At 33.4% G+C, this 144179-nt stretch overlaps 1 protein-coding gene across 2 annotated transcripts; it reads right to left on the reverse strand.

Moving 5' to 3' along the window:
• Positions 1 to 7307: 7307 nt before the first annotated feature.
• Positions 7308 to 110995, reverse strand: CDH19 (cadherin 19). 2 transcript variants are annotated; one of them, XM_003914465.5, is made up of 12 exons: positions 110354 to 110995; positions 78937 to 79241; positions 75358 to 75652; positions 60390 to 60509; positions 57048 to 57212; positions 51139 to 51323; positions 50387 to 50640; positions 41350 to 41471; positions 35871 to 35992; positions 17756 to 17873; positions 15183 to 15434; positions 7308 to 11506 (listed from the first exon to the last, which is right to left on the reverse strand). In XM_003914465.5, exons 2-12 carry the CDS (start codon positions 79129 to 79131, stop codon positions 11016 to 11018), a joined length of 2319 nt encoding a protein of 772 aa, XP_003914514.1. In that variant the 5' UTR covers positions 79132 to 79241; positions 110354 to 110995; the 3' UTR covers positions 7308 to 11015. The 2 variants fall into 2 exon arrangements, with proteins under 2 accessions (XP_003914514.1, XP_021785901.1); XM_021930209.1 differs by lacking the exon at positions 110354 to 110995 and adding an exon at positions 103104 to 103761.
• Between the last annotated feature and the right edge of the window lie 33184 nt (positions 110996 to 144179).

Raw genomic sequence — 144179 nt, forward strand, 5'->3', positions numbered from 1 at the left:
TTATCTTCATCCATCAAGTTTTTACAAACTGTTGGCTCTGTCTAGGTCTTTCAGCCAGTTCTCTTATAAATTCATAAATATTAGAAACAGAAATTTAATAGGTTTTAAATACTACACCAAAAAGATTCTTTGAAGAATTATGTGTTTCAATCACTGGAAATGAAAATAACATGTATGATAGGCCTTTTAGGATGCTGACAAAACATCTTCATCTATTAGGACAAGAAAATTGTCCTAGTGTGCACTATATAGGGAGCATATTATATAAAATTGAAGACTGTATTAGGAATATTCTGCGATATGTATTTTCATCTTTGCTACTGATATATTTGCTTTCTCCTGTGGTCTGAATATTTGTGTCCTCACAAAATTCCTCTGTTGAACCCTAACTATCAATGTGATGATATTAGGAGGTGGGGTTCTCGCAGAAGTGATTCGTTCACAAAGGTGAAGTTCTCATGAATGGGATTATTTCCGTTAGAAAACAGGCCCAAGAGAGCTGCCTTCCTCCTTACACCATGTGAGAACACAGCTAGAAAGTGCCATCCATGAGCCAGGAAGTGGGACCTCACCAGAGATTGAATCTGCCAGTACCTTGATCTTGAAATTCCCAACCTCCAGGCTGTGAGAAATAAATGTCTGTTGTTTAAAAGCTACCCAGTTTATGGCATTTTGTTACAGCAGCCTAAACAGGCTAACACCTTCCCCTACCTAGTTTAGAAATCTGTACTGCTCATACTTACAGAAAAAAAAAATATGTGTGTGTGTATATATATATACACACACACAATTTTTTTCTCTACCTTTGGATATTCTGAGTGTGGTAGTTCTGTGGTTGACTGGCACCACTAATGAATAACAATAATAATAATAAATACAATATATGACATATAACCTAATAATAGAAACCCAGACTTAGTAGTGACATAAAAAATGGACAGATGGATTTATTTTTGTAAAAAGAATGCCATTCGCCTCCTTAATTCATCTATGTGAATATATAATATTTATACAGTATTAACATCTAAAGTAATGGAAAAAAATCATTGGCAACCATATGTAATAAAAGTCCCTATGTTACTAACTGAATGAGGTGGTGCAAATGGACAGTCATTATGCTGTAATGGACAAAAACCTGGAATCTAGAACTTGTTTGCCTGGATTTAAGTTTTATAAATAAAAAAATATAAATATGGTTTATTCATATATATACATATATACCTTATATAATGACATACATAGTGTATTACAGTTTTTCTAAAGTAATAAGACCAGCTTACTTCTGGGAGAACTCTATTTCATTTAGGCTTCAAAAGGACTGCTTTAGAAGACATACTAAAAAAAATTTTTTTCAATAATTCTGAGAACCAGTCAAGATTTACTGCTTGTATATATGCAAATCTTTTCTAAAAACTATGAATTTAAGAAAATCAACATCTAAGTCTGACAGGTTTTAACCATACATACATACTCTTTTAAAAGTGAGTGATTGACATGCTTTTCGGCACGTTAATTTTGAGTCACGACAATTGTTAGTTTCACTGTGTCCCCACCCAAAATCTCATCTTGAACTGTAATCCCCATAATCTCCACGTGTTAAGGGCAGGACAGCCAGTATGCTGTAAATGGACAGCCAGTATGCTGTAAATGGACAGACAGCCAGTATGCTGTAACGGACAAAAGCCTGGAATCTAGAACTTATTGGCCTGGATTTAAGCTTCAACTCTGCCACTCTTAGGTGTACGACCTCGGACACAAAACAAAGACTCTTTGTGTGTTGGTTTCCTTATCAGTATCTTGGGAGTAATAACCATATCCACCTCATTAAATGAAATAGTACCTTAAAAACACTTAGAATAAGACCAGAGAGAGACAGAGAGAGAGATTTATAATAGATTTGTTTGGTATATTAATTAAAAACTGAAAAAACAAAAGTCCTCGTATTATGAATGTTTTCTTCTTTTTGAGTTGCAGTGCAACTCCACGAGGACCAGTTAATAGCAGCTATACCTTTGCAACATGTGAATGGGAGCTGAGCTCAGCACCCAGTCTCATCTGAGCACTGACCTCTCACCCTGGTTGACTCCACCTCCAAGTGTTTTTCATCATTAGTTTGTCAGCTGGGACACAGATGATTAATTTAAGATTTTATTTGGGGTTTACTACATAGTACTCATATTAGAGAGACTCAGTAGATGCTACTAGTATAGTAGATGCTGCTAGCAAATAAAGTCTGCGCCTTGTTATTTACTTAATATTTGGGTTGACAACACAAGCGTGAGAAAAACTTAGAATTTTCTCAGTTCACACATTTTCCTAATACGTCCTTTTGTACAAATTTCCTTTTCTGGTCTTTGTGCAAAAAAGTAAATAACGTAACAAGCATGGGTATAGATAATATTTTATAAAAAAGAGAGAGATTTTTGCTGTTGAAAACTGTATTAATGGGACAAATTAATTTAATAATAAACATACTGTGAATAAATATATATATACTGTATGATATATTAACCTTTAATTTTACTTTTACAATTAGTAAAACTTAAAATATTTTAAAATTATTGGTGAAATTCTCTCTATATCAATTGAGTATGTCAAGTGTTAATACATATGTTTTATATAGAGTTGAAAGTAGATAATCAGTTCTACCAAGGAAGCTTCCAGAATAACATAGAGGTCATCTGGGATAAGAAAAATGTTTCTGAAAACTGAGGTGTCAGTTTTAGCTGGACAATTGCCTACAACTTGCCTGAGACCTAAGACTGGCTCAGATATACAAAGGGTAGATGATAAAAACATACTCATCAGAGAACATATGGGAATGTAACCTTAATTTTTATTTTTAAAAAGCACGAGGACAGGGGAAAGCAGATAGGGATGTCAAGGGTGCAGCTTTTCATCTTGTATTTTCAGAGGTGACAATCTGCTTGTAATTTAATTTTTACTTCTTAGTATAAAATTACAACTATGGTCATCAGATCTTAGATATTAACAGCATGTTTGAAAAGCTATCTGTTAGTGCTATTAGTATGTTTCTTTTTTTCTTCTATGTAGTTCTAAAATAATATGGGAATATATTTTTTTTCTCTATTACTTATAAAATGAGATAAATCAACCCCTCTTTTTCAACAGGATTTCTCCTGAAATACCTATACCTAGGGAACACTGCCACAAAAAAAAGTTGGTTACTACTTAACTTTCCAGCATTTTTTTCCCCAAAATAAATGCTGGAGAATGATTAATTTTCATCGGAGCACCTCATACATAATGCATAAGTTAAGCAATTAATTTCTTCCTTTGGTATTAGAAAATTACCCTGGGAAGATCAGGGTGAGGAGGCAGTAAGTAACAGGAAGATAACTATTGCCCTGATTTAATTCAGTTTCTTCTTTCTTCTTCTCCATATTAATTCTCATACTTAAGTAAAACAGATAGGTCTATAAACCTTCCTAAAGGTAAAATTAACAATATAATGATTCTTATTTTGATAATAATAACAACCGGTAAAAATGTCAAGTGTTTGCTATACATTTGGAAATATTCTTCATTCTTTAATATTATTTCAGTTAGTTCCCACAACAATCCTATGACTTATGTATTCTTAATACCTCTATTGTACAGATGAAGGTATCAAGAGAAAAGATTCTAAATAACTCACTCAAGGTTACACGCTAAAGAATGTTAGCAACAAAAAGGTAATTAAAATGAACTTCATAGACCACTTACTTTCACTAGCATACCAACTAGGTAATATTATGGAAATGTTTAACATTACCACATGTGAATACTATCCATCGACTTCTCTCCCTTTTATAGGTAAAACATGGTGTTGATGTCTACCTCTATATAATCATAAAAATATTGTAGTTTTCATGCCGAACCTTATTTGTAGCTGAGATAAATCACTTAGCACTGTGGAAGTCAATAGAATGTATATTTTAAATATTAAAATGAATAAATACAAAGGAACTGCCTGACATAAAGCTGTGTAAAGTTTTTAAATATGCTCTCAGATGTTGTAAGGATACTATAAATTATATTTTCTTTGTATAGTTAGCTTATGGTTTATATTTAAAAGGGGAATTTCATATTATTATTTAAACTACATGAAATGTCAAATTGATTTATTATGTTTCCAGCCTATTACTATGTAATTTGTTGGGAATTATCATGAAAATTAATTCTTTTATTCAGTTTGAGACATTTTTTCCGATGCCCACCTTGGCCAAATATCAGACAGTTTCCACAGCTTCTGTCACTTTCTTTTTTTTTTAAAGTTATTATTATACTTTAAGTTCTAGGGTACATGTGCATAACGTGCAGGTTTGTTACATATGTATACTTGTGCCATGTTGGTGTGCTGCACCCATCAACTCGTCAGCACCCATCAACTCATCATTTACATCAGGTATAACTCCCAATGCAATCCCTCCCCCCTCCCCCCTCCCCGTGATAGGCCCGGTGTGTGATGTTCCCCTTCCTGAGTCCAAGTGATCTCATTGTTCAGTTCCCACCTATGAGTGAGAACATGCGGTGTTTGGTTTTCTGTTCTTGTGATAGTTTGCTAAGAATGATGGTTTCCAGCTGCATCCATGTCCCTACAAAGGACACAAACTCATCCTTTTTTATGGCTGCATAGTATTCCATGGTGTATATGTGCCACATTTTCTTAATCTAGTCTGTCACTGATGGACATTTGGGTTGATTCCAAGTCTTTGCTATTGTGAATAGTGCTGCAATAAACATACGTGTGCATGTGTCTTTATAGCAGCATGATTTATAATCCTTTGGGTATATACCCAGTAATGGGATGGCTGGGTCGAATGGTATATCTAGTTCTAGATCCTTGAGGAATCGCCATACTGTTTTCCATAATGGTTGAACTAGTTTACAATCCCACCAACAGTGTAAAAGTGTTCCTATTTCTCCACATCCTCTCCAGCACCTATTGTTTCCTGACTTTTTAATGATCACCATTCTAACTGGTGTGAGATGGTATCTCATTGTGGTTTTGATTTGCATTTCTCTGATGGCCAGTGATGATGAGCATTTTTTCATGTGTCTGTTGGCTATATGAATGTCTTCTTTTGAGAAATGTCTGTTCATATCCTTTGCCCACTTTTTGATGGGGTTGTTTGTTTTTTTCTTGTAAATTTGTTTGAGTTCTTTGTAGGTTCTGGATATTAGCCCTTTGTCAGATGAGTAGATTGCAAAAATTTTCTCCCATTCTGTAGGTTGCCTCTTCACTCTGATGGTAGTTTCTTTTGCTGTGCAGAAGCTCTTTAGTTTAATGAGATCCCGTTTGTCAATTTTGGCTTTTGCTGCCGTTGCTTTTGGTGTTTTAGACATGAAGTCTTTGCCCATGCGTATGTTCTGAATGGTACTACCTAGGTTTTCCTCTAGGGTTTTTATGGTATTAGGTCTAACATTTAAGTCTCTAATCCACCTTGAATTAATTTTCGTATAAGGAGTAAGGATAGGATCCTTTCCTTACTCCCGTTTCAGCTTTCTACTTATGGCTAGCCAATTGTCCCAGCACCATTTATTAAATAGGGAATCCTTTCCCCATTTCTTGTTTTTCTGAGGTTTGTCAAAGATCAGATGGCTGTAGATGTGTGGTATTATTTCTGAGGACTCTGTTCTGTTCCATTGGTCTATATCTCTGTTTTGGTACCAGTACCATGCTGTTTTGGTTACTGTAGCCTTTTAGTATAGTTTGAAGTCAGGTAGCGTGATGCCTCCAGCTTTGTTCTTTTGACTTAGGATTGTCTTGGAGATGCGGGCTCTTTTTTGGTTCCATATGAACTTTAAAGCAGTGTTTTCCAATTCTGTGAAGAAACTCATTGGTAGCTTGATGGGGATGGCATTGAATCTATAAATTACCTTGGGCAGTATGGCCATTTTCACGATATTGATTCTTCCTATCCATGAGCATGGTATGTTCTTCCATTTGTTTGTGTCCTCTTTTATTTCACTGAGCAGTGGTTTGTAGTTCTCCTTGAAGAGGTTCTTTACATCCCTTGTAAGTTGGATTCCTAGGTATTTTATTCTCTTTGAAGCAATTGTGAATGGAAGTTCATTCCTGATTTGGCTCTCTGTTTGTCTGTTACTGGTGTATAAGAATGCTTGTGATTTTTGCACGTTAATTTTGTATCCTGAGACTTTGCTGAAGTTGCTTATGAGCTTAAGGAGATTTTGGGCTGAGACAATGGGGTTTTCTAAATATACAATCATGTCATCTGCAAACAGGGACAATTTGACTTTTAAATATCTTTTAAAATCTGTGCTATTTACTAGAAGACCTTAAGCTCACATCCAGTATAAGATCTATCTCCTATCCTTTCCCAGAGGAGCAGACCTCTGTTGCTTCTGATCCTCTGAGGTCTGGGTAGGAAGGAAGAGATGAGGAAAAGGGGGCACAGTAAACATGTTGGTGCCATCCTAACCTCACAGCCAGTGACCTCTGTGACCGCAGGCATCTGAAGGCTGGTCTTCTATCATGGGACACATGCATGGACAATTCAGAGACATATCTCAAGGACGCGAGATCTCTATTGTTCCTTGACCCATGTAATGTATTTTTTGGATGACTATCTTAAGCTCCCTCTCACCTCCATCTGTGCAAAATTTCTACAACTGCAGTCCCTTAAGCTATGACTTATTCAGCTTCACCCTGTCAAAGACTACGAATGGCACTTCCCAGTTACTACCCTCTCCCGTTCCTGCTATTTCAGATGTATCGGCCAGTCATCTACAGAGCTCTTTAGGAAAAAAGGACAGCAAAAATTTCTAATCGGTCTCAAGGAACTACTTGCGATTGAGATGCTGGTCTCTCTTCTTTCAGGAAATCACAATTTCCATATAGACAGACAGATATGAATATGTAAAAAGTCACATATTCCTTTCCTCCATTTATCTGTCTACTTAGTCTCCCTGTCTGTCTTTTGCTATCACATACCACAGACTATAAAAAATATTGAAGCCACCTTGTAGGTTATGAGTAGCCCTGAGCACTCTGTTATGTATCTGTTACCAAGTTGTTCTTTAAAATGTGAAGTAGGATTCTTACGCATGGCACATGATTTCATATTTCTTACACTTTGTGAAAATTTATTAATATGAGATTTTCTGTGGCCATCATTAAATAACCTGTTTTGACTGAACAGTATAACTTCATCAACTATTTTTTCCTCCAGATATATCAATGAGTTCAAGCAAGATAAATGCCAAAGTTATGTAATTTTTAGAAAGATTTTGAAAAAATTTTACTGTATCTAATAACTACTCAGTACTAACCCATCTTGGAAAATAACACATTAATTCCATATTAATAATCTATAAAAATAGTCAATGGAAACCAAAAGAATTTCTACAAGTGACTAAGTAAAATAGATTGGATTCATTACTACATTCATTCTAGAAATATTCATTGTTCACTTTCTATGTGCTGGAAACATTCTTACACAATGATAAATGAACAAGCCTGACAATTTCTTGCCCATTAAGGGTTACATTCTAATAAGCAATAAAGACAACACTAATACCAGGTAGTTAAGTAATTTAATACAAAGCAAGACAAAGCCAGGGTCACCGGAAGTGGCAGTGGTCTTTCTCAGGAAGTTGCAGCTGATCACCGACCTGCATGAAGTGAGGTAATGGAAAATAGAAGTGTTTGAAGGAAGATTGCTTTAGTAACTGAGGTGGAGAGAGGAAAGAGGAGAAACTGCAGAAGTAAGTAGGGGTGGGAAAGTCCATGGCCTATGGGGAAAGTGAGGAAGTTGATTTTTATTTTCAATGTGCCGTGAAGCTGTTGAGATCACTCAGAGTTGGAAAAGAAACAGACCATGTGTTCCAACAGAATAACATCAGCTGTTATTATAGTAATTCACTGTTATTTATTGAGCAGTTATATTTTGTCAGGCACTATTGGTGCTGCTGGTTTTGCATGTCTTATTATTAATTCTTCATAACAATCATGCAAAATAGGTTGATTGGACCTTATCTTACAGATTACAAAGTGAGGTCTGGAAAGATGAAGCAGTTTAACAAATATTATACATTCCTTTAACTGAAAGCAACTAAACAAAGGTCTGTCAGGCTCAAGTACATGCACTGAGTGAACAACTAGTAGTTCACTAGTCTTAATTTTCTTATTTTTACCATTAACAATTTAAAGCTTACATACAAAGCTGTGAGTCAACTGAGGGAGATATTTAAGTACTGTGGGTAGTAATGTGAAGCTGTGCTATTTTCATAAATATTTTGCATTAATTTAGACTTTATTAAAATTTATAAAAATAAATTCTTAATATAATGGCTTTAGCTTACGAGCTGTGTTCTTGCAACACTCATGTGATGCAAAAACATAAAATAATTACTGAAAATAATACAAAGTATAATTTCTAGGAAGTTGCAACTTCCCTATTAGAATCAGATAGTATCTTTTGATGTGGTTAAAAGGAACATATTTTAGACTACCAAACAGATGTGCAATCATGTTTGTGCTTTTCCTGTGTATCCTATGATTGACGATAATCTTATCATCAACTCAACCAGGATCTATTTTAATATATCTTTTTAGTGCCACTGGACACAAGTATTAAAACCATTTGTACAGGAAATCCATTAATGTGCATTTTAATGAGTTGTTTATCCAAATGTATTCACTGTTTATAAGGCTTTTATTCATACAAAATTTCTGTGATCCCCAGAAAACCTTATTTATTTTTTCTCATCTATTTTTCATGGATTCCTCCATCTGTTTTTATCATACTTTTTAGTTTTTTGCCAAGATTACCTAGCATTCTTTTTCAAATAAAGGAAACAATACTTCATGGAATAATTCATGAGAATTTCTCTGACTATACACTTTCAATTTTCATGTCAATATGATAGAAACTTAAATGTTCTCTCGATTTGTACATTTCTATTTGACTTTCAAATTTTGGCTCCTTTAAATTTTCTCTTGTTTGGTATTTTCACTCTTTCCTAACTAAACAATGGTATCATTGCGTAAGGATTGACTAAATCTTATGTCCTCTCATCTACTTGTAATATCTTCCTAAATTATTTTACTTCAAATCTGGTTTTCTCAAGCTTTTGTGAAATGATAATATTTTTCTCACCAACTTAATGGTGCCTATTTCAGATTTATGAAAAACCTTCTTTATTACGTGACATGGATGTTTAAATTTCAAAGTACCAAGAAAATATATTATAATCATTTAACTACTCCACCAATAGTTCAAAATTACTCAAATTATTTGATTTAACACTTATGGCCAATTTGGTTCAGCTTAGTCTCACATGCTATTAACAAAAAATGATCATATGAACCAATTTTAAGAATTTTGTATTCACTACTTTCTTCCTGTTCAAGCTATAAATTTTGAAGTCTGCCTTGATTTGGATAGAATAATAAAGATCATTCTTAAAAGGTAGATTAAAATTAAAGTGTTTTATTATCTTGTTATCTAATGTTACCATAAAGCTTTATGCCCAACAGCTTAGCATTGATTTCCTTCTTAAGGCTACAATAAATGTAACTATTGCACCTAATTTTATATTCAGTAATAAAAAAAATGACACTGAAGCATCAGTCATATTCCAAGGTCTTAACAGAAAAGGAAATATTGAGAATTGTATCATGCTTTATTCCATGAATGGTAACGGTCAGTTCAGTTGATCATAATATTTAGAGTGAATAGTAACTAAAGTTTGAATCCAGTATTTTTTAAAGTTGTCTACATAATTTTTAGTAGAGATAAAAATTTACTTAAAATTTTCCACACTTTCCACCAGTTTCATAAAGTTTTCATTTAATTATGAGTAAATATTGACTTATATTTTGCTATTGTATTTTGACATAAGAATGTGTTTTGGGTTGCATATGAACAAATATATGACAAACTCCTAAATATATTTTCCTTTTTAATACAAAGTTGTAATATCAAAAATAATACAAATTTATACTATATAACTCTGATTAATATATACCAAGTATCTGTTCAAATTTGAAATCAGTTTTAAAGAGTGCGCTTGGCAAAGGTTTAAAAATATCAAACTAGAATGAATCATGATATCAGTCAGAAATCTGCTTTCCATATAAGGTAAATGTTTTAAATATTTATGTAATCACCCACATTATCCTAGGTGTTAAAATTTTAAAGTCTATCTCTATATAGTATCAGGAACTTAACCACATAAACATTTTATTCTTACTCTGTGAAAGATGAAAATTGGGTAAATAAAATAACACGAAAATATCTTAATTCAGTGCCTTTCTCACATTAACCAGCTAAAAAATTTCAGCATTTGCATTAGATGACATTGAAAAATAGTAGAGGAATATTTTAGTCATATGCTAGAGCTGGCTTTATAAGGCTTTTATTCATACAAAATTTCTGTGAACCCCAGAAAACCTTATTTACTTTTTCTCGTCTATTTTTCATGGATTCCTCCATCTGTTGTTTATCATACTTTCAAGTTTTCTACCAAGATTACCTAGCATTCTTTTTCAAATAAAGGAAACAATACTTCATGGAATAATTCATGAGAATTTCTCTGACTATACACTTCCAATTTTCATGTCAATATGATAGAAACGTAAATGTTCTCTCGATTTGTACATTTCTATTTGACTTTCAAATTTTGGCTCCTTTAAATTTTCTCTTGTTTGGTATTTTTACTCTTTCCTAAGTAAATAATGACATAATTGCACAAGGATTGACTACATCTTATGTCCTCTCACCTACTTGTAATACCTTCCTAAATTATTTTACTTCGTATCTGGTTGTATTGATGCCTGTGAGTTGATTGTTTACGTTTCTCCCCACGTCTGTTCAATGACAGCATGTAGGTAGCTTAAAATAACCATGGGGTATTTACTCCAAGGAAATCAGAAAACTCTAGACTAGGGCTTTCCCTGCCATAGAGCCAGGGCACAAAACTCTTTAAGACTACCCTTTGGTTCAAATATACATTAGTACTTTCAAAAATGTTGATGGTAAGAAGCCCTAATTATTTGACTGCACTGCAGAACCAAACATGCATGCTAATCTTTTAAAGCGAGGTCCCAACTCGTTAAGGTAATCATAGCTTTCATCCTGATCAGAGACAGCTGATTCTAAGGAGCTCAGGGATCCAGCTAATGACCCTGTTCCCTCAAAAGCATAGGTCTGGAGGGAATCAAAAGGAGGGGCACACGGATCAGTATCAGCTTCTTCGAGCTTTTCCAGGATGAACTTCCTGAATATGGCACTGTCGGGGCCAACTTGCAAAGACTGCCTGTATAGGCTCCTGATCTCAGCGCTGGTGGTTTTCCGAGTCTTGCGTTCCCGCATTATGGTGCTACTCCTCAGCGCTGCTACGTCAAAGGCCTCTGTATCTTCTTCTCCACCCCCTTCGTCATCATATCGGAATATATTCTCTCTGAAATCTTCACTTTTCTCAGGAAATAGAATCTGTTTTCTCCGTTGTTTTAAACCCAAAGTCAAAAAAATAAACCCTGATGAGGAAAGCATATCGGAATATCAATAAACAATAAAGAATATTATAAACATTACAGTCTTTGCTCTCATTTCAAGCTCAAGATGAGTGCTTAAACTTTATGATTATAAGAAAAGATACATTTGTTATTGAAAATTTGCCAAAGAGACTTGCAAATTACAAAAGAATGTATCACAATTTTTCTGGCTGATGACTTAGAGACAAAGAAAACCATAAAAATATAGTGAACTATTTTAGATGATGAACAATTTAACATTCAAAATCTATTTTTTCTCAAATATTAAAATAGAATAAAGTAGAATGATAAAAGTTTGCAACCTGAATGCATTTGTCAACTTTAGTAGCCAATGCTTCATATTAATAGTAGTTCAGAACAACAGAACAGTTTGATATTCCTTACTGAAGCAAAATTCTGTGGCATAATTATTTTCTAAATTAATATATATTGACTATGAAGCATACATCAGGCGTTCTTCTAAAAGCTTTATATTTATTGATTGATTTTATTCTTGTGAAAGCCATTATATTATTATATCCTATTATAGATGAGAAAACTGAAGCACATAGATGTTAAATGACATCGCTAGAATGACACAGCTAGTTGAGAGACACAATGGGATACTGTTCAGCCACCAACAGTGAAGTCATTTACAGCAACATAGATGAACCTGCCAGACATCATGTTAAGTAAAATAAGCTAGGCACAGAAAGAAAAGCGCTGCTTGATCTCACTTATACGTGAAATCTAAAAAAGTTGATTTCATAGAAGTAGAGAATACAATGGTAGGTACCAAGACTTGTAGAGTAGTCAGGGGAGTGGGGATGAAGAGAGGTTACTCAATTGGTACAAAGTTACAGTGGGACAGGAGGAATAAGTTCTGGTGCTCTATTATACCGTACGGTGACTGTAGCTAATAATTTATTTCAAAATAGGGAGAAGAGATAAATTTGGATGTTATCATCACAAAGAAAGGCTAAATGTTTCAAGTGACAACTATGCTAATTATGCTGACTTGAGCATTATGCAATATATACAGGTATTGAAACAACACACTGTACCCCATAGATATGGCCAATTTGTATCAATTATAAATACAATAAAATAAAGAAAGACAAAAGTAGAAAGTTGGGTCAGAGCCTGTGCTCTGTGATACCACATAAATTTCAGAAATTCTAAACTATCATGCATTTGAATCATAACACATTTGTGTATAATTATTATTTATTCCATAAGATAATTTTAATATCATGTAGAAACAGAAAAAATTCAGAACACTTTTGCTGTAATTTTAAATTAAAATGTGTGTGTGTGTCTTTGTGTGTGTGTGTGTGTCGTGTGTGTGTGTGTCTTTGTGTGTGGGTATCAAGGATAACTAAGCCCCCACCTAGGATCTTATGCACCTGTTCAGAATTTTACATGTAGGATTTGAAACACACATGAAGTCATGTTATGAATAGTATCACAAAGAGAAATATGGTCGTTATATAGTATTTATATAAAACTTGCATTTAAAATATCTAAAATAAATAAGGTCACCATGTTTGCATTCAGGTATTGTACTTTAGAACTCACATGATATATATGGTTGAAATAGAAAGGAGTCTAATAAACACTTTTCTGATCTGAACTGGAGATAAACATTTATAAAACATTCAAAGGAAATCACTATGATAATAGTTGACCCATAGCTCCCACCTGCTAAATTTTACTCACATTTGTAACTATGAAGCTGCCCCTTGTTTGTTTCTAGGTTTTCGGGGCTTGGTTTAAGTCTCTATCTATAGGTAGCTCAGTATTTGCAGTCCCCTCAAACTATGCGTTTACTATTTATTTTTGCTTCTGGATCTAGCTGTGTAGCTATGAATTCAGCTTCATAATTAAAGATCATTAAAAACAATTTTAAAAACTGAAGCTAGGTCCTAAACAATGGTAATGGTAGGTGGTAAATGAGGAATGGATGGGTTTTGAAGCCTTGAGAAAGATAAGTTCAGCGAAGACAAGGCAGGTCCTGAAACGTATCCCATGCCAGTTTGAGTGGTCAGTTTGGCATTTCAGAAAATGTCTGATATATTTGCTCTCACTATTCAGTGTAGTTTCATTGGCTTTTGGTCTGAAGTTTTGAGGGAGGCAAGAGCAGAGTTTAGATTATATATTTTGGCATTGAAAAAAGGAAAAGGTTATGCTAGATGAATATTTTATAGTCCTGAAAGCCCGATTAAGAACTTTTGGGGTTCAGGTGCCTCATCTGTGAAATGAATATAAATTATCTGCTTATAGAAACAGTGAAAGCAATGGAAAAAAAACAAGCAAACAAAAACTAATAGAGCTCTTTTACTGGGATTTCTTTCTTTTCTGTACTTGGATTTAAAAAGACGCTCTCTTATACATTCCTCATTTCTAACATTTACTGTCCTTTTTATTCACAAAAAGACTTTTGGATTATTTTTAGTTTTAATTGACAAATAACATACATTTATGGTACACGATGTGATGTCTGATATGTGTATACATTGTGGAATGATTAGATCAATTTAACTAATATGTTCATCACCTTAAATACTTATAAATAAAATTGGTATGTTGAAGAGATATCCACACTTCCATGTTCATTACAGCATTATTCACGACAGCCAAGCTATGGAATTGATGGAAGCTAAGTGTCCATCAGTGAATTAATGGATAAGGAAAATGTGGTATAAAACACAGTGAATGCTATTTAGCTTTAAACAAGAAAGAAGTTCTGTCATTTACAACAATGTAGATAAAACTAGATAACACTATACTAAGTGAAAGAAGCCAGGCACAGAAAGACAAATGCTGCATGATGTCACTTTGACAAATCTAAAAAAAAAATAAATAAATAGCTTATATAAGCAGAGAGCAGAATGGTAGTAGCAGGAGAGCGGGTGAGAGAATGAAGAGATGTTGGTCAAAAGACACAAAGTTTCAGTTAGATGTTAGGAATAAATTCGAGAGATCTATTTTACAGCATGGTAACTATAGTTAATAATAAGGTATTTTATACTAGAAAATTGCTAAGAGAGTAGATTTTACTGTCCTTTTTTTTTTTTTATTTTAATGCACCTTGGGCTCTAGTCAGCTGCAGTACAGTGTTGCATAACAGTGTGTTGTGGTCATGGAATCTTAGCACATCATTTTCTAGCTGTGTGACCCTTCGTAAAGCACATAGCTTTTGGAATTTCTATTCCTTCATCTATAAAATGTAGGTGATATTAGTTACTGCTTAATAAGGTTATTGTGAGGTTCGAATTGCAACGTGCATATAAAACACTGAACACTGTCTCCTGGAGTACAATAAGCACTCAAGAGAAGCTCACTGTTGTTATCACTAACTTTTACATATTTTATATTGTTACATTGTATATGTGTCAAGACCATGCATAAACAGATGTGTACATACACACTCACATACTCATACAATTCAAAGATCACATATTTATCCACTTATTTACTCCACTTGATTTAAGAATTATACTACATTCAGAGGAGCAACAAACATACACACAAACCCACATTATAATGCTATAATAGAATTGACTATTTTATGTATTTATTCTGTTATTTTAAATAAATGAGTATATGTTCAGTTCAGCAGTACCTACCAAATACTATCATAATGCAAATGAGAATAGGAATGATGACTTCTACCTACCAAATATTACCATAATGCAAATGAGAATAGCAATGATGACTTCTGTCTTGAATCCCATGGAAAGCATAAGCTCCTGGTACTGGCAGGTCTGTGTGCTCCCACTGTCATCGCAGTCACAGACATGGATGGTAAGGGTGTTTGTACTTGTAAGTGACGGGATTCCATTGTCGGCAATTAAGATGGAGATGTAGAAGATGGGCTCTTCTTGAAGGTTAAAACCAGTTCTATTAGTCAAAATGACAGCTGTGTTATCTAAAACAAAAATCCATGTGCATAATTTTTTCAACTACATAAGAGAAATTTGTATGTAATAGTCACATGTACTGGGGACAATAGTATAGAGATACGATCAAGTAAGTTCAAATAAAAGGAAGAGGAAATTTCTGATGAGAAGACAATTAAAACATCCACACTAAATTATTAGTGTTTTGACATCACCTAAACCCTAATTATGTAATCAGATGAATTATTTAAATTATGTAGTAAAATTAATATTTAATATTATTAAATATTGAGTTGATACTACTTAATTATTTAGTTGATTATTTAAAGTATTATGTTATTATTGAATTACTTAAACCAGTTCCAAAATCTCTTTGACATGTATATAAAACATATGTGTAACACAGAAAATAGCTTTTTAATCAGATATCAATAATTTATAGGAACTACTAATATGAAATATATGCTGATAGAGCTGGCTTTATTTGTGTTAATTACATATAACACGGTCTATTTTCTAATACTTGGGACCCATTATTTGTACAAATTCAGGGAATATACAAGACGTTCAAAGTTATCTGTCAAAGTAGATGATCTCAAATACTATATTTTCTAATTAGACAAAATAATTTCACTTGGTAGACAAGATCCTATTAGGATATTTCATGTCATATTGATGTTATTAATCTATTTGTATTTAAAATTCTGAAAATCATTATACTTAGTCACACTGATTCATGTACCTATATAAAGTCCATTCAAAAAATTCATGAAAACAAACAATAAGCACTTCAAATATATACAATTACTCTTCTGTGAATCCCAAAATATTATAAATAACTTTTGTCATTATAATTTCTTGTACCTCAGAACTGTATTTTCCCTTTCCTTTTTTTTTTTACCATCCCTCAAAATATTTTCTGTAGTTATCAGACAAATTTTAGAAGACAAGAGCAGTGAAAGGAAAATAAATAAAAGCCTTTTGAAATGCATGCTTAAGTAGGACATTTCCCAAATCACCTTTTTAAAGACAATTCACTATGAAACCCTTAAAGTCTATAAAGTCCATGTGATTTTATTTGCTAGGCAGATCTAAGGGTTAAGAGACAGTTGACACTTTTTAAATATGTATTTTATTAAATTACTTGCAACAACAAACGTTAAACCAAATCAATTTTGTATGCTTCAACATATTTATTTCACCTCAGTAATTTATTTTATATTAATATAAATGAATCTATATATACAAATATCTATGTATATAAATATATATATTTAAAAATTCCAGCTTAGACTCATTTATATTAATATATATGTATTTAAAAATACAATTTTTAACTTAAAAGTAAAATAATAAAAATATTTTTAAAAAAGGTTGAAGTTCGCAACATCAAAAAAAAAATAATAATAATACATGTATCCCCTGAATCTAAGAGTTCGTCACAGGGCTAAATTTTGGGGAAAGCAGTTTGAAGCTTTCTCAAAGAGCTTGAAAGAGATATTTGTGGGTTTTGGCTGAAATGTATTTGAGTTTCCTCCATGAGGGAATGGGACGAGGGCAAAACAGACAGAAATGTGTTGCATTTGCTCTCCTGTGACAGGTCTCTTCTGGAACAAAGCTTAACCTCAGCTGTAAGGAGAACTGCAGGTATTTGGTTACAGTTACCTGAGTAATAAATCAACTGTGTTTCATAACTTTGAAGTATAAAAAAGTTAAAATAGTAGTCCTTATAATGACAAAAATATCTCTCACTGAAGCTCATGAAAAAGCAGCAGCGCGGCTCTGTATATAGTTAATCCGCCTCTACCGAAAGGGAAAATAAATTCTGCCCCTACATAAAATTCTTTGAACACTTAATCCTTAGATTGATAAAAGTTATTTAGTTTTGAAGGAATAAGAACTGTATTAACCCAATTTCATATATTCTGAGCTCCTAACTGATGACCATAATATTTTGGAATCAATCAAGCAAACATGTCTGTAACTCAAATAAATGTCGTTTTCTTCCTCAGTCATAGATTGAAGTCTGAGTTAGACGAGAACATGAAAGGAGCCGTGGTATCAGAACTGCAATTATATTTGCAGGGTTATTCAGACTTTACAAGAGCTTAGAGCCATTGATAACTTTACAAAGTGTTTCTACTTTGAAGAAATGCGGTGAGAAATGGAGCTAATATTTTTAGAACTTAACACTGAGTTTTGTTTTCCATTTTCATTGTTACTCTCTTGCTTGATTTCCAAACATTATTATGTTGCAAGAACAGTATAAAAATCAATGCCATAAATTCCATTAAAGTCTAACATGAGTCACAAAAATGTATCAAAACTCATTATAAGTGAATGACGTTACCTTGATTGTCTATGATTGTAAAACTTGAAGAGTTAGTGTCTTCTACAGATAGATTAAAGTAAAAATGGTGCTCTTCTATGGATTCATCTCTATCCACTGCACTGATAGTCTGAATTACCTGAAAAAAAAGGGGGATAGATTTTTGTTGTTGTTTGGATTCAGGAAGATCACTGCTGTTATTATTATTAGCTTTTATTCACATTGCTTTATTACAATCAATAGGGACATTGCAGAAAATAGCTGTCAAATCAGTGGAGAATAGTAAAGTATTTTTCTCAAGTTAAAAATATGTTCACTGCCTTTTTTCAAAGGGTGTTGTAATATTACATAATAAATTCTTGTTGATGGATCAGGTGGATTCCAAACTCTAAGTTCGTTAGAAGTCTCCAAAGCATTTCTTTTGTATTACTCACACCCTCCCAGCCTACATTTCACTCTTTCTTCCTTCTTAATTTTTCCTTTATCTGAATGTCAGACGTTATGATTTGCTAAAGTTGTCTATTTCCTGTTTTTACTGAGAGCAAAACTGTGGTAGAGTTACTGGCTTACTAAACTATTTGCTAAAGTAATGAGATTTTTAATTGATTGAGGAAATAAAGCATTTAAAATGTAGGGGCAATGTACATGATTTCCTTTGACCCATAATGATTATAGGAAAGTGTTTTACATCAAATAAGTTCATGTCTGTATCTCAGATCATAAAACAGTGAAGTAATGCAGATATGAACAATTCCATTCTCAATTAATTTTCTTCTTTCAAGACATGAATGTGTCAGTCAAGTAGTTCATTATTGTCGAAAAAGATATGCTGTCAAGATCACATAGTGAGATTGTGATTAATTGTGGAAATTAAATTCATTATAGAAGTTATTGTTTTGAATTTTCTAGAATTAAAGTGCTTTTAACAATATGTCAAACAAAAATAGCCTTAGATGCAAGATGGCAAATCCAGATTTATGTTATACTTCAAAAAAATAGATATGTCTTCACAGGCATAAAGAACATTAGGAAACCAATACGATCTGTATATTACTTCTCCACATTGATTTTTGTTTAACTCATAACACATTACTAATAAATAATAATCATTTAGTGTTAATTAAGTAATGTAGCAAAACACATTCTATTCAATCCATGCTTATAATTATACATGTGGATATTGATTTGTGTTAAGGTAAAGCCTTCATGTTAGAATATCATAGGATTTTGTACAGGCTGGGTAGAGGGCAGAGGCTTGGAAACCCAATATTCTGAATCCTGGCTTTGCCATTTACAAGTTTTTAACCTTGAAAGATAAAAATATTAATCCTTAACCTTCAGGGTTCATTTTCAGGATTATCAGTTTTGGCTTGTCAGAGAGTTTGTCACACAACAAACTATTATGTGTTCCTATGTCTATTATGTGTTACTCATGAAAATAATCTCTTGTTGAGTTTTTGCATACCATGGTGTGCTGGATATTGTTAATAATAGGCATATGAATATCTCTATATGCATATTTACTGAAGTCATATTGATAACAAAGTATATAATTCATGTTTATCTTGCTGGCATATGTGGTTACAGTGTTCAGTTAAGGAATATTTTATTTTACTACCTGATGTTCTCTATTAAACATCAGCATCTGACTAAATGTTGCAAATGTCTCCCTTTGGGGAATGAAGACTTAAGAAGACTGGAGATACACTGTATATATACTGTATATATTTCAAAAGACTCTTAATAAATCAAAATATCTTATACATAGGTACAGGAAACTGAATGAGCAGGATTTCAACAGTCTGCCCCCTTTCAAATGAACAAGTCTTCACTTATATTTGCTCTGTAAGTTGGGCTTCCTATAAGATATGTTTTACTGGCTTTCATAATTGTTTTATAAAAATAGGAAGACACATAAAATCAGTCATATATCAAGTATTATGAATTTTATTGAATTTACCTTGAACAGGTACACGTAAAAATAAACACATATCTCTAACAAAGGGACCGCATTAATGTGCTCATAAGTCTTGACGGAGGATATTTATTTTTCCTTTAAATATAACAATGAAAAGGTTTTCATTTTCATTTTAAAATAAAATTCTGAGAAAAACTTCTATCTATTGCATTAGCTAAAATTATTATCTGGGACCTATCGCTGACCTTATACATTTATGAAAGGAGTAAACATAAATTAAAAGGTAAAAGTATATACCAAGAACAGCCATGGCTTGAGAGACTGGGAAAAGAGAAAAGGAAAATAACTCCAAATTATGGTCAATTCTGAAAGAAAGCTCAGATTTTTTTTTTTCTTTGTTTTTTTTTTTGAGACAGAGTCTCACTCTGTCACTCAGGCTGTAGTGCAGTGGCACGATCTTGGCTCACTGCAAGCTCCGCCTCCCGGGTTTATGCCATTCTCCTAACTCAGCCTCCCGAGTAGCTGGGACTACAGGTGCCTGCCACCACGCACGCCTAATTTTTTTTTTTTTTTTTTTTTTTTTGTATTTTTAGTAAAGACAGTGTTTAATTATGTTAGTCTCGATCTCCTGACCTTGTGATCCACCTGACTCGGCCTCCCAAAGTGCTGGGATTACAGGAATGAGCCACTGTGCCTCGCCGAAAGTACAGATTTTTAATATTCTTTTTGCTCTCCAGGTAGAATTGTGGCCAATTTATTTCTGACGCAATACATTCAATCATCTATTTACAGTGCATCGAAAGCTACAATGGAAATATATTGTGTAAGCCCCAAGAATCGAAAAGTAACTAAAATTATAAGAAGTTACCTATGGGCCAGGATCTGTTCTATACATTATCTTAGATAATCTTCACAATGGTCCTTTGGAATAAATTGTATTATTATTCCTATGGTATAAAGGTTTATATTAAGTTTCATATAAGCTAAATGTCTTAGGTAAGTAAATTGGCTGGGCCAAAATTAGAATGTAAGCTGATGTCATAGTCAAAATGAAATATGAGTAGTAAGTGTAGCACTCTAGGACATACTGTTCATACTCTAGACTTGTTCTTGTCCTACCAGATTTGCATACAAAATGATATCATAAAAAACATGGAATCCCAAAAGTAAGTAAAACTATGTCTCATAAAAGATAGTGACAGAGAAATAAGCAATATAATTTTATAGGATAAGGACAAAAAATAATGGTTAAAAACAGAAGAAAATGATGTGTTTTGATATGGGAGAAAGGGAAGATATTCTAGGGTAGAGTGCAGCCAGTGAGCTAATACTTGAATAAAAATATGAATTGATGAAAAAAGTATGATCCTAAGCAAAGAATATCATGAAAAATTAGTGAAGGCAAAGATATCATAATTAGGTATAAATATATGAAATTAATATTTTGGAGGTTAAAGATGGCCAATTATTGGAAGTTTCATAAGTTCCAATTTAGTTATTTTATGAGACTATAATCACTATTTGACTTTGAAGATAATCAGGAGAATAAAGAGAATCATTTGCTATTAATCATTATGCACTATGTCTTCTTTTAAGAAAAAGTCATGCATGGGCCAGTTTACTAAAATAACATTCCAGATTAATTATCCCGAGTCAAAAATAAGCCCAGTACTCACGTTCCTCAAACCAAAGACATGATTCTCATTAAACATGCAATTAATGGACAGCTAGTTTAAGATGCAACACTTGTACACAATGATTTGGAGCAAGCAATACATTTGTGTCTGTTTCCTTATCTTCATGGCAAGTCACAATGAAACCTACTTCCAGGATTAGTCAATCAATAAATTGTTGAACAAGATTATAAACTATAAATTGAATCATGAACTCTAAATCAATATAGAGATACTGAGTATTAATTTATATATGTCATCAATTCCTTGAAATGCATTTAATAAACTATAAAAAAATGCTTCTCAATAGAAAAATGTTAAACAAAAAGTTGAAGTTGTAATAAGTGAATATCTGGAAAGATTTTCTTAAAATCTTATCTGAGTTGCTTATGTAGTTATTCTAGGTAGCTATACGTTATATTAGGCTAAAGATGCAAATTGTCTCCCATTGCCAAGAAATTATTACACAAACATAGGTATGAGACCATCATGTTTTATATTACTCTAATGAGTAAATGATTTTAAATTACACCTGTTTTGACAAAATAAATCTAGAAAACTCAAAAAAGTTGTTGAACATCTGTTCAAACAGGCAAAGTACAAAATAATACACTAATAGAGTTAGAACCAAAAGAAAGTCTAGATTGTAGTAAGTTTGTTGTCTTTTTCTGTTTAGGAAAACATGAGAAGAAAAATGTTGAAAAGGTCATTATAGTATAATATTTTAGACCTGGATAGAACTGGGGATACTCTAAGTTTTATAAAAAGACTTTTCACAAAATTACATCATATATATTTAAATGTCATATATATCGTAATTGTTTTGCCATTAACTTGTAGAAATCTATATTCAGTTGAAAAATACGCATTCCTAGATTTTTATCTCAGTATGTATTTTCTAATTTTCCTTTTAAAGTTAATATTCCAAATATATTTTTTAAATTCACATAAAATCAGCATGTATACACAAAATATTAAATTGTAAAATATATCATCAGTATCTTAGATGTATCCATTTAAGATGTATTTCATTAGTACTTACAGTATGCCAAGCAATCCTATGCCCTGGTGGTACAATTATGAATAAAGTTAGTCTCTGTCACCACTGTTCACATTCCAGTGGTGTAGAAGATCAAGCAGAATTGCAAACTTAAAAAGTATTGAGGAAGTACAGATTACATAAATTACATAATAAAAGTTATAACCACCTAAAATACTTAATACTTAAACATTGTGGGGGGGAGGGTCAGAGAACCTTGTATCTATGCGGAAATTTGAAGATCATACTGTGGAAGTGAGTGGGGATACATCATGGACATATTAAAGAGTTTCGACATTCTACTGAGGGACACTCCCAGGCTCTAATTTGGAAATGACATGATTATTACTTTTATTTGGGATCACATGGTTCCAGGCAAAGGATTGCATTTTAGAATGCTCCTGCTGAGGACATCCTTAATGTAAGTCTGGAAATGGAGAATCTAGCCCACAAGCTATTGTCATTATCCTAATGAACAACTGCTTGGTAATCAAAATTTCTTTATGTGATATACAAAAAAAAAAAAAAACCACTAACAATCACAATTATGGATTGTGTTATTTTTAATGAGAAACAATAGAGAAATTACTGAGCAGTGTTCATAAATTGACGATGGTACAGTATGTTTCAAATAAAGATACAGCTCCTGGGTCCCAAAATTTGCCTAAATTTGCCACAATGATTTGGAGCAAGGGTATGCTGAACTCCAGAAGATGTCACCAAAGTAATGTTTTTTCACCACTTTCAAAAGGGCTATATATTCTCCTCACTATTTTCCATCCAGTAAAATCTGGTTATCCTGAAACTGCATGACTACAGACTTACCTAATAAATATAATTGATATATAAAACTGATACATTGCTGCATATGTGCTGTGAGATTGGATGAAGCAAAGTTTGATTTTACAGGAACATCCCTCTGCAGACCTGCTTAGGTCAGGTTCACTTCAGAAGAGAAGATAGGTCTCTATTAGGGTAGAAAGAATGATGATAGAGAGAAATTGATACATTAAAGACATATGTAGGAGACGGGATCAACAGAACCAAATGATTGATTGGATACGGAGAGTAAAGACTATAATTAATTAAAAATGATGTCCATGTTTTCTTTTTTTTCTTGCAAAACTTGATATTATAATAATTTTCCTGGGGATACTGAAAAAAGGGAAGGCTTGGGAGCAAATTTGGTGTAACCATGGGACATCTGAGTTGTTTTCTCAGGTTAGTCGGACACATAGCTTAAAATAGAAAAAGCAGGCAGAGATACAGTTATTTGGATATGAACTGTAGTCGAGAGGAAGAAGTGGGTAAAAGACGAAATAATGAGTTGAGGAAAACTTTTGGGCACAAAAGTGAAAGGAAGAGAATCAAAGATCACAAAATGCAACCACTGAAATTTAGGAAAAAGAAAATTTTTACATGGAGACAAGGTAAATGTCTTTAGACAAAATATTGATATGAATGAATCTGAAAATTATCGATGTTATACTTTACCTCCAAAAAAGACATTTAATATCCGTCAAGATAATGGCACTCATTGATTTGAAAAATGGTAACTATTTGCACCACCTAGCCAAGGCAAATTACCCTGATGTCAGCTCATTTATTATATTAATATTTTGCAAATTGCTGAAAATTCTCTCCTTCTCTTCCCCACCCCAGCCACTTACACATTAAGAACAAAACCAAACATTTTGTTTACCCACATAGGTATTTGAGTAAATGTTTGGATTCCTCCAGAGTAGAGTGTGACTACCATCGCATTTTAATTTTATATGATTAATTTATTATCTATCCAAAGAAGACAGATATAAGACATCTTTTTACCTGTCATTTTCTCTAGCTGTTTGAGCATGTGGGAAATTAGACAAGAATCATCTTCATAAATTAAAAATACATATAAAATATTAAATATTCTGTTAATGATTTTAATTAAAAATATGTGAAGATGATATTTTGGATGTATTATACGAAATAAATATTATTAAAATGAACATAATCTGGGTGTTTTTTATATTTTTAAATGTGGCTACAGGAAAATTTACAATTCTACCATTTATTTGGAAGCATTGCATTACATAACCTTATATTTTCAAATAATTTTTCTTCTTTTCAGTGACTTTTTTTTACATGTACTTTATATAATGTACGAAATTCAGCTTTAGAACTCCAAGAAATAATAGTGTAAGAGAAGGCATTGATTTCTCATTACTGTTTTAAATTATATTACCCTATCAGTTTCAATATTACATAAAGTTTTGATTATCTATCAAGGACTATAAAATTTTATCATTATTATACGTATTATGTGTGCCTTTTGAAGTCATATTTATTACCTGGAATTTAGGTTTATTATTCTTATTATTTATTTATTTATTTTTGAGACGGAGTTTCACTCTTGTCACTCAGGCTTGAGTGCAATGGTGTAATCTCGGCTCACTACAACCTCTTCCTCCCAGGTTCAGGAGATTCTCCTGCCTCAGCCTCCTGAGTAGCTGGGATTACAGGTGCCCACCACTACGCCCAACTAATTTTTGTATTTTCAGTAGAGATGGTGTTTCACCATGTTGGCCAGGCTGGTCTCGAACTTCTGAACTCGGGTGATCCTCCTGCCTAGGCCTCCCAAAGTGCTGGGATTACAGGCGTGAGCCACTGTGTCCCACCTACGTTTAATTTTATCTAAGGGTTTCTTAGTATCAAATGAAAAGTTTGTGTATATAATTTTTATGTGTATCATTTAGTTCCTTTGACTTGATACGTAAAATATTTATAGATTTCAAAGCATTATTAACTTTCTATATTTTTAGGAAAGTTTAAATAACATGAAAATTAATTGAAACTCAATTATACAAATATCTTGACCAAAAATATTCCTTAGAAGCTTCTCTGTGACATATTCTCAGTAATATTAAGAATCATTGTTTTAATCCTCTTTTCTTTTTTCCTTACATTATTTCATTTTCTTTAATTCCAGTGTAATGACTTTTTAAAAAAAAACCCTGCATTTTGAAATGATTATAGATTCACAAGAAAATGTAAAACTTGTGCATGGAGTCTCTCAAACCCTTCATTCAGCGAAACCAATGTTTACATCTTATGTACCTGTAGTACATTATTAATATCACACGCATATGATGACAAAACAAAAAAATCAACCTCTATACTACGTTTATATTGGAGTTCTTAACTTTTGTGTTTTACTCTGTTAATTTGACTTCCTTAAACATCTGATGAACAACATTATTAACCTGCTCCACCCTCATCTCCAACAGACATTGACAATGTTGTTTCTGTACAATATCAAGTGTACACAGACACTGTATAGCTCATTCAAATCTCTTTAGAAGAGAATGAACCCCATGTTAAGAACTTGTAATGTATGACATGACCCTTAACTGTCACTGTTAATATTGACAAAACTACTTTAACATAGTCCTCTTTTACTTACTTTCTTATTTGTTTTTTATCTTTACAAAATCCTTAGAAGATAGAGATTATAGAGCAGAAGTTGTATTATTATTTTTGAAATGAGATTAGTATTCAGCATGGTTAGGATATTATCATCTAATCGGGGAAGTGTGGATCAGTGATAGAGATCTTCAGCTATTGCGCTGTGTAATCTTTTCGTTATTTTAGCTTGCTGTTTTTGATGTTTCATTCTCACATAAGGGGAAACATATTTGAATTAAACCTCATGGCTTCCTATACATGTGATTTTTAGACAGTAATCAAGAATACCAATCAGCCCATACGATGCCAGGAACTTAACACTAGAAAACAAACGTTTATTCAATCCTCTCTAAAGAATCACTTTGCTGGCCGGGCTTGGTGACTCACGCCTGTAATCCCAGCACTTCAGGAGGCCGAGGCGGGCGGATCACGAGGTCAGGAGATCGAGACCATCCTGGCTAACACGTGAAACCCCGTCTCTACTAAAAATACAAAAAATTAGCCAGGCGAGGTGGCGGCGCCTGTAGTCCCAGCTACTCGGGAGGCTGAGGTAGGAGAATGGCGGGAACCCGGGAGGCGGAGCTTGCAGTGAGCCGAGATCACTCTACTGCACTCCCGCCTGGGCGACAGCGAAACTCCGTCTCAAAAAATAAAAAGACCACTTTCCCTTTCAAAAACATGGGAACAAAACCTAACAAAGAAACAAAAACCCAAAATTTAAAGAATACAGAAAAAGAAAAACACTTATTTTGCTATCTTGCTCATTTTTCTCAAAGGGTAAAAGAGGCAAATCCATCAAATTCAAAAAGATGCACTCAGCTATCATTGGAAAGCTGTGTACTGTGTATTGCTTAAGAGTAAATGAGGGCCAGGTGCAGTGACTCACTCCCAGCACTTTGGGAGGCCGAGGCAGGAGGATCACAAGGTCAGGAGATTGAGACCATCCTGGCTAACATGGTGAAAACCCATCTCTACTAAAACTATGAAAAATTAGCTGGGTGTGGTGGGCGCCTGTAATCTCAGCTACTCGGGAGGGTGAGGCAGGAGAATCACTTGAACTTGGGAGGCAGAGGTTGCAGTGAGTGGGAATCACACTATTGTACTCCAGCCTAGGCAACACAGCCAGACTCTGTCTCAAACAATAAACAAAAGACAAACAAACAAACAAAAACGTGAGAAATGTGGTAGACAGTTCCAATCGAAAGAAAAATAGAGCAGCCTCAGTTATTAAACACCTATCTTTTTTAAACTCTGGCCATCCTGGGGCCAAGAATGACAAGTAGCTGGAAGAAAATAACGTTTTTTGTTTTGTTTTGTTTTGTTTTCTGATGCTGTAGCACAGCTAAGCAATCTCCAAAATATACAAATAAATCCATCATGTAAAAGTTATCAATTATTTTTGTAGATAAACAATTTTTTTCAAAAGAGTAAAGATAATATTGTATATAGTACAACATAATTTTAAGATCTACATATCTTCATTGAAACACATTTGGAGAATTTCATATTGTTTTAAAATTCTACGTTTTACTCATTCTACTAATTAAAAAAAATGTAGACACGGGATTTCATTGTGTGGCCCAGGCTGATCTTGAACTCCTGCACTTGAGTGCTCCTCTGGCTTCAGCCTCCCAAAGTGCTGAGATGACAGGTGTCAGCCATCACGCCCTGCCTGCCTTTATTTTTAATTAAAATGTATTAGTCTGCCAAAATGTTACAGAGTTTATGTAGTTATTTGTTCTGTTTTGTTTTTGTTTGTTTGTTTTGTTGTTTTGAGATGGAGTCTCGCTCTGTCGCCCAGGCTGGAATGCAGTGGTGTGATCTCGGCTAGCTGCAAGCTCCACCTCCTGGATTCACACCATTCTCCTATCTCAGCCTCCTGAGTAACTGGAGCTACAGGCGCCTGTCACCACGCCCGGCTATTTTTTTGTATTTTTAGTACAGATGGGATTTCACCATATTAGTCAGAATGGTCTCGATCTGCTGACCTCGTGATCCGCCTGCCTTGGGCTCCCAGAATGCTGGGATTACAGGCGTGAGGCACCGCGCTCGGCCGTTTTGAGATAGAGTTTCACTCTCATTACCTAGGCTGGAGTGCAACGGCGTGATGTCGGCTTACTGCCACCTCCACTTCCCAGGTTCAAGTGATTCTCCTGCCTCAGCCTCCCAAGTAGCTGGGTTTACAAGCATGCACCACCATGCCTGGTTAATTTTGTATTTTTAGTAGAGACGGGGTTGCTCCATTTTGACCAGGTTGGATTCGAACCCCTGACCTCAGGTGATACACCTGCCTTGGCCTCCCGAAGTGTTGAGATAACAGGTGTGAGCCACTGTGTCTGGCCGGTTATTTGTAGTAGAAACGATTATTAATGTTTTACAAAACTTTCAAACTTTTTTTACAATTTGATTTTTTATCCTTTTTCTTTTAAATATACAATACATTTTATCATATATATACGTTTTCTTCTTTTTGGTATAGTTACTTTTTAATATGTTTCATATTAATTCAAACACATTTAAGCTTAAAGAGTTCTGTGCTATTCCTAAGATTTATGTATTTATTAGACATTTAAAATATTTTGGCCTTAAAAAGGGAAATCATTTAACAACTTTCTGTAGGGATATCTGGAAACTAGTGCTGAACTATATATAACGTTGTAGCAATTTGATAGAAAAAAATTACCTATAAATAGTTTTTAATAGTTACAATTAAAATAAACTCTCTGAAAAATTGTGATACCTTTTCCTAAAACATTCATTTATAAATATACAAATTAAAATAGCTGAAAAAATTAAAAATCACAAAAATCAAAATGAGATGAAGTTTTCTTTAATGCTGTCTTTATCATTATTAAAAATAAAAGAGAAAACGTAGGGATTAATTGGACAGGTTTTCCAATTTTATTTACTGACAATTCTATCTGTATTTTCTGCAATTCCTCACTAACGGATCACAGAATCTTGGGAAATGACTGATTCCATATCTAGGACAGGAAATGTGAAAGGCCTGGCTCCGTATCAGCCGCGGTCCAACAGAGAGACAAAACCACATGATCATTTGAAAGGAGGAATTCTAATAGACGTGTAAGCTGTAATATCAGAGCAACCATAAAGATGTAAGGAGAACTCTAAAGGGTATCCTGACGCTCTGAGAAAATATCAGAGGACAGACAAGCGTGGGCGGAAAGTCTTCTCCTAGGACCAGCTTCAGCCCTCCTTGGAGGAGGTGCAGCTGCAGCATACCCTATGGAAGACGTTCACAGGTTGCCTGGGTTCACATTCTAACCCACATTCTTCAGGAAAGAAGAAACCACCCTCCAGGATACCAGTGGGCTGGAGGATAAAAATGCAGGACTTGGCGCGTACTGCGTTGCCAGGTCTGGAGCACAGTGTGTTTACACTGGCGGCGGGGGGTGGGTCTCAAGGCAGTTGTCATGAGCCCAGGTTGCAGTTTCTGGTTGCCAGGTGCCTGCACATTTGGTATATTAGGGTCTGTATGTGTGTCTGGCGCAAAGCACCACACAAATCCCCACATGTCCAGAGAGCTGACCATGCAGCATGACAAAGGGAAAAGCAAAGACGCCACGCACTGGATCTAGGAAGAGAAGTCTTCTCCTGCAATGTTCATCCATCGCCCTCTACTGACAAGGCTCAACCTTGCATTCACTGTAAAGGAGAAAAGCTCTCCGGGGGTGGGGGCGGGGGCTTGGGGGGCGCAATTCCTGTGCACAGCGCAGGACCTTGTCAAGCAGGTACTGAGGCATGAATGTGCACCAAGAAGCAATAAATTGATCAGTGACAGAGCCCAGAACATACTGCTGTACTAGAAACCATGTAAGCAATCAAAGACTAATATGTTGTCTAAAGTACACGGAAACTGACATCAATGTGTCAGGATCTATTTTTCTAAACATTCTTTGCCCTTTTAATAATTCCTTTTGTGATGTAGATAGCTTGGTTTTTTTTTCTTTATTTTTCCTTTTTTCTAACTTGTGCGTGTGTGTGCACACATGCATGGGCACAGGTAAATATTTTTAAAAATAATTATCGTGCTGCTGCTTTGGGACTTTGAAGAAGCCTCATCCTTTTAAAAGAGTAGTGTGGACAAAGAATACAAAATTTCAGTTAGACAAGAAAAGTAAGTTTAAGAGATCAATTGTATATAGCTAATAACCATTGACTGTGGTTTAATAACAACATATCGTATACTTCAAAATTTCTGAGAGTAGATTTTAAGTGTTCTCTCCACAAAAAACAAGTGTGTGGGTAATGCATGTGTTAACTTGATTTAGTCATTTCACAATATATGTGTTTGTGTATATATATATAAACATCATCATGCACCATAAATATGTACTATTTGTATTTGTTAATTAAAATATATTTTAAAAAATAAAAATAAAGAGTACTCTAGGCAAGTGGAAACAGTGAACTTCGTTTTGGGTTTCTTAATAGAAACAAATCCATGCCGAATCTATCATCCTAAGCATATACTCTTCTTTTAGTTTCTGGTATAAAGAAGCTTTTTATTTCTTACCAACATTCTCTAAATTGCGTGTCCTTCATGTTTTAATCTGCCCCCAATTTATTTTTAGCAATTCCCTTTCAGAGATCTCAGGCTGAGATTATATCAAAGAAGATGCCCGGCATAGTCCCAGCTACTCTGGAGGCTGAGGCAGGAGAATGGCGTGAACCCGGGAGGCGGAGCTTGCAGTGAGCTGAGATCCGGCCACTGCACTCCAGCCTGGGCGATAGAGCGAGACTCCATCTCAAAAAAAAAAAAAAAAAAAAAAAAGGTGCCACGTTTCTCTTTACTATCATGTTCTCATTGTAAGGTGGAGAGCTGTCAAAGTGTTTTTCCATTTTGTTTGTCCCACCAAGTTCCCTGCTTGAAATCTAAGAAAGTATATACTGGTTCTGGATTTTCTCTTGGCTTAATCCAGAATTTACATTATTTAATTTATCTGACACATATATTTAACAATTTGTGTTCTAATAGTGTAGACATTTCCTTATTTTGCTGATTAACTGTTCCTTGTGTTTAAACATTTTCTCTATTTACTTCTAAATAGAATGCTCTTGTGAGTTTCCTTATCGGCACCACTTAATATTATTGTTAAGATTACAGTGAAACTAATCAAATAACTTTTACTACCCTTTGTCATAATTTTAAAAAACTACTTATACAGAGATATTGCATTAAAATAATTATGGTTCACATGCACACCATTTCAGTTACATGAGCTATGCTTTATTACCTTTGAAAGCATATTTTTAGAGATTGCTTCATTGGTTTTAGTATTCATACATTAATATTTCACTTCTAGAAAGGAGTAAGAGATTAACAGCACTTTAAAAAGTTTTAGTGGCACTTTGGGAGGCATATATTAATGTTAGGTGTTTGGTTTTAATTGTATTAACAACAACCTACCCAGTGAATTTCAAATCAGAAACCTGAACCCAAGTCAGTCTAACTCTATGACCAACATTGGAGGAAACACGACAGTCATGTGCTTGTGATAGCCATAATTCCTGGATTATTAAAACAAGGAATCTTAATATATGAGAAAGTATCTACTATAATGTTATATACGTTGACAGCACTCAAACCATGTGTCCACTGATTTCAATTCGTAAACTATCATGTGTACAGCAGGGTGAGAGGAAATTGTTGGCTTCTCCTTGGATTTAAGTGGAGGAACATGACAGGTAGCCATGTATCATTTTCTCAGATGCTTATAGGACGGAGACAGACTTCCAGAATTTGATAGTGACATCTGCATGTCCCAAAATAATTATTTCATGATGTGTGACCTTCCTCCTTAAGGAAAATTGTAAAATAGGGCTGACCAACGTCCCTTATTTTCAGTTTGAGGAATGCATATCCCAGGAAGGAGTTTGGGATCAGTCAAATTGACCTTCCTTTTATTTTTGCCCTTAAAATCGTAAATAGCATTCTTTCTGAATAGAGAAACAGAAAAACCTGTTTTTCACATTTTTAATTGTGCGCATAATCTAAAGAGAGCTAGTCTTTATGATTAGCATGGAATACGGGGTTAAAATCACTATCATTCTTGGAGACAGACATACATTTTAATTCTGTCTTACATATTGCTACATTATATGATGTTGACAAAGTTACCTAAGTTACCTAAACTTTTGAAGCATAGTATACATATATGTAAATTTATAAAATGTATTTTATTTATTTATTTTTATTTTTATTTTTTTTGAGACGGAGTCTCGCTCTGTCGCCCAGGCTGGAGTGCAGTGGCCGGATCTCAGCTCACTACAAGCTCCGCCTCCCGGGTTTACACCATTCTCCTGCCTCCGCCTCCCGAGTAGCTGGGACTACAGGCGCCTGCCACCTCGCCCAGCTAGTTTTTTTGTATTTTTTTAAAGTAGAGATGGGGTTTCACCGGGTTAGCCAGGATGGTCTCGATCTCCTAACCTCGTGATCCGCCCGTCTCGGCCTCCCAAAGTGCTGGGATTACAGGCTTGAGCCACCGCGCCCGGCCAAAATGTATTTTATTTCATAGCTTTTTCCATAAAGTTTTACACTTATACGTTAAGCAGGGCACAAGAAAACTCTATGCCATTACACCCGACAGATATTTCTTTTCCTCAGTAGAGTTTAAAACTGAGAATACTTTTACAATACATTGCAATAAACATTAGCATTTGAGTTTCCTTTCGATCAGTTCTACCTATTTGTAGATAATGGTATTGCATTTTTGTGGTTGTTATAGAGGTTGTTAAAGAATAAACAAATATTGATACATTATGAAAACTTAGTAACATGGTGGTTTTAAATGCCTTGAATATTGTCAAGATACTTGTCTTAAACATTTTCATGATTATATCATCATCCAAGGAGTTATTTCATCATTTCTCATAATTTTTTTCCACATCTACATTTAAAAGACATGTAATTTGAAAATTTGTGTAATGAAAGTTTGCGTGAAGATGACAATAATGGAATACATCTACACTATTTCATCATTCTTCTTTTTTAAAATTGTGTTGCTCAAAGTATTACATCAACTTTGGAATAGATACAAAAGAGGACTGGCACACCATCTTTTAGTTTCATTTCTATTTTCATTGAGTATATGTGTCCAGCAATATTTGAATAAGTGTTATAAAGATAACTTCAACATCAGGGATGTTTTCCAAGTATTAGTTTTATTACTGTATATATAAATATGTGTGTGTGTGTATATATATATAGGGGTGTGTTTCTGTGTGTGTGTATATATATGTATGTATGTATATGTGTATGGCAACTTAAAAATTGAATGAATTACAAATAAAAATTTTAAAATATCTATTATATATTGGTGCACTCACATATACATATATATAGAGAGAGAGTTTTTTAGTATAACAAATACTACTTACTAATTCTCTTTTGAACTATATCCATATGGTTAGTATTGTCATTTTTGCTTATTTTATCATATTTACAAAACATGTAAAATTGTTTTTCCAGGTTGCATGTAAAATATATTTTTCTGAAAGCATAGAATTGAATACTTTTCATATTATAATCACTGTATGTGCATACATATATAACTATGGATAAAATCACCAAGAGTCTCTGCTGTCATAAATCTAGTTATATATTGAGGAAAATACAAAAATGTTAAATAGAAACGGCCAGGAGTGGTGGCGCACGCCTGTAATCCTATCACTTTGGGAGGCCGAGGCAGGCGGATCACGAGATCAGAAGTTTGAGACCAGCCTGCCCAACATGGCAAAAACCCATCTCTACTAAAAATACGAAAAAAATTAGCCAGGTATGGTGGTGTTTGCCTGTAATCTCAGCTACTCGGGAGGCTGAGACAGGAGAATCGCTTGAACCTGGGACAGGGAGGTTGCAGTAAGCCAAGATCATGCCACGGCACTCGAACCTGGGTAACAAGAGTGAAGCTCCAGCTCAAAAAAAAAAAAAAAAAAAAAATATATATATATATAACAAAACTTTGTTCAGTTAACATACTTACCACATGGGACATTTACAGAAATAGGTGTATAGAAGATACAGTAAATTAAGCCTGTTTTTTTTAAAATTTAAAAACAGGCTATCTAATCAATGGATAATCTAAATACATTCATATGTACACTTCACATGTACATGAAATGAATGAAATAATTTACTATACTAGTACTCGAAATATGAAATATAATCATAAATATAAACCATAATTTTATTTATAATAATTCCAGAAATATGTTACATCTAATATGTAAATTTAATATACATTTATTAGAAAATTATAAAATTCATGTCAAAAATTATTTGTATTTTAAGAAAACTGGCATGCCACATTTAAAGTATCATTTATTAGATTTACATGTTATTATTTTAAAGTTGCTTGTTATATTGGTCAATGTGTCTAAGTAACCAGATGTGTTTGAAATTCTTGAGAATATTAGATACATCCAATTTCCAAATATATAATCTACTTATAGCACCAGGTTTGAAGAAAAATGTCTAAGCCGAATTTCTAGAGGAGCCATGGGTCCAAGTTCATGTTCATTCTGTTTTTGTGATCTCTTCTACCCTATACTGTATGTCCATACATTTCTAAAACAGTTCAATTTTAGTTCTAGGGAAAGTGCAACACAATGGAGAGCCTCTGAAGTTTTTATATCCACCTTTTACTGTCCCCAAATCCTTGGGTTCTAACCCATTAGAAATGAGTGCTTTAAATTTTTAAAGTCATTTGTATATTTTTTAACAATTTTATTACTGCTTTCAAAAACATTTTGGAAAATATTTATAGGCAAGATTTGATCATTATTTCCAGTGAAATCATATTCAAAAACACACATAGCTTAATGAAATTCACAATCATTTCAAGAAATACTGACAATTTTCACTATGTTGCAGTTTAATAATCAGTAAAAGTTAAGATGTACCTATCTCTCAAGATATGCCTATTCCTCAGCATAGTAGGAAATTGAAGATCAAATATAACTTTGGTTACTAACATTTATTGAAAGAGAAATATAATTTCTGCTTTTGTAAACTCCAAATGGTCCCTGACTAGCTTTGTTGATAAATTCAAAGCTACTTAGAATAACTGAGTTGATAGTGTCTGTATACCTATTTAGTATCATGAACACTAGACTGTAAAATTTTTGAACATTATTGGACATTTTTTAAAGAAAAACAGCCTGTGGTATTTAATAGTCTTCTATGTGCTCTAAGAAACCTCATAATTATGTTAGTTTATTATGTACTGGAGCTTAGAAGTACACAAATAACATTCTAATTTAAGTTTCACATTTTACAAATAAAACAGTGAGCAGCAGATAAGAAAGTGTGTGTAAGAAATAAATTGTGAAGTAAAGATAATGTATTTCAAAATGAGTATGTTCTCATAAATGTTTACATATCTAGTAATTTGTATAAAACTCAGTTTTACTTGTGTTGCTATACCTGGTGTAGTGATTAAATGCTATGAAAAAACATTTTGGCATATTTTCCCTCTATATGTTTATGCTTATATTTCATTTTACCTGTACCTGCATGATGAACAAAAAAAAAAAAGAAACTTAAATGTGACTATGTAACCTATAGAATTTTTTTCTTAATTGTTTGACAAAGTATAAATGAACTACTGAATAATAAATATACTATAAAAGTAAACTACTGAATCACTATCGTTAGCAGATTTTTAAAAACATTTGAGGAATTTGAAAGTAGAAAACTTGAAATTTGCATGTTTTTAAAAATTAAAATAAAATATTATACAAAGCTCACAACATAAAAGCATGTAATTAATATAAATAGAATAAAATTAATTTTTTGATGTTTTAAAATAAGATTAATGCATAACAAAAATTATATATTATAAAAATTAATTTATATATAGTTTGTATATGTAATATTATAGAATTACAATAATTATATAAATTATAATATATGAATATTAAAGATGTTAATGATATGTATTATATAACAATATTGTATAATATATGAAATAATTACATATTATGAAACAATGATATATAGTTTAGACTTTGTAATTTATAATGAGTCCTTACCTGACCAGAGCCTGCATTTTCACAAACATAACTCTCATAGTATTGAGAGAACTCAGGAGCATGATCATTGATATTAAGAACTTGCACATACACTGGGATCGAAGAGATCTGCTCTATATTGTCTGCAATTTGAATATATATAATAAAAAATCTAACATTTTAATATGTCTTTAGAAGATACATCATTAAAATTACATTAGAGGCTAAATGGTACATTTTTATTTTACTTGAAAAAAGCAATCTGAGGACAGGATATCTATATGATTCACCTATTTATCAGCAATAGATCCTAGAAAAAAATTCTGTGCTAATATATTCAAACCAAGCAATATTTATTGGGTGCATTGTACTCGCCATGGGCTGTAATAAGTGATGAGAAAAAGTAGTAAAAAGATAAAGTAAAATAAGGGTATATGGAGAGCTTGCAAGAGTCCAGGAACCATTTAAAGTTTTGTATTAACTCATTTAATCTTGATCAATAAATGGATTATTATCCTCCCCAATTTTACTGATAAAAAAGTTGATAAACCATTTAGTTTCAAAAATTACAGTTAAATTACTTGTGTAAGATTATAGCTGCAGTGCTATAACAAAAATAACAATCAATTCTGTGAACCACTGAAATTTAGAGTGTAGCTTTTAAAAACAAATAATTAGAATCTAAATATATTTTAAAGTAAAATCGTTATAAAAAAACTAAAGTTTTTATATAAACATTGAATTGAGAAGATTTTCTAAGTGAGCCAAAAAATCCAAAAAACGTAATGAGAAAAAATTGTGGTTAAAACATTTAAATCCTTCAATTTGATATTAAAAAAAGACATTTCAGAAAAAAGTATGAACTAGGAATTTACAGGAGAGAAAATTCAATTTATCTGATAGCAGACTTTCTCACTGCCATCACTATTAATATTTTAGACTGGATAATTCCTAGTTTTGGGGGATTCTCCTGTGCATTGTAGGATGCTTAGCGGCATCCATGACTTCTATTCCCCAAATGTCTGCAGTATCCCTTCTACCCCAGTGTGTCAATCCAGACTGTTCAGACATTGTCAATGTGCCCTGGTTGAAGCTGGCGGCAGAAGTGTTGAGCCAAATGGCCTGCAGTTGAGACACGTTGCACTATCATAATCTTCACACAGCCTCTCACCACAGGTAAAAAGAAGGATGGTTTAGCCCGTGCCATTTGTGTCATATGTGATAAAACAGCACCCAGTGATGACGAGGGCTGAAAAATAACAGTGTAAACTGACTCTAGCAATCGATAATGAAATTTAAACTACATATATCTGTGACCCAATCTGTTAAACTTAAGCTACAGTCTAAGGTATCAGTATTTGAGTGAACGATCCACTTAAATACATTCCAGAGTTATTTGCATCACATCCAAATTATATAAATGACTCAAATGTACAACAAAAAAGAATCGGGGAGAATAAATTACAGCTGAACTATGACATTATGTGGATTTATTAAAAATGTGTGAGTCTGACCAGGCATGGTGACTCACACCTCTAAATCCCAGCGCTTTGGAAGGCCAAGGCAGGAGGATAACTTGAACTCAGGAGTTCTAGAGCAGCCTGAGCAATATAATGAGACCTCGTCTCTAATAAAAATTCAAAATATTAGCTGAGTGTGGTAATGTACGTTGTAGTCTCAGCTACTTGGGAGGCTGAGGTGGGAGAATCGCGTGAGCAGGGGATTGTGGCAGCAGTGAACTGTGATCGGGCTACTGCACTCCAGCCTGGGCTACAGAGTGAAACCCTGTGCCAGATAAAAGAGTGAGTCAATGTAACACATTTTTATTGTGAGCTTAAAACTGGATGACTTGAGTTTGAATCTTGGTTCCCAATTTGAGAAAAATACTTAACCAGAATGCCTCAGTTGGCATTCTGAAAAATGGGCGTGATAGTAGTAACTGCCTTATAGGCTGTTAAGATTAAACATATACATAAAGCAACTACATAAATTACATGAAGCAATTACATAAATTGGTTAATATACATAAAGCAATTAAGACTACTTAGCACATAACTGAACAATGAATATTAAATAGGATTGTTTTGTTGTATCTACTAACCAGACATGTATTTTGTGTACTGAAAAAAGTAAGTTGCAGCTATTATATTGTGTAGTTTTATTGTTGTTAATCTTTCTCTCTCTCAGGCTGTCGTGCAGTGGCAGGATCTCAGCTCACTGCAACCTCTGCCTCCTAGGCTTAAGCGATTCTCCTGCCTCAGACTCCCTAGTAGCTGAAACTACAGGCACATGCCACCAGGACTGGTTAATTTTTGTATTTTTAGTAGAGACAGGGTTTTGCCATGTTGGCCACGGTGGTCGTGAACTCCTGACTTCAGGTTATCCACCCACCTTGGCCTCCTAAAGTGGTGGAATTATAGGCGTAAGTCATCACACAGGGCTTCTCTTTTTCTTTTTTTTTTTTTTTTTTTTTTTTTTGAGGCAGAGTCTCGCTCTGTCGCCCAGGCTGGAGTGCAGTGGCGCGATCTCGGCTCACTGCAAGCTCCGCCTCCAGGTTCCCTCCCGAGTAGCTGGGACTACAGGCGCCGCCACCACGCCCGGCTAATTTTTTGTATTTTTAGTAGAGACGGGGTTTCACTGTGTTAGCCAGGATGGTCTCGATCTCCTGACCTCGTGATCCGCCCGTCTCGGCCTCCCAAAGTGCTGGGATTACAGGCTTGAGCCACCGCGCCCGGCCAGGGCTTCTCTTTTTCTTAAAAAAAAAAAAAAAAAAGAAAGCTATGGGAAAGGTGGATATAATTAAAGGGTATAGGGGTGGGATTCTTTAGTTTGTCTTAGTGTTTTTATTGAAAATACAGGTACTATTTGTAATGATAATTTGAAAGAACAATACAAATTAAAAATTAGAGGCCTGGTTCTTGTTGAAAGCAAGAGAAAATCTTTTTTCTTTCCTTCCTTTTCTCAGAGCATTCATACACACACACACACACACACACACACAGAGCGAGAGAGAGAAAGAGAAAGAGGGGGGAAAAAAGCTTTGTATGTAAGTTTTTTCTTTGTCTTTTTGAAGTGTATGGAAATCTTTCAAAAGTTCAATAAGTTTCCTGGAAGCTTTAGGATCCAGGATTGTATTTCTCAAGTAATGGTGACCATCTCTTTGAAATGTAATCTTCAAGGAATATGGCATCCCTATATCCTAGTTTTTGTGCAAGGATAGGAGACCCATTTTAGCAACGACCTTGTTCTAAGTTGCAGAACTACCTCTTGTCATAAAGACATGAAAAGTTAAGTTGTCCTTTGGATAAAACCACTTAGCAAACACAGGCGGTCACTCCAACTACTCAGTGAAGATAGAATGAATTCTATGTGACAAATAGTGCTAAGTCCTCATACTTGAACGTCTGGATAACGTTTAACTTGAGAACATGTATATAATGGATTGTATCTGCTCGACTACTTAAAAAGGTGAGATTTCTTTCCATTTTGGCAATCTCTTAGATTTCCTATGATGCACATCACATTGCGTTTTAATGTTTTCCAGTAATAAAATGTTTATCTCTGTTCTACCTTTGAGGAGAGGTTTTCTGGCCCGAGATGAGATTTTGCTTGTATTTGTATTTTCCCAACAATAACAGTTACAATTAAGATAAAAATTGTAATTTTCAATTAATTAAAAATTAAAATTTCTAGGATCTATTACACACATACACACACACACATGGACTTTAAGAAATACAGCAACCATTAGTATTTATCATTTTGAGACTTTTCTCTACTGTGTGACATTTAGGATGAAAATAGATTAATGGAACATTTAAAAATGAAAAGATATTTCTAAAGATTTCAAGAAGAAATTAATCAGAAAATTAAGGTTCATATTTGTTATGGTTTTAGCACATACATCATCACAGAATATCTTTTTGCCTAAGTAATTAAATTGTATAACATAATTCAGTTGTGAATAAACTGACAGAAAATTAATAAGAAATTCATTTAATGTTTTTATCTTTGTGTTCCTAAACTTTGCTTGAAATTAAGTTCAAATTAAATCTTTGGTATTACTGTACAAAATGAATATAAAACTTCACAGCTTCACTTTAAAATAGTTTTATTCACTTAGCTGGCATACTGATAAATAGCATTGTGCTTAATTGGGGAAGCTTTCCAGAAAAGAGACTAAGCACAACAAACTTCATTTGCTGGGAAAAAAAAATGTTCAAATGGAACATCGCTTTCCTATAATCAGTATAATTGTTATGGTGAAGGCTTTTCAAGGGAGTTAGCAGATGCAGCCAGGTGATTTGTGAAACAGTTGTATGTAATGCCCTGTTTTCCACTGGTTAGGTGGTTTGTTTATATTGCTATTGAAGCTTAAATGGTCAAGCCTAATTATTTTTGGTTCAGTATTGATTTCATGGTAGTAAAAAAATGGCAGTTACACATATTTTCCCCAAATAGATCTAAAATGGGCTTAATGATGTAGAACTTTTAAAAATATTAGAGAAAGAAAAAAAACGAAAATTTGTTATCCAGTGTTATAAACTCTCGTTCCAACAAGTTTTTCCTTAAAATGAAAAAAAAAAAATTGTTCTCAGAAATAAGCGATGAATAAAAGCTGCATTTAAAATAAACATCTTTGTGTTTTCTGACATGAGAAGCCTTGACATTTCCTCTAGTGCAGCGGGCATTTATTCCATTGTAACATTTGCTTCCCTTTATGGTTTAGTTAAATGGAACCTTGAAAACCCAGATTCCAGCTCTCCTACAGTGTTTCCATAGAACTGTTCATTGTATCGCAAAAAACACGCAGAGATGCCTTCCACTCCACCATATCACCTGCCATCTGCCTAACAAAGTAAGGAAAACAGAAATATATGCTTCCCGCCTCAACAAAGAGTGAAGAAAGGAACCACGATCATTAAAATTCCATGTAAAATCAGCTATAAGAAAAGATGCATCTGAGAATATTTTCTGTTCACAATTTTAATACTTTACAATTTTAAACCTATTGATTAAGTAATGGAAATGACTTTGATATTTTATATTGTGTTATATTTATTTCTTTAAGCTTTAAACAATATAATTGCATGAATCACTGATTCATAATTTTAAGGACAATATCTAAGTGGTAAATCAGAATAATTTACAAACCGAAAACGAAACCATCTGCCTAAATAAACAAGCAGAATTTCAGGTGAATTTCACTCATATTTTGTGGTTTCCTCAATTTACGCTTGTATGAAAAACTATTTACTGTTATAATTAGAAAATAACAGTTTAGAAGGTATTTAGTGATAAGCATATAAATAAGCTGGAATAGTAGTAATAAGCAGATGTTAATAAAACTAATAAAATACACAAGTACACACATTTACATTGAATGTCATTTAAATAATTCCAACAGCATTTTAAGGCAGCCTTGTCTCCATGTATAGAAATTGTGTAATTATTTACGAAATATGCAAACAACTGTATTGGATTTCAAATGAGTACTTACATTTTTCTGTGGCTGTAATACTTAGGTTGTACCAAGCACTGATTTCCCGATCCAGTGAGTTAGTTGTAGTGATTGTACCATTATCATCGATATTGAACACTTTGCTCCTAGTAATAGAATACCTGAACCAAAAAGAAAGTATACTTTTTTTTATTCTGTCTACATAACAATGTTACATAATAGTCTTTAAGCAATAAGATGTCTTATTCAGTGCATGCCCTACATAGCCAATATATAATACTGAACAACTTTTAAAATAGTTTATTCCTGTATTTAAGATCAACTCAGTGGAGATAGAAAAAAAAAAATGTAACCTGACTTTAGATTTCAATTGATGGATGCTAACTGTAAACACATGTCACTCATTCTCATGTCAAAAAAGAATGTTAATAGATTAATGACTTTAAAATAATGTCAAAAGGCATTTGGGAAATGAAGAGAAATGCAAATAAGTGGGGTAAAAATTAATGATTGTGAATCTTTTTTTTCTATGAAATAAATTAAAATACATCTTCAGCCTACACTAGTATTGATCTCTTTCCTATGTCACAGGTGTTGCTTGCGAATCTGTTCATTTTACTACAATTACTTGACTTGATATTTAACAAATGTTTTTGTTTGTTTAAAAAGTAAATTTGATGAAGGGTAAAGTCTATATAGTAGATAGACTTTTAATTCTTTTGGGAAATCTGAAAGACTTCTGAAATCTGGAATCTGGAATCAGGAATCCAAAAGACTTTTTATATATATATATATAATGTAAAACATATATGCAATACATTATATATGACATATATTTTACATTTTATAACACATTACATATTTTATAACATATGTAACATATATGTAATATACAATACACATATGTTTTATTATATATGATATTATAGATCTATGTATGTATGTATATGTGATATATTACATCATATGTATTTATTATATATTATATATATTTTCATATAATATATGTTTTATATATATACACATGTAAAACAAAAGTAAAATATAGTAGTTCTAATGTGCTTTTAGATTGATTGTGCATCGAAGAAAGCCAAGTTACAAAGTTCTCCCATTAAAAAAAAAAAAAAACTGAAAAATGACCTCCACCTCCACAATGAAAGAAGACTTTGAAATACTCAGCGTATCTCCTCTACATGGAAATAATTAATAATAAAAATTAAAGAGTAATAATAACTAGGGTTCAATAATGGTTTATCATTGCATGTATATTCCTGAAGACTTTGATGAGATATCAATGAAGTTTGCCATAATTATACGGCAAAGATGAGAATATTTTAATTTTGAGTTCAAAAGTTTCCAAAAACATTATACTACTTTGTAGATTGGTATTCAGATAAGAATTCAATAGAAATTACAAATAATTAAGGTTTAGAGGAGTTCAGTTTTAACTGTACCCCCATTTAAAATATTTGTAAGTATTTTCCCTAAATATCCTAAAGTGGTTGCATTTCACATATAATAGATTTGTTGACAAAATTATACAGTGTTTTAACAGTTGTTATTTTGAATTAAATATCTAATCCTATTTCTGTAAAGTATCATTGCACATAAAGCCCATTTAAAGTTTGATAGGATGTTATAGTCTTTAATAGTTTAATGCGCAACTGTTAGAATTTAGGAAGAAGAGCCACATAAACAATAATTGGGTCAGGTCTCATTAATTAATTAAAACAGAAATAAAAATATATGTAGCCTTCTAGGATGTGATATAAGCAATGATGTGTAATATGTATCATTTTTCTTAACCATTTTTAGAAACACAAATTCTCATTATGTAAATTTTTCTCCCCCACTCCACCTTCACTAGACAAAATTTGTTTGGCTTTGAGGTAAATTTTAGTTAAATTTTACATATATGTAAAATACATACATATTTTTCCCATTTTTAAAACTAGGGAGACAAACATCAGAAAATTCATAAATATGTAAACAGCTGCCTTACTTAGATATGTTCCATCATCACCTCAGCAAAATTAAAAATTTGGAATTTTCCCACTAATCCAATTAAAAACATTTTAAAATAATTTTGGACTTACAGAAATATTGCAAAAATAGCACACAGGATTTCTACATGCTCTTCACTCAGCTTTTTCTAATGTTAAAATCTTATGTAAAACTTTAATCTTATTAATAAATTAATCGCTATAATGTAATTAATCAAACTACAAACTACAGTTGGATTTCACAGTTTTTTCCACTCTTATTCTTTTTCTTTCACAATCTAATCTAGAATCCAATATTGTCTTTCATTTTCCTGTGTCCTTAGTCTCCTCCACAATTCCTCAATGTTCTTGTCTCTCAAGACCTTGATGCTATTGAAGAGTATTGGTCAATTATTTGATAGAGTGTCTCTCAGTTTGTCTGATGCTTTCTCATGATTAGACTAAGGTTACATATTTTCGGCAGGAATAACACAGACATGATATACTTTCTCAGGCTATCATATCAGGGGAACATGACGTTCATCATATCTCATGAATGGCGATATTAACATTGAGCACTCGATTAGGTGATGATGACCCCATTTCTCTGGGGTAAGTTGCTATTTTTTTCTTTTGTAATTCATAAAGATCTCAGGAAACTATTTTAAAATGTTCTGGTTTCTCCTCAAACATTTATCCACTAATTTTCAGTATCCATAGATGAGTAGTGTTAACATTTTTGAATACTTTCTTTCTGGAGCCACAAGATGCTCCAGGATAACCTTGTCTTTTCCTTACAACAACTCTGGATTCTAGTTATCAGATGAGTTGCAGTATCTTTGATTGGAGAGCAGCATTAGAAAGCAAGATCTAGGTATTAAGAGTTTCCATTGCTTCTTGAGTTTCATTGTATTTAGGTGCTTTGAGCAGACATCAACAGGAAATATATGTATGTATACTCATGCATACAAACACATCTATATTTATTTCCATATAATTCCTTCTGTCTGTATATATACTAAGAAGGCATTAGTGTATCATACCTCAGATTTTAATCCAGTGCCACACCTTCATGTAACTTTTCTCATTTTTTTATTTGTAACCATTTCCTTTGACAATAATGAATCTTACTCTTCTTATCTACAATATACTTACTTATGTGTTCAATCCCAATATACACGCAGAGTAACACTGCAATCCCTAAATAGTAACCACGTAAAAAAATATACTCAGTATGTAGAGTACATTTCTTCTGAACAGCAATTTTTTTGGTCTCTGTATTTTGAATTGAAATACCCTCTTCCAAAATTACTTAGGTTGTATTTTCCTAATTCCTCTCCGTTTATGTTATTTGTCTATAATATAATAAAGTACACTTGCAGTAGTTTGCCTTCATTTTAGGAATATCTCCAAAGTTCTGTTTGATTTTTTGCCAGAGTTTACACTAATTAGTATTTTACTCTATATCATGAAGAATTCTGTGAACTTGGACAAATGAATAGTCATGTGTCTGCCATCATGTAATGACGCAGAACAATTTTATCACCCTCCTTTCCTTTGTTGTATCTTTTTAGTTTAGGTACCACAGGCTTTGTTTATTTTTGTTTGTTTATTTTTTTAAAATCCATTCACCTCTTGAAGGACATTTGAGTCAATTCCAGTTTTTGGAGGTCATGTATAAAGCAGCCATAAATGCCTGCATACAGGTTTTCATGTCAAAATAAGTGAGTATGTTTTCTAGGCCTCCTGCAGCAAAACACCACAAGCTGGGTGGCGGAAAACAATAAATTAACTCTATGAGAGTTATCAAAATCAAAGCATCAACAGGGTCATGCTTCCTTTGAAGCCTGTAGGGGTGAATCCTTCCATCTCGTTTCTAGCTTCCAGTGATTGCTGGCAGTCCTTGCTATTCTTCCGCTTGTAGATGCATTGCTCTGATCTCTGCTTCAGTTGTCACATGGCAGTCCTCTCCCAGTGTCTACCTTCTTATAGCGACACCAGTCATTTTGGATTAAAATCATACCTGCTCAGGTATGACCTTATCTTAACTATTTACCTCCAAAATCACTCTATTTCTTAACAAGGCCACATTCGAGTGTACTGGATGTTAGGACTCAACTTGTATCTTTAGGACACAACTCAACCCAAAACACAAAGTTTCCTTTTTTCCTGGGTAAATGATTGGGAGTAGGATTGCTGGGTGTTATTCAGTATATGTTTAATTTATAATAATCTTGTATCTTTCTACCTTGATAAACTCACTTATTACTGGGCATTTTTGTGAATTTTATGGAATTATCTAGACAATAATCAAGCCGTCTGCAAATAAAGAAAACGACATTATTTCTCTCCAGCTTGTATATTTTTATTTCTTTTTCTCACTTATTGCATGGCCAGGACTTCCAATATTATAGATTTGGACTGGTGAAAGAATACATTGCTACCTTGTTTCCAATCTTAAGGAAAAAGCGCATAATATTCCATAATTGAGTATAATATTAGCAGCATTCTTTTGTAGATACTCTGTATCTGTTTAAGGATCTTCCCTTCTATTCATATTGTGCTGATAGTTTTTACAATAAATTAATTTTGAATATTGTCAAATGTTTTTTTCTTTGTCTATTGAGATGATATATGACTTTTCTTTTTTAATCTGTCAATATGGTAATTTACATGAAAATATTTTAAAATATGGACGCATCCTTGTATTCCTGGGTGCACTCCAGTTGATAGGGATATACTTTCCTTTTCACAAATAGCTGGAGTTACAATTATTTGTAAATAATTTTTATATTTGTTTATGAGGGATCTTGATCTGTAGTTTTCTTTGCTTGTAACATATGGTAGAATTTATCAGTGGCATCAATTTTTACTAGAACTGTTCTTCGTTTTTGTGAAGGTTTTTAACTGACTTTTTGGTGATATATATATATGCTTGTGTGTACGCATGTGTATGTGTACATATTTATGTGGTTGTATATATATGGTTGTTTGTAAATATATATGTGTGTGTGTATGCTAAGGTTATTTATCTTTTAATATAAATTTAGTGGATTCTCTCAAGAACTTCATCTAAATGTATAGGCATAGAATTGTTCAAAGTAGCCTTATAATCTTTTTAATGTCTGTGGGATCAGTATGTGTGCTCCATTTTTCACTTCTGATAATAGTAATTTTTGTCTTCTCTTTCTCTGTTTGTCCCTTGGTCTTTCTCGATAGAGATTAATGAACTTTAGCAATATTTTGAAAGAATCTGCTATTGGTTTCATTATATTACTCCACTGCTTTCAATTTCACTGCTTGTGATCTAATCTTTTTATTTCTTTTTTTTTCTGTTTGCTTTGGGTTTTATTTGCTCTTTTTTTTTTTTTTAACAGGAAAGAATACGCTATCTTTCTCATACTTACAAAATATTTCAAAATTTGACTTTAGGCTTAATTTAAAAGGAAACTTCAATAATGTCCAAAAAGTGAATCATACCCATTGATAGGAAAAGAGTAATCCCTGTATCTGAAGTCCAAATGAGTTAGGCAATTTTTAGTCATCACAGACAGCTATTAAAAATTACCATAGACTGGGCAGCTTATAAACAACTGATAGTTATTTGTCACATTTCTAGAGGCTGGAAGTATGAGATTATGATGCCAGCATGATTGGCTTCTGACAAGAGCCCTCTTTCAGTTGCAGACTGCTGACTTCTGTGTCCTTACAGGCAGAGAGAGGCTGAGAGAGCTATCTGGGTTCCCCTTTGTAAGGGCACTAATCCCATTCATTAGGGCTCTACTCGTATGACTTGATGCCTATAGGACCCACCTTCTTGTACCCACCTAATACAATTTCATTGAGATTTAGGATTTCAAATATGGGACCCACCTTCTAATACCATTTCACTGGTGTTTCAGAATTCAAATATGAATTTTGAGGGACATAAACATTTAGTCCTCTGAAATAATACATAGTCTTAGTGATAAAATTTAAAAAATTAAGAATAATTTCTTATGAAGTTCTTAATAATTTTATGGTAGAAATTTTATTATAGATTGTTTGGGCTCCTCTAATTTTTTTACCACACTAGGCTCCTTAAAACAATTCTATAATCTCACTTTCAAATCTAAATATCACATTTTCCATCATTTCTGTGCCCCATTTTTTTTTAAATTGACATATGGTTAGTTACTATAATTCATATAAAGGTAGATCTTGCTTCTCAAGCTTTTACGACCTCAACTACAGCAATAATATTTTGTTAAACCAGTTTATTTTTCCCACCCAAGACTTGATGAAACTGAGTTTGGGAATTTCCATCCTTTACAGAAACAGCAGGTGATTCTTACTCAGTAGGAAAAACTAATATGAGTTTAATGAATTGGGGCTAATTTACTATGTTTAATATGTGTTAGTGTTTCTCCCAAAACAAAGAAACATCCCTAAGGCTAAAATACAGTGTCCTAATATTTCTTCTGGTTTTCATAGCTCTTACCATGCAGTGAGTATTAAAGAAGAGATATTATCAAATTAAAACTCAAATTGAAATCATTTTGCATTTTATGTTCAAACATTTTGGGGATCTTTTGCTTACAAAGAAAAAAGGAAATAAAGAAACCCAAAAAGAAGGCCTCCTGAAATGTGCTGAAGTGGATATTTTCATATGCATCTGATTTTGTTTTTATGATGTATTTTGAATGTTTGTTAAATCAAGCTATATCATATGGAAAAAATATCAACAATATCAACAACAAAAACTGCTGTATCCTCAGTGATCCTAACATATGTACAAAAAGCAATATTTACAGCCACTTTTAAATGAAAAAACATCTGTGAAATCATTAAAATCTATTTTTTAATGGATACAAGTTATTTTAAAAAGTAATAATTGCCAGTATAAAAGTGAAAATCATTAGCTAAAATATTTTCATACTGAAGTAAGTAGACACCAATGGTGATACTATAAAATACAAAACCTCTTAAGATTTGGTTGCACCTTATGTTTTTCTTCATATATATGTAGCATTTTCACATGTAGTAAGCATGCAGTTCTTCACGGTGTATTATTGTGCTTTAAAATATATGCAATGTTATTATCTATGCATCTCAAGCATGATAAATTATAGTTTATTCACTTGTATTCCTAAAATTGTTTTCAATACTTTATTATTATAAATGATAACATATTGAATATCTTAATCATCAAAGCATTTTTTAACATTCCATATTATTTAGTGTTCCCTGAAGAAAAATGAATAGGTATATAGATATATTTTTTAAATAATTGATATGCACTTATACAATTACTAAAATATCTATGACTAATTAAGAACTATATATGCATATCAGAAGGCAACATTTTATGAAATGAACTATAATAGAAAAGTGGGAACATTTCTTGGTATCAAAAATTAAATTGAGCTTTTTCACTGAGCTACTGCAAGACCTTCACAGAGCCAAGCAGTAGCCGGCATCTTAATTAACACATGAAGGTTTATGGAAAATAGATGAATAAGGAAAGGTGTTGGAAAAATAATTATGTAACAAGTTTTGTTTTTTTATGCCCAACCAGACTATACCTCAAATACTAAAACAAACAAACACAAAAAAAATAAAACAAAGGAAAATAAATTATAACATAGTAACTGAAAATAACAGACTATTTTAATAGGTGGCAAATAGTCGTTTAATTGTAATACAAGAATAGATTTCTAACCCTTTGAACTCCTTTAAGTGGTATCCTGTAAAACACAGGTTCCCAACTCCCAGGCCATGAACTGCTACCTGTCCTTGGCCTGTCGGGAATCTGGCTGCACAGAATGAGGTGAGGGCAGGCGAGCCAGCCTTACTGTCTGAACTCCCCCTCCTCTCATATTAGGGGCAGCATTAGATTGTCATGGGAGCATAAACCCTGCTGTGAACTGTGTATGTGATGGATCTAGGTACAGAGCTCCTTATGAGAATCTAAGGCCAGATAATCTGAGGCAGAACAGTTTTATTCTGAAATCATTCCCCTTCACCCCACCAACCATGGAAAAATTGTCTTCCACCGAACTGGTTCCTAGTGGCAGAAAGCTTGAGGACCACTGCTATAAAAGTTTTCCCAATTTCTGAATATCATTTCAAGTAAATAGTATTTAAATAAGCCACTTGTTGTTGTTGTTGTTGTTGTTGAGACGGAGTGTCACTCTGTCGCCCAGGCTGGAGTGCAGTGGCTCGATCTCAGCTCACTGCAAGCTCCGCCTCCCGGGTTCCCGCCATTCTCCTGCCTCAGCCTCCCGAGTAGCTGGGACTACAGGCGCCACCACCACGCCCAGCTAATTTTTTTATATTTTTAGTAGAGATGGGGTTTCACCGTGTTAGCCAGGATGGTCTCAATCTCCCGACCTTGTGATCCGCCCGCCTCGGCCTCCCAAAGTGCTGGGTTACAGGTGTGAACCACCGCCCCCAACCTTAAATAGGCCACATTTTGATCAGCTTTGTTTCAGCTCTAATTGGGGATTAAAAAAAAAAAATTTTTTTTTTCTCTTATCTACTTTCCCCAATTAAGAGGGAATTATAATGCACTGAATTTTAATTGGTAATTGCCTCTTTCTTGTACGTGTTTGAAATCACCAATTTTACTGCACCTTAACTGACATTGCAGTTCCCTATTTTATTTAAATTGTTACAAATTAAGTACGACATACAGAAATGTAGATACAGATATAACCTTGTTTAAATTTGCATGCAGGCTAGGCGCGGTGGCTCACACCTGTAATGCCACCATTCTGGGGGGCAAAGGCGGGTGGATCACAAAGTCAGGAGTTGGAGACCAGCCTGGACAATAGGATGAAACCACGTCTCTACTAAAAATACAAAAATTAGCCGGGCGTGGTGGTGCATGCCTGTAGTCCCAGCCACTGGGAAGGCTGAGGCAGAAGAATCGCTTGAATCTGGGAAGCAGAGGTGGCAGTGAGCCGAGACTGCACCACTGCACTCCAGCCTAGACAACAGAGTGAGACTCCCTCTTAATAAAAAAAAAAAAAAAAAAAAAAGAAAGCAATTTTATTTTTAATCTAATTTATATTTACTTATTTATTAATGCAAAACTGACCTTACAGACATACCTGATAGGAGATTTCCTATTGTCTGGGTCTGTGGCAGACACCACGCCTACAAATGATCCTTGTGGGGTTTCTTCAAAAATTTCAAATATGTAATACGGAAGGAGGAAAAGAGGAGGCTCATCAACATCTTCCACCTGGATCTTAATGAAAGTGGTGGAAGCTTCAGTGTGGTATTTCATGAGCTGCTCATCAACATGATGGTTTTTAACTTTTGCTCTAATACCATAGTGGTTCTGGTGCTCAAAATTCACTTTCTGCAAAGAAATACAGTGTACACAGAAGAAATGGCTTTAATAACCCAAGATACTACTTAGAAAAAAAGTTTTACCTGTTAAAGTAAGTCTCAGTGGCCTTTCAGTTAGATTTTTCTTTTTATGTATGTGGATCTCTCTGATATAATTGTTAATCAGGCATAACACATCTGTGTGTATATTGTCAGTTACCTATTTTAGTTTGGAGATAACATTATACTTTTGAGGGCATAAACATCTAATGAAACTGAGAATTAATTTCCTAGTATTTAAGATATTTTCCAAAAAGTTTTCTTTTAATAGAATTAAAACAGTGTTCTGCATATAATTCAAAAAGCTCTGTAATAACTATATCATCTCTAAAATCCTTTTCTCCATAAAATAGAAATTACAGGTTCTCATTTCAATTATTTAATGAGTTAAAAATTAACCAGTTACACAAAATAGGATATGTTTTAATTTTGCATTATTCTGCAAGGCAAATAATTTTAACATGTCTACCTTTTTTAATATAACTATTCCTTCTTGAGTTTCATGATTAGTAATAATGTCAAATGTCTGTGAATCATCCTCTTCAATGCTGTAATCCATTTCTGCATTCTCTCCTATGTCATTATCATATGCCATGATTGTTCCTATAGAAGTCCCAGTGGGTGCAGATTCAGAGACCGTCAGGCGGTATAAACCTTTAAAAACAAAATTTGAGATATTTTGGATAAATACTTAACATGGAAAACTTGCAATTATAGCATTCTTTATTTATGATCTCTAGGGAATCCCATACCTACCTTTCCCAGTTACTTGTTCTTAATCTTTTTTTCTTTCTCTTTTTTCTTTTTCGTCCTTCCTTCCTTCCTTCCTTCCTTCCTTCCTTCCTTCCTTCCTTCCTTCCTTCCTTCCTTCCTTCCTTCCTTCCCTCTTTCCTTCCTTCCTACCCTCTTTCCTTCCTTCCCTCTTTCCTTCCTTCCTTCCTTCCCTCCTTCCTTCTACCTTCCTCTCTCTCTGCCCCCATATATAGTCTCTTTCCCTTTTTTTTTTTGAAATATAAATACTTTCTAATATCTCATTTGAGCATCTATCATCATCTCTCAAATATATCTTAGGAAAGTCTATCACCAATATTACTTCTATTTACATGCGTGTCACCTCAGTGTTCATGTTTTATTTTTTATTGTAATCTTCAATCATACTAAATTAAATTCGACAGAAATAACTTTCAATTTTACTCTAACATTCCTGATACCTGAAGTTACTGAATGAATATACATGTGGAATAAAGGTGGGAGAGTCTGCATGCAAATAGCTGAGTTCCAAGAAAAACAGTTTGATTCTGAGAGCTTCTGAGGGTCTGAGCCTGCATTACATTAGCTATAGAGGAAATGCAAGGAAATACAGATTGAAAAGAGTTGGTAAATGAATGTAATAGAAAAAATATTTTGTAGTCAAAGATGACCTAGTTGATTTGGTCCTGAGAAAATAATTGCAGATGTATTTTAAAAACATAAATATAACTATAAATTGCTGGGATTTTTTTTTTTTTATTTTTCAGGAGAAACTTGAATAAAACTGATATAGAACTACACTATTTTTAAATTATTATTTGCAATTGCATTTTCATCCATGTCAATATATGACATTATTCGTGTCAAGCGGCATCAGCAAACATGCAATATTTTAAAAGATGAAACTCCTTAGAATTCTAAAAAACATGCACATATAATAAAATTCTTCTTTAAAGGGATTCCTATTTCGTTTAGAAGCATGGAGGAGGCAATCACTTCAAAGACTGCATTTGGGACTTTAATTTTTAAGTGGGATAAATGTTATTTTTAAAGTGCTAATACTTTACTACTTTTTTAGAGCAGGTGTTGAAGATTGACTATGTAGTAGTGCTTTTTACATTATAGAAAAATTAAAAGAATTGTCTATGCTATTGGAAAATTAAAAATCACTAAGACATTAATCTGCAGAAAACAATACATTGCCATGAACATGAAAGCGAATGTTTAAAACTTAAATGTTATTGAGCTGATATTAAACTATTGGCCTTCAAAATGAAAAAGAACTGAAGTATTTTCCTCAGTAAATATTTTGTCTATACAATTTTCCATACTTTCAAAAATTATTTTTTTGAACACAATTTTTACAAGGCCCTGTCCTAGAGGCTGGGGCTAGAACAGGTGACTATATATATATATATATATATATATATATATATATATATAAAGCTGCCACCATCAGCTGATATTTTTGATGATAAAACAGACAATAAATAAGAGCTACTGGTATATATGAAGGTAGTATTCTGGTGGAATAGTTTAAAATTAATGATAAGGTGTAAAGTATTCACTGTAGATTTGACTTTTGGATAAGAATTGAAGAAAGGAAATGAATATCTGGGGAAAAATAATTTCAAGAAGAGGAAAAGCCAGCGAGTCTGGAGTGTTCTGGGAAAAGAGAGGACAGTTGCCTGGTGTTGGCTTCTTAGTAAGCAAAGGGGCAGATAGAAACACTAAGGTTTCAAGAGGTAATGAGACAAGACTGGACAATGGCAGATTACTTCAGACCATTAGGACTATTTAGGTGATATTCAACCTAAGGACTTTTACATCTGTGAGGGAGATGGGAAGACCTTCAAGTGATATGATCAGATGTGCATTTTAACAAGATTATAAAGCTGTGATGAAAATAAACTCAAGGAGAACAATGGTGTAAGCAGAGAGACTAGATGAGAGCCTATTGTACTAACAGAGACAAAATAAGATGGTGGCATGAGCCAAGGTGCTAGAGATGTAGTTGGTGAGAAGTGTTCATGTTTTGGATATTTTCTAAGGCAGAGAAAACAGCATCTGCAGATAATTAAATTTTCACTCTGAGAAAAAGAAACGTAGAAAAAGTAGCTTCAATTCTTTATGCAGGGAAGGAAGAGGGTATGTGTGTGGGTATGTATGTGTATGTGTGCGTTGTGTGTATGTGCATTTGCTCACAGAATGTTGAAAGCCAGGAGCTATCAGAATTGTGGAGGTCATCAATTCAGGCTGAGTGAAAAATTATAGTTGACTTGAATATGCCCACCATAATCTGAGTGGGATCACTAATTCTTCACAACAGTCGTGTTTATATTGAATAAGCAAGATTTTGGCTTGAAAAATATGAAACCTGGATGTTTGAGTACCTGTGATGGGAAAATCTGTAGGAAGAGGGGGTTCAGAGGAGGGGGCTGCTGGAATCAGCAGCTGGGTTAAGTGTATGTCAGGTTTTAAATGTGTAATATATGTATGTGTGTGTGTGTGTGTGTGTGTGTGTGTGTATCCGGAGCTCAGTTAAGAGTATGTTAGGTTTTAAATGTGTATTATACATGTATAGTGTATTTGCATTATATATTACATATGTATATTATATGTTATATCCATGATATATAGTGAATGTATCTTATATATAAATCTATTATATATTGTTATGTTATATAGAAATATTTATACATTATATATGATATACATTTATATGTAATACACATATATATTATATATAATACACATTTAAAAACTAACATACACTTAACTGAGCTCCTGATTCCAGCTGCCCCCTCTTCTGAAACCCTTCATATATATATATAAAATATATATTTAAAATATATATATAAAATATATGAAGTTGATGAGTAGACAGATGTACTCTTGTGAAGCTCATGGGAGAAGTTCAGTCTGGAGATGTATATTTAATACGAGCTTGTCAGTACAGAGGTGGTACGTAAAGCCATGTGTCTGGTTAAGATCATAAAGGAATGAGTATTTGACTCACAGATATTCTAAAGTTTAAAGTATATATAGAAGAAGAAAAGGCAAAGAATGAAAAAACAGGGACTAGTAAGATAGAAGAAAAAGCTAATGAGAATGGAACATTAAGGTTTTCAAGGAGAGGTTGATCAATTATGTCAAATTCTTCCAATAAATCAAGTGTTATAACTGAGAATTGACATTCCATTTAGGTTATTGATAGAAATGATCAGATCAGTTTGGTCAAGTAGTGTGGATGTAGCTCAAATGGAGTAAGTTCTGAGATTTTGAGGTCATTAATTGAAAACAATAAGTATTCACAACATTTTAAAAAATATTATCTAATGAGAAAGGAGAAATACAAAGCATCTTTAGCTGAGTATGGAAGTGAAGGCACGAAAGTGTTTTTGTTTTGTTTTGTTTTAGGATGTGAGAAACAAGAATAATAAGTATGTTTGGATATGACAGATATGAACCAGCAGAGGACGCTGTTAACACAAGGGAGAGGGATGTTTGAGAGATGCCTTTAATTGGGAGAGTAGAGAGTGATGCCCACAACACTGGGTATAGGTATTGAGTATTTAAATTGAGAGGAGGGTAATGGGATTCCCACAAGGGAAAATCGTGTGGACAAGAGTAAGGAGGCCAGTATCAGATTCACCCACACTCATATTTGAGTGAAAGTACTAAGAGTAATACCATCATCTCTCATTCAGATTCGAGTAACGAAGACAATTTTAAAACATATTTTAAAATTCTAATTTGTTTAAAATATTTTAATATCAAAGTTGAGAAAAATCAGAGGGAAACTGAGAAAGGGAGTAGAAGCTTCAGGATATTTTATCGCAACAAGTTCTTTGGGAATCTTCCTGTCTTCCAGAGTCTTCTACTTGCTATTTAATCATCATTTGCATAAAATTTAGACCAAATTTATTGAATAAATTCAGTCACTATTTCCCACATATTATACACCAATTATTTTATAAAGTTCTGGATATTTCATATTTAACTTGACATTCTCCTCTTGCCTTCAGAGGCTACATTAATGTTGTGGACAGTCACACACATCATACATTACACTACATAGAGAGAGATGAAGGTGTAAATTCTGACCCCTTTGCCTATAGTCCATCCACAGAGGAACTGTTTTCTCAACCCATATAACAGTGGTAATTTTTTAATATGACCAAATTTAAAATGGTGAGATAGGGCAGAAATTAAAAATTGAGATTTGTGATATTTATTGAAAAATCAAAAGATCTGATAACCTTGCATGTGTTGGCTATCCTCAGTAGTGTATTATTTAGGTGTGGGCATTTGTGTGTGCACACACACATTAACAGTATTCTCAAGTCTGTACACTTAATGAATGGAAAATTCAGGGTTTAAAAGCAAATTTGTATGATGCCAACGTCCTGTGCTTATTCATGGACTCAACTACCAGAAGGAAGTCAGTGAAAGTAATACTTCACTTGGGCCATTAAAAATGAGATGATTTCACTTGACTTTGAGGAATGGGGGCAAGGTACAGAAAAGGATAAGAAAAAAGTAATCAAAAGATAGTTTTGTTTCTGTCTATAAACAACAACTAAGAAATCATGCTATGGTATAATTTTTTATTGGTTCCTTTCTTTGTTCCATGATAATTAAATTTTCTTCCTAGCATGATAATTACTTCTGCTTTCTGGAAGTGCTTATAAATGTATTTCTGTAGCTCAAACTGTATAACCTAAAAAATAAATTTCCTAGAAAAGAAATTCCTCCAACAATTGCATAAGAAAATTTTATGAAGCATACTATGTGCTTATATTTAGCTTGTAGCAATTGCTTAAATTATTAGAGCAGGTGTGGCCTATTCTGACTATAAAGTAAAAAGAAATACAAAAAGTCATTTTTAAATGATTATCTATGGTTTGCAGAAGAAGGACCCCACAAAGATATCTGTGTCCGAATTCCCCTGAACCCGTAAATATATTACCGAAAGTGGCAAAAGGGAATTAAGGTTGCAGATGGAATTCAGGTTGCTAATTAGCTGACCCTGAGATGGGAATATTATCCTGCTTTATCCATTCAGTCTAATTACATGAGTGCTTAAAAGTAGAAGAGGCAAATGTGTGGGTTAGAGAGTTGTCAGTGTGTGAAGTATGTGGCACTCCTTGCTGCTTCTGGGATGTGTGGGCTAAATCAAGAACCATAAAGAGGCCTTCAGGAATTAAGGATGTCTCCCAACTTACAGCCATGAAGAAAACAGAGACCTTAACTCTACAAATATTGTAAACTGAATTCTGCTAACCCTTAATTAACTAGGAAGTGAATACTCCCCTAGATCCTACAGCGAGAAATGCCTCCCGGAATCCTTTGATCATAACCCAATGAAACCCATAATACATTTGTTTTAAGCCACGAAGTTTGTGGCAATTTATTACAGCAGGAATAGAAACTAACACATTATTCTTTCATTTATATTTAACTTTCAACATGAATTAGAATAATCATACCAGAACAATTGGCAAATTTATTTTATATAATTTCAGTGTTAATGTAGTATTTTTAGAATGAAAACAATAAAATCTACTTCTATTTAACACACTTATATTTATATTATAATGAAGATTTAGAATGCTTTTTACTTACTTTCTTTAAATATAGGCTTATTGTCATTAACATCTGAAAGTTTAATCAATACACTCGTTGTTCCAGACAACGCTCCTGGCTGACCAATCATGTCCTTGGCTTGAATGATTACCCAATACTCATCTTGCAGTTCTCTATCCATTTTAGAAGATATTCTTATGACTCCTTTAAAAATGTAATAAAATTCCAATTATTTCATTATTAATCATGACGAAGTTCTAGTTAATTTCTTAACCACTGCACTATACATTATTTTGCTGTATGTTGAACCACTACAATGTGACAGAGACTTCCCTGGAGAAAAATAATAATAATAAATTAAACATCAACATTGCCTGGAGCCTAGAGTGATCATCACAATACTAGGAACAATACTAGGAACACTGGTAGGCCCTTAATAAAATACTATGTTAAGATAATCCACAGGTAGAAAAAAAAAAGAATGTCTTGTTTTTTACTTTAAACTATTTTCTGCTATCTTCTCTAACATAATATCGGCTTGCTACAATTAACTTTGTCCCCGAAACTCTGAAGTTAGTATATTATTGATAAACTTGTAAATTATAATACCAAATTTATGAAATAAATATCATGCCCTTATGATTTTGAAGCCTGCTTAGAATTATGAGATCTGAAGAAAACCTGGTTGTTGACCCACAGTTATTTTATATGCGTGTGTGTGTCTGTGTGTGTGTATATACATGTATATGATATATTCAAACTCAAGATAATTAATATATATTGCAATAAATGCTTAACTTCTATAAGATTATTTAGTATAAATTAATTATCACGGAGAAGAACCTAAGAAAGTCTTAAGACAGGTTCACAGGAGAGGACTCAACATTTCTAAAGATTTGGGAAACACATAGACATTCACAAAAAATAGATAATAGCCAATACCCAAATATATCACGGACAAAATATTCAATAAAAATTGTGATATTTATGGACATAGAGATGGAAACAATAGACACTCAGGTCTACTAGAGAGGGGAAGGAAGGAGGGAGGGAGATAGTTGAAAAACTTCTGATCAGGTAGTATGTTCACTACCTGTCTGTGACGGGATCATTACTACCCCAACCCTCAGCATCACAGAATTTAGCCACATAACAAACTTGCACATTTACTCCCTGACCCTAAAATAAAAGTAAATTAAAAAAAAATACAATGAATTTGTGAAAAAAAATTGACATATGAGTATAAAAGGCACACCTGATTTCAAAGACTGAGAAGAAAAAATGTGAACTATCTCCATAGTTCTGTATTGATTATTTGTTGCAATGGCAGTATTTTTGATATATTGGATTAAATTTAATGTAATATAATTTTTTTAAAAAATGGTTATATGTATTTTTAAAAGATAAATGAGACCATAACACGAGGGGATTTTAGTTGGGGACTAAGTGTTTCACACATGTAACCAATTATCTGAATCCCAGTGGAAAGCATTGAATATGTTGCGCAAGTGCTGCTGGCATCTCGCTGTATGTGACTCAAGGGAGAGGGACTTAGGAGTCTTTGTTCCCCATTAACTGCGCCTACTTAGCTTTCAACTTTTCCTCTCAGCCTTTAGACTGAATAAAGAATATGTATTTCTGGATCTTATGCACTTCAGAACTTATGCTTTCAGTAATTTGATCCATGTTTGTTGCTGTCCATACCAACTCTTCTCCAGCAATGCAAGTTATAGTTTAGCTACCCTACTCAGTATATTTAAAAAGTCAGTGTGCAAAGTGGAAAGAAAAAATGGTCACGAAGGCCCGGTATGCCCCAGCATGTGTTTGTACTCTAGACACCTCCCTTTCTTCTCTCTGCTGTGTTTCTCCACACTGGTGTCCTGTTATTCTAAGAGTTTCAACTCTTTCCCACCTCAGGAATTTCCCTAATTTTTCCCATGCCTTGGAATCATCTTCCGCTTTCCCTTCCTTGTCTACAGGCTCAGCCAAAATTCTGATTTCAGTGCATTCTGCCTTGACCACAAAATATAAAGTGAGCCTCACTTGTTTTCTCCCACTGGAACTTTTTGGTTTTACTTCATAATTACCCACAGTGGAAAGTATGTGTGCATCACTATTCATGTTTCCTGTCTATCTGCAAGTTCCAAGAAAGAAGAGTCCATGAATGTATTTTGTTTTTGTTACTATTATATTTCATTTTAAATTTTGCAACTTTGTACCTTTATAAATCTAGCAAGTTGTATAACACTTGGTACATATTCAGCCTTTTGAGACCTGAATGTGGGAAGGAATTAAAGTCTAATGTTTTGAGGCATTCATTGCATATAATACAATAATTTTCCTTCCATGCATCTGAAAAAATAAAGGCCACGTACATTCTTGAGAGAATTAAGAACACAGTCACTCAAATAATATTTTCTAGGATCAGATTCTCTAAAGAAACCTTAACTGAAAAGGGCTGAGACATTCAGTATTTACTGAGTGAATAAATAAGAAATGTTTAAAGATCGAACACAATACTTTAATTCTTTAAAGGTTTTGATATAAGCTGGAAATAATACTTTCCCTGTATCAAAAACCATAGAATTTTACTTCTTTGGCACTTCTCACGTTCTTGGATGATTAGTTATATACTTTTTTTTAAATCAGAGGAGACTATAAACTCCTAAAGGAAATAAAATTATATGGGCCTAATATTTGTTTTGAACACAACAATTAAGATTTGTTTAATGAATTAGGGTCATATGATTATTTAAAGAAAAGATAAAAGCGTGTGTTCTACTTATTTTATATTTAATTGATTAATGCAAATTGGTAAAGCAATGCAGAAAAAGAATCACATATTGTATTCATGTAAATCAGAAATATGTAAAATACAGAATTATTTTTAGGTGAATGTCTCATAACAATTTGTACACTTAGCTTCATACTCAGACTTAATCTCGGTCATTCTGTAGGGGTATGCAGCTGTATTTCATTGTGGTTTTAGTTTGTATTCCCTGATGACTAATGAGGCTGAGCATTTTTAATATGCTTACTGGCTTTTGTATATTGTTCTTTGTCAATTGCTTATAAAACCCTTTTCCCTCTATTTCTAAATTGGGTTGCTTGTCTCTTTTTCTAATTCACTTAAAGGAATCCTTACATATGATTTATACCACATATGCAAGTAATTTGTGCTACGGACATGGAAAATCCAATTTCCTAACCTTAGAAATATCAGCTAAAAGACTAAAAGTAATTAAATGCTTAGGAATTGCAATCTTTTTATGTATTGGCATATCAGGTCTACTGTGAAACATGTTTCTAAGCAGATAATTTTTGCTGACAATTGCCTTCTTTAGAATCATGTTAAACTTTGCTTGTTTCATTCACAAATACCTGTTGTTGGTTCAACAGAAAAATATGGCTGGCCTTGTAATAAGCTGTAGAGGAGACGAGCATTATTACCACTTGAAGGGTCATCAGCATCACTTGCTGTCACCTGGATGACTAATGTTCCTAAAGAGAACATAATACAGTAAATTAAGACTGTGGTCTTATTCAGGATGAATTCAGTTCTATGAAGCGGTCTTTCTTTACCAAGCAAGACGTTGTTACAAAATGAAAGCTCAATTCACCTCCTTGTTCCTAATTGTAAAAGTAATGTATTTTTTGTTGTTTTTTATTTTTTTTCAGGCAAAAGAATATAACTTTTAATATAAAATATTCCTAATCCCCATATGCAATATGGAATATTCAACATATAGATTGGTGGCCTAATAAAATGTAGCTATTAAACAATTCACTGTAATGTGTAATTTGTAAATCATAAACTTTTCCAAGGTGTATTATTAGTGGAGAAATTAAAAGGAACTTGGAAGTGCTTTTCACCAAAAACTAGAGTGTAGTATGTACCTTAAACAAATTGGAGAAGGTTGATAAATATTTACAATGATTATTGAATTAAGCTTGAAAGAGGATTCAGTTGAGGATGAGGATGGGCATGATTATTTAGCTCCTTTAATTCTCTTCTCTAATATACCTACTTGCTTTGATGAATTTTTTAAAAAGCAAGTAAAACCTTGCAGATATTGATAACATAAGCATTCTCATTAAAATTCAGTAACAAGAAATGAAATCATATGGAATAATTACTTATACATTTAAAATTATTGCTCAGATATATATATATTTTTTTGAGACAGAGTCTCACTCTGTCACCCAGGCTGGAGTGCAGTGACCAGATCTCAGCTCACTGCAAGCTCTGCCTCCCAGGTTTATGCCATTCTCCTGCCTCAGCCTCCCAAGTAGCAGAGACTACAGGTGCCCACCACCTCGCCCAGCTAGTTTTTCATATATATATATTTTTTTAGTAGAGACGGGGTTTCACCATGTTAGCCAAGATGGTCTCGATCTCCTGACCTCCTGATCCTCCTGTCTCGGCCTCCCAAAGTGCTGGGATTACAGGTTTGAGCCACTGCACCCAGTCTAGTGCTCAAATTTAAAAAATATATATTTATTTAAAAATATTGAGCTTTCAAAGTATCTTTCTGTAAACATGGAATTGAATGTCATGGATCTTGTTGGAAATATGTATTTGTTGAAACACTATGTACTGTGTCAATAAGAATGGCAACACGAATGACACAAAATTAAATAGCTTCTGTGGTTTTGTTTACAGCTGGCATCATGAATTTTCTCATCACAGCCCAATTTTATAAACTGATACACTCTAATAGGAATCCATTCTATACTTCACTAACATGAAGCTTTCACTGTGGTCCTAAGTAGTATATATGCTTTGCCGTTTTGTCTTAACATTTTATAATGCTGTTTAATATTTGTTTTAATATCATACAGCATATTTTATTGAAGTAGAATTTCTTCTTATTCATATAATTTTAATGGGTAATACTTTTATTTGATTCAAAATCAAGAACAATAAAATGCATGAGAAGAAAACTCTTTGCCTCTCTTTTCCAAAACTTATTCAATTCCTTCAACCACTCAACTTGTACACACTTACTAGTTTCAGATATTTTAAAGTGAATTTATTTAGTAATTTTGAAAAGTTGTTCCAACAAAATAGTTCATAGGGACCATCACTTTCATTGATCTATATTTGGCAAGACTTGTTCCTTTAACTATCCTTCTATGCACCGATCCACTTACTTCTACCACATTTCCTCACTATAATCCTTTATCATTTCTTTCCATAAGGGGTTCCCATGCCTGGTTTCTAGAACTATATTTCCTATCTTTGGTTTCAGACACCATCATCAAAATCATAACATTTGTAGAGTTGACTAACATGCATTTTAGAAATATAAGTCTTTAGAGCCCTTAAGCTAGTACTATACAAATGAGAACAAAGAAGTCCAGAAAATGCAATGACTCACAAAAGATGACCTCACAATTTGATGACAGAAATATGTCATACAGTGAGGTTCTTTTTTCCAGTCCAGTTTTTTTAGCACACTTTTTCTATAAAATAAATTTTATTATATATATTCAAGGTATGCAATATGTTATGCATATAGATATTAATGTGGTTACTATAGTGAAGCAAATTATATCCATCATCTTACAAAGTTACTCATTTTTGTGTGTGCATGGAAAGAGCAAGTATAATCTACTCACCCATCGCAAATCTCAAATATAATACAATATTATTAACTATAGTCCTCATGTTGTACATTAGATTTCTAGATTTGTTTATCTTACATATCTGTTACTTTGTATTCTTTGACTTACATCTCTCCATTTCCTCCCTCCTCATACCCCCGACGTGTTATTTTATTCTCTATCTTTGTACATTGAACTTTTTTAAAGATTCCACATATAAGTAAGATCATACAATATTTTTATTCTGCGTCTGGCTTATTTCACTTAGCATAATGTCCACCAGACTCATCCATGTTGTGGCAAATGGCAAGATTTTCTTCCTTGACAATACTTAATAATATTCCTTTATAAATATATAACACAGTTTCTTTATTTATTCCTCTATCTGATAAGGGATTTATTTAAAAGAACTCATACAACTCAACAGCAAGAAGTCAAATAACCAGATTAAATAATTGGCAAAGAACCAGAATAGCCATATCTCCAATGAAGACACATACAAATAAATGGCCAATGGTTATATGAATGGGTTCTCAAAATCACTAATCATCATGAAAATGCAAATAAAAACCACTATGAAATATCACTTCACACTTCTTAGGATGTTTATTATTAAAAAGACAAGAGATAGCAAGTGTGGGTGAGAGTATAGAGAAAAGGGAACACTTGTGCACTGTAGGTGAGAATGTAGATTCATGTAGCTATAATGGAAAACAATATGGTGGTTCCTAAAGAAATTAACAATAGAACTATTATATCACCCAGCAATCCCACTACTGGGTATTTATTTAAAGAAAATGAAATACACCACTAGCAAATATATCTGCACTCCCATGTTCACTGCAGACTTATTCACAATAGCAAAGACATGGAAAAACCTCTCATTTCTCTTGATTTCCCTTTGTATCTGATGCCAATGTGTACTCCTTACACACACCTGGATTATTGTGCCTGCTCAGTAACCTACTGTACACCTGTTCTCTCAGGTCTCCTCTTGATCTGACCCATAGAGAGTAAAGAGGCAGTGACATGCCAGAGCAAGTGAACATTTTTTACTGATGCTTCATTTACTTGTAACCAAAAGATATTTCTTCAACATTTTTCTCTTGTTCTCTGCTAAGTGGGGAATCTAATGTAGCCTGTTAATAGATTACACAAAATAATTTCTCTGAGTGTGTAGAAAATCTAAAACGTCAAAGTCTTAGAAATTTTAGTGGATAAAAACTGTGATATTATAAATATTCAGAATACCACTCATATATGAATTTGATGGGAATTTTAATTTCTGGGGAAATATTTACTATTCTTTCTTTTTTTTTTTTTTTGAGACGGAGTCTCGCTCTGTCGCCCAGGCTGGAGTGCTGTGGCCGGGTCTCAGCTCACTGCAAGCTCCGCCTCCCGGGTTCACGCCATTCTCCTGCCTCAGCCCCCCGAGTAGCTGGGACTACAGGCGTCCGCCACATCGCCCGGCTAGTTTTTTGTATTTTTTAGTAGAGACGGGGTTTCACCGTGTTAGCCAGGATGGTCTCGATCTCCTGACCTCGTGATCCGCCCGTCTCGGCCTCCCAAAGTGCTGGGATTACAGGCTTGAGCCACCGCGCCCGGCCAATATTTACTATTCTTTCTTATGAACCTTGTGGCATTTTAAAAGAACCAAGGCTATGGAATTGGATTAACTCAACAATGTTTTAGAAATGTTTACTTTTTGGTAAGGACTATCAGTGAGTATTAAGTGATTCATTCCTTACATTTGTGTGTGTGAGAAGATGCTTATGTGTATATAGAGGCATATATATATGTACACACACACACGTAAATCTAAGTAATTGTGTGTGTGTGTATATACACGCACATATGTGTATATACACAAATGTGCATATATATACACACACACACGTGTATATACACACACATATGTGTGTGTGTGTGTATAGATGCACATTTACTGAAAAGGTTCCCTGATGTTTAGCTCTGCCACCTTCTCATGAAAGGGTTCCCTATATTTGTATAATCTTATCTCTGATTCTCTAGTTGGCTCCACTAGCTCTTCATTGCTGCAGGGCAAATATTATTCTCTGAACTACTGTAGTTTTGTCCTAGGCCTTTGCTCCTTATTAGAGCAACTCCTGTAAGTATTCTTCTTCAATAAAACTGCCTTGCAGAGATTGCAGCATTCAGAGATCGCACCACTGCACTCCAGTCTGGCCGACAGACATAAATCTGTAACTAATTATATATCTGTATCTAATATATATATATATGTGTGTGTATATATGTATTTGCCCTCTTAATTTATATATAATATATAATTTATAAATTATATATTACATATAATTGTTTTTTGCTTTATATATTATATATAATTGATAATCCTTACCAAAGGACTTTGCTATATATATTAGATATAAATTAGATATACTTTGCTACATATAATTAGATATAATATAATATATATTATATATAACATATATATCTAAATTAAGAGGACAAATATATGCAGCAGTATTTCCAAATATTTAGTGCTTGTAGTTTTTCTCTTAATTTTTACTCATGCCTTGGAAATGTTGGCTGTAAAATTTAGATGAATCTTAGCAATGTTTGATTTTTACAGGACCTAATTATCTTTGTTTTATTTTATTTAGCTATTTCCTACTTTCTTTTTCCTCTTTCAGTTATTATTGACACCACGATTTATAAAATACAGTTTAAGCAATTTTAAATCCTCTTAGATAGTTTCTATTTTTTTAAAAGAGAATTAAGCCTGTATGTTTTCCTAATCAGTAACTTATATTCTGCAGAAATCCTCAAGAAATAGTCAAATAACATAAATAGATCATAATAATAATTAAATATAAAAGCAGAAAGCAATATAAAAATATTTAACACAATAGTAAATATTTATATTTTTGTGAAGACTTGTTATTTGTAAGCGAATCAATTTGTACATTCACCTGTAGTTAGGAATTAGATTATAGTCCACATAAAATTGAAAACATTACTATGAAACCAATAAAGTGTCTTTCAGTGGAAATGATCAATTGTCTTATAGTGCTCCTTTCCTAGTTAAATATAGGTTAACCAATACTTGTTGGTTTAGACAACGAATGTTTAATTCCTACATAATTTTTATAAGAACATATGTAAGTATTTCAGCATTTGTCTGTAATATCAGCACTGTGTCATGTTTAAGTCATAACGAATACCACCACAATGCTCTTTTCAGGTACTGGAGGATTTCTAGGCTACGTAATTACTTCTGTCATGTCCTGATTACTGTTTACTGTCAGAATCACTCTGCCTCTGGTTGATGAGAAATGTGGCTCCCATTCCCGGTCATCCCATTTCCTAAAAACAACCCACTATGAATTGCTGTTGTGCTCTGAAATATTATGACTACTATTCTATGTAAGAACCACTGTTTATAAAGGCCATATCTGTATCCTCTTGAAACTTTTAAAATTGTACTTCCATGGAAAATATATTTCAATTTTTTATATATATAAGGAGAAAAATTTACAAAAACATATAAAGTACATCTAAAAATCCACTTTCATTTGCAATAAAAACTTCTTAAAAATTAAGAATGAAAGGAAACGTTCTGAATCTGATAATGAATGCTTTTAAGACTTGACAGTAATTATATTTAATTGTGAAGTGTTAAAACTTTTCCTCTGCAATAATAAGAGGAAAAAAATGTTTTTCTGTCACTATTATTTTTTTCAGCATTGTATTGAACTTCCTAGACAATGCAATGAGGCAATACCATGCAGTTCTAACACATTTATAGACAGGTAGATAAATAAATATTGGAAAAGAATAAATAAAATTAAATCATTAAAATCAATAATATTTTTGGTAGAAAATTAAATAAAATATGCATATAATTACAGAAAAATATTAAATTCATAAATTTAACAAGTCAACAGGAACACAATGGATATATAAAAGTGAATTTTTAAAATATATGTGTATATATATACACACTCTGGTATATATATTCATGAAACTTATTTTAGTTAAATATATAATATATATGAAAAGAAATAAAATATTCAGGAATATTTAAACAAAAATCATAACCTCTGTAAAACAACTAAAGATAAATTAATGGCACAAGTAAACAGATGAAAATACTGGATTTAGGAATTAGATGACTACTTAAAAATAAAAAAGATACACAGCTTAAAAGCTGTCTCAATCAAAATCCTAGTAGATTGTATAAATGGTTAACTTGGAAAGACAATTAAAAAATAAATAAAATTTGTATGGTAAAACAAGGACCAAGCATGGCCAAGGCATTTTATGTTTGTTTGTTTGCTTTGTTTTGTTTTTGTCTTTTTTTTTTGAGATGAAGTCTCACTCTGTTGCCCTGGCTGGAGTGCAATGGCGTGGTCTGAACACTGCAACTTCTGCAATGCAATTTTATTGAAGAAGAATACCTATAGGAGTTGCATTAATAAGGAGCAAACGCCTAGGACAAAACTACAGTAGTTCAGACAATAATATTTGCCCTGGAGCAATGAATAGCTAGTAGAGTCAACTAGAGAATCAGAGATAAGATTATACAAATATAGGGAACCCTTTCATGAGAAGGTGGCAGAGATGGACACCAGGGAAACTTTTCAGTAAATTCTGTAGGGTCAGTTTGATATCTCCATTTATCTGTCCATCTAACACCAATTTTGGGATATAAAATTTGGCACCTGCTTTAAACCATTCACAAATATCAGTTTAAAACAGATGGTAGATCCAAATGTGAAAGGTAAATAATAAGAAACATAAGAATATAAATATTAGAATAATAAAACTTTCAGAAAAAAAGAAAAATAGAGGGGGAAAAGCAAAAATTTCAGAATCAGGGCAAATATATGTATATAATATTTATGGAAAACATATATTTAGGCCTGGCGAATTTTATATTTTTCTCAATGCCCAAATCTCTTTTTCAATTTGTTAAACACATTTTTTGTTCCTCTACCCAGGATGGATTGATTGTTCTTACTCTACTGAAGTAGGGTAGCATATTTAGGGTGCATTATCTGATAAGAATGTGAAGCATGGTACAGGTCATTTATTTCTAACCTCTTTGCCTCTCTTCATTCATTTGATGAACATTTTATTCTGAGAGCATTAATACTTGCAGAGTGGATCTCACTACATTAGTGAATCAAAAATTAAATTCTTTCTTTTTAGAAAAGATTTTAACATTAAATATAGAACCAGAAGAATATTCTTCATCAGTATTTACATCATTTAATGAGTTTCTTAGTTTAACTATTTTATCATACAGTGCCTTGTGTTATCCCTTGTCCTCCTTTCAGATTTAACTAAGTCTTAAGAGAAGTTTATTTTTTGCTCATTTGTCTGACACATTGTTTCTCACACTCCATGGAAGAAGCTACAAGTACAAAGTAAATGTTTGCAAATTCACTCTGGCTTATTTTAATGACTTAATAATAGTCATTTTGAAAAACAGGAAATCCGGGACAAATGATTCTAGGACATGATGACAGAAAAATAGGAGTAAAGCAGAACTGTCTTGGGTAAAACTGGAGATCTGATCCCTCACTCTACCTTAAAACAACAGTGACAATATAAAATGACCACTAGGATAGCATACAAAATGGAAATAATGTAGCACGAATTGTGTACATTGAATTGCCACAGCCTTAAGTCCTATTATTTCCCCCCAATACACCATCCAGTAAGCAGAATTGGGTAACTACCAAATGATGGGAACTCTGAAAAGTTTAAATTAATGAGATCCTTGTAATCAAATTAGCAACGAATATAAACAAGAGAGTGAGAAAATGCTTTTTTGGGGGACTGAAGGTTCCAAAGTTCAGCATGCAACCCTGAGTGGGGTCACTGTGGCTGGATCAGAGGTGGCGGTGGTATTTGCAAATGTGAATAATCAAAACGACTTGTAGTTTGTATCCATTCTAAGTGAACAAAAGTGTACTTAGAAAAAAAAATTCTCTTAGAATCGTATTTTAATTAGAGTAGCGTATCAGTTCACTTATTCTGATAATAAACATACAAATATAATTATTACTGTAATCATCTTGGGTTCCATTGTTGTGTGGATAGTTGACATTGTTTGTATTACTGTGGAGAGACTTTTCATGATTGCAAATTTAAAACATTAATTATGTATTTCTAGCTAGTTTCCGAATCTTGGCAACTTTTCATTGCAAAAGGTCTTTATAAAAATAAGTTCAACACAATATTTGGCTTTGCTTATTTTATCAGTCACAGTATTTGCAGAAACTTATTGTAATATAGGTCAGTGGTCATTCACGTTTTTGGCACCAGCGACCAGTATCGTGGAAGACAATTTTTCCATGGTCAGAGTGGGGAGTGAGCATGGGGATGGTCTGGGGATGCTTAAAGTGCATTACAGTTATTGTGCACTTTATTTCTACTATTACTACATTGTGATATATAATAAAATAACTACACAACTCACCGTAATGAGGAATCAGTGGGGGGCCCTGAGCTTGGTTTCCTGCAGCTAGACAGTCCCTCCTGGCAGCGATGGGAGACAGTGACAGATCATTAAGCATTAGATTTTCATAAGGAACATACAACCTAGCTTCCTCACCTGTGCAGTTCACAATAGGATTTGCACTCCTGTGAGAATCTAATCCTGCCACTGATCTGACAGGAGGAGGAGCTCGGGTGGTAATGCAAGCCACGGGGAGCGGCTGTAAATACAAATAGGGCTTAGCTCTTTTCCTTGCTGCTCACCTCCTGCTGTGCAGCCTGGCTCCTAAGAGGCCACGGACAAGTACCAGTCTGTGACCTGGTTGTTGGGGACCACTGACGTAGGTGACACAGGATGTAAACTTGTACCACATGCTTGAAAGGAAAGTGTTAGTTTGGTCGTCTCTAGAAATTGCATTTACTGTTATATTTTTCATTTTTATGACAGAAAATTTTAGTATGATAATAGCATCTTAACAGAAGATAATATTTGTGTGTGTGTGTGAAATGAAGCATTCTGATAATGTTTTAAGGTGCTAACCTGTATAAAACTACATAGAAAATTTAAAGATTGAGAGCATTAATGGAAGCATCAATAATAATTTATCCAAACATCAGATGTATTCTGCCATCAGTGAATAAAACCTGAGGTAAAGGCAGTGTGACTCCGTCTCTGCTGAGTTATGTAAGTTTTATTATTAACCAGGAGTTATCCTGAGGAATTAACTATTCTCATGCAGATGTTTAACATGGCTTACAAATCTTTATTGAATGATGTCCTCCCCTGTATCACATAGAATGTTTTATCCACTGGGGATTACGGGAGGCATACAAAAACTCATAAAAAGTGAAAAATTTTCACATGCAGACTAATTTAGATATTATGTAGGCAATAGAGAAATTAGCAACCTGTGGCAAGGGCATTTTATAATTAAAGCTTACATTTATTATGGAATGCTAAAGTACAGTTGCCACAGTACAGTATAGTGTTTGAATGCTAAGATTTCAGCTGTAGATTTCAAAATGACATTTACTTTAGTATGTTATATTTTATTGGCTTTGAATTCAATAGTAAGAAGACTCACCATTCTTTTCTTACAATGTAGATAAAAATGTAATGGAAAAGCTATTTTTACATCCAGTTTTAGTACAAGTATACTTTGATTAATCTGAAACAAATTTATTGAGATATTGGGTTGTAAAATTGTCAACTGTAAAGCAATGCAAATCAAATAATATTATAGTGATCCACACTCTGCATCAGTAATTTCTGCAACAATAAAACAGGTACAAGATGAATAGGTGATCAAGTGATCAAATACATGACATAATAATTTTATAGGTGTATCTGCTCACTGCTTCACATTGGGAACTAATTTTATTAGTATAAGGATAATTATTTTTCTACCAGTACTGATTGACCCATTCTTGCTGCATTTATACTTGAGTTGCAATTACTCTACAACCTAAAGTCTCGAGATGAAACTCAAGAAACAGATAATATTTTCCCACTTGTCATCTTAACTAGGCAAAGCATTCTTCAAATTTTTTATTTTTCTGTTCATAGTCACCTAAAAACTAGGTCATTTTTATTATTTTCGTGCTGTATTTTTGACACCTCTACTTTTTATAATCTGAGTTCATGGAATTTAAGTAAAACAAATTAGACTGTGTTTAAGAAATCAAACAATAATATATTCAGAAGAATAAGAAGAGAAATTCATCCCAGCCTCAATCATGTTCAACACATGTGCCCAAAGGCAAGAGATTTATGGAATCTAATTTTCAAATGTGATAAATTTTTAAAATTAGTGATTTTTATTTTCCTGAGAATTAACTGAAATTAAATTTGTATAGATTTTAAATACAAAGATTAAGGTGAATTTAATATTTCTATAAAACTTGTCCTTTATGACATATTGTGTCATATTGATGATGAAGAATATTAAATTTTCTGTATGCTCTTCCAAAAAATGCAACTTAAAATAATAATTTTAAGTATAATAATTACAGAGATCATTATAACCTACTATATTTGAATTTAAAATCTGAAATGCCATAATAAGCTTCCTTAAATAGTAAGGTAAACAGACTCTTACTCATTAGTTATCCTCATTCATTTTCAAAAGCATCTGGTTTTGAAAATAAAAGTAAATGGTCATTGCAAGTGTGAAGAATGTTGGACACTTGCTAATATTAAAATGATGCCCTAAGTGACCACAGCTATGAAAAATTTGGTGGAGGATATTTATTTGGAAAAGCTCCAAAGAGAGTGGATAGAGAATATTTTTACTAGACAATATATCTTCCTTGCTTTTTTAGGCAGAAATATGTGAAACTAAATTTTAAAGAAGTGAGGTTTTAAATATTCCTTTTACATTTGCACATACACAAACATATAAACAAATAAAGTGTATTAACACTAATAATCATTCATAATGTGTACAATATCAATATTTATTTATTATGGCTATTTTCCACGTAATGTAACTGGCTAAAGCATGTTTCACTTTTAGCAGGATTTTGTACAGGACTTGCAGAAGGTAAGTTACCTGACTGTGCTTTGTCTTAACTGTTTATTAAGTAGAATATTACATGTATTTTAAATGCCCCTTCTTTTCTTTGACATTATAAGGTTTTAGGTAAAACTAGCAACAATTATTGAAATGAAGATTGTATACATGATAGACTGGCTATTCAGATACAATTTCAGAATGCTTTCCCTGAATTACACATCTCCTGATATCTTCTATTTACAGCCTAAACTATTCTAATCTCTTATTTAGCAGTTTTGTCTACCCAGGTACCCATTCATTTATTTATTCACTCCTTCCAAACCTCAGTCATTCTATTACGTGTGGTCTAATAAATCTTATATTTTTGTATGGCAGAAAAATAATAACTTTGCAAATCCAAAATGACAAGTGGGAAAACATAATGTCTTATCTCAATTCTACTTGAAAGTTCTAGTTTGAAAGTAATTGCATTTCAAATATAAATGCCATCAGTAAAAGTCCATCATTATTTGTAAATAAATGTGTGTTTAATAAGCAACAAGTTGTTAATAATTTTCTTGATTTTATCTCATGACATAATGAAATATAGATTCCTTTCAGTAATTCAAACAAAATTCTGAGTTCAAGTGCAGATTCAGATATAGTAATAGGCAGTTCACTTGAATACCACAGAAATATATGTAAGAAAAAGAAATAGTAAAATGTTTGCAATAGTTGTTTTGAAGAATAAAGTAGCTGGCTAGGAAATTCGGAATTAAGGTCAATATTCAAAAACTTAAGCTGTGGATACAGGAAGATAACGAAGAATTAAAGTTATATTTAGGTAATATAATCCACAGTATACATTAATTTAATATTGAGATTGAGAAAAAAGATAAATCACATATAATTTTATTAATTGATTTATTTACTTCACAGTGAACAAAAATGCATGAATGCTTCAGAAGGAAACCATTGCTACAAGGTTGGCAAAGCAATAGAAATATTCCCCTATTTCCATATTATATAACATTTCTAATCGCAGCTGACCATCACTCAGTTGGCCTCTCCCTCTCATGGAAAGGTATACAAAGTGCTCATTAGTTCTTGCATGATTTCATACACAGCCTGGACCCTAACTGGCATTCACACAGTATGTACTGATTACACAAATTGAAAATAAAATTTGTACGTATATCTCAAATTGCAATGCACAAAGAGATCTGTAGTTGCCAGATATTGCATAGACCAAACCATCTTTTGCAATCCCTCTGAACACCTACAGTGGGGCTGCACTGATACCATGATACCAATAATTCTCTTGCGGGCTCACTACCCAACTCTGTAAAATGGCTGTTTTGTAGCTCCTCTTCTCTAACTAAAATTTTACCCATGTGCTCTCAATTACTGCCTTCGTGTTATGCTTCACTGATAAAATAGAAATGTTTATTAACTGATTTGTTATGAACAAATACGTTAATCTATAATCTGTCCCTTCTATAAGTACAACGGATTCCATGACCCTTTCTTTTTTTTTTTTTTTTTTCAAGAACAATTTTATAGAGGTTATATCCCTTTTTTTTGCTTCAAAAAATATTATTCTCTGGGATCATTCCCCATAGTATATAACTGTGCTGTTCATTTTCCTTTCTTAAAAAAACAATTGAATAGTTGTAAACAAGCAAAAAATCCTCTTGACCTTCATATTTTTCTACCTAGCGTCTCACATTTCATTTTCTCCCTGTGGCATAACACCTTTTAGACTTGGCTTAAACCATTACTTCCTCTTATTCTTCCTTTTATGCCATACAACAGTCTTCAGCATACTGTAATGGCACAAATTAAACCACCGTACTTATCAAAAAACCAGGAGTCTTCAACTCACCAAATCAAAAGTCAACACTGCCTTAATCTTAGCCTCACAGCAGCATTCCACATGGTTAAGGGATCTCTTCATTTGGAACATTTTTTCTCATATCTTTCCCTTCTTCCTACAACACTCGCCAGTCCCACTCATCTAATTTGCTTGCCGACTGCTTTTTGCTTAACAGTCAAGTCAGCCTGGATGCTTTTCTCTTCTCCAGCTACACTCTCTGCCAAAGGGATCTCATTCATTGTCATGCCTGACATGCGTGCTGTATGTCGATGATTCCCATGTTGATATATGCAGTCCTGAGCACTCTGCTATGAATTCTCTTTTCCTAGAATGTGGCATGGATGGCCTCTTTGTATAATTCACCTCAAATATCACCTCCTAAAATGTCCCATTTCCTCCAGACAATTAATAATCATCATACCTCACCTATACATAACACTTTTATACTATACATGATCATATATTACCTCCTTTAATTAAAATAACTATTTCTTATTTGTATATAACTGAAATATGTTTCATATTAGCAGGTAACTCCTTTATCTCCTTTACAATTTTATCTATAGTTTCAAAGGAAGATTCCTAGCATGTTAGGTCCGTAATAAATGCTAGAGGAGGAGGAGAAGGAGGAGGAAGAGGAGGAGGAGGAGGAGGAGGAGGAGGAGGAGGGGAGGGGGAGGGGAAGGGGAAGGGGAAGAGGAAGAGGAAGAAGCAGAAGCAGCAGCAGCAGCAGCTGTGGAGGAAGAAAAGGAAGAAGCAGAGGGAGGAAGGAGGAAGAGCGGGAATAAGGAGACAGAGGGGAGGGTAGTAAGGGAAAGGAGTAGAAGGGGGAGAAGGAGGAGGAGGAGCGGGAGGAGGAATATGAACTGATTCTTTGCCTAGCTACCAAAACAGAGGAATTTAAACTGCTATTTACATCCAATAATAATTTGTCTTGATATATATATTACACAGGCAAATTTGTTTCTGCTGTATTTAAAGACCTATGTTCCAAACAATGTAGAAATACATCTTTAAATTCCTACCTGGAATGTTAAAAATGAAGAATCAGGAAATTTTATGATGAAATGCGTATTTTTGAAATCATTGACTAATGAATCAAGTAATGAGGTAAAGTAGTTACAAAAATGTTACCACAATTTAAAATGGCCATTATCAAATCACATTTATTTGTCACTGTTAAGTACATTTTTTAATTAAACATGCCATTCTATTGTGCTACAAAAATTTTTTGAGTGAATGACTGAGAGAAGTTTTGCATAATCACAATTTCCCCTTTACTGGAAAGACAGTTCTAATTTCCAAGACAGTCAACTCTCATCTTATGGAAACCATTCTCTCCTAAATGCATTATATTTAAAATACTAACAGCAAGAACACTGGGTTTTGAAAAGTATCTTCAAATAAATGCAGCCATGCACAGGTGTTCAACCACTTGCTTTTGTCTTAGTGGTTTTTTTCATGGTTTTGATATACACAGTAGAGTCTAATAAATTCACTTTTCCTATTTTTCTATGCATATCTTGCAGGATTAGCTTATTTGCTTTTATGAAATACAAAAATATATTTTGTTTTGAAAAAGAAATTTTTGTACTTAAGAACCTAGTAAATGAACAAGCTAAAAAATTTATGAATTGCTCAAATAAAAATGTCTAAACTTCTTTTACTCCTGTGAAGATTGAGGTATTTTAATAACATTAATGTGTAGTATCATTTTTTCAAAATTTTGATGCATAGTCTAATTTTTCAAATATTTTACTTAAACATATTTGTAGAAGGAAGTTCTAGTATAGAACCTTAAATCATCTACTTCAAAACATATCCTTGAAATTTTAAACCTGCTTTCATTGTTAATATATCTTTGATGTAAATTAATATGCAATACCTTCTGGAGACATCTCTGGTACAATGGCCTCATAAGGTTCATCTAGGAATTTTGGTTCATTGTCATTGATATCCGAAACTTTGATGACAAACTCAGACTCAGGTTCCACAGCCCTTCCAGTAGTGATGTCTATTACCTGGGCTCTTAAGATGTAGAGGGATCGCTCCTCTCTATCAAGCTTCTGTATGGCATATATGTCACCTGTTCTTTCATCAATGATAAAAGTACTTCCAGCTCCAGCTCCCAAAAGCTTGTACTGGAAAGAATTGTTTCCATGGTCTAAATCAGATCTTAGCTGCAAATGGAAAGAGGGATCATTTAGTTTCCAAACATCTGAAATGGGCAAATCAAAATAAAGATTTTCTTTTTATGTATGTTAATTATTCTCCAAGTTAATGATTTTATATTGTTTCCATATTACATTAAATGGGGTAAAATATTAAATGTCAAGATTAAAATCTATCACCAGAGAGAGGGGAGAGTGAATATTTAGTATAAAGAACTATACAAATTTCATTATTCTTAACAGAAACAACACTAATTGGACAGTAAAGCTTCTTTTGTAAGTTATGCACAACACAGTTGGTCCAATTTTGATTTATAATTAAATAATCAGTTACTAAAACCATACTCTCAAATATTTATACTAGACTGGGTCCTAGAGACAGATAGAAAGATAATTTGGTGACATCTAAACACTGATGTTCTGTCTCTTGGCTGGAAATGCATGGAAACAAGAAAATATTAGGATGAAAATTAGGGTTCATAAAGATAAAAATAATCTTGACTGTTCTTTAGTTACTTATTATTTGTCATAAAATCTATAAATTGCTTTTTATTAGTGTTCTCAATTAATTCTCATATCAATATTATGAAATACATATTATTGATATGATCAATTTTTCTATAGAGAAGAAAAGTGAGATTTTGTTTTACAAACTTTTTTCAGAGTCACATGATCATAGTGTAGATTTAGGATTTACACCATGAGGCTATCAAATCTTCTATGAGGCTGTCACATTTCAGATTCTCCACTGACAACAACTCAGTTACATGTTCTTTAGCCCTTGGGTTTTAGCCAGAAAGTATAAAACTTTCTTCTCAATCTATTCTACCTAATTATCAAATACACACTTTCAGCCTGTGCACTCATTTCCGTATTTTCAAAAGCAAAGTAAATTTGTTCATCATTCATACTGTTGAGGTATTATTTAGAATTTTTAATTTATCTGTAACAAAAAAACAGTCTAATTCTGATATAGTTAAAATGATGGTATAGCTTTTCATATCTAAATTATTTGTACCTAGGAGAAGTATGTCATGGTTCCCTGATTGTGAATCCACATTTTCTTGATTCACCATTTATGAAAATGCTCTTATTCAAACTAAGAGTTCCTCTGCAAATTTACAAAGATAACCATGAAATCAGTTGCAAACAAATTCATGGTTTTTCTGATGGCTCAAGTTATAATTTCTTCTTCTGGATAAATTAATACACTTTCTATGTGGTTGTGGAGAAAAGCTAAAGGTATTAGTAACTAATTTTGAATTTCAACAATGTGCCGAATATCAATGCCATGTAACAAAACAAATTGAGAAAAATAACATCCAGATTGTCTTTCTGCTAATACCTCTTTTAATTTGGTAGTTCTTAATTATTCATAAAAGAAATTCTTTATTCAATGATGTAATAAATTGAGGAAAATAATTATACAATCAAATCAATATATCAAGTGAGCAATGTATGGCTCATATTTTTTAAATGATATCATTTCAATATGGTTTGATAATTTATTTGATATTATAATGAAGATAAATTAAGCTTAGTAATAAATAAATATATTGCAAGTATATGTGCCGTGTAATTTTCAAAGACAAGTGAGATTGACATTTTTAAGACCCAGATTTAAGGGAAAACGAAAAAGCTTACTTGAACACTTGCCTTTTAGTGTCACAAAATGCATATGTTAAACACATTTCAATCAAATGGCTTCTAGTATTATACAATTTTCTATACTTCTATTCAAAAAGTATTTTCCTAATTAGGCTGCTACTATCGATTTGCTAAACAAACATCACTTCAAATTTTCACTTAATTGTACTTCCCAATCTTAATCATTTTTCAAACAAATGGATCAAAGAGAGTTATCTTGAACACATCAGCTAAATTGTATATTTACTAACTCTTTTGACAAGCACCTAAACATTCATTATTGTTCTTTTTGAAATCAGTGATCTGCTTGTTTTAACTTGATGAATTCGTGTAGCAGAAAACCATTTTTCAGAGTAGTTTCATAAATATTTGTATAGAGTGGAAAAATAAGCAAAACCAATCACTGGTGCGAAAGGAGGTAACCAGAGATTCATGTGGGGCATAGAAACAAACAAACTAGAAAATGAGACAGCCCCAGAGGTAGCCTGTGTTCCAATTACACTGATGCACTTTCCTACAACACCTTATTTACTAAAAGTCAACAGCTGATTTTAGCCTGTCACCCCATTCAGTGATGGGACAGCTTATGGTACTCTGTGCAGTCTACTGTAAAGGTATCCAGAGACTCAGTTACCGAGTCAGCACCTAACTGTGGACCTTGTTAGTGCCAACTGTGCATACTATTTACCTGAAGTTCAGGTCAAAAATAAAAGGGGATGAGAAATATTACTTATAACGTGTGTGTGTGTGTGTGTGTGTTCACAATACACCCTCTTCCCTACACGTTTGGAAATACTTGCCTAAAATCCTAATCTAAGGTTTTGGTTGAATGTACTCATATACATTTGGCTGATAACATAGGTGAAGTTCTGTGGAATTCAGATACCATGCTAACACTGCAGCTCTCCTGAAAGGGCTAGAAAAAGAGAGTTAATAAATTTTGAGTGCTTCACCCTTTGGGCCCAATTAAATTTTAGTGCCAGTTAATTAGCAGTTAAACTTATTTCAGTTCATTTATCTAGAGAAAAAGCCTTGTGGAAAAGGACATGATACTGTAATCACCTTTGTTTAAAGGAAATCAAATAATAAAATACAAACCAAAAACATAAATAGAATTTGCTTTGTCTCATTAAGGAATTGTTCTTAAAATATATTCTTTTAAGAAAGTGAACATAATATTCCTTTTACTTTACTAATCAATTGAAGTGTGTAGGCTCCTGAAGCTACTTAATTGTAAAAGAATATGGTATTAACCTGCTTCATTAAAAATGAATGAGGGGTAAATCAACAGCTACTTAGCGTAATAGAAAATCAGGCTAAATACGTTGGTAAATGATATTTGTCTCACTGTGACTGCTTAGATCCATTACCAAAAATAACACCATCAAGTTTCCAGATGTTGAAAGTGAGAGCTGCATTTTCCTAAGGGATACTAACATGAAATTTAAAAACCAGAACTTTCCCTCTTCAAGATTTTAGTGGATGTTTTAGGTGCTTGCAAATCTGAAACAATTATTGATGTGATGTTTGAAGCTTTTCAGTGGTTTCACTGTCAAAATGTGGAACTCATCAAATCTCCAAACTTCTCCAACATATTTATTTACATTGTTGTTCTATTTACTGTAACATTTTAAATAAATAAGTACCCGGCCGACGTGATGACTAGTCGTATTCATTTCCTCTGGTACAAAAAATTGGTTCCACACCCAGCCACGCTTCACTCTCAGATGAGATCCCACTGGCTGCTGGACTTTCTTTGTTTGAGAGTTTTCTGTTGCTCCAAGACAAGGCCATAGGAGAGGAATTCCCAACATAAAAGGCAGCAGTAAATAACAATTCATTGTGTTGACTCTTGATTCCAACTGTTACTCTTCAGAGAAACAGGATGTCACAAACAAAAATCTTGCTTTCTTTTATAATCTTTTTTTGCTCCTCTGTATCTTCTATATACCTAAAGCGTCACAAACAAAACAACATTTGACATTTTAAAATAACATTTTCTCACATAATTACTAAAGACAGGTTACAACTTCTACGTATGACAAAAACGGAATAAAAATATACATTTAATTTATCTTCCAATTAAGCTGGCTAATTATATTTTGTAGCTCAGTAATAATTTGATTAGAATAATTATAAATTTCCACTCAGGCACTGCTAGTTTTAAACTGTAGTCATAAATCTGCCTGAAGGTTGAAAGATTGCTCTGGGAGTCTCCTTGATTGACAGCTGACATTGAGATAGACTTCCTTTTAATTTGACTTGGTTACTTTCTCCATTCTTTCTCAGTAAAACTCAAACTATCTTATTAAAGCAACAGTCAATCCAGGAGGAAAAAAAGTCATATTTTTCCTCTTTATATTTGATAGACATAAGCTTCCTCAACCAATTTCCCAAATTATGATGTTTTATGTAGTAATTAAATAGACAAAATGGCAATTCAGCTTAAAACTGGTGAATTCAATAATCAGTTATACTGATGCTATAAAACACTAAGTAGAAAGCTTGTGCAAGATATTTACTCTTTTTAAATTTCAAAGATATGGGGAAGAAGTGTTTATCAGCTTAACAAAAAATCATCTTAAGACAATAAATATAAAATTATAGTGCCTGGGTAAGAATGGGTGAATGCTTATAATATTTAAGAATGATATGAGATATATCTTCTATTATTTAAATACTAAAACACAAGACTCTGCCTACTGAGTTTTACATTTAAACTTTCCATTGACCAAGGCTGTCTCTTTATGATGGGTAATTCTAATCCTTACATGTAATTTAATAGTTTTGCATTTCCAACATCTACATTCAGCCAAATTTGATGTATTTCCTTGGCTTCCATGAAGAAAAAATAATTTTGTAAGCTTCACAATGGAGTTTAATATAATATAATCAACAGAAAAGCCAGAGTTCATGTTAGGACTTTTTCTGCATGATTATGTTTTGAATCTTCTGCATGTATTTTTGAATGACTCCTTAGAGATTTTTTAGGTCTTTGGCTCGTGTTAAGAAGAGTTGTTAAAAAACACCTAATTAAGAAAGTACACAGGGATTCTGTGGTCCCGGTGTACTCCCTTTAAGCACATGTACTCCTTGTTAAAAGTTTACTTAATGAAGGTCATAGAGAAATTCAGCTGAGGTGAAAAAGGTGAAATTTATCTTTATGTTATGTATTTGAAATTCAGATAAATCTGCGCTTTAGAAATTGCTGAAATATGTATTTGCGGTAGCTGATGAATAACAATATTTGGAACTGGTACAATATTATTCATGAGAAAGATACTTTCTATAAGTTTGGCAAATTTTCACCAACACTGATATGAAGTTAGCTGGCTGTGTTTCAGTGAATATAATTTTTGTGAACTTTATATTATGGTATTTTGATACATATAAAGATATATAAAATAGTGTAATGAATACCTAGGTATCATTACCCTGCTTCAGTAATTACCAACATATGGTCAATATTGTGTCATCTCTATTCATGCTCACTTTTTAATATTAAAACCAATTTCAAATTCATATCATTTTAACCATTGAAGACACACACACACACACACACACACACACACATATACATACACAAGTATAAATGCTACATAAGTGTGTGTACACACCCTTAAAAATCAAAGTTTAAAATTAAGAAAAAGTCTTTAATATAACAAAATACTCATAGTGTTCAAATTAAAAATCTTTGTCTTTGAATTAAGACTTAAATATGTTCACACAATACAGGTTTTTGATACATTTCTCAAGTCTCATTTGGTCTACAGATTTCCTCTCTCTGTTTCTACTTTTTCTTTTCATTTATATGCTGAAGAGTCAAGGTTATTTGTCCTATAGAGTTTCACATAGTCTGAATTTTGATAATTGTATCACTGTTGTGTGATTCAAGTATGTTTCTTTATCCTCCGTGTTTTAAATAAATGTTTAGGGGCTTGATTAGATGTAATATAAAATATTCATCAAACATATTCATAGCCAATTCCCATTGCATGACATCTTTAGTAGACTAGGATACAAAATATATGTTCAAGAAACCAGAAGAAAGTTTGAACGTGTTAAGTAGAAAAATTGAAAATAAAATAAAGATTAAACTTTTAGAGAATAATGCTACAACGTTTGTGATGAAATACACTGCATATGATTAATGGCATATTATTCACACTGAGAAAAAAACAGATTGAAGACAGAAGTATAATTCATCTGAAAAAACAGAATGAGAAAAAGTTAAAAAATTAAAAATGAACAAACTATCATTGAGTTGTGAGACCACTTCAAATATTCTCATTTATGTACAATTGCATAAATTGTTTCATTCTAGAACCAATGAAATTTAGAAACTCATACATGCAAAATGCTTAACAAAACTTAAGCGCAGATATCAAAAAATATTATACCAAGGCGCGTCATGATTAAATTACTGAAAACCATTAATAATGAGAAAATCTGAAAGGTAGTCAACGACATGTTATATACAGAATAACAAAGATGAAGTTGATAGCAGATGCCTCATCTCAAACAATACATGCCAAATGACAGTGCAGAAACATTTTTAAAGTATTGAAAATGAAAATAAATCAATTTAAGTGAGATTTTCTCAAACAACTACAGTGATTTTTATAAAGAGATCAGCTGAATTGAAAGAGAAGAAACTGAGCTGTCAGGTATTGGAGAAGCTAATTCAAAGAACAAGTAAAAAGTTAAAGAGGTAAGCCTTTAGACACTTGCTGCAATGGTATAAGCAAGAAGTTAAAACCAAAGAAATTGTCGCATCTCCTTTTTCCATTTCCTCCGTGGAACAACACTCTAATTGAATCAGAGGATAAGCACAGACGTGTGGATCACTCCATTATAATGGTAGTGCTACAAGCAACTAAGTAAATTTTATGGACTCTGGGGTCAGGGGAGTGCAAGGGGAGTGTTAAGAGTGAAAAAGTACTAAGTACATTGTCAGAGTGGGAAACGGTCTTCAAGGTTTCACCCACTTTAGTCAATAAGGAGATGCTTGAGAAATGCATCAGATGAGAAATCTCATCAGAAATTCTTGAGAAAGAGCTCTGTCCAAGGCCACAGATAAAGCCCTCTTACACTTTAACCCTGGGGCTAGGAATGTAAACACAGAAGAGCGTGACCTAACAGAAGGGGCAGTCTCCTTGACTGCAACTCCCTCCAGCCAGTGCAGTGCACTGGTTGTGCATCAAATCTGGTGTGACAAGGGAATGTTTTCGCAGTGAGTACTGTACTGCCAGGTCAAGTCTTTATAGCTGCCTATAGCCAGGCCTGAACAAATCACATTTGTTACCCCAAAGCCATATTCCTAATCTTCGGTAAAGTAAAGTGGGATGAAGACTCTTTTTGGTGTACAGCATCAGCACACAAGGGGAACTACAATACAATAAATGATTAAAGAAGTCCTTCAAGAATAAATAAAATAATACTAGAAAGAAATCTGGATCTATGCAAAAATAGAATCACCAGAAATGGAAGGTATATCAGTAAATAGACTTTTTAAATTTTATTATCATTAAAGGATAATTGGCTGTTAAAGCAAACATAATAACAAGGATTGTGGGGCATACCTCATTTGTAGAAGTAAAATGTATGAAATTAATAGCATAAAGGTTAGGAATATGCTATTTTAAGCTCTATAAACCATATGTAAAGTGGTATGATATAACTTAAAATAGATTACAATAAGGGTACATATGCATACAATAAACCTAAAGCAACTACTAAAATAAAGTAACAGAATTTACTACAGGCTACAAAATAGATAAAACTGAAGCCTAAAGAATACTCAATCCAAAGAAGAAAAGAAAAAAGTGAGCAAAAGACAGGTGAAAAAACATACAAGTAACAAAGTGGTATGTTTAATATTAATCATCATAATAATCACACTAAATATGAATGGGATAAAAAACAAAGTATGACATAAAGATTATTAGATTTTTTAAAAGACTCAACAATATGTCTTTAGAAATGATTTAAAATATGAAGGTTCAGTAGGTAAGAATTTAAAGAATGAAAAACACGTATCTTGCTAACTCTAGTCAAAAGAAAGCTACAATGGCCATAATATTAGATAATGTAGATTTTGGGGCAAAGAATATTAGCAGTGATAAACAATATCATTTCATAATAATAAATTTCATAATTATAAGTGATAAACAATGTCATTTCATAATTATAAATGATAAAGCCATTTTATAATCTAAAACAATATCATTTTACAAGAATTATGTCAATTCATTAACAGGGCACAACTATTCTAAATGTTTATACACTTAATAACAATGCCTCAAAATAGATGAAATAAAAGATGAAATAAAACCTTATTGTATTACAAGAAGAAACAGACAAATCTATAATGCAAATTGATTCATTTCTATTCAACATTATACTGAAAATTCTATCCAATGAAATAAGAAATTAGGAGCAGCTAGATTAAAAAGATAAAATAAAAATATGTTTATTTATACAGGGCATAATTACACATATAGAAAATCTTATGAAATCCATAAAAATACTGGTAAAATGTACAGGTAATTTTAGCAGGGTTGGATGATACAAGGTCAATATTAAAATCAATTATATTTCTATTTACTAGCAATGCATAATCAAAATTTAAAATTTATACAACAGTACATTTTATAATGATGTAAAGAATTCAAAGATTGTGACATAACTCTACCAAAAAATATGCAATACCTCTCTATTGAACACTATAAAATACTGCTAAGAGGGATCAAGAAAAATCAATATAATTGGAGATATTTATTATGATACTGGACCAGAAAACTCAAAATGGTTAAAAACGTCAATTCTCTCCAAAGTGTTGTATAAACACAATTTTAAAAATACAGCTAAATTAAAATTAAAACATAAAATAAAATTTCAAACAGGTATTTTTATAAAACTTGCATGCTTATTCTATAATTATATATGCAAAAGCATTGGGCTTAGAATAACTTAAGGAACATTTTAAAAGAAGAGGAAATTTGGAAGACTACGCCATCTGACTTTAAGACATAATGCTACAGTAATCATTATGGTAAAGTATTGGATCAACAAATAATTTAGTAGAATACACCACAAAGTGCACAAATACACCTACATTTATGTAATCAACTGATTTTTGAAAAAGTTCTAAAAGCAAATCAATAGAGAAATAAGTCTTTGTGCTAAAACACCTGAGTATTCACTTGAGAAAAAGATACTTTGATCCATACTTTACCGTGCACAAGGTCACAAAAAGTGAATACAAATTTAGATGAAATACTTGTAATTTCTTTGGCAAAGATTTCTTACAACAATATCAAGAGCGCACATGTTAAAAACTGATAAACTGGACCGTATCAAAATTGAGATAATCTCTGTATCAGATCCCATGGCTACTGTAAAGAATTCCCACAACTCAGTGCTTAAAATGATATACATTTATTGTCTTACAGTTCTACAGGGGAGATGTTTAAAATGAATTTCACTGGACTGGAACCACGGTGCCAGAAAGGTCGTTCTTCCATCGAGTCTCTAGAGGAGCATCTATTTCCTTACATTTTCCAGCTTCTCAAAGTGTATTCTATTCCTTGCGTACCTTGGTTCATGTCCCTCCTCTAGGCCAGCAGCAAAGCATCTTCAAATTTCTCTCTACTCTATCTTCACATTGGCTTCTCTTTGTGTGTTGTGTCAAATTTACCTCTTCTCCCTTTTATAATGACACTTATAATTGCCTTCAAAGTCATCTTGGATAATCCAGGATAATTTTCCTATCTAAAGACCATTAACTGAATCTCATATTTATCTACAGAGGTCACAGTCTTGGTTTTAGGAGTGAAGACCTTGATATCTCTGAGAGCCATTATGTGGTCTACCTCAGATGATAATTAAATGAGAAGACAAGTCACAGACGGGGCGAGTATTCGTTAATTATATATCTTGTATTCAGAATGTACAAGGACTTTCAAAACTTGGAAACAAAAAGTCATCACAATTTTTTAAATAAGCAAAATATTTAAAGAGACATCTCACAAAGAGTTGACATGTAAAATAAGTTTAAAAAAAGATAGTCAACATCTTCAGTTTCAACAGGTAAATGCAGATTAAAACTACAATTAGATACCAGTAAATTCTTACTAGAATGAATATAATTAAAAGACTGACCATATCAAGTATTGAAGAGAATATAGAGCAACTGTACCTCTCAAAAACTGCTAGTGTGAATGTAAAATCGCATGAGTATTTAGAAAACAATTTGGCAATTTGTTACAAAGTTAAACATATGCCTACCATAAGATCCAGCCATTCTAGATATTAGGTACATATCTAGGATATCTATCTAGATATCTACCTAAGACAAATAAAATTAATATTTCCATATGAAGATGCTTACCTGAATATCAGAGCAGGTTTATTTGTAACGGACAAAAACTGGAAAAAGTAAAATGTCTTTCAACAAGTCAATGTACTAAGAAAGTGTAATATGTCTATGCAATGTAATGATACTCAGCAGTGAAAAGAAATGAACTACTGATACAGTAATATCTCAAAAGAATAATGAATAAAACAAGCCTGCCAACAAATTCAGATTGTATGTTTCCTTTTGCATCTGATTTTAGAAAATTTAAAACAATCACAGTGACTGAAATCAGACTAAGAACTGCGGGAAAATGAGGATGGGAGGGAAGGATGATGAAGGGACACGAGGAGACTTCTGAAGGTAGTGATGAGTGTGCTTATTATCTGCATTGTGATGACAGTCTCAGAAGCAGATATATGTCAAACATTCAATTCAACTTGAGTATATGCAGATTATTGTGCCAATTATACTTCATTAATGTTGTTAAAAACCTTGACTTGTCAAAACCTTTAGAAACAAATTAGACAACTAACTGCAGAACAACAGATACTAGATGCTTCTGATGTGTTATGATATGACCTTTATAAAGAACATTGCCTATAAATTATTTTACCAAAAAAAGTTGAAAGCTAATTTTCAAGTTACAGGAAATTAACCTGTAATAAAAGAACAAACTAAATGGGAAACAAAGTAAACAAAGTAAAAAGAACCAATCATTTAAACCCAAATTGTGTCTTTCTATAGATTTGCTACCCACAGTGTAATCTATGGAATAGGAACATCTCACTACAAATGCCAAATCTTGAGCTTCTTCACAGGTACCAACTTTGAGTCTGTATTTTATCACACTTACCACAAGGTCTGAATATACAATAAATTTTAAAAAGCATTGATCTACCACAAAATTGATCTAGTTTATTTGATACATCAAAAAAAGAAGGAGTATAGGAAAGATATTGTTCTAGATTGAGAAAGATTTAAGATATTGTAGAACTAGTGTAAAATGTGGGCATTGTTTGGGTCATGACTTTACAAAACTGTTTTTATATTTGCATTTTTATGGATTTATAAAAAATTAGTCTGTATAAGGTATAATACTTACTGCATAAGGTATAATAATACTAATGTAGAGATGAGCAACAGATGATAATGAGAAAGTATTGCCAATTTTGTTGGTCATTGAACGTTTCCTTCTTGTTATATAAAAACATGTCCTATTTTTAGTCATGTATACTTGAAGCATATTGGTATTAGAAATGACAGGATGTGTCGAGAAAAAGTATATTTCTTTAAAATATTTCAAAAAAATGGGAGGATAGGCAAAATCATTGTGGTAAAATGATGATAATTGTTGAATTTGGGTCATGAGTATTTGGATAGTTGTACTTTTATTATTCACTTATGCTTAAAATATATGTAATAAAACAACAAAAATATACATCAATATTGTACTTTTAAATCAATATGTAATTATGTAATCAATAAGTAATTATTTTAATACCAGCTATTGATGACAATGTATAGAAAGCAGATCTATAGAACACTCATAAAATTGAAAATTTGGACACTATTTTGGAGAACAATTTGGCCAAAAGCAATAAATTTTACAATGTGTATATAAAGTAGCAGTTATATTTTACTATTTTATACCTAGAGAAATATTCACATTTGTCCACTGGGAAGCAAGTATAAATTGGATTAATTGAAAAAAGAATGTTTAAATTAGGATACTGTATGATACTAATTATATAAGTGTTTCACAATTACAAGGCAATGTCCCGTAATACTCTTAGCATAAAGCAATTAGATAACTTTGTAAGTCTAGGCAGAGAAAACTGACGAAATTTGTCACGGTAATTACCATGATTGAAATAAGTGAAATTTGTCTAAAAGGTGAAGCTTAGAAATTTCTGCAACATTCTCCTCCCTCGAAAACAGTTTAAAGTAAATATGACAAAAAATAACACTCATGACATCTGGGTGACTTTTCTACCAAGTGCTATTTTTTCCCCATTAAATATGTGATTAAAATATTTCTCAATTAAATTTAAAGTTAAAAATCATCATTTATAATTCGAAGGAAAAAGCCCTTTAATTTGAACCCCTTTATATAAAACACACAAGAAAAATGAAGGGTAGTCGTAATTATATCTCAATAATGAAATATTGTGGCTTTGTTTATACTCTTCTATATTCCAAACTTTCTATAATGGTCATACATTTCGGCGGAAGTGAAAAGCATTTCAAATAATGTTCCACTTCTGACTGAAGACTGGTGGCAGCTGTCAGCATTGCCAGACTGAGAAACACTCTGGGCTGAAACCAAGCAAATAAGAAAAAATGCTCTCGCCTGAAATGGGCCCTGGATAAACTAGCAGTGACATTTTGCCCTGCATTTGCAATCTTGTTTATATTTTCCAATCAGAGGAATATACTAAAAAACCTACATAACATTTTCATATAAAGAAATGCTAATACTATGTCTTATGTTAGTGTGTTTATATTTTTTCTCTTATTGCTAATACTTGGAAATATTAATCCATATTTATTTTCAAAGTTGTAAAATATATTTAAAAATAAAATTTCATTTATATTAGCACAATATTAGATACTAATTACAATAATATTTAAATAACATTATTATATTATGTCCAAGTAAAATTGAAAGTATATTTGTGATGATTAATATCAGGTGTCAACTTGATTGGGTTGAAGGATCCCTAGATAGCTGGTAAAGTATTGTTTCTGGGTGTGTCTGTGAGGGCGTTGCCAGAGGAGATCAACATTTGAGTCAGTGAACTGGGAGAAGAGTCACCTTGGTTGTGGTTGGGCACCATCCAATCAGCTGCCAGCATGGCTAGAACAAAGCAGGTGGAAGAAGGTGGGAGAAGCTGGCTTGCTGACTGGCTTTCATCTTCCTCCTGTGCTGGATGCTTCCTACTCTTGGATATCAGACTTTAAATTCTTCGGCCTTTGGACTCAAAGTGGTTTGCCAGGGGGCTCTCAGGTTTTTGGCCACTGAAGGCTGCACTGCTGGCCCCCCTGCTTTTGAGACTTTGGGACCGGCTTCCTACGTCCTCAGCTTGCAGAGGGCCTATCATGAGACTTCACCTTGTATCCATGTGAGTTAATTCTCCTAATAAACTCCCTTTCACATGTGCATATATAATATTAGTATTGCACCTCTAAAGAACCCTAATACAATATTTTATGTAATGTGTTAACTATATCACACATGCTGGGACTTATATTCAGTAATTTTAAGTGACCTATCCTGTAAACAAATGTATTCATAACTAGTGCTACAACTGATCTTAAATACATTAAGTGTATAATATACACTGTGCTTTATTGAATGGAAGAAAAAAATGCATACATGTCTAACACTGTGACATCTATAGCTGATGGTTCACTTTGTTTACATGGAATAAAGATCTATAAATTACATTTTAACATTTGGACCATTCTTCAAATGACAAAATAAAATGTTTTCTATTATCTCCTCTTAGTATACATTTTTCCCCTTGTTCTAAAGATTCTTGAGGTCAAGTAAAAAAAAATAAGTCAGAATGATGGATTTGGTGGCTGTGTGAGGGAGGATATATGTTGAAGCTGGGAAATGTGGATGGGATAAATATAGAAACTTAATCCTGTTTGTGATCTCTTAAAAAATCAGGGGAAACTTGGCAGCTTCACAGAATGACACTATATATAAAAAGACTTTGAAATGGCTTTCTCAGAACCACTAGTACGAAATATAAAGAAATGTGAGTGGATATAGTTTGCATACATATGTGAAAAGGAAGCAATATTTTGGGGCCAAAAATTGTAATAACCCATGTGCCAATTTTCTCTCTGAACATTCATTCCATAGTACTAAAATGTGAAAGATCATCCTCTGTTTTATTTATGAACTCTCATTAAGCATATAATTTGCATATTTACTGTCATGAAAAAAAGCTCTCAGGGACAGCTACAGCAATGTAGAGTTAGAATACCTATATTGGAGCCTCTGATGCCCTCTTTGACATTGCACAGCCTTCCACATTCACTATTGCTGTGAAGTCCTAAGATATACAGCAACAAGTGCCATTTCATTTCTGGGCTGAACGTCATGAACTTTATTCAGGAGCAGTGGTAGAGGACTATGGATTAATGGGCAGTATATGTGAAGTGCTAAGCACTGACAATATTAAGCCTGAGTGTGCAAAAGTTCTAAAATGAAAAGAGATAGATTCCAATTGGTTAAATAAATGCTGGTGAAATTTCATGTTTTTAGATACAGTATTTCACTTTTTCTTCCCCTCCACAAACTATCAAAACATGATTTGCCCTTATTTGTCAAGGGTAAATATTTGTATGTTCCTGTATTAAAGATTTGCCTAAAACACCTTTATCAGTATAGATCTTAATTATGTCTTTACCATCTTTGCAGGCTGATTTTTTAAAATTTATTGTACTTTTGTATGGGTCTTTGGTGCTCTCAGTGTTACACAAAAATAAACATCAGACATATAAGTATTGATAAATATATTCTTTGTTTAAAACAACATAGTGACAGGAACAGAATGAAATGAAGGGAATCTGAAATTTATAGGGCTCACGTGAGAAAAATAGGAATAAAAACACGATTTTCTTTTTTTAACTTTTGTGTTTGGAGGTACATTTGCACGTTTGTTATACAGGAAAACTCATGTTACAGGAGTTTGTTGTACAGATTATTTTATTACTCAGGTACTAAGCCTAGTACCCAATAGTTGTTTTGTTCTGCTCTTATCCCTCCTTACACCCTCCTCCTTCAGGTAGGGCCCAGTGTTTGTAGTTCCCTTATTTATGTTAATGAGTTTTCACCATTTAGCTCCTACTTATAAGTGAGGACGTGTGATATTTGGTTGCCTGCTCCTGAGTGAGTTTGCTAAGGATAATGGTTTCCAGCTACATCTATGTTTTCACAAATCATGTAGACCAATGAAACAGAATACAGAGCTCAGAAGTAAGACTGCACACCTACAACCATCTAATCTTTTACAAAGTTGACAAAAACAAGCAATGGGAGAAGACTCTATTCAATAAATGGTGTTGGGTAACTGACTAGCCATATACAAAAGATTGAAACTGGACCCTTTCTTTACACCACATACAAAAATCAATTCAAAGTGGATTAAAGATTTAAACATAAAACCCCAAACTATAAAAACCCTGGAAGACAACCTAGGCAATACCATTCTGGACATAGCAACAGGCAAAGATTTTATGACAAAGACACCAAAAGCAATCACAACAAAAGGAAAAATTGACAAGTGGAATCTAATTGTGCTTAAGAATCCCTGCACAGCAAAATAAACTATTAACGGACTAAACAGGAAAACTACAGAATGAGAGAAAATATTTGCTATCTATGCATCTGACAAAGGTCTGATATCCCACATCTACCAGGAACTTACAAAAATTTACAAGACAAAACAACCTCATTAAAAAGTGGGTAAAGTACTTGAACAGACACTTTTCTAAAGAAGACATACACATGGGCAACAAGCACATGACAAAAAGCTCAATCTCCCTGATCATTAGAGAAATACAAATCAAAAGCACAATGAGATACTATCTTACACCACTCAGAATGGCTATTACTAAAAACTCAAAAATAACAGATGCTGGTGAGGTTGAAGAGAAAAGGGTACACTTACACTGTCAGTGGGAGTATAAATTAGTATTTACATTATTTCATTTACGTCATCATGTGGAAAGCAGTATGGCAATTTCTCAAAGAGCTGAAGACACGACTATCATTCAGCCCAGCAATCCCAGGACTGGGTATATACACAAATCAATACAAATAATTCTATCATAATGACACATGAATTTTCGCTCATGCACACATGAATATACATACCATAAAGGTACACAAATACTCATTACAGCACTATTCACAATAGCAAAGACATGGGATCAACCTCACTGCTCATCAGTGACAAACTGGATAAGAAATGTGGTACAAATATATCATGAAACATTATGCAGTCTGATTTTAACCTAACCATCACATGAACACGGGCTATTTCTTATTACTTTCCTGTGTGTTTGCAGTCAAACCTGTACAATATTTTCATGTTTTTCTAAAATCTGTTTTTCTCTTAATGTTCTTATGACAAGATATAATACAGAAAAATAAAACATTGTTTTCCTTCTAATATCTAAACAGGTATTCTATTATCCCTTTGATTATTTCAGAAGATAACCTCTCATATACCTGTCTTTATTTTCAGTTTTCATGTACAGTTAAAAAGCACTGTGAACACTCTCAGTAGCCTAAATCCATTCATTGGGAGGAGGTACATAAAATTGGTCTCACAGTTGAACAAAGAACCAACCGTTGAATACAAACATTAAAAAATTTATATCAACACATTGTTACTCAGCAGCCATTAAATTTGGTGCCATAAAACCATTTTGTCAAGTGAAATAAAGAGACGGAATACACACAATATAATTTATTTAATTGAAGGAAAAAAGTTGTAGACAAATGCAGGAAAGAAGTCCTGGAAGACTATGCCCCAAAATTCTGGTGGAAATCATCTTTGAATCAGGGAATTGTAAACAAATTAAAATTTTCCCCATGTGTATTTGCATGCTTTATTTTCAAAATTAGTATATATACATAATTATATAATACAATATAAATTGATTTTGTATAAATACATGTTCTTTCGCACCATAGTAAAGATCAAGAAAGCCACTCTCTACTAATTTTTGGGCTATTTTCCCAAATTGTTTGATGGAATGTTCTTTTTTTTTTTTTTTTTTTTTTTTTGAGATGGAGTCTCGCTCTGCTGCCCAGGCTGGAGTGCAGTGGCAGTGGCCGGATCTCAGCTCACTGCAAGCTCCACCTCCCGGGTTCACGCCATTCTCCTGTCTCAGCCTCCCGAGTAGTTGGGACTACAGGCGCCCGCCACCGCGCCCGGCTAGTTTTTTGTATTTTTAGTAGAGACGGGGTTTCACCGTGTTAGCCAGGATGGTCTCGATCTCCTGACCTCATGATCCGCCCGTCTCGGCCTCCCAAAGTGCTGGGATTACAGGCTTGAGCCACCGCGCCCGGCCTTGATGGAATGTTCTAAAGGCAGTTCGCTGGAGTTAAGAGCAGCACACGTGGAGCAAGGATGGCTGAATAACTAACTCAACACCAACACCTGCTAGTTCCATCACCTTGGATGAATAGCTCGACCTCTGGTTGTCTCAGTTGTCTCATGTGAAAATTGAGAGTAATTATTATGTCTCTCAAGGTTTGTGTTCTTGATGAAACGAGTTGCTGCATCCAAAATACTGTCTGGCACGTATTAAGAGTTAAATGTTTTTAGTGAGCTACACAAAAATAGCTATTGACAGGTGAATAATAAGCATCTAGTGATTTCTATATTTCTCAAGGTCGAAATATTCAGCTATTTTCATTTCAGCTAAAAATATACACACATAAAACAGCTTTGTAAATGACTATTGCAAAAATACTTTAGTATATGTTTTCCCTGATGTATATGTTCCACGTGCATTTTCAAATTATTTGAATGTCATTATTTTTTTTCTAAGCATGGTTAAGTGACTATGACAGATACATATTATCATGCTTGAAGCAATACATGATATTGCATGGACATATATGAGCTGAAAATGATCCCAGTGTGACTCAGAACAGTTATGTTTTCAAAGAAGACTAATTATGGCTTAAGGGATGAAAAAATATTATAATCTATGCACTTATGCAGTTTGAAACTGAATCTAATTAGAAATTGTCTTTTCTATGACCTCTTCTTGGTTACATAAAGCTAATTATTCCATCTGTGAAAACTTGTAAAAATATAATGTATTCTGGAAAGCTCATGGAAAGCTGAAATATTGAGCTCAACTAAGCCCAGCTTCTCATAGAGAAAAACAGATGGCAATTAATATAATGTCTCCATTTTTAGAAAGCTATTGAGTAGGCTTGGCCAAAATGATATATCATAGACTTAGAATTTGTGGTGATCAGAGAGTTCCAAAGCTTTCCCAAAACAAAGAAAAACAGAAAAACTTAAAGGTTTTGAAAATGCTACTGAAAAATAAGACTAAGAGTTTCTCTTCATCAATTTAAAACACACATCTAACCTCTCCTCTTGGGAAGTGAACACATGAAGCAAGTGAATACTATAAAGCCTTCATGTGAAACAAATAGGAACACATGGCTCTTGGGGCCTGGAGTGGCAATGTTAAAACAAGGGAAGTAGTTAGAGAATATTCACCTATCTTTCTTCTAATTTGAGATATTCTTTATAAAAAGGGGGAAAAAAAAGGAAGCCACGAAGTGTCTATAAACAGTCCCCCTTACTTCCAAAAGCACCTCTGTAATACCACAAAGAGCAGTAACATGGAGAATTAGTGGCCGATTTTAAACTATGAGCGTGAAGTCTCTTAAAAAATGATACCAACATTGTCTCAATGCTCATTTCAAAAAGTTACTCTGTATTTTTGTGAATTTATTAAATCTTGTCTGTGTAGTTAAACACAGAAGCAAGAAAAATAATATTAGAACAATGTTAAGAAAAAATAAATCCCCTCCTTGAACTGTTCTGGCTGGAATATCTTTTGGAACCCGTATTACCTATTGTCTTTATCCCACTTCCATGTCTACCCTTTTATTTAATCTATTCTTATCTTATATTAACATATTAATTGTATTAGTTAGTTACAATATGATTTTAGTCTTTAAAGAAATTATTTGGATCTTCTAGTCAGTGCCTTAGAAGCACCTGCATTACCAGGACATTGAAATAATTGTTCTGTTTCTCCATCAAACACCCTGGATCCATGACCTTCTATTGCCCTCTTGAAGGTGATATTTCATTCCAGTGCTCTGACTAATCCTGCTCCTCAGCAAAGGACAATATAAGTAAGAAAATCAATAATAACATGGAGACAGAATTGACAAAACTTAATGACCATTTGGATGTCAAAATAAATTGCCTGCGTTAGGAGTGTCAAATGAGAGTTGGGAAATGCAGAGGTTAAGATACCTTCAAAATTACAAGTGACAATGCTAAGTGGAGCTGGTTACTCCAGACTCAGAAGGAACTGCGATTGCTATCATGATATTCTTCCTTTTATTCCATCACTCTAAGAAAAGTTTAGGTTCAGTTTTTTAAGATTTCATAAACTGTCCCTAACTTCTGAATGACTAATCTGATGAAATGGCTATGACTGGTATATAAAATAAATTTTAAAAAAGAAGAACTAAAATGTAAAATGTTTTGGTCACTGTGGTAGGCATATCAACATTTACCAACATCTCTCTTGCAATTGCACAAGGTTACATGAACGGTTTTTCTAACAAGATATGAGTAAAAGTGATGTACACCATTTTCGAACGGACACACTCAAAGGCCTATGAATAATTGTCTCACCTTTATTGCTTACTAATTTGGCAATCAGTAGTTGAAGGATGGTGGAGCCTCTAGCAAGCCTGGGTCACTGAGTGACTGTGAAACTTTGATACACTCCCCCCACTAACTCCCACCCAATGTTTGTGGTAGGAGGTTGCTGAGAAATGGAAAGTTAATTGATTACTGTAATAGTCTAGCTCCCAGACTAACAAAATCAACTATGTCTTTAATGCCATAATGGTACTCATTTGTTCTCTTAGTAATTTGTCTCATAATTCAATGATATAGTAAAATTATATTCATTTCAAAAGAGAAGAAAGATCAAGGTGAGCTTGTACAACAGCTCCTCAAAAAATGACATTTTGTTCAATGTCATTTTGTTGTAATTTTGATGAGAAAAAAGTTGATTCCCTGCCAGAGCCACTATCTGTGTTGAGTCTGCACATTCCCCCCATGTCTGCATGGGATTAATTTGGGTACTCCAGTCACTTTACACTTCCCAAAGCTACACACATTGGGTTGCTTGTTCATCTACAAGGTCCCAGTCTGAGTGACTGTGACTATGTGAGGGTGAGCCTGCAATGGGGTGGCACCCTCTCCAGGGCTGGTTCCCACCAATCTGCCTGAGTTGCTGGGATAGGCTCCTGTCACCCATGGCCCTGAACTGGAATAACCAGGTTGGAAAATGCACGAATACAAATTATCATAAAATGAAGATTTGTAAAGTACACGATCATCATACAAATGCAGGACAATAAACTATGCTGAGTAGGAAAGAGCTCAGCGAGCCAGCTGTATATTTGTAAATTCTTGTGTTTGAACTTCACGGTGGCTGGAGGTGATAGGGACAATCTTTGTTTTGCAAACGTTCGTTTCTTGATTTAACCCATCACCACTACAACTGCTAGTCACTCACTGATTCACCCAAAATTGGGTAAATAATGATCTTACTTGTTTTTACTAATCACATATATGTACAGTTCACATTTATTTCAGTGTTTAATATTAGAAATGTTTTAGTCCTTATTTTAAGTTTAGTGAAGTTTTTGTTACCGGAAATACGTCATAGGGACTAAACTCTCGTTTATCTCAATTAGCCTCTGATAAAATTGGTTTTATTATACAGTGTTTCACTTAAAGATGCAGTTTGAAGACTAAAGTGGAATATATGCAGATACACCACTAAACTACTGATTAGGAAATCATATGTCCCAGCCTTCTTTTGATGATTAATGAATTAACAGCTTTTCAGAAAGCAGAGAGTAAACAAATAATGCTTCCCACTTCCGACAATAATAACAACACAAGAAAAAATTTAAAAAGTAAAAATAAAAATCTTTAAAGGTTGATGAATAAGGTAGATTGAAAATTTCATGAACCTTCAAATAAATCATTATGGTTTAACAAAACCATCAGTTACCATATATGTAGAGTGGGAAATTCCAAAGTCATAAAATTATGCAAAGACTATTTTTTCCTAAAACATTGTTCAGAATAATGATCAAACATTATATTAGTTAACCATGTTCATCACATAAATAATATTTGACAAATTGAATGAATATATATGTATATGTAAAGACAACACGAAGGATTACAATTTTTCTTCGAACCAACAATGTATTTCATTTTTCCAAGAATTTCTAACAGTAAATATTTCTTTTTTCTTTTGCTTTCATTATGAAGATACAGTTTCACTTTGCACTTGTTGAAAATCTTTTTAGCCACTGCTTACTATAGTAAATAAACCATTGTACTCAATTTGACAGTTTTTGCGGATGTTGTGATAGTAGCTACATAATACCTAGACAAACATATCATCCAAATGTTCCTTTCTCCAAGTATCAATTGTGCTTTCAGCACATCTTTCTATAACTATAATATCTACAAATTTACTCTACTATCAAAAATAATACTTAGCAAGCACCACTGCCAAATGGTATGGAAAGTAGTATTTTGTTATGAAAAGGCATAATATAAACATGATTTTATAAAACACGCAATCCTCAGTGAATGGAAAAAGAAAACTAAAGTCAAGCACTTCATTAATTTGCCTTTTTTATGTGTATATACGTGTTTGTGTTGTGTAGAATCAGTACAAAAATCTAAAAATTAATATATCACAGAACCACACATATCTGATTCACATGAACTGAGTGAAAGATAAAAATCATTTGATCCAACCCTGCAAAAGCACTTTATTTGACAATAGCAGTAATTATTATTTTAACAAATAAACAGATGTGACAAAATTATTATTATTTTGTTAGATTTCATTATATTTAGTTTAAATTTTTACTGTGAATGTGGAGAATACCTCAATATTTAAATAAATATATAGACAAATAAGGGTTAGTTTGATCCCTCAATTTCAGGGAAATTGTTTCCATATATTATCGTACATAGAATCATTTCAAAAGCTTGACAAAACAGAAAATCCCACTCCACAGCTACTGATTCATGAGCTGGGTATTTTTTTAACAAGCCTCAAAGATGACTTGAAGGCAAATATTTTCATGAAATATCATCACCATCATCATCTTGTCAACCATATTGAGTGTTTACTCTGTGATGATTACTATGCAAAGATAACGGCATTCCTTAATTGAGTTCTCTTACAGTAATTCTATAGTATATGTTCTATTATTGTTGCTATTTTATAAATGCAGATACTGGGCATACTAAAGTTAAGTAACTTGTCTTAGCTATAAAGTAATTGGCGGGATTGGAATTAAGACAAAGGATTTTGCTTTCTTTAGAGTTGTTACCTTTAACTAATGTCTTTGCAGAAGCCATTTTCTGGAATATATATATCTTCTTTTTTTTGAAAAGAAAATGCATGTAGAAGTTGGCTGACACTTATTTATAGAACAGTATTTTCAAACTTTTCATAATTTACTCTCCTATCAGAAAAAAATACTGCAGGTGAGCCCCAATATTTGTATATGCATTTATATACTAATGATTCACAAACACAACTATTATCACTATGTAAAGTATTTGCTAAAATGTACTCAAAATTTAAATGCAAAATAATGAAGTAAAGCATACATATAAATGAAATTTCTCATATTTTATAGTTCAGTTAAAAGCATGGTGAGCCTGCTGTGTTATATAAACACTTCCTTGCAGACTTCCCTGTAAGATGAAGGAGCATGGCATAATTATGTTGGATTTTGTGGGTCTGCATCTTCCACCTAATCCTGTTTGGGGTCTATCATTTTCCCTTTCTTCTTCAAGAGGATAATCAGCAGTGATTTTTTTTATGTGTTACTTTTTAAGTTCTCATTTTACAACATTAAGTCAATGTTGACCGGTAAGTAGAATCTGTATAAAATGTAATGATTTGTACCTCAATGATATGATAGTTTCATGAGACTAGTCAAGATACTTAAACACTCTCAGGTTGAGTATCTTCAACTGCAAGATGATTTAATAAATGTAATCTCTAGATCTTCTGGATAAATCACATTAAAATAACTGAAACTAGTTAGAATATATCAAATGTTTAATAAAGGTCCTTATGTCATATAAACATGTAATTTATTTAAATACTTATAATGTCTGACTTCTTTAAATAAATGCTTATTAATCAGTTCCTGGAGTGCATAAGATAATCACTGGTAATCACCCATTGCTACAAGAATCATCAAAGGAGCAGCTCTCAGTATAACTGCTATTGAAGCCATGCAGGAAAGGGCTCCTTCCAAGTTAGAATGACTGAAAACGGGAAATATTTGCTACAGTCATTTACAAACGATTTTATCTGTATACAGCCAAGGTTAGTGTGCACAATTTTTATTTTGTAAAATTTTCAGATTTGGCAGTAGACAAGAGTACAAATCTATCATAAATACTTATAAAAACTAAGAGAGTTTAGATAGAATTTTAATTATCAGAAGGTTAAAATTCTTACCATATATTGTCACTGTCACGTCTGAATACAGATTTTGAAAAACATTGATAATCTAGCAACTTACAAGTTGAAATCTGTTTACCTACTTTCCTATTTATTTTAATGGATAAAACATTCTTGGAAAGTCATATTGATATTTGAGGAAAATTAAATCTTGGGGTTCTATTTTGAAGACATATTTTGCACATTCTGGACATAGTATCTTCAGATTATGTGGCTTCAGTGAATACCTGCCTACTGAAGCATCATAAAGCAGTCTAAATAACCCATATTTATCTCTTTTCTAATCTCCAGACCTACAGAATTACTTTCCACAAGGTATTTCAAAGTGCATACTGAAATTCTTACTTTCTATTCACTCTTGCACCTAATCATTATGTTCCTTCTTTCCCTTAATGAAATCAGCATCCTCTCGAAAGCTCACACTTGAATAAAAGGTATTCTCTGACGTTTCCTTCAGCTAACCTCCCATATACATACATTTGAGCATGAAGCCTGACTAGAGATGAACTATGATCAATTCTATGTCTTAAATACTTCAAGTAAATTCATTTACCTTCTATTACCTCCAAGTTGTTAATTCATGATAATTTTAAAATCTTTATTTTGTACATATTCAAATATGAACAAATAATTGTACATATTGCTGGGATACAGAGTGATATTTTAATACATGTATTCAATGTGTAATGAAAAAATCAGGATAATTAGTACAACAATCACAAACATTTATCTTTGTGTGTGTGTGTTGTGAACATTCTGATCCTCTCTTAGCTTTTTAAAAAGTATGCATTAAATTATTGTTATCTATATTCACTGTGCAGTGCTATAGAAAACCAGAATTTATTCCTTTTCTTTAGCCATAATTTTATATCTATTAAACAGTCTTTCCCCATCTCCTCTTCTTCCATTATTTCCTTTCTCTAATAATCATAATTCTACACTCTACTTCCGTTAGCTCAATTTTATTTTAGCTTTCGCATAAGAGTTAGAACTTGTAGTATTTATCTTTCTGTGCCTGACCTATTTCACTTAAAGTAATGCACTCTAGGTTCATCCATGTTGCTGTGACTGATAGAATTTCATTCTTTTCTATAGCTGAATAGTATTTCATTGTGTATATACACCACGTTTTAGTTATTCTTTTATTTCTTGAAGGACACTTAGTTTTCTTCCATATATTGGCTATTGTAAATGGTGTTGCAATACACATTGGAGTGCAGATATATTTTCAATATACTGATGTTCTTTCGTTTCAATAAATACCTAGTAGTGAGATTGCTGAATCATATACTAGTTCTATCTAGTTCTATTTTTAGTTTTTGGAGAAACCTTCATGCTGTTTTTCATAATGGCTGCACTAATGTACCTTCTCACCAACATTGAAGGAGTTCCATTTTCTCCACATAGACAACAGTATTTTTTTTTTAACTTTTTGATAATGGACATTCTAACTGGGGTGAAAAAATATCTCATTGTGATTTTGATTTACATTTCCCTGATGATTAGTGATGTTGAACATTTTTTTCCATACACTTATTGGCCTTAGTTCATAAATTCTTGTTATAAATTGTTTATAATACCAAAAAATAAATAGGAATTGTATTTTTGAAAGTAATACAATTACTTTACAGAACATTACAGAAATAATGTTTCTGGAGTGTTAAATACTGAAAGCCATTTCATTTTCAATCTCACATCTGTGACTCTATCTTAAAGAAATAAATTGGTATATAAAATGTTCTTATACAAAAAAATTATCGATGTATTATTTATTATGTCTAAACTTAAAACCTAATTGCTGAGGTGAGCTGAGTACTTTTTGACATATAAGTTCTCTCAAGTGTTTAAAGATGTTGGACAGGATTATGGCAAAGATATTTGGAGACGTGCATAGTAGAAGAACTTAGTAGTCGAAAAACCTCAGGATGTCAAGACAGTAGAGTTCTACATCATGTTGTATTAAAAAATAAACTAGTGTTAACAGACGAACACAAACATATATATATTTTCTAGTTTGTCACTGAAAGAGAGCACAACTTAAGGAATAATTCTGCTTATTTCTACCACTAATGTATACCATAAGTTTCCGGTTGGTCTTTTATATCAGCCTTCAATTAAGAAAAATATATAATTTGTTGAATAGCTAAGAGAAGTTTTAAGAGTGAATCTCAGGAAACAGAAATAACGAATTGAAGGGTAACTGGAGGTTGAGAATGAAGTCTCACAATTCAAAGTAGTTTTTCAAATAAGTTGCTGAGAGAGGGAAAAGAGATTTGGGATGATAGCAATGAGAGGTTTGGAGTTAATGAGGTTCTTTTCTTTTTTTTAAAAAAAAAATATAGATACTGTGTTGAATGAAAATGGGCTAAATGCCCCACTTTTTTAAGACCCAACTGTATGTTGAATTAAAAATATCTATTTTACACACAATGACACCCATAGGCTCAAAGTAGAGGAATGGAGAAAGATCTATCAAGCAAATAGAAAACAAGAAAGAGCAGGAGCTACTATTCTTCTTTCAGACAAAACAGACAATTGTCAAAAAGGACAAAGAATGGCATTACATAATGATAAAGAGTTCAATTCAACCAGAAGACTTAATTATACTAAACATATATGCACCCAACATTGGAGCACCAAGATTTATAAAGCAAGGTATTGAAGACTTACGAAAAAACTTAGATAACCACACAATCATAACTGGGAGACTTTATCACCCCAATGACAGTATCAGACACATTAATGAGTTAGAAAACTAATAAAGATATTCAGAACCTAAACTTGACACTTTACCAAATGAAACTAACAGATATCTACAGAGAACTCCATTAAACAACAGTAGAATATACATTCTTCTTATGCACACATGGCACATGCTCTAAAATCAACCACACACTTGGCCATAAAGCAGTTCTCACATATTCAAAAAGCCCAAAGTCATATGAATCACAATCTTGGAACACAGTACAATAACAATAAAATAAATACTAAGAAAATCACTCAAAACTATACAGTTACATGAAAATTAAACAAACTGCTCCTGAATGACCTTCAGGTAAACAATGAAATTAAGGCAGAAAGGAAGAAGTTTTTTGAAAGTAATGAAAATGCAGACACAACATACCAGAATATCTGGAACACTGATAAAGCAGTGTTAAGAGGAAAGTTTATTAGTCTTAAATGCCCACATCAAAAAGTTAGAAAGATCTTTACTTAATAACCGAACATCACACCTAGAGGAAATAAAAAAACAAGAGCAAACAAACCCCAGAGCTAGCATTAAAAAAAAAGCTAGCCGAACTGAAAGAAATGGAGACATGAAAAACACACATAACATCAACAAAACCAAAGTTGCTCTTTGAGTGAATAAATAAGATTAGTAGACTACTAGAAGACTAACAGAGGGAAAAAAAAGAAAGACAACTGGAAATGTCCAAGGGGACATTACCACTGGCCCCACAGAAATACAAACAGCATAGAGGCTGCATATCCACAACACCCTCAGAGACTCCGTGCACACATAGTGAAAATCTAGAATAAACTGATAAATTCCTGGAAACCTACAACCACCCAAGATTGAATCAGGAAGAAATTGAAACACTGAACAGATCAACAGTGAGTTCCAAAATTGAATCAGTAATAAAAAAACCTACCCAACAGAAAAAGCCCTGAATGTGACTAATTCACAGCCAAATTATACTAGCTATTATAAAGAAGAGGGAGTACTAATTTTACTGAAACGATTTCAAAGATTTGAGGAGGATGGACTCCTTTCTAACTCGTTCTATAAGACGAGCCTCATTCTAATACCAAAATCTGTCAGAGACTCAACAGCAGAAGAAAACTTCAGGCCAATATCCTGTTGAACATAGATTCAAAAGTCCTCAACAAAATAGTAACAAACCAAATACAGCAACATATCAAATTTAATCCACCATGATGAAATTAACTTTTTTCCTGGGATGCAAGGTTGGTTTAACATATGTAAATAAATGTGATTCATAACATAAGCAGAACCAGAAACAAAAATCACATGATCATGTCCATACACACAGAAAAGCTTCTGATAAAATTCAATATTTCTTCATCTTAAAAACCCTGAAAAAGCAAGGCATATAATGGACATACCTGAAAAAATAATAAAAGCCGTCTATGACGAATTCACAGCAAGCATCATACAGAATGGGCAAGAACTGGAAACATTCCCCTTGAGAACTGGAACAAGACAAGGATGCCGATTCTCACCACTCCTATGTAACATAGTTTGGGAAGTCCTAATCAGAGGAATAAGGCAAGATAAAGAATTAAAAGGCAAACCATAGGAAGAGATAAGGTCAAAATATCTCTCTTCACAGATAATATGGTTCTATACCTAGAAAAGTCTGGCCAGAGGTTCCTAGATCTCACTAAAATTTCAGCAAAATTTTGGGATACAATATAAAGGTACAAAAATCACTAACATTTCTATATACTGATAACATCCATACTGAGAGCCAAATCGAGACCACAATCCCACTCAAATAGCAACAAATAGAATAAAATACCTAGGAATACAGCTAGTCAGGGAGGTGAAAGATCTCTATAATGAGAACTACAACACTTACTGAAAATCAGAGGACACAAACAAATGAAAAAACATTCCATGCTCATGGATAGGATTAATCAATATTGTTAAAATGACCATAATCCTCAAGAAATTTACAGTTTCAATGCTATTTCTATCAAACTACCACTGACATTCTTCACAAAATTAAAAAAAAAATCATACTAATGTTCACATGGAATCACAAAAGATCAAAAATAGCCAAAGAAATCCTAAGGAAAAAAAAAAAAGCTGCAGGAATCACACTACCTGACTTAAAAGTGTACTACGAGGCTACAGTAACTAAAACAGTATGGTACTGGTACAAAAACATACTCATAAACCTATAGAACCAGTTAGAGAACATAGAGGCCGCATATCCACAACCATCTGATCTTCAACAAAGCCATCCATAATAAGCAATGGGGGAAAGGACTCCTTTTAAATAATGGTGGTGGGATAACTGGCTAGGCATATGCAGAGGGTTTAAACTAGACCCCTTCCTTCCACCATATAAAAAAATCAGTATAGATTAAACATTTAAATGTAAATCCTACAACCATAAACACCCTAGGAGAAAACCTAGGAAATACTATTCTGGACATAGGCCCTGGCAAGGATTTCATAACAGACTCCAAAAGTGATGGGAACAAAAATTAAAATTGACATGTGGGACCTAATCAAACTAAAGAGCTTCTGCACAGCAGAAGAAACTATCAACAAAGCAAACAGACAACACACAGAATCAGAGAAAATATTTCCAAACTATGCATCTGACAAATCCAGAATCTATAAGATACTTAAACAAATCAGCAAGCAAAAAACAACCTCATTTAAAAATGGGCAAAGGATATGAACAGAGGTTTCTCAAAAGAAGACATGCACACAGCCAACAAGCCTATTAAAAAATTCTGAATACCACTAATCATTAGAGAAATGCAAATCAAGGCCACAATGAGATACCATCTCACACCAGTCAGAATGGCTATGATTATGTCAGAATATAACAGACACTGGCAAATTTGCATAGAAAAGAGAATTCCTATACATTGCAGATGTGAATGTAAATTAGTTCAGCTACTGTGAAAAGCAGTTTGGAGTTATCTCAAAGATCTTAGAACTACCATTCAATTCTGCAACCCTAGTAGTGGTTTATATTACTACCATTCAACTTGGCAATCCTAGTAGTGGATTATTAACTATATATTTGAAGGAATATATAGTTCTACCATAAAGACATATGCACAAATATGTTCATCACAGCACTTTTCACAATAGGAAAGACATGGAATCAACCTAGATGCTCATGAAAAATGGACAGAATAAAGAAATTTGACACATTTACACAATGGAATACTATATAGCCATAAAAAAATGAAATCATGTCCTTTGCCCCAATAGGATGGAACTGGAGGCCATTATCCTAAGCAAACTAATGCAAGAACACAAAACCAAATACTGCACGTTCTCACTTATAAGTGGAAAACTAAACATTGAGTACACATGGACACCAGAGTAATAGACACTAGGGCTTACTTCAGGGTGGGGTGAGAAGAGGGTGAGAATCAAAAAACTGTCTGTCAGGTAGTATTATCACTACCTGGGTGATAATATAATTTGTACACCAAACCACAGCAACATGCAGTTTACACATGTAACAAGCCAGCACATGTACCCCCTGAAACTCGGAGCTAGAAAAAAAATTTAATCAAAGTTATAATAAAATACCGGATACTAAAATGGAAAGTGCCCTTCAAAGACATGTTATAAAAGGTAAATAAGAATATATTATTACTTTGATACAAAACATTTTGGAATTCAACCTCTTGAGATAAGAATTATTTTAGTTTCAAATTGTATAATATAAAATTGAATGTTTTAGTCTCTCTTTCATAAAGTCTATAATGTAAAAACTGGTATCACTTGTTTTATGTTTATTATTTTGTGTTTTCTGTATACTAACTTAAAATAAATTCATATTTTTAAAACTTAATTTTGTTGAGTTTATTCAGAATATTTAATCATGGAAAGGTATTGTGAACATATTGTGATGCCAGATGGACTAGGTTAGCACAATGTTTAATGCTATTATTGTATATATTTTGCAGACACTGTTTTTTATTGTCTGCTATTAGCTGTATATTAAGAATGACTACGTAATATTTAGCCAAGCACAGAAAGAGAAACACCACATTTTGTCACCTTTATGTAGAATCTAAAACAATGGAACTCATAGAGGTATAAGGTAGACCGGTATTTACAGAGGCTGGGGGGGTGGGGCAGATGAGGAAATGAAGATCAAATCTCAGACAGGAGGAGTATGTTTCATGTTTCGGAAGGGGTTCTATTAGACAGTGCGGTGAATACAGCTAATAGTAGAGAATTGTACATTTCAAAATTCCTATGAAACCAAAGTTCAACTGTTCTTACCACAAAAAAAGTGTTAAATATTTGAGGTGATGGATATATTAACTAGTCTGATTTAATCATTCCACATTGTTTTTATGAATTCTAACATCAGTTTATGTCTCATAAATTTATGATATTATAAATTGTTCATTTTCAATAAAAAATAAATATTGAAAATATCCTATAAAGAGATTAATAAATTGTTTTAACATGAATGGCATGAATATAGGATAAATTCCTACTGTTTAATTCCCAAAATGAGAAATTTGAGTATATCACCTTAATTATAAATAAAAATGTGTATGGCATAAAACAAATCAAAAGTGTTTTGAGTTTTTTAAACACAGAAGACAGTAAAGTATACCTCTGAGGGTTGTATGTAATGGGTTAAAAATATGTATCAACTTAAGCAAGGAAAACAGTCATGAATGTTTATGAAACAGTCGTAAATATAGTTAATTCATATTACAAGCTGGATTTAAAAACAAAGATAGGATATCTTACATTTGTAAATCCTTTGAAATTGTTTCCAGATAGAATAAACATACTTTCTTTTAGTACTTAAATGTAACAGCATTTAGTATAATCTAAATGCATGACTGGGATTATTGAATAAATAAATGTGTCTTTATTCCTTAAATTTTAAATTATGTGGACTCTGAAGCTGCTCCAAATTGTTAATAAGTATACAGACAGCCAGTATATGCTGCTGAAAGAGATGAAGTTTTATATAAAAAAATTCCTTACTTTATTTTTTAAAAATCTGGCAACCCTAATGTTCTAATATTTTGTTTCATAATGTTGAAGAGTCAGTTAAGTAGTGTCTTGCTGAGATTTTTAATATTTAACTCATTCTTGTAAAAGTCTATTGTTTTTCCTTTTTTATACACAAAAAAATTCCCAATGACATAATTATAATCTCATAAAAATCATATTTATGAGTTAAGAATTGTGTGTTTTAAACACTGGTTTAAAAACACACACACACACACACATACACACACAAAATGACAATGCTCTATATCTTTAAAAATACTTTAGATTTCATATAAGTGGTTTTATTAAATCCATATTGTATAAAATGACATTAAAGTTTTATAAATAATTCATATGGTCTTGAAATTATCAAAGGAGTATACACATACATTCAAAATTATCTGTTAATAGAGAAATGTGTAGCCAGGTACACATATGTGTATGAAAACATAAATATGCTTATTTATTATTAACCAATAAATTTGGAGTCAAATCTTCATATGCCTACAGAGTTGGGTTATTCTATAAGCATTCGATAAAAGAGAGAAAATAATCAAAAAGCAACCAATGTCTTATATAATCCCCCAAAGAAAAGTCTTATTTAGAAGAAGGGGATTTATATCCACCTGACGAGTGATATTGTAGCCCATTTATTTCTCATCAAATACTATGGGGAAAGTTATATTTTGCTTTACCAGTTCAAGAGCAATTTCAAGCACTGTCAAGAAGTATTTGCTTAGTGACAAATGACACTACTCTCTTGAAAATTCAGATGTATCTATACCTTTTCTCTTTGCCTTTATTATTATTATAGTTACATTTTATGTTTATCTTTATGTTTAGTAGTAGTATCTCTTCATCAAAGAAAGTCATATATTCTCCATTAGACCTTTTTAGGAATAAAATAGATGACAATTTCTCTGGCACAATTTAACTATAAAACAACTTAAAGGCAGAAAAATAGTGACTTTTCTGTGATATATTTATGGTTTGCTCATTTCCACAGGAATGACATTTCTAAATTTTGCACACAGATAAAATTGCCTAGGTTACTTTAGGAAATGACTGATGTGCCAAAATTATCCCCACTTTAATACAATATCTTGCAAATTTGCAAATTTCATTTATCATGAAACTTCTTACAATTAAAAAACAGCTAAACTGTGGATCTACTGCTCTGGTATGTCGAAAAGCCACGGTCCTAAAACAACATTTCAAATTTCACTTGTTGTGCCAAAGCAGGATTTCTAAAAACGATGTTTTGCTTTAATCTTAAGACATACTTTGATGATTCTGAATATAATTATTGAATAATTAATGTGACAAATTTTGACAAAAGTATGTATTCTAGAACACGTTTTAACGTCAGACAAGCATTCTCTTAATGAATTGTATCAGAATATTCAAGAGGGTAGGCATCACTTGAAAAGGAAATTGATTTGTTACACATTTTGACAGGTTTTAGAACATTTAGCTGTATTCTCTCGATTGAAAGGTGGTGAGAGTGGGTAAAAAAAGAAAAAAAAACTCTTTAAGGGTACAGTTTATCTTGTTTTGTTTTGATTTGATTTTAAAGTGGCAAACATCTTTTGCAAAGACACCCATTTTGTAAATCAGGGGCTGTCTTCACCATTGACAGAAAGGATTCCTGAGGGATTATTGTCAGGTTCCATACTTAGTTATGTTTCAACCTCAATCTGTTTCACCAAAGCAAAGATACAGGTGATAGAAGATCATGGATGTTAAAGGAAATCATCGTGACAACAATTTCTTATTCACCAGCATGGTTCTCAAACTCTTGGTTAGGAGCAAGACATTCTCATGTAAAAGAAGGTATATAGAAAGATCAATATCTCCTTGTAAACAGTGTAACATATTTGTTCCTATTGCATGACTACTCACTACCATGCTGAATACTGCTATATAATGTTTTAAACATATATTTAAGAGTACATGCTAAGATCATGCATGGCAAAAATGGTCAGTTTATATTAAGTTATAGATGATCATATATCAGATTAGATGTAGCTCTGTTACGAGAAATTCCTGAAAGATGGATCTGGTTTCTTAAGAATGCATAGGAGGCATCTCTGCACATCATTTTAAAGCATCTTCAATTTATTATAATGTCATCAAAATGTGTTTTTATGTTTCTTGAGGAAATGTACCTTACAAACATTCCAAAGTGAAAAACACACCAAAACAAAAAATATAAGTAGAAGACATATGCTTTTAGATATATGCAGATGTGTGTGCCTAAAATTTTAAATATTTCACTGGAGCATGAATAATTTACTAAATGTGTGAGACTGTAAAAATCGGATATTTATATAATGATACAAGCATTATCATTCACTTCTAGAAAGACTTGGTGAAGTGGAAAACATGTAAAGAAAAGGAGAGCTGGTGGTTTCTAAATGACATAAATTGATTGCTTAAAAATTTTGAATAACTATAGACAATAATGAAATGCTTATTCCTTTTAAAAATAAATTTGTTAGTTACTTTATTTGGTCAATATAAATGTTCACATTACATTGAAATTTAAATTCTTTCAAATTAAAAATTATAGTAAGTATGCATGCTGCTGATAATTACAATATTAAGAATTTGAAAAAAAGAGTATATTAATGCATGTAACGTTACTTAATATTGTAACTACATCTAAAACATAAATATATATTACTAAATTTTCAAATATTTTATCTAAATAATGTCTTTCTTACAGATGTATTAATTCAACAAATGAATTAATAGAGCTAAAATATAAATTGACATAATCTGAAGAAAGCCTTTGCCACTTTATTTAGGTATTTTTTGTTGCTAAATATTTCATGTGTTTTTATATTTAATAGATTTATTAAATCCCTTTGGTAAACTTATTCTGAAATATTTTATCATAAATATTAATTCAATTAAAATTACATATACCAAATTAGATGTGAAACATATGTCTTTTACAGTATCCATTTTCTTAATTTACACTGTTCTTAATTTATACTATCTTTCATATTTGAGAAATTACCCTTTGTGTTATGTATAAATGTTATAATACATATAGGCAAATTAATATGTGTGTACAAATTTAGACGTATATGTGTTTTTATTCATATTAATTCTAATATTTTAATTTTATTGGAATTATTATAATATACTTAAACTTTTTCATATTTATTCTGTATATAAATATTTTTTTCTTCATATACTTAAGGATGACAACTCTAGTGTTCATATTACCTGATATACATGGTAAATACACGATAGATAATAAATAAAACCCTGAACAAAGAAAAATGTGCAAACAAAGAAAGACATGCAAAGAAAGATTGATTCATTTCTTCTAAGAAACTGGAGAAGTTTTAAATATCCTAACATAGGTGTAACTTCCCCCCCACCCCAACAATCTATATTACAGAGACAGAGAATTGTTCTTACAAATATTTGTTTTGAGAAAGTTCAGTACACATCATGCTTTTAAAATTTTTAGAATATTTTCCCTATTTCCTATATAAATATTTTCCTTAATATTTTTAGAATATTTTCCTAGCAACAACTTAAGTACTTTTTGACCTATTGACTCATTAAAGATGATGCATGTAGTTTATAATATGCCTGACTATCACAGTCTTACCTTTGTAACTTCAACTTCTAGGAGTTCTGTGAAAACTGAACAGCAGACTTCGTGTTGGACACATGAGGAAGCGTAGGAAAAACTTTCTTCTTTTTGCTTCACAGTCTTCTCAGCAAACTCTCGATGTGCCCCATTGCCTGGAATTACAGACGCTTGTGCTTTTAGTACCACAACACTGTCAGTATGTCACTGCTTACTGAATGCTATTTTGGGTTCTCTGAGTAGAGTCATAAACACTGAGCCTTTTGTGCAAAATATCATAAGGGCACTCTGATGCTCGTTCATAGTCTGGAATTAAAATGCAGACAGCTAAGCAAGTAGTATGAGCTGATTATCTTTTTTTTTTCCCCCCTAACAACAAGCAAAAACAAAATAAAGTACTTATTGGCCTGAGTTGATAAAGACAGAATTCAACTTATGTACAAGAATTTTGTAAGTAGAGAGGACATGCCCTCTGTTTGGGGATTAGCTGATGAAACAAATGATCAATTTAAAGCAGACACAAAACTTACTAAAAAGGGAAATGATTTTCCACTGTGTGTCTATGCCTTCTGGCTATTTCTTAATTCGATCAGTTCTCCTCAGAAATCAAGTAAAATACATAATGAGAGAGCAATGTCTAAATTTTAATAAGTCATTTTCTTTTCCTTGGTTTACTATTACCTAAAATGTTTTATTTTATTCATATTTGTAATTAGATTTTGATATAAGCTATTGTTATTTAATATAAAATACATATGTGTTCTCTATGCTGTTTACTCAAGCTGCTATTTAGTTAAAAATCATTTTTGAAACAAACTAGAGAAATATTAAAATATTAAAAGTTTCTTAAATTATACCTATTTAAAAAAATTCTAAGTGGGTCAGGATTATTCAAACATCCTATTAATTCTGATAGATATTTTGGTCACTATCCTCTTAGTTTTTTCATTTTCTCTTATTTTTTGAGGAAAGAAATGGCAAAAGCTATATGGGCAGTAAAGTAGTTAAGATACACAAGCACACACATATACACACATGCACATGTGCACACACATACACATACATATTCATGCACACACATGCACAAATGCACCTCCTATGAGGTTGTGAATGTTAGGAGGAATCAATAATTTATGAATAAATATTGAAGAGATGAACCTGGGAGAACAGATCTGTGGATAGCAGGAACAGGATAATGTGGAAAGTTTTTTTTTCAGGTTGAAAAAAACATTTCTAGGTGTTTCAAGATATTAGTAAATAGGGAAAAAAATAAATTTTACAAAGAACCTCTGAAGTATTCTTATATATTTTCCCCTTCATATTTTTTACAGTATCAAAAACAGTGGAGATACCTGTTTAAAATATTTATTTGCATAATTCACTGTTCTATCTATGACCTCATCTAGGATTTCTGTAAGAATCTAACATTTTATAAGATGCCAATTTATACCTTAATGTTTATAAAATATCCAGCTGCACTTAGGATTGCAACCACAGTGTATAGCCTCAGTGCACCTGTAAACATGACGTCCCAAGGGCTTATTTTAGAGCCTAAGGGAGCAAAGGTGGGTCAGCATTTGCTGTCCTGATTATGACAGTACCAACAAAGAGCAATGAGAAGTATAGAAACCACACTGAGACAGGATTCAATTGTCTAAAGAAGGTACAGTGTGAAGCTACATGTTTTATGTAGAATATCATTAACAGCAAACTGATTTTATTAAACAGATCATCTATTATCAAACACGTACAGGCACCAGTTACTGTGAATTACTTAAGAAATGCATGCCCTTCCTGGAAGAGGCTATAAGGTGAACAGCCGATAGCCTAGGATCCAGCAAGTTTCATCCGCTATGCCACAACCAAGAATGCAGACTTGGCAGTACTTATGGGACTGGTCATCAGATAAGCTTAGGGATTACTTCTACATCATTTTCTTTATAACATTTTATATATATATGACTTTTTTCATGTATGGGGGGTAATGCATAGTAAGTGAAACATGACTGTATAAGAACAGAGGCTCAAAATTAAATACACTACTATCCATGTGTGAGTCAGGGTTATCATACTCAGAGTTATCTGAGGTCCCCATAGCAGTAAACATGTGGCAGGATAAAGAATTCCTGAAACACAAGTGGTGTTTTATAGCTGTACAGTGACATTCTGGTCTATTTTCATATACAGTCTGCGGGAATTCCACAGTTATCACCCGCCAGCAGGCTAAGGAGCAGAGCTTGAAGTTGCAGAAGTCAGGATTTTATTGAGTTACTCTAAATAAAAATTTGAATTCAAATATTAAAATTCAGAGCCATCATTTTTTTAAACCAGTTGATTAAGAAATGTATATCTAATAACTAACTGCAGATAAGACTGGCTAATGAAGTATGAGTCTAACTAACTGAGCAGGCAGAAATAGAAAGTCAAATGTTATGTAAGCTCTGGTCTGTCCCTTGAAAATGGACATTCAGAAAGTTTAAGTCTATCTACTTTATATCATAGGCTATACATGTGCCTTCAATTAGATATTTAGGCCTTGTCCAATCAGGTGTGATCAGGATAGCAGAATCTAAGGACTACATCCTTCTCACATGGTCTGGAAGCATTTTAGTTCTTAAAAATATATTAAAGTTGTTTTGGCAAAAGCTTATAATACGTTAATACAGAAACATGTAAAACAGGTATTTACTGTATGCTACCACCATATCAGTGGGAAATCTATTGACTAGCAAGCAGATAGCAAAATCAAACAAAATCAAATCCAAAAATGAATAGAATAATGAAGAAATTCAATGTATGCATAGAGAAAGAAAGTAGGGTTAAGGGCTAGTTGATCCAGTGGCTTCCTCCTGCAGTCAGTTATCTAGGTTCTTGGGCTCTGTTTGGTTCTCCAACTTTTCCTCAAAGCCCTCAAAAACACTGGCACTTTCGTCTTATTCATCAAAACGATCACTTGTCCTTGTATGAACAAAGAATGGCAACAAGAAAAGCTCAAAATAATAGTCATTCCTGAACCTGAAAGAATTAGTTGGCAGAAAAACAGATTCATTTCCCCAAATTAGAGTGGAGTGGTTGAATCTAGTTGATAACCAACTAGATGTCCAGTGTTCACTTTAGATATTCATGTAAAATAGCTTTTAAAATGCTGAAAATAAAAATAATAATTTTCTCCATGGATTGCCATTAAATGATATTCTTTTCCAACAGTCCAATTTGCTGTGTTTTCCATTCTGTTTTTAACATTGAACATACATCACAATGATAAATATGGGGAAATAAAAAAATGCACAATGATAGAAGAAACAATAAACAAAATACTCACTAATCTATATACTTCTAACCATGCTAAAACACTTTGTGTCAAAATTACACAAATTTTGCTCAGAGTAAACAAATATTGTCTTGAATATGGCAATAATTTGTATGGTTTGGAGATTTATCTTTTAAATTCTAGTTACAGTAGCCACTTGTCTAATATAATAAAAAATTTTATTGTCATATATATATCCTTATTTTCTTATTTTTGTATTCATTTTATTCTTTTTCTTTTTTTGACGGAGTCTCACTGTCACCCAGGCTGGAGTGCAGTGGGGCGATCTCAGCTCACTGCAAGCTATGCCTCCTGGGTTCACACCATTTTCCTGCCTCAGCCTCCCGAGTAACTGGGACTACAGGCACCTGCCACCATGCCCGGCTAATTTTTTGTATTTTTAGTAGAGACAGGGTTTCACCATGTTAGCCAGGATGGTCTCGATCTCCTGACCTCGTGATCCGCTTGCCTCGGCCTCCCAAAATTGTTTTGCTTTTATTTTATTTTCTCAGACTTTTTTTCTGGAGCACTATATTGAAGAAATATTTATACTTATATATATGTATTTATATTTATATATTTGCCAAGTTGCAACATAATCTCCATGATAGAAGAAATCCATTACAGTAATTAGCAATGAATAAATGCACAAATAACAAATATGCTCATTAGAAAAATAATTTAGTAATTGTCAATACACAAACAACTCCAAATCCTTAAGTTCAGATATAAACATGTAGAGATATGTCAGCCATGTTTTCTGTTTATATTACCAGACTTTATTAGAAACATCTCACCTAGGCACCAAACTCTCTGAAACTGTAGATTAACTCTTACTTTTTCTTTCACAGGACAGTATTAATATGAACATTTAATTTCTGGAAGGGTTTCCATGTTTTTATGAAATTTTGGTTACTTATTAAATTTACAGATCATACACATCAGCATTATAAACATTCTCTCTGGCATCATTTAGAATTGTAATATTATAAAAGATGTGAAGTTATCTATCACCTATCATCTATCTATCTATCTATCTATCTATCTATCTATCTATCTATCTGTCTATCTATCTATTTCACTATAGGCTATCATCACCTATTATGTTTATGCAATGCATTGCTCCATGAGTCAAAATGATGCAAAGACAAGACTCTGACCAACCATTTATTTGACTACACATGGTTGACCAGCATCTTGTGTTTATATCATTATAATCCCTAGTCTAATGTATTACATAAAGTAAATTTTTATTTAATTAAATTTTTATTGAGACTTGAGAAATCACAGGGTTATTGTAGTAATGTAAGGGAGTTACTTTGTAGTGTTCTTGACAAATAACTTCTATATTATTATTACTACTAAATAATAATTGCTATTGTTGCTATGCTTAATGGTAATAATAAAGATAGTAGTAGTTGGTAGAAAGATGAAAATCATATTTCCAATAAAATAATAGATTTAAATCAAAACAATATATTTAAATAATGCATTAAAATAATACATTAAAATTAAAATAATTGATTTAAATCAAAAGTAGAGAACAATGCAGTATTAATATATTAAATAAACATAGTGTTTCAAACTATTTTTACTCCACATTATTGTAAAACTGTGTGTATGTATGTGTGTGTGTATATATATATGTATATATTACATACCACCCCATATATATACACATATCAAACCAATCTTATTGAGCTTTTCTTCTAGTTTTAGAGTTTCAGGTCTATGTCTAAGTCTCCAATTCATTTTGAGTTGATTTTTGTATAATGTCTAATTTCATTTTTATGCATGTGGATATTTAGTTTTCTCATCAACATTCATTGAAAAGACTATCTTACCCATTACGTGTTTTTGAAATATTTGTTGAGATTCAATTAACTGTTAAAGTGTGGATTAATTTCTGGGCTCTCTATTATATTCCATCAGTCTATGAGTCTGTGTTTATGCTCATACCATGCTGTTTTGATTACTGTAGCTTTATAATGGACTTTGAGATCAGGTAGGATGGTGCCTCCAGCTTTTCTCTTTTGTTCTCAAGATTGATTTAGTTATTCGGGGTCTTTTTTGGTTCCATTCAAATTTGGGGGTCCTTTCAATTCCTCTGAAATATATCTTTGAAATTTTAATATGGAATATATTGAATCTGTAAATTACTTTGGGTAATATGAATATTTTAACAGTATTAACTCTTCTCATCTATGAACATGGTATTGGTCAACAGGCATATGAAAAAAAAAAAGCTCAATATCACTAATCATCAGGAAGACGCAAGTTAATAGCACAATGAAGTATTACCTCAGACCTAGATTGGGTTAGGTTAGATTGGCCATGAAAAAATACAAAAGATAAAAAGTGTTGGTGAGGATGTGGAGAAAAGGGAACTTTTGCACACTCTTGGTGTGAAAGTAAATTAACTCAGTCATTATAGATTGCAGTACGGAAGTTCTTCAAATAACTAAAAATAGAAATAACATAGTCAGCAAGCCTAGTACTGTGCCAATAGCCAAAGAAGCAACAAATCAGTATGTGGAGGAGATAGCTGTGCTCCCATGTTCATTGCAACATTATTCACAGTAATAAATGTGTAGAAAAAACCTAAGTGTTTTGACAAAAGCATAAAGAAGATGTGTTATACATACATAATGGGATAATATTCAACCTTAAACAAAATCCTGTCAACATGGACAACGTGTTGGCAACAACATGAATGTGCCTAGGAGACACTATGTTAAGTGAAACATGCCATGCACAGAATAACAAATATCCTAAAATATCATTAAATCACAGGATATAATGAGGAATCTAAAAATGTGGAATCTAAAAATGTCAAACACAGAGGCAGCATACAATGGTGGCTATCAGAAGTTTGAGGTGGGGGGATTTGGGAGATGTTGGTCATTTTTTTTTATTCACTTGCAAAGGTGGAATATCCTCAAGATATATATTACATGTTATGGTAACTATAGTTAAAAATAATATATTGTATATATTATTAGAATTATTACATTCTCGCCACAAAAAAAAATAGGTAGGTGAAGTAATCCATGTTGATTAGCTTGACTTAGCTATTTCACAATGCTTACATATATCAAAACATGTTTTATGCCATACAATTTTTGACAGTAAAAATGAATGAATAAATAAATTTGTTAACATAATACCCATACCTAATAAAAATAGCTAATATATGCTTCCCCCCAGAGACAAGTTCAACATATTTTTACATATTACTTGGTTTCTCCTTTTGTTACTTTTCACTATTTTACTAATACAAAAGGTAGTTCATGTCGGTACCATTTCGGCAAACTTTCATAGCACGATGAAACTGTCTTAAAGGCAGATTGAGTTCTGCTAAAACTCACTGTTAAGAAATTTAATTTGAATGAGCCACTCTACTTTATTAGTCCCATTGTAGGGACATTTATCATGTCCAGGTTGTATACCTAAATTTAGTTTGGTGATAAATTTGGGATCTAGAGCTTGATAAGCTAACTTGAGATTATGTATTTGTAACCAACTTCACTGAGGTAGCTGAAGTTCCCAAGCATTTTATCATTTGTTTTTGTTATCTAAAGCAAGACACATAAGAAAAATCTGTCAAAACATAAAACAAATTAATTATTATTAATTGAAAAGAGATAAGAGGGGTAACTAAACTATCAAACGTCACTGCATTAATGCAATAGCAATAGAGAAGAGGGAGCAACAGAAAGAATAAGGAGGCTGGAAACATGTTTATGCATGTGTGAGATACAAGATATGACAAAATTGGTGTTTCAAATAACTAGGGAATGGTTAGTAATAGGAAGAACATTTTCTATACTCACAATTTCTTACACCAAATTTTTTCACACCAACAACTAATTTTTTTTTCCAACTGAGAATACCAAATGAGGGTCCAAGAATTCCATTTAATTTTGACACTATCTATATGGAATTAGCTTCAGACTCACAGGTAAAGGCCTCAGTCCCACAAGACAGTCTCCACTTAAAACTGTAAATTGCCAGTCCTGGGCCTCACATACTTATGACCAACTTAGCTGCAAATCACAGATTCCCACAACCTACTCTTCATGTTCAATAATTTGCTATCATGGCTCAAACAACTCAGGGAAACACTTTATTTACTATTACTCATTTATTAATGAATACAGATGAACAGCCAGAGGAACAGATACATATTATAAATTATGGAAGAGTCTTGAGCACAGAAATTTCTGTTCCCTTGGAGTTTTAGGGTACCCCCCTCCCAGTATATGTATGCAATCACCTAAAAGCTCTCTGAACCCCATCATTTATAGGGTTTTATGAAGGTTCCACTATATAAGCTTGATTGATAAAATCACTGACCATTGGTAATTGGACTCATTATTCAGCCCTCCTTCATGCATCCTAGAAGATCTTTTGTAGGGAAGTCAGGACTGAGACCAAATAGTATAACAAAAGAAGCTTTCCTCTTTATTGTACAGGAAGTTACAAGTGTTTTAGAAACTCTGTGTCAGAAACTGGAGAGAAGATCAAATTTCTTATTATAGTATAGTTTGGTCATTTAATAAACGATGTTTGAAAAATAATGGCAGAAATCTATATGGAGAAAAATGCATTTAAATTTCTGCTTTATATAATAGCAGAGAAAATTCAGGCATATAACATTAAATAAAAATAAATAAAAGTGTGAAGAAAATATGAGTTCATATTTTAAAAATACTGGATATGAGATATGATATCTAGGACTGACACAGATGACAGGTACTATAAAGATAAGCAATGTTTTTTTATTTATCCTAATGCTATCCCTGCATGAGGGGCTTAAAACCTAGATGAGGAGTCGATGGGTGCAGCAAACCACCACGGCACATGTATACACATGCACATTCTGCACATGTATCCCAGAACTTAGAGGATAATAATAAAAAAAGATAAGCAATGTTATATTTTTTACTATAGAGAAATTTAAAATGGCAAAATAAATAGAAACCATTAACTTAAAGGACAAGTATCTGAAAAAACAACAACAAAAATACACAGACCAGCCAAAATTGCATCTGTCATCTGTAATTACACCCAAATAAGAAAATCAGAAGAAAATAGTAGCAAAATTGAACAATGATCTCCAATAAACATATTAATATACCTTCAACAGAAATTATAGTAATTTGAATTAAAAACAGTAACTAGTAATTTTATTTCAAGTTCCTTCTAAAAATTACAAAGATTGACAATATTTTTTGTTGCCAAGGGAGTAAATATACACTTCTGTCATAGTGGTGATGAAAAAGTTTTGTGGAAGACAATTGGACAGTAAAAATTTCACTAAACTTTCCTATAGAAATAAAATATATTATAAACCCTATGTAAAAACACATTTATTCCAGCATTTTATTAATATAGAGGATCAAGTCATAATTAAAATACCTATCAATAAGGAAATATAATATATGCATTTATGTTTTGCCCATACTGTGGGAGCCTAAGATGCAAATAAAAAGACTGAGGTCATTCCATGGGCACTGACATGGAGGGCTACCTTAATAACAACTACACAGTATTTGAGAAAATAACTCAAACTTTCAGTGGCTTATGTGGTGGTTATTTTTAATGATAAAATATTATTGGTGTTTTTTTTTTGTGTGTGTGTGTGTGTGTGTGTTTCACTCTTGCTGTGAAGGCTGGAGTGCAGTGGCACCATCTCTGCTCACCACAACCTTCACCTCACAGGTTCAAGAGATTCTCCTGCTTCAATCTCCTGAGTCGTTGGTATTACAGGCATGAGCCACCACACCCAGCTAATTTCGTATTTTTAGTAGAGATGGAGTTTCTCCATGTTGGTCAGGCTGGTCTTGAACCCCCAACTTCAGGTGATCCACCTGCTTCGGCCTCCCAGAGTGCTTGGATTACAGGCGTGAGCCACTGTGCCTGGCCTGGTATTTAATGTTTTAGAAAGACTTCTTTAAGTGACCTGGCCCTAAGAGTACAAAGTTCTGACCTGTTCCAGGACCTGGGTAACTCAGAGCAAACAACAAAAATAAAAACGGAGCAAAACAAATCAATCTTAAAATAAATTTTTAAAACTATAATGTCACTTACTTCCAATTATTTTATTATCTGTGATGATAAACCAATAATTTTTAAAATAATTTAGCATATTAAAATTTACTGATGTTTCACTGATAACAAGAAGGCAAGTAAATAAGCCCTTCAATCACTGTACTTTTCCTTTCATTGTCTTGTCTACTGTACATGAGATATTAATTAAGTTTCCCTTAATATTTTATTACCTCATGGACATAAAGAAAGGCAGGAATTTGTCCTTAAATCTGTCTTGGGTATTGCTGCATTCAGTTGGACTTTCTAAGGTAATTTGGTGCTATATGACTTGCTAGCCATCAGAAAGCTAGCATAGAGCTGTCATACAGCACAGATCTGTTTTTTTGAATGCATATATTTTTATCTTACAAACACAAAACAGGATAAAAGTTATTTGCATATCTTTAAAACAGGGTATTAAAATTGATAACCCAAAACTATAAATCTATATATTTTGTAGACAATATTAAAGTGAGAATAGGAAAAAAAAATTGGCCAGGCGTGGTGGCTCATGCCTGTAATCCCAGCATTTTGGGAGGCCAAGGCGGGTGGATCACCTGGAGGTCAAGAGTTCAAGACAAGTCTGGCCAAAATAGTGAAACCTTGTCTCTGCTAAAAATACAAAAATTAGCTGGGTGTGATGGTGGGTGCGTGTAATCCCAGTGACTTGGGAGGCTGAGGCAGATAATTGCTTGAACCCAGGAGGTGGAAGTTTCAGTGAGCCGAGATCGCACCACTGCACTCCAGCCTAGGCAACAGAGTGAGACTTTGTCTCACACAAAAAAATAAATAAATAAAAAATTAAAATAAAAAGTAAAAAATTCCAGGGTAACAACTCCCAATGTTGAGCTGACCCAGAGAGGCATTATAAAGTTTGATTTCAGTTAAAACCATTTTCATTATCCTTGTCTCTGGATAAATCCTAATAGAGTAGGATTTTGGAGAAGATCATACCTCGAAACACTAATTTTCAGATAATAAAATGTGATTTTCTCATTTTATATAAAGAAAATTAATTATGAGAGAGAAATATAAAGAACTATCTTGAAAGCAGTTCACGTGAAAAACATATGTTTTCTAGCAAGCTATTTAATAAATGTCAATGGTCTTATGAAGCTAGCAAAATGCACTAATAGAAATACATTGAACTCAAATTCCTTAGATGTAAGAAGATGTAGAACGATTACCACGTAAAGAGAAGTTAGACTTCCTTTATATTTTCCAATTTTTCTGTCTTGCCATGAATAATTTTTTGGGAGGACCTGATCACTATTCTTTTCATCACCAGATATTAGCTCTCAGCAGCCATGATTGGGATGTGTAAAAGCTATGCTTAGCCATAGCTGATGAAATTAGAGTTTGACATCTGCCTCAAACTGTGTCACTCACTTGTCTCTCTCTTAAATTATGAGTTGAATGTGTTAAAACCTAAGTGATAGACAATATTTTATAAAATTTTGCATATTCTATCCCATTTAAACAATTACTAATACCCAGGAAGGTATTCATTTCTTCTTATTATTTTATAAATGTGGAGAGTGAAATTCAGTGAAGTTCAGTAACTTTTCCCAGGGCCCTAAATCTGAACACTCTGTTTCTCCATATCCAAAACACTTATCTTTTCAGCAGTATCATACCAAAGCTTTTTAGAAAGTCGTCAGAGCCAGCTGGCTTGTTTACTGCTTATTGAAACATCCTGTTTAAAAACATGTCAGCAGTTATTTTGAGTACAAAAATGTAAGCATCTTTTCAATGAATGAAAATTTAAAGGCCGGGCGCGGTGGCTCAAGCCTGTAATCCCATCCTGGCTAACATGGTGAAACCCCGTCTCTACTAAAAATACAAAAAACTAGCCGGGCGTGGTGGCGGGCGCCTGTAGTCCCAGCTACTCGGAGGCTGAGGCAGGAGAATGGCGTGAACCTGGGAGGCGGAGCTTGCAGTGAGCCGAGATCGCGCCACTGCACTCCAGCCTGGGTGACACAGAAAAAAAAAAAAAAAAAAAAAAAAAAAAAAGAAAATTTAAAAACTGATTGTTGTGGCTGTTCTTAAAATTGAAATAATACTTAAGGAAGAAGAGCAAATGTGACATATATAGATATCACACATAACCATGTGCAAATTACCTACCAAATTACCTTAAAACTTAAATGAATACATTGTCTTAATTATTAGTGACATATAATTCAAATCCACTAAAATTAATTTGACCAAAATGCATTATCTAATTGTCATTTGATAAAAAAAATTTAACTACCAAATACAATACTCACTATTATTTATATTTTCATTATGGTTTTAGTATTAATATAATTATTTTTCTTGACCCTAGAAAACTAACGTTTAAAAGGGAAGAAGAAAATGTCCTAACACAGTATAGCACTATAGCAATTCCAGTATTGCTGCCAACTTATTAACTTACTAATGTAATTAAAATGAATTACCTTTTTTACCCCAAGGTGGTGGACTAGAGGCTTTTAGCATGCCTCAGCCACTTGGAAATACCAAAATAGTTCATAAAGATGGATTATTTAGCTTTAATTTAAGAAGTATTCATGAATGGGAATCCACTGGTACCATGAAGAACACTCCAGATTCCCAGGACTAGGATGCAGGTAAACAGTCCCCATGACATTGTCCAGCTGATAAAAATATCCTGGAGCAAGGGCACCTGCTCCACTCCACACCTAAGCAGATCTCCAGGCATTTGGAGCATCCACTCACCTCGACCAACAGCCTGAGCCACCGCACCCTGTGCAGAGATTGTGGTGCAGCGGGGCCTTCTCTGCTTGACACCTAGCGAGATCTCAGACATTGTGGTGAAGTGGGGCCCTCTTCACTCCACACCCAGGCAGATCTCCAGGTGTTCAGAGCACCTGCTTGCCCAGATGGGTAGCCCGAGGTGCCCAACCCTTACTGCACAGAGATCATGGGATAGCTGTTCCCTTTCCACTCCATGCCCAAATGTATCTCGAGGCAGCCAGAACACCTTTTCCTTTGGATTACCAGCATAAGTTGCCCTGCCCGTGCTGCACAGAGATTGTGGTGCAGTGGAGCCCTTTGCACTTCATACCCAGGCATATCTCCAGACACCGAGAGCACCCAATCTCCCAGATGAGGAGTTTAGGCTGTCCGCCACCTGCTGGTGCAGTGGACTTGGGGCCAAGGAGTTTTCCCAGCTCCACATCTAGGCACACCTTGGGTGCTTGGTGGTCACCCACTGGATTCTCTCTCAGTGCTGATGCTACTGCGTGATCTCAGGCGACCTGTAGGCGGGCCTGCCCAGTCCAGTCCTGCCCACCTTATGCCCCACCACCTGGGAGCTGAGCAGGGAACAGACCACTGTGCACTGCACTGATCATCCCACTGACTGAGGCAACAGAGACCTTCACCTGGTAAACAAGGATCAACTATAAACCCAGCCACATTGGCAGCAGTCGTCTCTTACATATAAGTGCCATTTACTGGCTTTCAGGTGGAACCGCAGAGTCCTATATAAAACCTCCCAAAAGAAGTCCATAGGGTAAAAGCAAAGCCAAAATACCCTACCCTACATTATCTTCAGTCACACCCCCTAGAGAAAAAGAAAAAAGAAAAAAAAAAACATCAAATAATATTATACAGAAAGGAAAGGAAAAAAATCCTACCCACACAGAAAATAATTACAAAAATTAGAAGTGCTAGTATCTTCAGAGGAAGGAAACCAGTGAAATAATTCTGCAACTGTGAAAAACTTGAATGTAGTGACACTACCAAAGGATCACACTAGCTCGCTAGAAATGGTTTATAAACAAAACGGAAACTCTAAAATGACAGATACAGAATTCAAAGCGTGAATTGCAAGGAAGCTCTATGAGATCTAAGACAATGTTGACGATCAATACAAAGAAACTTCTAAAGAAATCCAGGAAATAAAGGAAGAGAAAAGCCTCATAAAAAATCATTCAGAGCTTCTGGAAGTGAAAAATTAACTTATGGAATTTTAAAATATAATGAGAGCTCTCTAAATAGACTGGACCAAGCAAAACAAAGAATTCCAGAGCTTGAAGATCAGTTTTTTAAACTAACCTAGCCTGACAAAAATAAAGAAAAAATAATTTACAAAATAAAATATATCAAAGAGAGTAGAACAAAGAAATAAATAAAATTGGAGTGGAACAGAATGAAATTGAGACACAAAAATCCATACAAAAAACCAATGCAACCAAAAGATGGTTTTTTAGAAGGAATAAACAAGATCAACAGACCGTTAGCTAGATTAATGAAGAAAAAGAAAAAAGATCCAAAACACAAGATCAGAAATGACAGAGGTGGCATCACAACTCATCACACAGAAATACAAAAGGTCCACAGATGTGATTATTTACACCTCTATGCACAAAAGCCTAGAAAATCAAGAGGACGTGGACAAATTTTGGAAACTCACAGCCTTCCAATATTAAATCAGGAAGAAAAATAAACCTGACTAGACAAATATCAAATTATGAAATGGAAGCAGTAAACCACTAACCAAGAGAAGACCCAGATCAGATGAATTCACAGCCAATGTACCAGATGTACAATCTACCAGATGTACAAAGAAGAGTGGGTATCAATTCTACTGAATCTACTTCAAAAAATTGAGTATTGACCCCTTTCTAACTAATTCTATAAAACCAGCATAATCATAATACTAAAACTCAGCAAAGACCCCCCACTAAAAAATAAAACTACAGGTTAATATCTCTGATGAACCTAGAGAGAAAAATTCTCAACAAAATACTAGTAAACAAAATGTGATAGCATATCAAAAAGTTAATTAGGCAGGATTGAGCAGGCTTCATTCCTGAGATGAAAGGACAGGTCAACACATGATAATCACTAAATGTGATTCAGCACATAAACAGAATTAAAAACAAAAAAAACCCATGATTTTCTCAATAGATGTGGAAAACGTCTTTGATAAAATCCAGCATCCCTCCAGTCCTTGATAAAATCCAGCATGATGAAAACCCTCAACATAGTAGACATCAAATGAAAATACATTTAAACAATAATATAAGTCACCTATGACAAACCCATATCCAGCATCATACTGAGTGGACAAAGCCGGGAGCATTGCCCTTGAGCACTTGAACAAGACAACAATACCCATTCTCACTGCTCCTACTCTACATAGTACTGGAAGTCCTTGCAAGAGCCATCAGGCCAGAGAAAGAATTAAAAGGTATACTAACAGGCAAAGAAGAAGTAAAACTGTCTTCTCTAACAATAAAATTCCATACTTAGAAAGCCCTAAAGATTCTACCAAAAGGCTCCTGAAACTGATAATGACTTAAGTAAAGTTTAAGGATACAAAATCAATGTATAAAAATCAGTAGTATTTTACACACCAATAACGTTCAAGCTGAGAGGCAAATTATAAATGCAATCCCATTTACAGTAGCCTCAAAATAATTAAATACGTAGGAATACATCTAACCAAGGAGGTAAAAGACCTGTACAAGGGCAATCATAAAACACTGCCAAAGGAAATTAGACATGATGTAAACAAAATGAAAAAAAAAAACAATATTTAGTGCTCATGGATTTGAAGAATCAATATCATTAAAATGACCATACATCTCGAAACAATCTACTGATTAAATGCTATTCCTATTAAACTTTCAATTTTTTTAGAGAATTAGAAAAAAACTGGAAGTTTAATATGAATCCCAAAATAACCTGAATATCCTAATAATAATAATAAAAAAAAGCCAGAGGTGTCATATCACCTGATTTCACACTTTACTAGAAGGCTAGAGTAATTAAAACGTCACGGCGCTGGTACCAAAACAGACAAATAGACCAATGGAGCAGAATGGAGAACCCAGAAATAAAGCCACACACTGCAGCCATCTGATCTAACACAAAGTTGACAAAACTGAGCAATGGGAAAAGCACTTCCTGTTCAATAAATGGTGTTGGTATAGCCATATGCTATACCTAGGAGTACAGTTGATGGATCATATGATAAATCTATGTTTAAACTTTTAATGACTTGCCAGAATATTTTCAAAATTTAATGGTTGTATCATTTTTTATTCTTGCCAGCACAGCTTGAGTGTTTCAATTTCTCCACAACCTTTGTAAAACATTATTATTCATCTTTTTATTATAGCCATCCTAGTGGACATGTGGTGGTATCTCATTGTCTTTTCAAGTTGCTTTACTCTAAGAACTAATGATGTTGAGCATCTTTTTATATTCTTATTGGCAATTTGTCTTCTAGATACATGTCTATTCAGATACTTAACCACTGCATTTAATTAAATTTTCTTTTTCTTATCAAGAATTCTTTATATATTTTAGATTTAAGTCCCCAATGAGATATATCACTTGAAAATATTTTACCCTAGGTTTTAATTTTCACTTTCTTCATAATGTCGTTTGCAGGCAAAACTTACTAATTTTGATGGTATTATCCAATGTTTCTATTTTTGTTTGTTTGTTTGTTTTCTTAGTCTTGTGCTTTTATTATCATACTTAAAAACCCCTTGCCTAACTCCAGGTGGCAAATATTCACTCTAATACAATACTTTTATAGTTTTTATGCTTTTAGCTCATATATTTAGGTCTAAGATCCATTTGAATTAAGTTTTCTGAAACTTTTGCAATTGAGGCCCAACTTCACTCTTTAGTAAAAGTTAATCCAGTTGTTCAGCATCATTTGTTGAAAAACTTATCCTTACCCCATTGAATTGTTTTTGTTGCCTTTTAGAAAATTAATTAAGTACAAATTTGAGGGATTTTTTAACAGATCCTCAATTCTAGCCCATTGATTTCAATATGTCATTATTTCAGTACTACACTGTCTCCATTTTTGTGAAGTTTGAATTCCAGAAATGTAATGCCTCCAAATTTATTCTTCATTTTTGAACATTGTTTGGGCCTATTAAATTTTCTTTTGAATTTAAAATCATCTTCTCAATTTAGGCAAAGAAGCCATCTGGTATTTTAATAGGGATTTTACTGTTTCTGTAAATCAGTATGCTGAGTATTGTCGTCTTAAAAATAGTATGTCCCAAATCATGAACATAAAATACCTTTAGATTTATTTAGGTCTGCTTTAATTTTTTGACATATATTTATACTCTAAAGTATAGCTTTTAGAGTATAAATGTTATATGTTAAAATATAAATAATATTTTATTTTTATGGCATTCTATGGAAAATCATGTCTTAATTTTACTTTCTAATTGTTTATTGTTAGTATATACATATACAGTTGATTTTTTACATAGATTTTGTACCCTGAAAGCCTGATGAACCAGTAGAAGAAACTGAAGGTGATGTGACACACATTAGTAATATCTTAATAATAATACAATTAATTTTACTCATGATTATTGTTTCCATGTGGATTGAAATTATTGTATGGGATCACTTGCTTTCAGACTAAAAAGTTTCTTTAGACTTCCTTATACAATGTAACAGATTCTCTGAACTTTTGTCAATTATCTGTTAATTTTTTTCAATTTTGTCTCAATTATTGGAGAAGGTCAGTATTTCATGTTTTATTTTTAATAGTATTACTGGATATAATATTCTTGCTTGGCTGCTTTTTAAATTTTATTTTTCTGTCTGTACTTTGAATATGTCACTACCTCTTATCTCTATTGTTTTTGGTACGAAAGCACATGTTATTCTTATTGGGGTTCCTTTGTCATTGGTGAGTCATGGCTGTCTCGTGCTTTCAAGATTTCGGCTTTATTAACTTTCAGTGTTTTTCCTATAGTGTGCCATGGCTGAATTTCTTTGCTAGTGGAATTCTCAGAGTTTCTTGTTGGTATATATTCATGTTATTTATTTTTTCCAATTAGGGATTTTTCAGTCTTTATTGCTTCAAATATTTTTCAGCCTAATTGTTGTCTCCTCTTCCTTTGATACTCCCATTTACATACATTGCTTTGCGTTGTAGGGGAGCCACATTTCTCTGAGGCTCTGTTCGTTTCTTTTTATTTCTTTTTCTCTCTGCTTTTGAGATTGCATAATTTTGGTTCTTCTCTTTTCAAGTTTATGGATTTTTATTTCTTACAGCCCACATCTACTCTTGAGGAACACTAATAAATATTTTATTCAATTTTTGTAGATCTTAAGTCCAGAATTTCCATTTGGTTCTTTTTTTAAATAAACAATTGCTCTCTCTTTAATGATATTCACTATTTGGTGAGACATCGTCATTGTACCTTCCTTTACTTTTTAAGATTCATTGTCATTACTTCTTTGAATATCTTTTTAATGGCTGTCTTGAAATCTTTGTGTGTCTGCTAATTTCACCATGCAGTCCCTGTCACTGGCAGTTTCTGTCACCTGTTTTGTTTGTCTTTCCTTCCCAGGTACTTTTCACACTTTCCTATTTTTAGGCATGTTTATTGGTTTTGTGCTAAAAACTGGACCATCTAGATAATACGTGGTAGCAATTCTTCATACCAATCTTCCACTCTTTTTTTTGGGGGGGGGGTTGTTTACTTAGTTACTAGGTTGAACTATTTAGTGAAAGTTATTTCCCTACAACAGGAAGAGTCTGATGTCACTCATAGCACAGCTCCTCTTGGCTGTTTATTTCCTTGAACTCTCTATTAACCTGTCTGCCTCTTTTGATAATACACCCAGCTCTTAGGCTCTGCTAACTGTCTGCTGACTGTGCTATTGCTTTCCACTAAGCTCTTGGAAATGAATTGTTCTATAGTCTTACTCCATTAAATTCCAGTCGCTGTGCAGGATTATCTGAGATGGCCAGGCTTTGAGGTTTTCTTAACCCTAATGGGAATTTTCTTAGCTGTGACTTTACCAGCTTATTACCAATCAACTAGCTAATTTCTTGTTGATCTTCTTGCTTTCATGGAGCTGCCAGCCTTCATTTAATTTCTTACCAACAAAGCCTACCTTGTTTCGAAAGTGAACCTATGTTTCAACCTTATGACATCTATTTCAAAAATAAATCAGTAACTATGATAAGAGCTTCAGAACTCTCTGCTTGGATTCCAATATATACTTTTCATGGATATAATCATTCCATTTTCTTGGTATATATTGTAGAAGTGGATTTTTACAAGATAGGTGTGTTTTAAACTTGGTTAAAACTGCCAAACAATTTTAGAAGTTGTCCTAAAAATATATTCCAATTTTCAGTGCATCATAGTTTCAATTGTTCTACATCCTCACCAAAATATAGCATCCTCTATAATTTTATGTCTTTTTGTGTATGGATACTAGTATCTTATTGTCATTGTGATTTAGATTTTGTGACCTAGCTAATGTAAATGAGCAACCTTTCATATGTTTATTGGCCATTGGTATATCATACAAATTTGCTTAATAAAGATTCTGCACATTTTTTATTGATTTTTTTGCTTTTTATTTTTGTTTTGTAGATCTCTAAGTATTCTAGATATTATCACTATTGTTGAATAAATGCATTGCAAGAATCTTCTCACAGCCTTGTTGCCTTGTTTTTTCAATGTTTTGTGATGGCTTCTAAGGACATTAAAATATTTAATATAGTTAGTCCAATGTATATGTATTGTTTGTTTACTTACTTATTTTTATGGTTATTGCTTCCTGTACCTTATTCAGAATCTCATCCTACCAAGAGTTAACAAATGGGAATGTGCACGTGTATATGTATACATGTGTGTCTACATATACATGATTGCTAGAAGCTACCTTTATTTTTTGTTTAAATTTGAATCCTTCTGGAATTTGTTTTTGACAATAATGTACTATGTGTAAGAAGGTAACATTATTTTTTCTCTCATATAAATAGCTAATTGACCTAGCAACTTTCATTGAAAATACCATAATTCTTCCAAAAACTGCAAAGTCACTTTTGTTGTAAATCAGATGATGGCACTCTTTCTGGATGGTACCTTCCATTTGTCTTCTAATGTCAATATCTAGCTTATATAGATCTGTTTGTTTTGTCTGTATTTTTCAATCCTATAATTTTTTAACATTATAAGTAACTATTCGTTATAAACTGTACATTTATATTAAGAAAATGTAGGTGATTGGGATGCTATTATCTTCTTTAGGTTTCATGCCTTTTTTTTTTTTTTCCTTTTTTTTACTGCTAGGTAGTTAGGCTAATGACTAATTATTAAAGATTGAGCTGCTGAATTGTCCACGTAGGTACTTCCCATTGTTCATTTCTGGATGATTCATATTTGATTCATTATAGCAGCAAAACTATGAAAAAACATTCTTTAGCTTTGAAGCTTCTCATCCTGAAAAGCTTCTGAATTTGAAAAAAGGCCTAAGAAATGGACAATGTTTTGAGTCCTTCAAGTCTTCTAGTGAGGTCCTCACCCATCCCTGCAAGATTAACAAGAGTTCTGCTATTTTTTCCTGCCCCCTGCAAAAGCGATTCTTAGCCTTTTCCTCTTTCGCTAAAGATGAAGCAACTATAAATGATATATGAAACATTATTTATAAATAAAAGATGTTCAAGACAAAAATTTAGTTATTTTCTTAGTTTTTAAAAAATTCTAATCTACTTGTAATATGCTTTTCTTCTTTCTAAGAAAACCGTCCTGTGTGGTATATGATAATCTCAGACCATACCAGACATGTTAACAGAAATAGACTATAAAACACTGCAAAAATCTCAGAGTGAAGACTGACAACCAATTTGGTTAAGGTAAAATAATAACTCAAGTCTTTTTTCAAATATAAAATCAAATATAAATTTAAAAGCATATATATGTTACCTAAAAATAATTTTCAATGCACTTTGGTCAACCAATAACTATTTAATATTTTTAGGGATCATAAAAAGAAAAGCAAGCATAAATTAGGCTATAGTTATACAATCTTATTTTGAACAACATCCAATGTGTTATATTCCTGTATTGTGTTCACAAGTATATCAGTTAGGGAATTTTTGGCAATAGGCAATAGATAACCACCCCAGAGAAGACTTACGCTAGAACAAAGTTTATTATCACATGTGTCAAGATATCTAAAGTTAGGGCTCTTCAGTACACTGATGTGATTTAGTCCTCCTTCCTTTCCACCTTCTGCTCTGCCATCCTCAGTATTTTACTTAGTCCCGTCAACATCACTGAATCTCTGTGATAGTTTCAATTATCCTTTTCTCACACAAAAAGTTAACAAAAAGAATATGAGTCATCCTTATTATCTTTTCGAGAATGAAAACTATAAAATAGACACTGCTTGCATCTTCATGGACAACTTACGTTTTAGGGTCCTTTACACAACTACTTCTAGAAAAGGACAAAGATCAGCACAGCTGGAAAAGCTTAGAAAATATTCACAATAATTCCATAGAGAATTCTAGCCTTCAGGAAGCATAAGACTATTAGATAGCTGAACAAAGCTGTAGTTCTCTGTCAAGGACATAGGCAATATATATGGCAATTAGGTAAATAGCCACAATAAGTAAGGGATCAAGGTGATATAAATCAAAACAATGTACAATTATAAGTGAAAAAATAAGATTATGTAGACCTAGCTCATAAAATATTATGTAAAGTACAAACACATTCATAATCCAATATTATTTTAGGCTTACTTCAAAAAACAGAATGCAGCAGAAAGTGTAAATATGAATATAGTACTAGCCTTGTCACTTGGTAACTTTTATTCCAGGTAAATTATTTAAACTTTCTGAACCTTGGTATTCAGATTTCCTAAAATAGAATAATAATCCTTGTTTATTTGTTAAGGTTTCTGCAAAAAGCAAATGTAGTAGCTAATGTAATCATGCTGTGAAATGGTCCCATATAGATTTGTTATTATAAAAAGCACATGTAGGCTGGGCACAGTGGCTCACTCCTGTAATCCCAGCACTTTGGGAGGCTGAGGTGGGTGGATCATGAGGTCAGGAGATAAGACCATCCTGGTTAACACGGTGAAACACCATCTCTACTGAAAATACGAAAAGTTAACTGGGCCTGGTGGCATGCACCTGTAGTTCCAGCTACTTGGGAGGCTGAGGCAGGATAATCATTTGAACCCAGGAGGCAGAGGTTGTAGTGAGCTGAGATCATGCCACTGCACTCTAGTCTGGAGACAGAGCAAGGATCCATCTCAAACAAACAAACAAACAAACAAACAAGCAAAAGCACATGTAGAGGACATATTATATATAAAAGAGGTTATAGTTGCCATTGAGGAATGTAAAAGATATCAAAAATACTATACTATTGTAAATAGTATCAAATGTAAAATACATCAAAAATACTGTTGGAGAAAATATTTACAAACTATGCATTTGACAAAGGTCTAATATCCAGAATCTATTAGTGACAGTTTGGCTGTGTGCACACCGAAATCTCATCTTGAATTGCAGTTCCCATAATCCCTGTGTATCATAGGAGGGACTCAGCAGAACGTAATTGAATGAATCGTGGTGGCAGTCACCCCCTTGCTGCTGTTCTCATGATAGTGAGTGAGTTCTCCTAAGATCTGATGATTTTATAATGGGTTTTCCCCCATTTTGCTGGGCACTACTCCTTCCTGCCATCATATAAAGAAGGATGTGTTTGCTTCCTGTTCTGCCATGATTTTAAGTTTCCTGAGACCTCCCCAGCCCTGTGGAATCAAGTAAACCTCTTTCCTTTATAAATTACCCAGTCTTTTTTTTTTTTTTTTTTTTTTCTTTGAGACGGAGTCTCGCTCTGTCACCCAGGCTGGACTGCAGTGGCCGGATCTCAGCTCACTGCAAGCTCCGCCTCCCGGGTTCACGCCATTCTCCGGCCTCAGCCTCCCGAGTAGCTGGGACTACAGGCGCCCGCCACCTCGCCCGGCTAGTTTTTTGTATTTCTTAATAGAGACAGGGTTTCACCGTGTTAGCCAGGATGGTCTCGATCTCCTGACCTCGTGATCCGCCCGTCTCGGCCTCCCAAAGTGCTGGGATTACAGGCTTGAGCCACCGCGCCCGGCCCAATTACCCAGTCTTGAATACGTCCATAAAGCAGCATGAGAATGGATTAATACAATAAATTGGTACCAGTAGAGTTGGGTGCTGCTCTAAGGATACCTGAAAAATGTGAATGTGAATGTGACTCTAGAACTGCATAACAGGCAGAGGTTGGAACACTCTGGAGGGCTCCAGAAACAGGAAGATGTGGGAAACTTTGGAACTTCCTAGAAATTTGTTGAATGGCTTTGACCAAAATGCTGATAGTGATTTGGAGAATGAAGAACAGGCTGAGGTGGTCTCAGAAGGAGATAAGGAACTTGTTGGGAACTGGAGTAAAGGTCACTCTTGTAATGCAAGAGACCGGCAGCATTTTGTCCCTGCCCTAGAGGTCTGTGGAACTTTGAACTTCAGAGTGATAAATCAGGGTATCTGGCAGAAAAATTTCTGGCAAAGTATTCAAGAGGAAGCAGAGCATAAAAGTTTGAGAAATTTGCAGCCTGATGATGCTAGTGAGGCTGCAGAGAAAAGGAAATGTTTACACATGGTTGATAGGAATGTAAATTAGTTCAATCACTATGGAAAGCAGTTTGGAGATTTCACAAAGGAATTAACAGCAATCCTATTACTGGGTATATATCCAAAGAAATTTAGATCAGTTTTCCAAGAAGACACATGCACTTGTGTATGTTCATCGCCACTTTATTCACAATAGCAGAGACGGGGAATCAGCCTAGGTGCCTGTAAGTGATGGATTTGATAAAGAATATGTACACATACCCTGCGGAATATTACACAGTCATAAAAAGAATAAAATGCATTTTTCAACAATGTCAATGAAACTAGAGGACACCATTCTAAGAAAATTAATGTAGGAACAGAAAACCAAATACTGTGTGTTCTCACATATAAGTGGGAGCTAAACACTTGAACACAAACATGGGAACAACAGAAACTGCGGACTTCTAGAGGGGGAAGTTTGGTTTGGGGAAGGGTTGAAAGTCTACATGTTTTGTATTACGCTCAATACCAGGGTCCAATATACCCATGTAATAATCCCACACATGTACCCACTGTATCTAAAATAAAAGAATAAAAGCTGAAAATCTTAAAAAACATCAGATCATGGGAAAATTCTAGAACACAACATTATTTTTATGAACTGTACTATAATCTCCTGAATATTGCTAAAGTGCCATGTCTCTGAAACATTTCTGTATTCTATGGAATATGTTGCATATATCTATGAAAAGAAAAATCCTACTTAAATAGGATATATTTAAATTATTGGAAATAATAATTATTTTAAAATTATTGGATATATTTAAATTATTGGAAATAATTAATTTTGAATTATTAATGTTTTAATGTTAACTAAATTACAATCTTTATTCACATCAAGGTATGCAAACTAAGGCTCACATGCCCAAATTCACCAAGCCTTCTGTTTTCATAAAAAAGTTTCTTAGACCCCAGTCATTCTGATCTGCCTACCTGTTGTCTGTGACTGCTTTTGTGCTACCATAGCAAACTAATTGGGAAAAACACTCTTGGTCTACAAAACCTTGGTCTAAAAAACACTTTTGGTCTGCAAAAGCCATTTATGGGAAAAGTTTACCAACTTATGGGTTGATGTAGTTACCTTTAGTTAATATTTTAGCATAGTTTACTTGAAAGTTAAATTATATATGTGATCTATAAAATACATGTAGAAAAACACATAAATACACAAACACAAATCTATGTAACAGAAATCATCTTGTTCTATGTTATCTTGTCTATAATGAGTCAATTAATAGAATTTAATTAAAAATTAAGATTTTTAAAAAGATACTTTAATATTTTATATTTAGTTAAAATATATACATGCATGTTAACATTTTGTGCAGGCTCTTAAGATATTTTCTTCAGAAAGGGATTCTGCATATTCTTTCACAAAGCTCATTCATCATGTATCTATGTTTTCCCGTTTGTTTGCTAAGAATGAAGAATAAATGTAAATAATGTGAAGTAACCTTGGTGTGAAATCCTCGTTTGTTAATAGACTTTATTTTTTAAAGCTATCTATATTTACAGTAAAAATGAGTGAAAGATACTGAGAGTTCCCACATACCTCCTGCACTTCCCCCTAACTCCACTTTCTTTACTATCAACATCCAACACTAATGTCATATATTTGTTACAATTCATGAACCTACATTGACATATCATTATCAACAAAGTACATATTTCATCTTTGGGTTCACTATTGGTTTCATACATTCTCTGGTTTCTGATAAATGTATAATGACACGTGTATTAGTGCATTTTTCACACTACTGAAAAAGACATACCTGAGACTGGGCAATTTACAAAGGAAAGAGGTTTAATGGAGAATTCACAGTTCCATGTGACTGGGGAAACCTCACAATCACAGCAGAAGGCAAGGAGGAGCAATTTACATTTTACTTGGATGGTGGCAGGAAAAAAAGGGGGGGCTTGTATAGAGAAACTCCCATTTTTAAAACCATCAGATATCATAAGATTTATTAACTATCATGAGAACAGCATAGCAATGACCCATTCCCACGATTAAATCAACTCCCACCAGGTCCCTCCCACAACAGGTGGAAATTCGAGATGAGATTTGGGTGGGGACACAGCCAACCCATATCAACATGTATTCACGACTATAGTATACAGAATAGTTTTACTGCCCTAAAATCCTCTGTCTCCTTTATTCTTCCCTCCCTTCTATTAACCCCTGGCAACCACTGATGTTGGGGTCCGCATGTTTCCTAAACAAAGGAATGAACACACAAGACAACACAAGACAAGACAAACATGGCAGCCGCCTCGAATGGCACGCTCTGCTTTATTTTATACAGTCATTTGTGGAATGTTGCCAAGCCACAAGACACATTGTTGTTTTTCTGACCTTTCCCTGACTTTCTGGATTTTCAAGATGTTTACACATAAACAAGCCCCCAGGGTCTGCTGTTTGCAGCTGGCTCCTTTGTCCTCCCTGTAAACGGGGAAGGAACGCCCTGCTTCGTTTGCAAGAACAGGACTTATGGGGAACGCCCTGCTTTGTTTGCAAGAGCAGGACTTATCGGGAACGCCCTGCTTCCTTTGCAAGAGCAGGACTTATCGGGAACGTCTGGTTTGCAAGCACGTAGTCCTCTACAACTGATCTTTATGCTGTCTCCATAGTCACACATTTACCAGATTGTCGTAGATGGAATCATACACTATGTAGTCTTTCCAGATTGGCTTCCTTCACTTACTTATATGCAATTAAGGCTTCTCCATGTCTTTTCATAAGCTCATGTTTTAGCATTGAAAAATATTCTACTACTTGGATTTACTACAGTTTATTTATCCATTCACCTGTTGAAAGACATTTTGGTTGCTTCCAGGGTTTGGCAATTATGAATAAAGTTGTAATATCCATATGCACGATTTTGTGTGGGCTTGAATTTTCCACTTCTTTAGGTAAATACCAAGAAGTTAAGTTGCTGGATTGTATGGTATGATAAAACTTAATTTTGCAAGAAACAACCAGTCTTCCGAAGTGGCTGTATTACTTTCCATTTCCATCAGCAGTGATGCAGAGTTCCAATTTCTCTATATTCTTGACAGCATTTGGTGTTGCCAGTGTTTTGGGTTTTGGTTATTTAATAGGCATATAGCAGTATTTCCTTGTTGTAATTCCCTAATGATATATAATTTTGAACATTTTCTCATATACTTATTTGCTATATGTATATCTTCTTTGGTGAGGTGTCGGTTCAGGTCTTTGGCCTATTTTGTAATAAAGGTTGTTCATTTTCTTATGATGTAATTAAAAAAATTTTCATCCATGCCCTTTAACAGCACTTTTGGCAGCTTGTTTTTAACATGCATTTCTATAAAGTTCATCTTAGCGTATATAGAAAAATAATGCTTTGTGCCTTTTAGTTATATTTTGTAACAAAATATTTTATTTGTTATATTTTGTAAAGTCAACATTTTCTATAACAAACAGTGACATGGTTAATTTTGCAAACAAACATAACTGACCCCTTGGTGACACGTATTTGTATGGTTGAGAGCAAAAGTGTGCAAGTTCAGACTGGTCTGAATATCAGGAAGCGTGTTTTGCAGATGAAATGGAAAGCTTTTTGTAGCTTTTTGTTACTCCATTTTGTAGCACATATGAAACACCTGTGCTATGGTAGAAGTTGTACATGCATTATCTCATTTAATCCTTGAAAATTTCTGCCCCGTTGTTGTTGGTCCCCTTTTATATTTCAGTAAACATCAGAGACAAATTGTAAAGCAAGCTCTTGAAGCCACAGAATATTTTTGATACCAAATCCAATATTTTTCTCACAAAACACACTTCCTCTTTACTGAAGAAAATTTACATTAAAAAAAATACTTCTTTTAAAAATTTCATCAACAATTTCATAATACTGGTATTAAGTAGCCACCATTTGATGATAGAACATCAGAGTCCATTATGGCTGGAGTATGGACAGGTGGAGAATAGAAGATGAGGTATGTGTATGTGAGTGTGTATGTGTAAGTGTGGAGAGTATGTGTGTACACACAAACAGATTGTTTAAGGCCTTGCTGGTAATTTTTGGTTATTTGCCTTTAATAAATAGTCAGATGGAAAGCAATTGAAGAGTTTGAGGCAGATGAAGTTGTGATTTAACTTAGATTTAAAAGTACAAACTGGTCGGGCGCGGTGGCTCACGCCTGTAATCCCAGCACTTTGGGAGGCCGAGGCAGGCGGATCATGCGGTCAAGAGATCGAGACCATCATGGCCAACATGGTGAATACAAAAAATTAGCCGAGAGTGGTAGCACGCGCCTGTAGTCCCAACTACTCCGGAGGCTAAGGCAGGAGAATCACTTGAACCCGGGAGGCAGAGGTTGCAGTGAGCCGAGATCGTGCCACTGCACTCCAGCCTAGTGACAGAGTGAGACTCTGTCTCAAAAAAAAAAGAGAAAAAAAACAAAAAACAAAAAAGGTACCAATCTAGTTCATGGGTAGAGAATAGAATGTCAGGGGCCATGATGGAGGAAAGGGTAGACATTATAAGAGCTGTTGAAAAAAATTAGCAATCAGCATTCATCTTCTTGATTATCTCAAACTTATAAAGCAGGTATTAATTGGTTAGGCTAGTCTGAGTGCAAGTAAAACTGATTCATTGTGGTTATGCTCAAGCATGGTTTCGTGGAAATAAGGAAGAAGAATCATTGCATGGTTATAGCAGATTTAGAGATGTCAGTGTAGGAGTTCAGAGTTTTGACTCTAGGACTACAAAAGTAGCTTCACTACTCTCTCCGTACATTCTCTATTTCTACTTAATACAAGGCTTTATGATCACATTGTTTTGTGTATGGTTTTCTTTCCCTGAGAGTTGCTACTTAATTATAATTTGTCTTACTTAAGGTGGATTGCTATACCTATACATTCTTTGTCACAGATTTAACTTCCACTACAAACTGCCTTATTTTCTTGCTATTTTACTCATAAAACTTTTAAGAACACAAAGTGTTCTATGAACATCAGTAGTAATATGATGTTTATCATCAGTAATAATAGTAATTGATTACTATTAATTAATAATCTTATGGTCACTTATGTATAATATTCAACCTAAGTAATAATCTTATAGTCACTTATATTTTGGATTCACACCTCTTGTCCAATTTTTCTGTAGCAAATGGAGTAGACAGTGTTGCGTGCAAGAAATTGTAATTCTCTAGGGCATTCTCTTCAGAAGCAGTAAGACAGAGAATGTTGTGACCCTTTTAGGGAATATGGAATTGCCCGGCATCATGATATTTGCTGGTTGTCTTTTTTTTTCCTCCTCAGATAAGTCATGAGGAAAAAAATGCAGATACTGTCATGCAGTTAGTATATTTTGCAGCCAGATTTCAAGCTTCCATAATTTACATTCTATCACCCTGTCTTATATTCAGGAATTCAAGAGAAACTTACAACTACCCCCTACATTTATTTATTCACAGAATGTTTATTGAGCTCTGCTATGTACTGGCAACAGAGCGAGACTCTATCTCAAAAAAAAGGTACCAAGTTCATAGGTTGCAGCATACTAGAGAGTATGTAAAACAAACAAACAAAATCCCAGTGTGATGCCTACCTACAGCAATCACAGCAGCCTTTAGCTAATAGACCCTGCATATTCACTACTCTGATAAGTGCTATGATATAAAAGAGAACAGGAGAGTGTGACTTAAGCTACTGATATTTTGCAGGTGGAGGTATGAAGTAGTCAGGAAAGCATTCCATAAAAGGTTGGTGGTTATATTGCGCTTGATGATGAAGCAGGCCTACTTGCATCAAGAAAAGGAGCTATGTGTGCAATATCATGATGTATAAAGACATCTTAATAGAATGCCCAATAAACTGGCACATTTGCATTTTACAGCAGATGTTGAGAAGTATCTGGAGTTAATCATGAAAACATAAACAAAACAAGAACAGGATGGCTCGAATCCATCAGAGTTTTTAGGGAGGATATAATTTTACTAGATTCAAATTTCAGGAAAATCATTTTGGAAATATTGAAAAGGATTGGGGTTCAAGAACAAAGGCAAGTTATTCAAATATGAGTCTAGTATACTAATACTCAAGCCAAAAGGATAAAAAATAAAGGCATAAGCAAAGACATTGGCAAAGGAGTTTAAAGTAGCTTGTCAACATATTTATTATTTAATTTGGATAACTGTAAACATATTTATTATTTAATCGGATAATTTATTATTATCCAAGATTTACTGACTAACTGCAGGCAATTAGAAGGAGAAGGAGATTTTTTTTTCCCCCACGGGCTTCTGGGTTGGCCAATTGTGAGAAGGGTTACACCATTCAACAAGAAATGGAATAAAATAGGACAGTTGAGGGTAGTAGATTTTAGATGTGAAGAGAGAAGAGAATACAGTAGAAGATATGAGAAGAAAAAGGGACAGTATTTAAGAAAGAAATATCATTAAATATATAACCGATATGGGAGTAATTGACAGCATAGCAACATTGAATCTTCCAACCTGGAAAAATGGTGTAAACTTCCATGTATTTGAACTTCTTCAATTTCTCTCAGCAATGTTTGGTGGTTTGGTCATGAATATATTTTGCTAACTTCTTCTATAATTTCTGTATTGCTCTAACATTGCATTTTGGAATGTTGCTGAATTCACTTTTTAATCATAGTGAAGATGATTCACTAAGCAATGTCTTAGGATTTCCTATGCAAGTGATGTCTATGAGTACAGAATTTTGCTTTTTCCTTTCAAATCACTGAATACTTCTTTTCTAAGACTACTGTATTGTATAGAATCTTCAGCACAATGTGGAAAATGAGGGTAACAGTGAACATTCTTGCTGTGTCACTAAGGGGAAAACATTCAGCTTTTCATAATTAGTTGAAAATGTTCCCTATAATTGCGAGTGTGTTAAGAGTTTTTACCATGAATGGATATTGGAATTTGTCAGATACTTTTCCTGTATCTACTGAAATTATCAAATGTTTATTCTCCTTTATTCTATTAATCTGATGAGCTACTTTGATTTTTTTCCAATGTAATACTAACTGTGCAGACCTAGGACAAGTCTCATTTATTGATTATGGGCTAAGACTATATATTGGAAGATTTAATTTGGTAATATTTTGTTAAGTACTTTTGTCTGTTAATGCCATATAGTTTTCTGGTACTATTTTTTCATGCATGGATGTCAGAGTAATACTGACCTCATAACACGAGTTGACAACTGATTATATATTCTCTATTTTCATGAAAACGTTGTCTATGCTTGATGCAATTCAACCCTGAATGTTTGCTAAACATCACTGATGTGACAGGATTGCTGTGAATTTTTTTTGAGGGGAGTGGATTTTGAATTAAGAAAAATGTTATTAGAGATTAGGCAATTCATATTTGTTGTTACTATTGGCATTAGATTGAATAATTTATGCATTTTGAGGAATCTGGTTCATTTGTTGAATTTATAGGCACACAATTTTTCATAAGACTTGGTTATTATCCATTTACTGTCTCCAGAATTGATAATGGCATTTCCTTTTCTTCTTTGATATTAATACGACTTATTTATTATTTGCTTTGATACCACTCTGTCTTTCATAATGGAGGTTCATTTATCTTAAAAATCTTAAGAAAAACACATTTGTTTGCATTGATATACTCTGTTGTTTGTATTAAGATTTCATTAACTTTCATTGTTATTATTATTTACTGTTCTCAAATTACTTTGGGCTTGGATTCCCATTTGTGGGGATAAAGCTTCTTAAAGGGGCCACTTACCTTATTAATTTTCAACCTTCACTTTTTTCAATATGAACATTTAAAGCTATATAATTTTTCCTCTAAATACAGCTTTAGTGGCAGCCAATAAATATGGATATGTTGTTGATTATTGTTCACTTAAAAATACTTTCTAGTATGTTGCACATTAATAACTTGAAATAATTGCACCATCTACACATATATTATATACATACTTTACATATAAATAATAATAAAACTGGACTCACACATATACACATATCATAGTCTTGTATTTTCTCTATATACTATAATTCAGAATTGTTACCTGCAGGATATTTGCCTTATTGTTTAATCTTGATAGTACTGTGAGTCTGGCACTTAAAACTTGCTTATATTTGTATAAGTACTAAACGATATAAGCTGACATATATAACCTAGTATTTATCTACTTCAGATACTCTTGTTAGTTCCTTTCATGATATATTTGAACTAATTATAATAACAGCTCCATTAGGTAGATACATTTTTTTCCATGTTAAAATTGAGAAGTTATAGGTTAGAGAGGTTAAGTAACTTCCTCAAGGTTCGTTCCGTACACAGCAGATGATAGACTCAGAATTCAAGTTTGATCACTGTATCTACAATCTTAATCTACTACCTTTGGAGGTTTTACAGGGGGTGATTAAGGAGTTATGCGCAGGAGGAAGTAAGAGTGAATAGAACAGTTATAGGTTTCCCTATAAATGACTGTCTTTACGAATGATCAGATAGAAGAAAAATCTGGATACAGATCTTAAAAACATATGTAGGCTGTGGAATAATAATAACAATGATTTAATCCTATAGTCAAATCTGAAACTAATTTGTTACTTTAAACACAATATCCCTTAAGGTAGCTATAGATAGAGCCAAAATGCTCTATACAATTTCTCAGGTTGTGCACTGAGTACCCTGGAGGCACGGTCGTAATAAAATTCTCTGAATGCAGCCCCCTTGGGAGCGTATGACACTTGTATACAGTACTGTGCTGTCAAATTCCAATTCCAGTCCTTATCATAAGCATCAAAAAAGTAAGTTAAGTTTTTTGGTGCTTTTTGTTGTTTTAACACTTTCCTCCACAAAACACACCATGTGCGGCTGAAGATTAGGTTATGTAGTTTCGGGAGAACCCGCTCCCGGTGTTTAACGTGGGCTCTTTTCTATTTCCTAAGTGTCTAGACTGGGTTGAGAAATAAAGGGAAAGAGCATAAGAGAGAGAAATTTAAAGCTGGGTGTCCGGGGGAGACATCACATGTCGGCAGGATCCGTGATGTTCCCCGAGCCTTAAAACCAGCAAGTTTTTATTAGCGATTATAAAAGGGGAGGGAGAGCACAAATAGGGTGTGGGTCACAGAGATCACGTACTTCACAAGGTAATAAAATATCACAAAGCAAATAGAGGCAGGGCGAGATCACAGGACCACAGGATGAGGCGAAATTAAAATTGCTAATGAAGTTTCGGGCACGCATTGTCATTGATAACATCTTATCAAGAAACAGGGTTTGAGGGCAGATAACCTGTCTGACCACAATTGATTAGGTGGCAATTTTCCTTGTCCCAAAAAGCCTGGGAGCACTATTGGAGGCCAGGGCTTATTTCGTGCCTTGGGCTTGGACCATAAAAGACAGGACGCCTTAAAAGGGCCCGTCTATAGGCCTACCCTCAGGGCACATTCTCTTTCTCAGGGATGTTCCTTGCTGAGAAAAAGAATTCAGCGATATTTCTCCTATTTGCTTATGAAAGAGGAGGAATATAGCTCTGTTCCATCTGGCTCACCGGTGGCCAGTACAAAGTTAACTCTCTTGTTCCCTGAACATCGCTGTTATCCTGTTCTTTTTTTAAGATGCCCAGGTTTCATATTGTTCAAACACACAAGCTCTACAAACAACTTGTGCAGTTGATACAATCACAGGGTCCTGAGGCGACATACATCCTCCTCAGTTTACGAAGAAGATGATGGGATTAAGAGATTAAAGTAAAGACAGGCATAGGAAAACACAAGGGTATTGATTGGGGAAGTGATAAGTGTCCATGAAATCTTCACAATTCATGTTCAGAGATTACAGTAAAGACAGGTGTAAGAAATTATAAAAGTATTACTTTGGAGAACTAATAAATGTCCATAAAATCTTCGCAATTTATGTTCTTCTGCCGCGGCTTTAGTCGATCCCTCTGTTTCGGGGTCCCTGACTTCCCGCAATAATGTAGCAAACCAAAATCAGAAAAGAAGAAAAGAATAGATGAAGACACTACAGCTGATACAATAGTAGCATGTAAAATATTTCCAAATTGGCTGAAAGCCAAACTCTCCTTATTAGGACTGGAGATCTGAAAGGAGCCAAAGTCTCCATTTTTAAACAGCGGCTAAGCGTGGGTAGTGTGTCTGTGTTCATAATTCATAACATTTTCATTTTCTTCAATCAAAAACAATCATTTGTTAAAATAATGCGATAGCATTGACTAAGGATTCACCACTGCTCATGCCTTGAGCATGCTTCAGAAGGCGTCTCTCCTCCCCACAGGTAGCTGATTTCTGCCTGCCCCCAAGCATGAACAAGCAGTGCAAAGTGGAACGTACCCTCTTGGTCAGCTTCTCCTGGGACTCAGCTTCCCACAGAGTGATGTGAAAGGACACAAAGATAGATGTGTACCCGCCCCCCCGCTACACTTTTTGTTCTGCTCTTTAATCTTTGCACATACTAGAGATTTCGCAAGTTCTGTGAGTACCTGTTTTTCTGCACGTACCAGAGATTTTGTAAGTTCTGAGGCAAGGTCACAAGACGTGTTTAAGTAAGATAAACACTTGCTGCCATAAACCTGCTCTCCTGCCTCAAAGGTTGAACCGAAATATCAGAAATGACAGGAACCAATCATAGTTAGCCAAATCGCCTTGTTCAAACACTAGCCAATCATATATCTGATTTGTATAATAACTCTATGCCCACTTTTCTTAGACTATATAACACTGCTCGGAGCTCAGTGGGGGAGCTTTCCTGCCCGTCTCGTTTCGCGAGCGAAGGAGAGTTCCAGGTTCGAACCTGTAATAAAGATCCTTGTTGCTTAGCTTTGACTCTAGACTCTGGTGGTCTTCTTCAGGGAATAAACAGTCTAGGCATAACAAATGGGGGCTCGTCCGGGATTTCCCCCAAGCCCACCAGACCCCCAAGTCAATGGATCTTAATCTGTAGGTAAGCCGGCTTCGTCACTGTCTCTGTCT

This window comes from Papio anubis, chromosome 19 (assembly GCF_008728515.1).
Source record: "Papio anubis isolate 15944 chromosome 19, Panubis1.0, whole genome shotgun sequence".
In the NCBI taxonomy this organism is placed as follows: Eukaryota; Metazoa; Chordata; class Mammalia; order Primates; family Cercopithecidae; genus Papio; species Papio anubis.

Excerpts from the sequence above, each read along its gene's own strand:
- CDH19 (XM_003914465.5), bottom strand. The coding sequence starts at position 79,131 with ATGAATTGTTATTTACTGCTGCCTTTTATGTTGGGAATTCCTCTCCTA. Across the intron at positions 51,324-57,047 it reads TAAGCCTATATTTAAAGAAA|GTTTATACCGCCTGACGGTC; the intron begins GTAAGTAAAAAG and ends TTGTTTTTAAAG. Across the intron at positions 41,472-50,386 it reads AATAGGAAATCTCCTATCAG|GTATTCTATTACTAGGAGCA; the intron begins GTATGTCTGTAA and ends TTTTTGGTTCAG.